This window comes from Schistocerca cancellata, chromosome 1 (assembly GCF_023864275.1).
Source record: "Schistocerca cancellata isolate TAMUIC-IGC-003103 chromosome 1, iqSchCanc2.1, whole genome shotgun sequence".
Classification (NCBI taxonomy): Eukaryota; Metazoa; Arthropoda; class Insecta; order Orthoptera; family Acrididae; genus Schistocerca; species Schistocerca cancellata.
The window spans coordinates 779,477,005-779,621,183 of record NC_064626.1 but is presented as its reverse complement, the minus strand read 5'-3'; the positions used below and the strand labels follow the sequence as shown (position 1 = coordinate 779,621,183).

Below are 144,179 nucleotides of genomic sequence, written 5' to 3'. Positions count from 1 at the left end.
ACTTGGAAAATATGATTGACCAAAGCTCATTAGATGACAAAGGAGTAGAAATTGGAGGAAGAAGAGTAGGGTGCTCGAGATTTGCTGATGACATGGTCCTTCTGGCCACAGGGGAAAAAGAATTACAGGATTTGGTGGACACCATTTCAACTAACGGAAAAAAATATGGAATGAAAATTAACACAAATAAAACAAAAGTATTGGCAATAGGAGGAAATAAGGAAATAAAAATTGTGCTGAATGGAGAAACACTAGAACAGGTGCAAAATTTTAAGTATCTTGGAAGCAGGATAGACACCGACTGGAAGTGCACAACAGAAATTAAAATAAGGATAGCAATGGCAAAAGAGGCGTTTTATAAGAAAAAGAGAATCTTCTGCAGCGGTCTGGACAGAGAACTCAGAAAGAGACTCATAAAATGTCTTGTATGGAGTGTTCTTCTATATGGCGCTGAAACATGGACTATGAGGAAAAAAGACAGAGAAAGGCTGGAGGCTTTTGAGATCTGGACATGGCGGAAGATGGAAAGAATAAGTTGGATGGACAGAGTAAAAAATGAAGAGGTACTGAGAAGAGTGGGAGAGAAAAGACAGTTACTAGGTGTAATAAAGAGAAGAAAAAGAAATTGGATTGGGCATATATTAAGAAAGATTGACGGACTGATAAAAACAGTTTTAGAAGGTTATGTAGAAGGGAAAAGGAAGCGAGGAAGGAAGATATTCCAGATACAGGATGACATGATGGACGGTACAACATACAGCAGCCTTAAGAAGGAAGCAATGGATCGCAGAAAATGGAGAGGCAAAGGACCTGCTAATATAGCAGATAACTGATGATGATGATGATGATAATGAATAGTCGCATGCAGGTTGACGAATTTTGGAAGCTTGGGTCTGGCTGTGAAGCGTGCTCGGATATTCTAATGGTAAGGCGGCCGCTCGTGATAAGCGGAAAATCCCGGGTCGAGTCCCAGTCCTGCACAAATTTTCATTGTCGTCAATCCATTACACAATCAATGGTTGTTCATTTTCGCAACTGCGAATACATTTCACAACGGCTTCAGTAGTCGCAGGGTACTTCTGAACAAAACAGAGACTGCAGTATCGAAAAAAACTGTAGATGGATGAGGCAATTCACATTTACTATAGGACGGAAATGAGATTCCTCTTACAAAATCTGCGATCCTGCAGCAGTATGTTTTACACTCTCATATTTTCAGAGAGCCTTTCGTCAAGCTTCAAGCGAAAAGCCCCTGCTATCGTTGAAGTAATTCGCCCTCAGTCCTGAAACGAGTATTTACGCGTTCGCCTCGCGTGTTACTCTGTCGGAAACTTCATTTCCGCCGGTCTGCTTAGCTGTACGCTGCCGTTTCCGGCATTCATTCGCAGGCGTGGATTCCTCGCAAAGCAACAAATGAAAACGGCTTTCATTCGTGGGAGGTGCGCCGCGCTGGTGCCTCGAGGAACAAAGTTGGGAGCGTCTTACTCAGCGGGGATTCTCTTATTAAACTTTTATTCTCATAACGGAGGGATCGTCTGTGCAGTGCAAGCCCTCCCCACTGCGAGTAAACTTTCGTAAACAATATGCATATTCATAGGAGCATTACGCCAGAGTTATTCTTTTTCAAAGCGATGCTGCGCGAGTTTAAGGGGAAGTTGTAATTTGTGAAAATTACGACGCTGTCTCTAGAGCAGCGATAATGTTTAAAACATCCCCTTCTGCGGAACTTCGTTTAAGACTCACGTCGCCTGAGCTCTTTCTTCCAATGATTGTGTGCGAGCGGCCATATTGCCTTTCTGTGCTCAGCTTTAAAGGCTTTGTGCGAAGTTCCTGGCAACAAGTGTTTGCGTCCAAGATAAATGTCCGAGAGGTGTTTCGTAAAAACAGATCTGTATGTTTCCGTCCGTAATTTTTGCACCTCCTGTGGTTTGCAATGCTTACAAATGAAATTGTCTGCAGAAACGATTATCTTAAAAAGTATTAAATGTAACTCTCACTCGAAACACTTTTTAAATATAAGTATTAGGGAAGATGTACCATCAAGCTGTGAAACGTTTCAAGAAGGGCCATCATCACAATCTCCGTCTGTTACAAGTGATTCTGCTCATCAGGAATGCACATTCCTGGAAAATAGTAACTAGTGCTAACAACTCATAAAAATTGTACCGACCATCACTATAGGTAGTAAGCGATAACTACATGATACCAAAGAAAGCAAATGCTGACAGGTGTTAAAATTACCGAACCATCAGTTTAGTAAGTCACTGTTGCAAAATACTAACACGAATTCTTTACAAACGAATGGAAACGCTGGTAGAAGCCTTCCTCGAGGAAGATCAGGTTGGATTCCGTAGAAATGTAAGAACACGTGAGGCAATACTGACCGTACGACTTATCTTAGAAGATAGGGTAAGGAAGGCAAACATATTTTTTATATCGTTTGTAGGCTTAGAGGAAGCTTTCGACGGTTTTGACTGGAATACTCTCTTTCAAATTCTAAAAGTGGCAGTGGTAAAATAAAGAGAGCGAAAGTCTATTTACAATTTGTACAGAAATCAGATGGCAGTTATAAGAGTCGACGGGCACGTAAGGGAAGCAGTGGTTGAGAAGGGAGTGAAACAGGGATGTAGCGTATCCCCGATGTTATTCAATCTGTATATTGAGCAAGTAGTAAAGGAAACAAAGAAAAATTTGGAGTAGGAATTAAAATCCAGGGAGAAGAAATAGAATCCCTGAAGTTTTCCGATGACATTGTAATTCTGTCAGAGACACCAAAGGACTTGAAAGAGCAGTTGAATGGAATGGGCAGTGTCTTGAAAAGAGAATATAAGATGAACATCAACAAAAGCAAAACAAGAATAATCGAACTAAATCAGGAATGCTGAGGGAATTAGATTAGCAAGTGAGATACTTAAATTAGTAGAAGAGTTTTGATATTATGGCAGCAAAATAACTGATGATTTCCGAAGTAGAGACAATATAAACCGTACGCCGGCAATCGCAAGAGATACGTTTCTGAAGAAGAAAAATTTGTTAACATCGTGTGTAGGTTCAAGTGCCAGGATGTCCTTTCTGTATGGAGGGTAGCCATGTATGGAAGAGAAAAAGGAACGATAAACCGTTTGGACAAGACCAAAAAAGAAGCTTTTTAAATGTGCTGCTGCAGAAGAATGCTCAAGATTAGATGGGTGGATCACGTAACAATAAGGAGTTACTGAATTGAATTGGGGAGAAGAGAAATTTGTGGCACAACTTGACTAGGAGAATGGATATATTGGTAAGACACGTTCCGAGGCGTCAAGGGATCAACAGTTTAGTATTCGAGGGAAGCGTGGAGGTTAAAAATCGTAGAGGGGGACCAAGAGATGAAAATACTAAACAGATTCAGGAGAAAATACGTTGCAGTACTTACTCGGAGATAAAGAGGCTGGCACAGGATAGAGCAGCGTGGACAGCGGTATCAAACCAGTGTTTGGTCTGAAGACCACAATAACAACAATATAATCATAATTGAGCTATCATTAAAAAACAATGCGTGCTACACATTACTTCCCTGTAACAAATCCTTACTAGAAGTGTCAAATATTAATTACAGGACAAAAGAACGTTAAATCCAAAAATGTACTACTCGCACAGGGTGTATACGACCCGGGACAACCGGGAATTCCGGGAAAAACCCGGGAATTTTTTCATCCGGGAGAAAACCGGGAAAAACCCGGGAATTTTTCGGAATTCCGGGAATTTTTCATTGCTTTAGCTTTCAGTTACATTTTTGTAGTTTTGACTGCAGAATTGATTCTCTAGCAAAGAATGTTATTGTATCCTGCTACTGGAGAATGATACTGCAGCAATAAAATATAAACGAGAGGGGAAAAAATAAAACTGTAGTGGCAAAGGAAATGTGCATTTTACGACAACAAAACACCGTGCACGCACAAGCGTCTACAGATAGCAAAAATATGTTAAAGGCCGTAGGGCGCAGACTGTAATTCTTCGTAACAATAAACTGCTTGCTATGAGCATGATGTCACAACTGTTCACATTAGGTTCGTTTGACCAGTTGCCAGCGGTCTGTTGCGCATGCGCATTTGACTCGCGTATAAGCAGTACCTTCTCTCGCTTCCCGCTTCTTGAAGTTTGGCTGTTAGCTGCATCGGTAGTAGCAGCAAGCAGCCAGATGCAAACGAGAAAAATTTTTCTCGCGCGCCCTAGCTGCCAGATTCGCGCTTGCACAGAGTTGTCTGAGTTGTAGTGGGGAGGGGGTTAGTCTCCACGTGACCCGTGTTTACGATAAGTGATTTCGCTGCTTCTCTTCGTGTACACCTCCCACGTCAAATGAAAACAAAACGGATTTCTGTGGCCGGGAGCTATCAAGTGAATAAAATACATTCACATAATTATGGAGGGCAAAAATACACTCCTGGAAATGGAAAAAAGAGCACATTGACACCGGTGTGTCAGACCCACCATACTTGCTCCGGACACTGCGAGAGGGCTGTACAAGCAATGATCACACGCACGGCACAGCGGACACACCAGGTGAAACGTCCCCTTTGAACAATTTTACTTGTGAAACGTCCACTTAGAACAATTATACAAGCCTGTGCTTAACCTGACACACAATATTATTTAGCGCAACGCAATCTGACTTTCAATAACCCCTACAAAACAATGGCCCTGACTAACTTTAACCTATACCTTTTACAAATCACTTACCTCACAAAAATCTTCGCTACTCAAGCTACTGCAAAACAGCGAGCGCCACTACTGCCAGCTAAATAAAAGATTCAAACTACTGAAGGTACTAACTACTGATAGGGATAGTTAGCAAATGAAAGATATTAATAGAGAACAAACAATGTATTTACCTTAATATTCATAATTGACATTCAGTCTTACAGATTATCAAAACTCCGCCATCTCTCTCCCCACGTCCACCACTGCTGGCGGCTCACCTCCAACTGCCCAACGCTATCTGCTGTTCACATCCAGCTATAGCAGTTCATGACAACAATGGCAGGCAACAATGCAAACTAGCGACATACTGCACACAGCACAGCCAGTGATTTTCATACAGAGAGCGCTACGTAACGTTGCCAATAAGAAAACATAAACAGCAAACTTACATAAAGAAAACATAAACAGCCTACTTACATAGCCCCCATGCTCCCCACAAAAAATTTTACAAAATGTTTTTGGCCAGTGGCCAATACAGATTTGAAAAATTTTTTCATAATTACAATAACAAAGATATCAAATGCACACACTTATTGATACAATGTTGGTCAACAGCTAAAATTTTCTCACAGTCCATAAAGACAGTCCTGATCGTTCATCATAATAGTAATTACAGTTTTTTTCACAAAGTCTCATTAGTAAAAGAAATTGCACATAGAAGTAGTGGATTTCCCTGCAGTCTTGAAGAAGTAGTGTTGTCCTTCCAACGGAAAGACAGTGCTGACTCTTGAAATGCTGACAGGTAATGGGCCACAATGGAGCAAACCCACAGCAGAGTCATTCGAAGTTCTGACGAATATTGGTAGGTAGGTCATCACTGAGCAGACCCACTGCAGTCCTGGTAGAGAGTATGGTATTGGTGGGCCACCAGAGATGCAGACCCACAGTAGTCCTTGTAGAGATAATTGTATTGGTGGGCCATCAAAGATGCAGACCCACTGTAGTCCTTGTAGAGATGGCCAGCAGCCATCTGTTGTGACTGTGCAGGTGCACAATCACCATTGAAGAGTCTTGCGGATAATAGAGCAAGTCCATAACCACCACTTGTGCATTCACAAAGTTTTTGGGAATTGTCCTTAGAACCAGCAATGCTGTTATCCAGTCCCTTGCTGAATTATTAACACACGTGCAAACACTAACAGTCCCTACTTCTCACATATTGTCCATATACTATGACCAACAGAATGTGTGCAGTGAAATGAATGCGTACAAGTTGCTGAATTTGATTAACTGGCGTCAATTACAGTTATATAACATAAGAATACAATAACAAAGGTACAAAAAACATCATTAAAAACATATCAATACAGATAATATTTGTAGTAATAGGGCTTTACAAAAGAATAGAAATAAACATATACATCAGTGTTACAGGAATGATGACATGAGTACATACATAAAAGATCAGAATCACTTTTGAAACGTCAACTTCACACATGAGCATTAAAACAAAACAGAATAAATAATGTCTAAGCATCTTTACAAAGTAAATAACATATTATTAGAAAAAGTCTACAACAGAGCTCTCATCAGCTAAACACATAAAGACAGGAAAAACACAAATACACACGGGTACCCAAACACATAGTGGGATAACACAAAAGGAAAGGACAGGGTTTGTTTTCAGTGTAACATTTGGTACTGCAGTCCACCCCACAACTTCATTCGATAGATCTTTCGTCTTATTTCAACATTTGTTTCCACCAAAAAAAATCCTATCCAAGCATGCTTTCTGTATGTATATGTTCACACATTGCTTACCTCATCATTTATTTCCAAGAAAATCCTACCTATACCTCGTTCGTGTATTCTATTCATATTTCTTTCAAAATAATTATTTCTGATTGTACAATAATCATTGGGGCCCAAATCTTTCTTCGCAATGCATTCTTTACCTATTCTCCATAGTCAGTTTCTTATATAGTCTACCCCCTCTTAAGCTAACTTAAATCTACTGAGCTCAGATATATATACCAAGGGACGAGGCAATGCAGCATCACAACAAATCAACACAAACAGAAATGACAAAAAATGCAAATTGGCAAAGCTAGCAGCATAAATTAGCAAAATTCAAATTCAATAACACTATGCCTGGCAAACAGCAGCAACTTATACCTAAACATGACATAGCGCAACCAGAAAAAATATTACAGGAAAAACAACAATGCAGACAAGGGAAATGCATATTCACATCTTAATGTCTATGTAATTAAAGTGGTGCACCATAACAACTGATTGTAAAAAAAATATTACCATGTACTAGAAAAGAAAATTATGTGTTACTGTTGCTAGTTTCTTCTTATTGTTCTTTCCTTTCCAAGTGCTCCTTTCTTAAAGAATGTGGATTACAAAATTATCATTTAATAGATCTGTTGACAGAAAGAGTTCACATTAGCAAATGCATCTCATTTTATAAAAGCAATGCTGCAACACAGCTGGAAACCAGATATCAAATGAAATAAGCAATTACGCAAACCAAAGCATAAAAATATCATTCAATAGTCATGTGACATTTCATTTCATAAGTTAATGGCTCTCAACTCTCGTAGAAAGACACTTGTCATAATCAGGTGAGCAGATGTAAAAATATTTCTTGTCATTTTGTTAGGCATTTCAGTAAATATCATAAATTTTTAAGTAACGAGGGTGTCGCATTAGCGATGAAAGGCACATCCTAATGGCTTATTCTCCAGGTGTTTGACACAGCTGTGTGCCCACAACGCATTACAAAAATCATATGTTTTCAAGTAACGAGCGTGTCGCATTAGCGATGCCCTCTACAAAGGTATGTCAACAGCGAGTTTAATGGCCTCTCTTTGTCCTTCTCTTCCACCTGTGCCTCTGGCACACCCTAATGGCTTTCTTTTCTACCTGAGCGTCTGAAAAGGCTTGTTCTCCAGGTGTCTGACACACCTGGGTGCCCACGTCGCATTATGTGCAGGTGGTCACTTAACTTTCTTACGGAAATGTTTACGACAGCAGTTTCCGCTACAGTGACAGTCTCATATAAAAACATTTCACAGGTCAAGAATTTTATTGACATAAACATACCTCAACAGCATAATACACATCGTCGTCGTAAAAATAACATCATAACACCTCAGTCAAATGTCAAAAACGTCGTAGCTTCCTCCAATGATTTCAAAACCTAACAAAATTCTCTGCTCATGTCAAAAGTGTCATCTGCCTCCAACGTACTTTAAAATCATACTCCCTTACCAAATACATCATTCAAAGTTCTCATAGTATCACAATGGTTCCAAAAAAATATGAACAGTGCACAAAGTACAGACAAAGTACAATTTCTTAAGTGTGAAGTAATCCAACTCTGTAATTGCGTAAACATGTGTCACTGACGTAGTAAAAGGATGTTTGTTTCTCTGTTAAATGATCAGATAGGTGTGTAATTTATGTGTTAGAGAAATATGGTACCGATGTGTAAAGTTGTATAAGCAAATACCATATTAGCTAGGGCTCCTTGTGCTTGCCAAACACATGGTACACAAAGTAGGCGTGTACCCCCCTGAGGTTTATTGTAATTGTATCCTCAGGTATTACAGCTTACAGCAATGAAATGAAATGTGTCACGAAAAACTTTCTTTGTAATTCAAAAATCTCTTTAAAAATAAATGTTTTAAGTACAAAATTAATCACTCAAATACGTGTCCTGTAGCGCTAAATGTGCGTCTTGCTCTAAGATAATCTCTGGGAAGTGTCGTAGTTATTGTCCTCCGAAAGCTAAGTTCTGCAGAAGTCAATGTACTTACCTCATGATACATAAAGGTGAAATGCTTTGCGTATAGATAACTTAGTTATTACGCTTATTGCCGTGATGAGGAAAGTACTGTGCTGTAACGTATTGTTGCGCTACAGAAAAGGCTGTCTCCTTGTAGCAATAGCACAAAAGTCACCACTAAAACATGTCTCACTTTATAGAAGAATTCAGAAAAACTGTGCAGATATAAAACAGATACACCGCAAAAGCAACATTGTAAATTGTCACGCATTAGCAGCGTCGTGATATAATCGTGTAGCTGTCACATAAACTAACCACTGTGTCATCTGGCATTTCACATAAAGCACCTCAAATCCAGAATCCACTCGTAAGCAAACCAAAATGTTGCATGAAAATTTCATTAGCAGTGCTGGTATATGTTCTAAGTATGTAAGCCGTATATTCGTTATGTAATCGTGCAACTAACAAGGAGGAATGTATAAATAACAACACTGTGTCGTCTGCTCGCAATAACAATGCATTCGCAGTTACTTGTCTAAGTTACCTATGTTCTTGACTGGATGGTTAGTTAGCTTTAAAACATAGTTGCATGTTAACAGTTTCTCAGTGTGACAAATTGTACAAGTAGCGTGAAGTGAAAATTGCAAAGACTAAGTTAAAAAGCAGATTATCTGTCAATAAATGGTTTTACATGAGAAATGTGGTGTAATCTTTTACCCTTTGCTCTTCTCAGTACGCAGAGTTTCAACTTGAATGCAAGTATCATGCGGTATTCGTCCGTAAAGAATACAGGAATTTTGCTCAAGGTTAGCGTCAATGTTATTTTTCTCGGAGCCAGCCGGCGCACGCGGCTGCCTGCGGTGTGAGTCATTGTCTGTTTCTTTGTTGGCGCGCGCCGTTACTGGGATTAGGAGGCCTAACTTCCACAAATTCGCCTTGCCCAGAGGGCCCAGCTCTGTTTAAAACTCGCCAGTTCTGATGCAGTTCAGGTCTGTCGTTACGATCATATCGCCTGTCGTCATGTCGGTAGTTTACATAGTTTCTTTCTTGTCTATTACGTGGTGGAGAATTTCTGCCTGAGTCGTAACTGCGTGCTGGACCGTTGCGTCTGAAGTTATTCTGTCTCCCTTGATAATAATTGTTTTGGTTTCCATATTGTCTGTTTCTCTGATTGTCTCTGTGATAGTCATTACCGCGGAAAGGTGATCTTTCCCTGTAACTATTACTCTGCCAGTGGTTGTCATACGGGTGGTGCCTGTTTTGGTCACGATTTGTGTGGTGAGAATAGCCTTGTCGCGTCCAGTTATCGTTTCTGTCGTCACGGAATTGTGACAGATGTGACCTGTAATTGTTGTACTCCTGTTTTCGCGTTCCGCGATTTTCAGTGTCAATTTCTAGTTCTTGTAACAGTCCCTGAAAAGCTTCAATGTCGTCTTTGCAACGTCCTGCCAAAATAATATGTCGTAAATGTTCAGGCAGTTTGATTAAGCAAATGCGGATGAGTTCTGAGGGGCTGTATGGGTTTGATAGGTACTGATTCTTGTGCAACATGTCTTCAAAATATTTGACAAGACTGGAAAATTCAGATTGTTCAAAGTGTTTCATCATCATGATGCTATGTTTTACGCGGTCTTGTGTGGCTTGAGACCAATATGCTGAGAGGAAGGCATGGTAAAATTCTCCTTCACTGTGGCAATCGTGAATGACCGATCGCATTCTTACAGCTGGTTCATTCTCTAAGTAGCCACACATAAATTCTAACCTGTGCTCCAATGACCAGTTGGGAGGGAAACAATGAGAAAATTGATGGAGCCATGCTTGTGGATGAATGTCGTTGCCAGAATTCTTAAATGTTTTGAATTTACGTGTAGTAATGAACAGCTTATAGTCAAAATCATCGTGTCGGCGAGTAGCATGTCGGTCATTGTCACGTCGTTTCGGCGGTTCCATCTCAAAATTCGGTGTACCTTGCCAATTTCTTTCATAATTACCGAAATGCCCTGTGCTATTATTTTGTGGCTTTTCCGTATTTCTAAGTTCCTCTTCCCGTGTTGGAGCGCGAGTATCCTCTGAAATATGTAATTCTTGTATTACCTGTGTCAACTGATCTTGTAATTCCCGCATTTCTCTTTTGTACTGTGTGTTGATTTGATTTTGATTTTGTTTGAATTTTCTAATTTGTTCATACTCTTCTGTGTCAGTGAAGGCTATGGGTCTTGTGTCATTCAGATCATCATCTACCTTTGTAGATAAGTTAGTGACCTGATCCGAAAGTTCGGCTACTTTCTCTGATAATGAACTAATTTCCCCCATGTGTCTTTCTACTGTGTCCTTTAAGTTTTCCTGAGTTTTTGCAAGTTGCGTAACCGAATCGGTAGATGCAACTGAGTCCATTTTAGCTTGCAAGGTCTCATGATTTTCATGAACAATAGTTTGCAGCTCTTTTATGGCTGCTTCGTGATTCTGTAATGCATTCTCATGCCGCGAAAAAATAGGCTGAAAATGCTCACAAATTTGTGTTTTTACGTCATTACAGACTTTTTGGCATTTCGATTCAATGTTATGTAACTCAGTAGTTAGATCTTCACGTGTTTGTTCAAGTGTGGTGTCTAACTTCCGAAGATTTTGTTCCATTGTGTCTAACTTTTGAAGATTTTGTTCCACTGTGTCTAACTTTTTAAGATTTTGTTCCACTGTGTCTAACTTTTGAAGATTTTGTCCCATCTGTCTCTGATTTTGTTCCATTTGTTGCATTAGTTGTAATAACAATGCATTAGTGTCTGGAATCTGTTCCTCTACTCTTTTCGGCAGTGCATTTGCGCCGGCAACATTCACATTTTGACAAGCTGAAAATGTGTCTTGACTTATTTGAGAAAACGGTGAGGACGCAAAACCTGAATCTACAGTATTTGCAATATTGTGTCCTATCATTTCGGATTCCTGAGGCGAGCTGTTGCCGACCGACCGATCGATAATGCTTCCCTGTTCACTACCTGTTTGACTGTCTACGCCATTGTTTGACGTCCGCTCCATTTCCCTATGCACAGTTACCAAATTACTACTTTGAACATTAGTTAACTCATTACACAGTGGCGCTAACACATTGCTTTCGTCTTCACTGTCGTTTCTCAGTTTACTTTGGAGCCGAGTGTTACGTTTTTCACACGCCATTATTGTGACAATATTTCACACGATAACACAGAAAAACACAATTTGAAGAGCAAAAATAGGAGAACACATTAACATAGCACTGAAAATAATATCTAGTTAATTGCAGCTGCGAAATACTTGGTGCAAATCTACATGCATGCCACAACTGTTTTACAGTACAACAATGAAAGGCTGCAACTACAAAGGAGATTCCCTCTACAATTACGCACTAGCAATAAACAAAATCTACACTAATTACACAAACTACAAGAAAAAATCAGAAGATTCCAGTGAGGTATCCTAGGCTAAGGGTCGACATATGAAACGTCCCCTTTGAACAATTTTACTTGTGAAACGTCCACTTAGAACAATTATACAAGCCTGTGCTTAACCTGACACACAATATTATTTAGCGCAACGCAATCTGACTTTCAATAACCCCTACAAAACAATGGCCCTGACTAACTTTAACCTATACCTTTTACAAATCACTTACCTCACAAAAATCTTCGCTACTCAAGCTACTGCAAAACAGCGAGCGCCACTACTGCCAGCTAAATAAAAGATTCAAACTACTGAAGGTACTAACTACTGATAGGGATAGTTAGCAAATGAAAGATATTAATAGAGAACAAACAATGTATTTACCTTAATATTCATAATTGACATTCAGTCTTACAGATTATCAAAACTCCGCCATCTCTCTCCCCACGTCCACCACTGCTGGCGGCTCACCTCCAACTGCCCAACGCTATCTGCTGTTCACATCCAGCTATAGCAGTTCATGACAACAATGGCAGGCAACAATGCAAACTAGCGACATACTGCACACAGCACAGCCAGTGATTTTCATACAGAGAGCGCTACGTAACGTTGCCAATAAGAAAACATAAACAGCAAACTTACATAAAGAAAACATAAACAGCCTACTTACACAGGAACCGCGGTGTTGGCCGTCGAATGGCGCTAGCTGCGCAGCATTTGTGCACCGCCGCCGTCAGTGTCAGCCAGTTTGCCGTGGCATACGGAGCTCCATCGCAGTCTTTAACACTGGTAGCATGCCGCGACAGCGTGGACGTGAACCGTATGTGCAGTTGACGACATTTGAGCGAGGGCGTCTAGTGGGCATGCGGGAGGCCGGATGGACGTACCGCCGAATTGCTCAACACGTGGGGCGTGAGGTCTCCACAGTACATCGATGTTGTCGCCAGTAGTCGGCGGAAGGTGCACGTGCCCGTCGACCTGGGACCGGACCGCAGCGACGCACGGATGCACGCCAGGACCGTAGGATCCTACGCAGTGCCGTAGGGGACCGCACCGCCACTTCCCAGCAAATTAGGGACACTGTTGCTCCTGGGGTATCGGCGAGGACCATTCGCAACCGTCTCCATGAAGCTGGGCTACGGTCCCGCACACCGTTAGGCCGTCTTCCACTCACGCCCCAACATCGTGCAGCCCGCCTCCAGTGGTGTCGCGACAGGCGTGAATGGAGGGACGAATGGAGACGTGTCGTCTTCAGCGATGAGAGTCGCTTCTGCCTTGGTGCCAATGATGGTCGTATGCGTGTTTGGCGCCGTGCAGGTGAGCGCCACAATCAGGACTGCATACGACCGAGGCACACAGGGCCAACACCCGGCATCATGATGTGGGGAGCGATCTCCTACACTGGCCGTACACCACTGGTGATCGTCGAGGGGACACTGAATAGTGCACGGTACATCCAAACCGTCATCGAACCCATCGTTCTACCATTCCTAGACCGGCAAGGGAACTTGCTGTTCCAACAGGACAATGCACGTCCGCATGTATCCCGTGCCACCCAACGTGCTCTAGAAGGTGTAAGTCAACTACCCAGGCCAGCAAGATCTCCGGATCTGTCCCCCATTGAGCATGTTTGGGACTGGATGAAGCGTCGTCTCACGCGGTCTGCACGTCCAGCACGAACGCTGGTCCAATTGAGGCGCCAGGTGGAAATGGCATGGCAAGCCGTTCCACAGGACTACATCCAGCATCTCTACGATCGTCTCCATGGGAGAATAGCAGCCTGCATTGCTGCGAAAGGTGGATATACACTGTACTAGTGCCGACATTGTGCATGCTCTGTTGCCTGTGTCTATGTGCCTGTGGTTCTGTCAGTGTGATCATGTGATGTATCTGACCCCAGGAATGTGTCAATAAAGTTTCCCCTTCCTGGGACAATGAATTCACGGTGTTCTTATTTCAATTTCAGTTCATTAAATATACCCATTTCCTGTGACTGGTGATTTATAGCCCTTCCATTTAAATTAATGGTGATATTATCCTGACCAGTGGCCTGTTGTCCTGTGACTTCCATTTCACTACATTCAATATAAATTTATATATGTTGACGGAATTATTGATTTCTGACAGAATGTGCATGTTCCTTGATTTTTAATGACTTCTGTTTGTAGTTTTGAGTTTTTGTAGTATATATCTACTGCAGATTTCCACTTGTTCTTGCCAAGAGATATATTTCTCTCTTTCGTTAGCAACATACATTAATCACTTTAGTCATGCGTGCTTTTGACATGGCACTTTAATATTCTTTATGACTATCATGGAATTGATTAAATTTTATGTCAGCATTCGGTTCTTGTATATTTCATCTCTTGTAAAATGTTCATAAAAGCGTTTGTCCTTCTCGTAAGTGATTTCCTCTGAAGAGCATCTATACTGTAAGGCATTATCTTATCTCTCATAATTAACTATCAATCACGATCAGAAAGAGCATTTATTACTGGGCAGACAGTTATTTCATTGCTTTGAATTACGGCAAAGAAACCACAAATTACAGTCCTACTGTCTTTATTCACTGATACAGGAAACTTATTTACTGAGATCAAGTTGTAGGATTCAAAAAAAGTTTCCAGATTATATTTTATACTAGAATCATTAAGAAGATCTACACTCAAACCAAAACAGTTAAGTGCTCGCTACTGTCTGAGAGACAGGGTAGTAAGCAATTCAATTCCTCATAAACAGTCAAAATTTCCCAGTGGGGATCTATATGCAGTTACAATTAAAACTGAACTATCTGTCAGCATTAACCCACAAGAGCTCACATCTATGAACTGATCACTGCAAATCTACTTCTTTCAATGTTTTGAACTCACGTTCTGTCTCAATATATGTAGCAACTCATTCTTTTTCCATATAAGATACACAAGAGTGAGCTACTGGAGTGCAGTCTTTTATATTTCACTTCCGTAAACATATAGTTATATGGTGCTCAGAGCTCTCTAGACTATCTACACAAACAAGAAACTTTTCTTTTCCTTATTAATTTGTCCTATTTTATTCTGATGAAATTCCTAGGCATTTTGTGGGGCTATTCCGTCATTTTAACTTCTTTCACAGTAAGGTGCCTGATTTCTGAGTCTAACCAAAGGCAAATGTACCCCTCCGACTTCAGTATCCACAGTGATCTTTCTTTATGTGACAGTGACACACACATACATTTTCTTTAAGAAAGTCAACATATCCTTAACTTTCTTATTCGGGTGTAGGCAATACGTAGTATCTCCCTATGTCCCTATTGCAGTAACAGAAACTACACTCATATGAAATTTCATTTCAGTCAGCAGCAGCCTGCTTAATTCCATGTCCACGTAGCTCACAGAAGTGTTAACTCAGGACTGGTCATGACACTGTAGCACCTCCACAAGACTCACACTTGTGTGTTAAGTTGCTACTCCTAATCCGAAATTCCTATCTTTACACAAATTACCTATACTGAACATTATGACCCCTGACATACTACCGATACGAACCCGTCCAGACGTAACCTGACAAAGGATGATTGCTAGTCAGACACACAGACGATGCATGTAATATTAGTGAGCTTGCTGTCGGTGTTTAGAACTGGAAACGTGCGCGATCTATCTAAGTTTGACCGAGGGCAGATTATGATGGCACGGACGCTCGACACGAGTATTTTAGGAACTGCACATCCAGACGTCGGGGGTTCGGGCGGCCACGCTTCATTACAATGTCGGACGTCGTAGGTTGGGCGGACTGATAAGACAGAACAGGCGGCGAACTGTAGCGGAATTAACATCAGACTTTAATGTTGGACCGAGTGCAACCCCCTGTGTCTGAACACACACTGCACCGGAGACTTCCGATGATGGGTCTCAGCAGCCGAAGACCCATGCATGTGCCAATGTTAACACCACGACATCGGCAACTACTATTTAAATGGGCACTGAACGTTGTCGCAGTGGCAGAGCGTTGCACGGTCTGATGAATCCCGATACTTCCTTCATCATGCCAATGCGAGGGCGCGAATCCGTCGTCTTCCAGGGGAACAGCTCCTCGACACCTGTGCTGCGAGATGGAGACAAGCTGGCCGGCAGCTCAGTTATGCTCGCTCTGCAGAACATTCACGTGGCCATCAGTGGGTCCAGTGGAGCTCGTGCAAAGTGTCATGACGGCCAAGGAGTATCGCACACTGGTTGCACACCACGTACACACCTTCGTGTCGATCGTGAATCCAAAGACAGTGACATTTTTCATCAAGATAATGCGTCATGTCACAAGGTCATAAGTGTGATGGAGTGATTCGAGGAACACAGTGGCGAGTGGCGAGTTCCAGTTGAGATGTTCGTCCCCTAACGCGCCAGATCTGAACCTTATCGAATACATCTGGAATGTGATTGAACGTGGTGTCAGGGTTCATGGCGCCCCCCCTCCCCGCCCCCCCCCCATTTCTCGCTCCCCCGCCCTGCCCCCTCGCCCCGGTGGAATTTATGGGAATTACGTGACGTGTCTGAGCAGATGTGGTGCCAGTTCCCTCCACCAGCCTACCAAGGCCTCATTCCTTCCATGCCACGACGGGTTCCCGCTGTTATCCGTATCAAAGGTAGACAGACCGGCCATTAGGTAAGTGGTCAACATGTTCTGGCTGATCATCATATGTCTTCTATCACATGCCTAACGCTAGCATTTGCCTCAACAGTGCTGGTGGACTGGTACTGCTTTCCTAATTTGTCCTGTGTCATCCGGCCTGCAACCGTGTCTTAGCTGTTACCTAGCAGCAGTACTCTTTTCTTCTAATCTCTTTTGTAAGCGATCTACACTTTCTTCGCCAGAGGCCAGGTGCACCCTACAGTGACTTATAGCTAGGCGAAGCCCTTCCCGTCCTATTTCAGATCACAATTCAAACTTATTAGATACTGTAAGCTCTGAATTTGAAGAGTTGTTCCGTAACATTCTTGTTCCATTTCTGGTAGCCACTACAACCTATCCATTTCAGATTGAACTTAATCCAATTCAGCTTGAACGGCACTAATCTACTGTTCAGTGATTCTGTACTTTAACTGAATAGCCCGCGCTATGCATCGTCCACTTGGTAAATCTATGGCTTTTGTAGTTTACAACGACAGTCATTTTGATCTATATCTCCATTAACCTCAAAGTCAGAGCTATGTATCGAAAAACAGTTCCCATCCGACACCGGAAAAAGGTGCTGTTACAAAAACGTCACTCCTTCGCTCATGCACGGCTATGATCAGTCTCTGCACTTCTCCCCAGACTATTCTTTTACCGTTTCATATAGTGCTCTATCGATACCTTTCAAAGATCATCTCTCTCGTAAAACATTGCATTCATCACAATTTCACATTAATATACAACATCATCCATGAAACAATATTTTAACCCCGTGTTAGTAAATGTGTAAGCACACAAAAGTAGAAAATGAAAACTAATTCCTTTGATTACAGTTATATAACGTATATTGAAAGAAATAGAAAAACTGCTCTGCTGCAATTCTTGTATGTAACAAGGAAAAAAACAAAGAAAGAAAAATCATATAAGAATATAAAACAATTTTCATATGTGGCCGTCGCATAATCGAGATTTTATTGTATTTTCCACACATCAGACTGAAGCTAAGAACGTTAGTACTTCAGAGAAAAACATAATTGTGAATAGGATTTGCTTAGCACTGTTTAACCACATTCAAATTCACTGTTTAAGTACTAGCTTCATTATCATGACTTGATATGTTTGATCGCAAATTTACACTAGAACATAAAGTACAAATTTATTGACAATTTGCTACTTTGAGATATTTGGCAATGTTGTTGCTATGTTTCCACAACTGATGATACTGTTCGGAGTCGTAAATTAAAATTAGTTGGAAACTGCGATATTTCTCTGGTGTTAATCAAAAGCTGTACGGTGGTTTGTACGCGATGTAAATGTTTACAATTTTTTGGTTTCCCGAAACATAAAATAAATATGTTCATGAACATTCATTAGTCGCTTCCTAGGCACGTCTGGTGCTTCCTACACGCAACATAATTCGTATTACAGCACATACTTCGTAAGGACGTTGCCGCCTACAAGTTTATCAAATGCTACTGTCCCTTCCACGGGGGCGCCTTTTTAAATAGCCTCTAGTGAAGGGAAATATTTATTCTGTAAATAACGCTGAAATATCTTTTAACGTATATTACAGAATGTGAGAATATCGAAAAATGATAAAATAACGGTTTCCTTTCAAGTTTAATAAACTTTGGCTGTTAAAGGTCTTTGATTCTATTTACTTGATGTCAGCTACACACGACTTTCTTCGTAAATTGCCTTATGACATACGAAATATGATATTTGCTTTGTGCGAGCTCGCGCTTCGATTCAGTTATTTCAGTAAAACGAAAACACACATATATTTATCCTCAGTTTTGTCTCTTATATCTTAGTTTACATCTACGAGCATAGTCTGTGAATTATTGTAACGTATTTGAATAATAACAATTCTCTAGCATATGTAAGGGTTTTATTCAACGATGCGGAAAGAAAAGAATTATTAACGGTCAGTTTTATGCTTCTGTACAGACTGCTATTACTCTAATTTTTAGCGTCACGATCTCTAATAGGTGGATATACAGGGTATCTCAGGAGGAATGGGTTGATTTGGGGGAAGAGACGAAACTGTGAGATCATCGGTCTCATCAGATTATCGAAGGATGGGGAAGGAACTCGGCCGTGTCCTTTCAAAGGAACCATCCCGGCATTTGCCTGGAGCGATTTAGGGAAATCACGGAAAACCTAAATCATGATGGTCGGACGCGGGATTGAACCGTCGTCCTCCCGAATGCGAGTTCAGTGTGCTAACCACTGTGCCACCTCGCTCGGTCAGGAGGAATGGTCAATACTCAGGGACATGACACGAATGATCACTCGAAGCAAAAGTCTTGTAAACATGGGCTCTAAAATGCATACGTTAAGAGCTATGAGCACCTCTCCCTCTTCTGCACTGTGAAGTAAATCTCTTCTACTGCGAACTCTTTGCTTTCCATATTTTGAGAGGTTATAGTAAGTACTAAAACAAAAAAACAGTGCAGTAAACATGGTTTCTAAAGTGCACATCTTAAGAGCTATGAGCACTTGTTCATTTTCGCTACTGTGAAATTGTTCTCTTTTACTACACCAGAATGTAACTTGTTACGGGGTTGAAGAAATGTTGATATTTTAAGTCATGTAAGTTGTTTATTTGAATTTTATGAACAGATTTGCACGAGATATACTGCATCTTCCTTCGAGTGACTACGTCAGATCTTTCAGCATTTATATGACACTCGTCGCAAGCCAGTAACGCTGACAGCCTTTCACGTTCCATGTTGCCCTACTAGTGCGGTCTGACATGGATCCACCATAATAGATCTTGGGAAGGCAACGGCACATTTAAGCTTGTAGACGAGGTGCACTCCACGTAGGCTTACGTAGAAATAAAGAAAGCTATGAATATTAAGAAATATTATTTAGTCCGTAAATTTCTTCTGGATGTTATTTCTTTACTTGGCTGTTATTTCTTTACTTGTATGATCTCTTATTAGAATGCCGCTCTACCAAAACTATGGGTCGGTATTTTTGGTACAGTACATAAATGGTGCAGTAAATGGTAGGATTACCGGTAGTATTTGTGGCTTGGTAGGGAAAGAAGAGTAAATGAATATGTAGGAGAGGAACTGGAAGCCGACGACTTCTCTTTGTTTTTTGTTTGTTTTGCCCATCATTAGGACCGCACATCATTCAGTGTTAGTTCAATGTCTATTTTGTATCTTTAGGGATATAGATTTCATTTTTTAAGTAATAAAAGTTAGTCGATTGCGTAACTTCTGCGCTGTTATGTAACCAAAGCAACTATTTTTATCGAAGTTTTATTTACATGCACAAACATAAAATATATATAATTATTGCTGTTATTATGCACTCAGTAGAACGCTCTCCATCATGATCAAAGGCAAGAGTATCCGAAAGTTGTATGCGAAAGTTGTTTATGGATAACAGAAACATTTTTATATAAGTTTGACGAAGTATTGAGGCTAAATGTTAAGAAATATTATTTAGTCGAGAAGATTCTTCTATGTATTTGTCTGCATCATGGTTTCAAGTAAAACGAAACATACAGGGATCGATGAAAAAGTAGTAGGACTGATTTTTCCGTGGGCTAGACAAACCGAGAGAGGGGAGGCCGACCAGCTGGGCGTGGTGGCAGGGACTTCCTTAAACAGAATGCGACCCTCCGCAGACACGCGCGGGCTGTGGAGTGTGTACACACTATTTCTCGTGAACTGCTGTGAAGTAATGTCGTCACGTGCAGCGGGGAACAGAATCCTGGGCAGAGCTACAACGTGAAGTTTTGCTTCAAACGTGGAAAAACCGCCATGAAAACCATTGTTAATGTGATTAACAGACGGGGAAGCTGGTGTTTGCAGCACGACCCAGAGACAAATGGTCAAGGTTCAGAATGGCCACAAGAACACATCTCCTGATTCAAAGAAGGTCAGACGAGCAAGTCCAGGATGAAATCCACGTTTCGGGTCTTTTTTGGATCATCGTGGCGTCGAGTCGTTCACAAGGAATTTCTTATTATCCACGGGCAAACTGTGAAGGTACAGTTTTACGCATAAGTCCTCAATACATTGTGAAAACGAGTCAACCGCGTGCCACCGGACATTGTCCGTTCCTGGAAGCTCCACCATGACAATAAGGCTTATTTCTCATCAACTCGGCAGCCGACAAGCCGGTATTTTTGCCGGGCCGACACGGGACCTACCGCCTCTTCACAAATAGCCGGCAGCCGCACGGCATGCCGTGCCGTGCTTTCGTGTCTTGTGTATATTCAGTTGACCTCTACTATAAATGGAGCACGACCAGCTATTCGTGTGGTATCTCTTGTACAGACGTTTGAAAAACAGTAGAAAAAGAAGAGTGCATTGGATCCATCCACTCAGTATGAGAAGAGACGAATTGGATGCATTCTTTGATCTTTTTGAGAAATTAAGGGGAGATGAAAATAAGTTTTTTTTATTATTATCGGATGAGTTTACGAACTTTTGACGATATATTTACACGAATGAAGAGTTCCATTCAACCCCTTAATACCACACTCCGAGAATGTATCCAGCCTATACAAATGCTGGCAATTAGATCAGCCGCGCGGAGTAGCGGCGCGTTGCACGGTCCGTGCGGCTCCCGTCGGAGGTTCGAGTCCTCGCTCGGGCATGTGTGTGTGTGTTGTCCATAGCGTAAATTAGTTTAAGTTAGATTAAGTAGTGTGTAGACTTGGGCACCGATGACCTCAGCAGTTTGGTCCCATAAGACCTTACCGCAAATTTCCAAATTCCAATTACAGTCATGTGAGTGGGAAAGAAAACAATAGCTAAAACTTTTGTAAAAAGTTATTATCCTAAAGGATGTATAGTTTTGCTATCACCTTAGAAAATTAAAACATTGGTTAAATATTTCCACAATCAGTAAAATAGTCAGATGTGTGTGCCAAGCTGTTTGGTCTGCGTTATGAATGTATGCCTCTACCCACCAAAGATGACTTTGAAAACATTGCTGCAAAATTTGAGCAAAGAGCAAATTTTCCTCACTGTATTGGAGCTGTAGATGGAAAGTACGATACATTCGTATGGTCCATCCATGATCCATGTAACTCATTGTACTACAGTTGCAAAGGATATTCATCTATAGTGTTGACGGCTGTGGCTGACTCTGACTATAGATTTATCAACGTATATATCCGCAGTTATGGTAAAGAGAGTGGCTCTACTATATTTAAAGAATGTTCTTTGTGGAAATCACTGGTGGGAATAACTGTTAATTCCTGAAGACAGGTGCCTTCAAACTACAGTAAGTCCAAAGGTACGTTATTTTCTTATTGGTGATGAAGCGTTTAGACTGCACCAACACCTTGTAAGACCATACTCTGGGTACCAATTAACAGTTGCTAAAAGAGCGTTCAATTACCGCCTTTCAAGAGCGCAGAGGTACGTAGAATGTTCGTTTGGAATACTGACTAATAAATGGAGGATTTTTCACAGAGCTATAAATTTAAAACTCCATTTCGCTCTTGACATTGTCAAGGCGTGTGTTGTTTTGCACAATACCGAAGGTAATCTGTCCATAAGTGGACTTGAAACTATAAAAAGAAGTGAATGTGTACGTGGGGGAATTTCTGCCAATAATATACGAAAAATGATGACGGATTATTTTGTCACACTAGAGGGATCTGTGAAATGACAATTATCTAAAATTTAATGTGCCACTAATGTAATTTTTTTGTATTTAACGTAAAAAATAAGGATTTGTACTTACCATAGTCGTCTCTGTCTTTCTCACACATGCATTCAAAACCTTCGTTCAGTTCTTTGCAAACTTCGATCCATGCATTCCGTGTTTGTATTCTGTCCTTATTAATACCTGAAGTCTTGTCCCAGAAAACTGGTCGTTCCTGAACTAATGTCATAAGCATTTCGATATCAATTTCCGCCTTGACTATAAATGTCCACAATAGATTGAACCACCAACAAAGCAAAACACAACTGGCCGACACACGATAGTTGTCGGGTATATGTGTAGCGGTCTACTGTTCTGCATGCCCCTCCACCTGCGCCGGTATTTCCCTACTGTTCTGCATGCCCCTCCAGCTGCGCCGGTGTTTCCGCACGACACCGACATCGGGCCGAGACAGTGGGAGCCGCCGGCATCCCACAGCCTCTGCCCGGCTGTCGGCTGTCGTTCAGCCGTCCACATCGTCTGTCGGCCAGGTGCGAAACGTCCCTTAAGCGCCTCAGCCTCACAACGGGCTAGACGGGGCCGGCTGCCGGGCAGGTGTGAAACAAGCCTCAGTCGTGCCACACCGCGCTGTTGGTGCGGGTACGGCAGGCTCAGTAGGGCGTTGGCGTGTTGCCTTTACGCTGCAAAGAGCGTAAACGTGGCTCCGCCCAAATTCTTTCCCTTCCCTCTCCTGACACGGAATATGAAGAGGCAATGTTTTCGACTCCATCGATGACATCGAAGCGTCTCTAACGAAGAGTCTCAACAGCATTCTAGCCAGCGACTCTCAGAATCGTTCGCAGATTGGCAACTTTGTGTGTCGGAGCACAAGGGTCCCACTTCGAAGACTATTAAGAATTTCTACCGATATGTGTAATTAATTATTTCTAATAAAATTAGTCCTATCACTTTTTGATCGAATCCTGTATTTCGGTTATTGCTACATGCAACTGTATCAGTGTGATTTCTTTACCTACTTTTGTTTTGCAGCTTTTCTAATTTATCTATTTTTGAGAATATCTCATTTTCTATATGATAAATCTGTATTGTTATCTTTATTTTTACTAAAACATCTCTCTGTTCCAAGTTAAAAATAAATAATTTTCGGATAAAATCTGAATTATCCATTGACAATTCCAATTTCAAATGGCTCTGAGCACTATGGGACTCAACATCTTAGGTCATAAGTCCCCTAGAACTTAGAACTACTTAAACCTAACTAACCTAAAGACATCACACACATCCATGCCCGAGGCAGGATTCGAACCTGCGACCTTGTCCGCAGCTCGTGGTCGTGCGGTAGCGTTCTCGTTTCCCACGCCCGGGTTCGATTCCCGGTGGGGTCAGGGATTTTCTCTGCTTCGTGATGACTGGGTGTTGTGTGATGTCCTTAGGTTAGTTAGGTTTAAGTAGTTCTAAGTTCTAGGGGACTGATGACCCTAGATGTTAAGTCCCATAGTGCTCAGAGCCATTTGTGACCTTAGCAGTCCCGCGGTTCCGGACTGCAGCGCCAGAACTGCTAGACCACCGCGGCCGGCAATTTCGGTTTCGCTATACACCCTGTTTATCTTTAGGTAACAGAAAGGAGAATAACTATGTAGAACAAAGAAGTTGCTTAGGTTACTCGCATCTCTATATATTCTCATTCAGTTTCTAAGAAGGTTCACCGTAACCGGTTTCTAGGGAAATCCGGTAAGACACTGATCGCCTATATAGAGAAAGTGATGGTTATGAAGTACACATATACAACTCAGGCACACGTGAAGATCTGAAGTTACTCACCTCCTGCCTTTTAAAGATGCCCCTCCGCACAGTACGCAGCTTCTTTCAGTGACTCACGATTCATATTATCGGGTTCGCTGTGAAAAGAACTGAAGAAAGTTCCTAGTTGCAGATGAAGAAAATGTTTGAAATCGTAATGAATTGTTTTACGTGATAGTAACCACTCAAAATCACATCGACACGTCGTAGCTAATTCACAAAACCAATCATCATAATTAAGATTATTTCACTATGTGTATCGAGTATCCCCACTAAGGGTTATCAGGCAAATTTTCTGTGCTTCTTCGATAGATATTTACAGTTTCGCTTTTGCAACGTGTAGCTGGAGTATGTGCAAACAAATACTGCATAACGGCTGTCACACGACGTCCTATGCCGACGAAAAGTAATGCTTTTCTCCCATCACAAATTAAATTATTTTTAAGCGAAATTTTACTTGCCCATTCGATAGAATATTCCCAGATTAGTCTAGTGCGATATTCCTTTTGTCGATATTTAACAGGAAGAGTAAAACTAAAAGAATAACCGTTCCCCCACCAGTGACTGAACATCGCTACTGCATACTGATAGCAGTCTTCGCAGGGCAGGACGGTGCTGTTGCTGCCGGAATACTGGCTATTGTTCGTCTTTTACTGGCCCTGTAAATACTTATATATCTATAAATCGAATACCATACTAGACTAATCTGAGATTGCTGTATCGAATGGGCATCTAAAATTCCGTTTTAAAAATCGTTTTGTTTGTAACAGGAAACAAACAGATGCTTTCCGTGGGCTCTGGGCGACGCGTGAAAGACGTCATTAGCAGTATTTGTTTGGACAGATTCCCGCTTCAAATTGCAAAAACGAAATTGAACGCTAGAGGAAATGGGCGTGTCACTTACGAGAGGGTGCCCTTTATGTGTGCATCCTGGGGGGATACATGAACTGACCCACAGCGCGACTGCGTCCACATAGATGAAACTTGGTGCCCTCAGGCGCGAGCGAACTCTTTCTGGAATCTCAGTCATCAATTTACGGTTATTTCCGAGTACACGCGTAGTATTATTCTAATTTTACTAAAAATTGGTGGAGATGCCTGTAAAACAGCACTGACAATCGGTTACAAAAAAATGTGGCCGTAATTGCTTTATCTAAGGGCAGATGCGGCCGTGATCGTCTGTTGGGCAGAGCACCTCGGCTTGAAACTCCCGGATTCAGTGTCCAATGGGAGCGGAAACTTTTCCTCGCTGCAGTACGTCTAGGACGGCCCCAGGTCCACTCATTCAGTTATCAAATGAGTAGGCCTAGTAGGGGTGGGGGTTCCACTACAAAAACGCATTACGTGCACACAGACCAATGTCCCAGTCACAGGTTAAGGCCGCGTACTTTACCGTTACAGACTAAATGAAGCTATAATTCAATTACTAACAAAAGTATTATAAATTGTCGCTTTTTGGTGCTACCAAAATTTCCTTTGGTGCCAGGGCTTCCACTTGCGCTGTCCTCAATTTACCGCTAGGATACAAGCACGGCCGGCCGGAGTGGCCGAGCGGTTCTAGGCGCTACAGTCTGGAACCGCGCGACCGCTACGGTCGCAGGTTCGAATCCTGCCTCGGGCATGGACGTGTGTGATGTCCTTAGGTTAGTTAGGTTTACGTAGTTCTAAATTCTAGGGGACTGATGACCTCAGATGTTAAGTCCCATAGTGCTCGGAGCCATTTGAACCATTTGATACAAGCACTCTCTGACATGTAGAACTTTCGTTTTCCGCGCTACTAGTGAACTCCTATGGAGGTCATCGCTTTCGCTCGTTAGTGTTGATAATCCGGGCGACAGTACTGCCTCTTAAAACAGAACCCAGACGGAAGTAACTTTCCTGCTTCTCAAACGGAAAATACTACACTATTGGCCACTGAAATTGCTACACCACGATGACGTGCTACAGACGCGAAATTTAACCGACAGGAAGAAGATGCTGTGATATGCAAATGATTAGCTTTTGAGAGCATTCACACAAGGTTGGCGCCGGTGGCGACACCTACAACGTGCTGACATGAGGAAAGTTTCCAACCGAATTCTCAAACACAAGCAGCAGTTGAACGGCGTTGGCTGGTGAAACGCTTTGGTGATACCTCGTGTAAGGAGGAGAAATGCGTACCATCACGTTTCCGACTTTGATAAAGGTCGGATTGTAGCCTATGGCGATTGCAGTTTATCGTATCGCGACATTGCTGCTCGCGTTGGTCGAAATCCAATGACTGTTATCAGATTACGGAATCGGTGGGTTCAGGAGGTTAATAAGGAACGCCGTGCTGGATCCCAACGGCCTCGTACTACTAGCAGTCCGGATGACAGGCATCTTATCCGCATAGCTGTAACGGATCATGTAGCCACGTCTCGATCCCTGAGTCAACAGATGGGGACGTTTGCAAGACTACAACCATCTGCACGAACAGTTCGGCGACGTTTGCAGCAGCATGGACTATCAGCTCGGAGACCATGGCTGCAGTTACCGTTGACGCTGCATCACAGACAGGAGCGTCTGCGATGGTGTACTCAACGACGAACCTGGGTGCACAAATGGCAAAACGTCATTTTTTTCGGATGAATCCAGGTTCTGTTTACAGCATCATGATGGTCGCATCCGTGTTTGGCGATATCGCGGTGAACGCACATTGGAAGCGTGTGTTCGTCATTGCCATACTGGCGTATCACCCGGCGTGGTGGTATGGGGTGTCATTGGTTACACGTCTCGGTCACCTCTTGTTCGCATTGACGGCACTTTGAACAGTGGACGTCACATTTCAGACGTGTTACGACCCGTGACTCTACCCTTCATTCGATCCCTGCGAGACCCTACATTTCAGGAGGATAATGCATGACTGCATGTTGCAGGTCCTGTACGGGCCTTTCTGGATACAGAAAATGTTCGACTGCTGCCCTGGCCAGCACATTCTCCAGATCTCTCACCAAATGAAAACGTCTGGTCAATGGTGGTCGAGCAACTGGCTCGTCACAATACGCCAGTCACTACTCTTGATGAACTGTGGTAGCGTGTTGAAGCTCCTTGGGCAGCTGTACCTGTACATGCCATCCAAGCTCTGTTTGACTCAATGCCGAGGCGTATCAAGGCCATTACTACGGCTACATTTGGTTGTTCAGGGTACTGATTTCTCAGGAACTATGCACCTAAATTGCGTGAAAATGTAATCACATGTCAGTTCTAGTATATTTGTCCAATGAATACCCGTTATTATCTGCATTTCTTCTTGGTGTAGCAATTTTAATGGCCAGTAGTGTATTTACCAATGGATGGAGACCTGGATGGTAGTTCTAAGTGAACCATACCACAGTTCATATTCGCTCCAACACAACGGAAATTTTTGTGGTCAGCTACTGACCACAATAGTCTACTTTACAAAATATAATAGAGGTGACGTAAAAGGTGCTGAACTAGAACGACGATATACCTGAAAAAAAAATTAGGGGTGTTTTCACTCGCAAGAGAAATTACGAAAAATAAATAGTGGATCTTCGAAGAAGACAAATGATAATAACATCGTGAGGATGGAAGGGTGCGGTCGCCGCAGTGGTTTCACAACAGCAGTAAATGCACTCTCTGACGTCATAGAGCTATCTCAGTGACAATGCAGCAACTGCGGCCGTGAGGCTGTTGACAGCACTCGCAGGACAGGCGCATTCCGTGTTGACAGGTGTGAGAGGGTGTTGTGGCGAGCAGAGCCAGGCGCCAGCCGACGGTCCGAGGTTTCCCACGGCGCGGCTTATCACGCTGGGGCCGTGACGCGGGCGGAGGCCGTCTGTCAGCGCGACGTGACGGGACGTGACGGCCGCTGTCTGGGGAAGGTCGCGCTGACCGCGCTTGCGTCACACCGCCCGGCTATTTCTGTACTCTGCCACTACCACCCATTCTGCGGAAAATGTTTAGGAAGCTTCTAGAGAGGCAAGAAAATTGCACGTCATTCCTCTGGGAGGCAGCACACGGCATCCTTCGGGCGTTCAATCACTAGGGGAACCTGAGACGGTTCTAGGAAACACCAGTATGTAATATTTGACGAGGATCGTGTCAAGTCGTATTCAGTGCACAGATCATAATTTTACGGGAAGCGAAAAAAACATTCATCTTCCTAACCAAATGAAACATGTCAAAATTCTCGACTACAGGACCTAGCTATTTAGATTATATCACAGAATCAATCACGACTGCATGAGGGCACCATTTTAGTTTTTAAATTTCACTTAATACGTTTCGAACCAATCCACTTAACAAAATATCTGTTTCCACCTAATGTGATTTGAAACGTTCATTTCAATTCTTTATTGATTTTATTGTTGGACACAGCTCATCACGAAAGAAAAAAAGTTAATAATGTCTTGTTGACGGTAGATCGATGTGTTACGGTCTTGCTCTTACTCCTCCTTGCTCGCGCGGAAAACTGTCACACTCACCGTCCTCATGAGTCTGCTGGCCAGTTTCAGCTGACCAGCCGGAGTGGCTGAGCAGTTCTAGGCGCTTCAGCCCGGAACCGCGCGACCGCTACGGTCTTAGGTTCGAACCCTGCCTTGGGCATGGATGTGTTTGATGTCCTTAGCTTAATTAGGTTTAACTAGTTCTAAGTTCTACGGGACTGATGACCTCAGATGTTAAGTCCCATAGTGCTCAGAGCCATTTGAACCGTTTTGAATCAGATGATGTCGCGTAGAGTCTTTGTGCCGAAACATAAAACTCCAAAATATCAACGTCTTTACAGTTGTCTCCAAATCTTGTTTTCAAAAGTTTATCAACATCACGTTTCCCAGCGTCAGGTAATTCTCCCGGTTTATCAATGGAATTTCCAATGCGCTTTCCTGCATAATACTTTCCCGTTCCTCGTGGTTTTGGAGACGTGACTTTCATCGCATAACTTTGTCTGAGATCTTTCGCCAGGTAGAGTACTGGGATGCTTCCACACTTGAGTCGACCTTCTTTGTGATTACAAGGCGACTCAAAATTACTTTAAAGTTGATCTCGGCTGATGTCCCTAAAACGAAATATGTCACGTTATGTCATAACTACAGATAGTAAAATTCATTCAAAGTATAAAACATGGATTTATGCACTCTTTCCCATACGAATAACACATCAATGCCCCGACATTATAAATTTCACTGAAAGCGATCATTCATAAAATACATTAGGTGTTATTACCTACTGAGCTTGATTTTCACACTGTTTTTCGCTTTACACAGCTCTAAGTATCCTTCTACTTCCTTTCGATCGCTCTCCCACTGGCAAATGGTCCTCCATGGTGATCGACAGTGCACAGTCATGTAATCGATCCCACAATGTGAGCTGTAACATGAAAACAGCGGAAACCGCAAACAAGAGAACGGGCTAACAACACACGCTGGGAAACTTTCCGTGGACATAACAAGTTTTGAGCTGTCGGCTGCGGTATACGTACTGCTATTTCATCAGATTCAAAGTCTTCAACACCAAATTACCATGGCGAAGAAAACTAAAGTATCCGATGAGACTAAACAGCGTTAGAGCATACTACAGGTGGAATGGAAACGCATCAAATTGTATTTTAACCTCGGCTGCATTTAATACGTTTTGAAATGATGCTCGTCATTTAGTGCAGAGGGACGGCAAATTTCTAGAGTAGTTGATATGGCTCAAATTCACCAACAGTGACCAAAAATGTACTGTGTGTTTCCACTATTTCGTAGGGGAACGTAGAGCTTCAACTTCGACATTTCAGGTTCAAATGGTTCAAATTGCTCTGAGCACTATGGGACTTAACATCTGTGGTCATCAGTCCCCTAGAACTTAGAACTACTTAAACCTAACTAACCTAACGACATCACACACATCCATGCCCGAGGCAGGATTCGAACCTGCGACCGTAGCGGTCACGCGGTTCCTGACTGAAGCGCCTAGAACCGCACGGCCACACCGGCCGGCGACATTTCAGGTATGTGCAATTGTTGTTTTAGAATTCTCTAGCACTACTGAACGATCAGGACTGGTACTTGCTCAAATGCGCGCTACGAGAGAGTGCATAATGTGACTAATTTCAGCTACCACCCTTGAAATACACTTTATTACGAAAATATCTTCATACGTTTGCCAGATACATCAACCCCTAATTTAGAGATTCCAAACGGAAGGTAAGATTTAGGATACTCAACTGTGGTAATAGCCAAACCTAATGCAGTGCTTCGCAGTACTCGCAGTTACGTGATAGATTCACTTATCATTCATTCGAAACTGACAACATTGGAAAACTCTTTTATAACTGGTGTGAATAAAAATGCCACAGACTGTGACATGTACGAGGTCTGTCCAAATATTTCCTGAACTTTCTACACAATTTTTTTCTACACTTACGTCTCACTTCGAAATACTCTGCTCCACAACTGATGCACCACCCACAGCGCCATTTCAACTTCCGGATGCAGTCTTGGTTTGCCTCCTGCTGAATCGCGCGAAGCGCCGTCTGCGAATTTTCTTTTATCTCGTCTATTGTTGCAAATATTTGTCTTGTCAACGCGGTTTTCAGCCTCCAGGTCTGCAGAGTACGGAGGATGAGGTAGCTCAGTGATTTCATTTTTTGTGCAATGATCACGCACCAACAAGGATGAATGTACGGGTGCGTTATCGTGATGCAAGAGCTATGAATTATCTCGCCACATTTCAAGCCGTTTCCATCTCACATTTTCTCGCAGGCGTCGCAACACGTCCCGATAGTGCCATCGATTAACAGTTTGAGCCTGTGGCACGAATTCATTATCAACTAATCCTTCAAAGTCAAAAAAACAAACTATCAGCATGGCTTCGACATTTGACCTGACCTGACTCTCTTAAGAAATATCTCGTTCTCTTCCAAAAGCTTTTCACAGACTGCGAGGGGAAGGTCTTTCCAGTCTTGACTCACGAGCCGTGGGACGAAATTGGCGGCAACTTGAATTCCAAGATGCTGAGTCCGGATTTCATGACATGACTCAACTGAAATGTTCCATTCTTTTGCAATCTCTCGGACACTCTGTCTTCGATTGGCAAGCACAGTTTCGTTGATATTTGTGACATGAGCATCGACGGTAGACGTTGAAAGGCACCCTGACTCTCTTAAGGAATATCTCGTTCTCTTCCAAAAGCTTTTCACAGACTGCGAGGGGAAGGTCTTTCCAGTCTTGACTCACGAGCCGTGGGACGAAATTGGCGGCAACTTGAATTCCAAGATGCTGAGTCCGGATTTCATGACATGACTCAACTGAAATGTTCCATTCTTTTGCAATCTCTCGGACACTCTGTCTTCGATTGGCAAGCACAGTTTCGTTGATATTTGTGACATGAGCATCGACGGTAGACGTTGAAAGGCACCCTGAACTAGTGTCGTCTTTAACTTCTGCCCGGCCATTCTTAAATCGCGTGAACCATTCGTAACACCGAGTAAGGCGCTCATCACCATAGACTTCGTACATCATTCGTGTGTCTCTGTAAAGGTTTTCTTGAGTTTCACGCCACATTTAATGGAGACGCGTCACTCCTCTAACTCTACCTTCTCTAAATTCGCAAACTGTGAGACACAACCTTCTACTCATTACAACACTGAACAATAACACACCATTGGCGCGAAATTATGAATGATCCGGATTCTTTTGAACAGACCTCGTAATGGTAGACAAGCTTCCGCAGCCAGTGTAATTTTGGGAAATATAATTTTAGGTATTAGGCGGCATCATTATAAGACACTAAAGAAACTAATTGCCAACGTTTCGGCAAACTTTTCAGTGGTCTCTTCAGCGCAATTAAATGATGGATACTGGTGAATGTCTATTTCGTTTATTTGGTGTCTACCGACGTCCTTATCTGAGATGTCATTGAACAAATTTGAAAAAAGTTACTGTGGACGAAGACGGTTGTACAGTAGGCTATCGCCTCTACTACTTTCGTGAGTGACTGGAAGACAACTCCAGTAGGCGCTTGGCAGGCAAGAGCGAATTGGCAAGCTATTGCCTGAGCTACCGTGGTAAGTGACAGTAGTTAACTTTCATAGGAGACTAGAAGGCAATAGCAAATCAGCATCTCGTTCTCAGGGGTTGTGTTTTTCTGGAGCGAAGTGTTGGAGCCACTCGGGAGTTCTCTCGTGTCAGTTGTTTATACCGTAAAACCCTGGTGAAATTGTGCTGCTGGCTGGTGAACACATGCGGTCCGCTGTGCTGCAATCTCTGGCAGTCAGGCCGTAGGGAACCTGTATACATCCTCTCTGTTCATGCTGTTATGGGGTTTAATTATTTCGATACCTTCTCCTAATTTTCACTGGTGCATCTATGACTGCCGAACAAGCACGCGAGTTTCTTGAAAATCGATACAGCGGTCCCACACTAGGTGATGTTCAGCTATAGCTGACTTGTTCTGCCCTGCCGGCCGCGGTGGTGGTGCGGTTCTAGGCGCTCCAGTCCGGAGCCGCGCTGCTGCTACGGTCGCAGGTTCGAATCCTACCTCGGGCATGGATGTGTGTGATGTCCTTAGGTTAGTTAGGTTTAATTAGTTCTAAGTTCTAGGGGACAGATGACCACAGCAGTTGAGTCCCATAGTGCTCAGAGCCATTTGAACCATTTTTTTTGTTCTGCCCCAGTCGTAGGTAATGTCCGTGCTCTGACATACGAGTGATAATGGGTCTCCCAGTTTCTCCAAAATACTTTCACTGCTTTAACATCGTTGCCACCTGCAGTGTAGATAACATCTACGGGATCCTTTTGTAGGCCTCAACAGATCTCGGATCTTGCGGTCGGTCTGGAATATGGGTTTAATTTTTCCGCAACGGTCAATTTTACCAACACGGTCAAGTTGAATTATTGCTCAATGACGCAACTGAGAATAAAGCGCTGTTTCCTAGAAGATGGTGTGCTATCGTAATGGCTTGCGAACGCCCAGAACTCATAAAGTATTCTCTCAGCTTGACCAAAGTTAACACTTTTTGAATATGGCCTACCCATTTTGGAGCATTGTTAGAGATTGTAGAGGTTCCCCACTTCCAGTGGCGTGAAAAGAACTGAAATGGTGCGTCACCGCACTCCCTGATGGCAACTGAACGCACCAGATTCAGAATGTTTTACCACAGCGTACTGCCTGCTGAACATGTGTCGAGGCTCACACTGAGTACATCAAATATCGATGACCATGTGATGATGATATTTGGTTTGTGGGGCGCTCAATTGCGTGATTATCAGCGCCAGAACGCATTCCCAATCTTTTCATTGTCCAGTCTCGCCACTTTCCCGAATGATGAGGACAGCACAAACACCCAGTCCCCAGGCGGAGAAAATTCTTGACCCGGCCGAAAATCGAACCCGGGACCCCGTGATTGAGAGGCAGCAACGTTACCCACTAGACCACTAGCTGCAGACTGGGTGATCATATATTTATGTTCTAGTGTTTGATCAAATGTGTACTTATGAAATAGTCAAATGGTCTATAATTTCTCTCTATGAGACTGTTTTCGTTGAGGGAAAAGCAAGAGTTCAATGAAAATATTGTTTAGCTCAAAGACTGGCAGATAATCTACCACAACATCAAATAGAATGTAACAGACAGTGTACGAAGAACCTGTGTAGTGCTTGCTTGCAACATCGACAGTCAGTAGCATCTGGGATATAATTAGAAATATCTGCGTAGGGCTTCAGATCTGCACGGACTGATAAAATAAGTTAATCAGGTAGAAGAATTTATCTGATACCGAGTAATATAGTACACGTGCATAGCTTCCGCGAGATAAAAAATTATTAGACTTATTACGACCTGTGATGGTTAGAAATGTCACAGGAGTGCATTATTATTGTCAGCATGTAGCTGTGACACCTGATGGGTAGTCAGACGAATAAAGCGGATGATAAACATTGCAGAACAGAATGCTATTCGTGCATCGCATGAAATGTTTCTTTTTTTTTAATTTCGAACATACGTCCACATAGAGATTTTAAGACAATTTCCCCACGTATATGGCTCATAAATATCGCAGGTCCACGAGATTTAAAATTAGGCCCGTTCCTCGGACTGTAGCAGGTGACGCAAAAGTCTCTGCCTGAGAACAGACGAGTCAGACGCGGCCTTAGACGTCAGAGAAAATCGTTGCTCCAGTCAGCACTTTAGACTTGTCGCAGCAGCATCTGCTCTCAGTGTTAGCAAAAACTGAAACCTTAAAAGTAGTACATCGACCGATCGATTCGGAAACTGTAGCTTGACATCAGTATTGCAAACGACTATTGCAGTCTGTTCATGATGCAGAGTTTCATCCTGAAACGCAACTATTTCTGATGAAGCATGCTGTATTTATCGGCGTACGTAAAATTAACGTTGATGTTCTAAGAATTCTCGTCACATTCACTAAGATGCTCAGGACAATATGCAGACAGTAGTGTGTTGTGCAGTCAATGCATCACGATTTATTGGACCGATCGTTTTCCACCAGTTCCAAAACGTTACAGGTATGTCAACAATATGCTGCAACTTCTTTTCAGAGAACAGACTATGAGTATATGGAATGTAATATGCCCGAGGGAACAAGCAACAAATTCCAGGTTTCGAGATATTCGGCTCTTAAGTTCAACTGCAGTATCAGTTGGGTATTGAGCATAGTAAACGACATTCACCAGACTGTTGACAAATATTCAATTTTATTTATTTGTTTTACAAATAAATAAAACACATTACAAGCCTGAAAAATATTATGGTCATTACAAGTAAGTACAACGACATTGCACTGCAAGCCTTCGTAGCACAAATGTTAGACATACGACAGTCGCGTTCCACTCACTGAAGGAATATGTTGTATAGTATTAAGAGATAATGTTTTATATATTTTAAATAAAATTTTGAGGATTTTCACTGATGGTCATTGGAATCTCCAGTACTCTCCTTAACAATTGAATAAATTATTGTAAAAATTGTGGCGGAGAGGGGGGGCGGAAATGAAGCACAGCAGTTACTCTAGGGTTCAAATGACTCTGAGCACTATGGGACTTAACATGTGAGGTCATCAGTCCGCTAGACTTAGAACTACTTAAACCTAACTAACCTAAGGACGTCACACACATCCATGCTCGAGGCAGGATTCGAACCTGCGACCGTAGCGGTCGCGCGGTTCCACACTGAAGCGCCTAGAACCGCTCGGCCACAACGGCCGGTTGACTCTAAGGCTTCCCCCTTTACACTTATGTTTTTCCATGGGATACTTGAGATTCTGGTTAGTGTTATTAAGCTCAGTTGGCCGACCTGTTACTAGTTTTGTGAAACCCGCGTCGCAGTATTGCACATCATCATTGTTTGATTACTTAAACTGACATACATTCGGCTTGCATTAGCTGATAGCGATGCAGCTCGCGTTCATCTAAGCTACAGTTTGTCCATTAACGTTTTCCCCGTCTTTTAAAACTGATGTTAAATTGTCAAAGCATAAGAAATCAACACTTTTCATTTTCATCACATAGAACTTTAGATTTTTAATTTTGCTCGTTTTGAGTGTTTTCTGGTTGATGTGGTGGCTGCATTTCATCTTGCTCTCGGTGTGATTGAAATTAGCGTAATTGGCCAGACAGCAGTGGCCTGGAATTATAAATCCTTCAGTGATTTGAAGTGCTGGGTAGGGTCTTGAACTACACTCCTAGAAATGGAAAAAAGAACACATTGACACCGGTGTGTCAGACCCACCATACTTGCTCCAGACACTGCGAGAGGGCTGTACAAGCAATGATCACACGCACGGCACAGCGGACACACCAGGAACCGCGGTGTTGGCCGTCGAATGGCGCTAGCTGCGCAGCATTTGTGCACCGCCGCCGTCAGTGTCAGCCAGTTTGCCGTGGCATACGGAGCTCCATCGCAGTCTTTAACACTGGTAGCATGCCGCGACAGCGTGGACGTGAACCGTATGTGCAGTTGACGGACTTTGAGCGAGGGCGTATAGTGGGCATGCGGGAGGCCGGGTGGACGTACCGCCGAATTGCTCAACGCATGGGGCATGAGGTCTCCACAGTACATCGATGTTGTCGCCAGTGGTCGGCGGAAGGTGCACGTGCCCGTCGACCTGGGACCGGACCGCAGCGACGCACGGATGCACGCCAAGACCGTAGGATCCTACGCAGTGCCGTAGGGGACCGCACCGCCACTTCCCAGCAAATTAGGGACACTGTTGCTCCTGGGGTATCGGCGAGGACCATTCGCAACCGTCTCCATGAAGCTGGGCTACGGTCCCGTACACCGTTAGGCCGTCTTCCGCTCACGCCCCAACATCGTGCAGCCCGCCTCCAGTGGTGTCGCGACAGGCGTGAATGGAGGGACGAATGGAGACGTGTCGTCTTCAGCGATGAGAGTCGCTTCTGCCTTGGTGCCAATGATGGTCGTATGCGTGTTTGGCGCCGTGCAGGTAAGCGCCACAATCAGGACTGCATACGACCGAGGCACACAGGGCCAACACCTGGCATCATGGTGTGGGGAGCGATCTCCTACACTGGCCGTACACCACTGGTGATCGTCGAGGGGACACTGAATAGTGCACGGTACATCCAAACCGTCATCGAACCCATCGTTCTACCATTGCTACACCGGCAAGGGAACTTGCTGTTCCAACAGGACAATGCGCGTCCGCATGTATCCCGTGCCACCCAACGTGCTCTAGAAGGTGTAAGTCAACTACCCTGGCCAGCAAGATCTCCGGATCTGTCCCCCATTGAGCACGTTTGGGACTGGATGAAGCGTCGTCTCACGCGGTCTGCACGTCCAGCACGAACGCTGGTCCAACTGAGGCGCCAGGTGGAAATGGCATGGCAAGCCGTTCCACAGGACTACATCCAGCATCTCTACGATCGTCTCCATGGGAGAATAGCAGCCTGCATTGCTGCGAAAGGTGGATATACACTGTACTAGTGCCGACATTGTGCATGCTCTGTTGCCTGTGTCTATGTGCCTGTGGTTCTGTCAGTGTGATCATGTGATGTATCTGACCCCAGGAATGTGTCAATAAAGTTTCCCCTTCCTGGGACAATGAATTCACGGTGTTCTTATTTCAATTTCCAGGAGTGTATTAGTATTAGAACAGTTACAAGTTTGAAACTTTTATTTTGGCTACCGCATTTTTCGGAGCTAACCACCACCGTTTCTTTTGCAGGATTATAATTTTAATGCTTCAAAAGCCAAAATCTTATCTCATCAAGTCCTCAGTCTATAATTTCCTCATTTTAGAGTCACATAGGTCCTTTGCATGATACAGATATATGATATAGATTTTTCTCCAGCGATGGGAAAGTAAACTTCTGTCAGATATCTTTTGACGTGGTCACAAGGACTTTTAATGTTTCAAAACCATATTCTCGAATCCTCTGTCCACACTCTCCATTAGTTTCTTTTAAAACTACGAAAAGAAGTTGAGCAATTCGCCATCCACAGATACTGTAGACTGAATCGTTTAACTGCGATCTATTTGGTTTGCACCCTTTTGGGAGAAACTAAGTTGAGTACAACCTCATGGAGAATCCATTTCGGTCGAACTGTACACATCTTCAGCCACCAGAACTCTTGTTTTCCTTACTTTGCGCTACGAATCGTAGAATGACCTTGTTGTGATCATTTTTATCGTTTATATATCTTCTAGTAACAAACTTTGTTTTTTCCGAGATACAATTCCTTCCGCCTTTTTAAAATTCAGTAGCCATTTGGGGCTAGCCTTGAGGTGATTTAACTTTATTCCCTGCTTATTTTCATGTCCCTTTTTTAAAGATCAGCATTTTGGATAACCAATTGATGATCCGTAGCCATTAATATTTTCACTTAAGTCCAGCAGACTATCACTTTCATCTCACCTCATTTTCACTGTGCCTCTGAAGTAGCTTCTAAGTGTTTATGTTTCATAGATGAAAGCGACATTTTTCTCTTCTGTCCGCTTTTCCAGAATTTAGCCACAGATTTCTTATAACCTAAATTAAATCCGGTTTCTGAAGACAGGTGATATATAGGACTCCTCAAGAGTTTCTGACGAAAAATCATCTTTAGTCATTGCTACATCATGGAGTACCAGAAGTCGTGTAGCAGTATACAGTTCCGCCGTAGTAGCAGCAGACGTGGAAGCTTATTAAATTTGTGTTGTAACAAAAGCTTTCATTTTGCAAAATTAATTAATGTTGGTTAGGGTTTTCTGCAAAATTTCAAATTATTACAGAAGTTGATAATACAGTTTTGGAGAACTTTAATTTCATTTCAACTTTTCTGTGAAACACATCTTTCATATTTCATAGATTCGAAAATATTCTCTCTAAACCTAATACGCCGGATTACCTTTCGGGAAGTGTTTTACACGTTAAAAGTGAAATTGGTCAAAAATAATCAAATACATATTGCACTGTTTCGACCCCTCTGAATACTCGGTAAGTTTAATCAAAATCGAGTATTTACACCTGGGAATGTTCCCTTGTTGATTTTTATTTGAAATACGTCACAATTTTTGCTTGTATCTTTATAGCACATGTACATTCAGATCATGATCCTTCGTCATTCTGATATGCTATAGCGAACCAACTACCTTCTTGACAGTCATGATGTTTTCGATGTCCAACGGCTGTAATCATCATTTGGAAATATATCTGTATGGATGGGTGTGTGTATTCCATCACATAGTTCTAACCTGATTGCCTATATGTTACCACAGTACACCCCTTCATGAATGAGGTTATTTTTGTTGTGGGTTGGCAGGAGAGCCAACACCGGGTACTAGAGGAAGCCGAAAGGCACACGTTTTAGCTCACGCAGGCTGGCGTGAGGTCTGGAACAGGTCAAGGAAATTAGACTTTAGAAAAACGGACGTAGCTGGTGGAATACTTAACTTTAATCCATAAATGGCGACCGTCGCTCTTGACGGTACATTATTCATAATCTCAATAGTAACTGGTAATGGCGCCTTGCTAGGTCGTAGCAAATGACTTAGCTGAAGGCTATGCTAACTATCGTCTCGGCAAATGAGAGCGTATTTTGTCAGTGAACCATCGCTAGCAAAGTCGGTTGTACAACTGGGGCGAGTACTAGAAAGTCTCTCTAGACCTGCCGTGTGGCGGCGCTCGGTCTGCAATCACTGATAGTGGCGACACGCGGGTCCAACGTATACTAACGGACCGCGGCCGATTTAAAGGCTACCACCTAGCAAGTGTGGTGTCTGGCGGTGACACCACAATTTTCATACAACTGTACGCAACTAGAGAACATTTACGCCTTTTTTAACCATATTTATGTAAATGTAAGTACAAAATACACCTTCGCTAAGGTGATTGATGGCACATATTCATCACTAGATCAAAACTATATACAAATATCACTATACTTTGCCTCATGTAATCTTTCGTCTACAGCTTTGTCAGCAATCTGTCGATTTAGTTCACCTTCATACTAGAAATATCTGAGCATTTGACATACGCCAAAAGTGCAAAACAATGTAAAACAGCTCTCACTAAAAATAGTCTTCGTTCAGTTTTTCGCATAAATATTTACAATATTCGACTTCAGTTGCCATGTTAAACTCAAAATGGTTACGTTTGACATAAAATCCTCCATATTATGCAGGAAACTGCAAGAGCAAACCCCCACCCCCAATACGTCTCTGCCAGTGTTTAGAGGTGTTTTTGATGATAGGTTCGTAAGGTACGATAATATGTTTACGTTGTCTCACATTTTTTAATTGCGACATCCTCTGAAGCATGAAATTTTTCGCAATGTTCCACTGGGAAATAGCCAAAGTCGAAACTGCAATCATGGTGATATTAATATCCTTTAGATAGTCTTATACCGCTGCGAACCGCACCCAAGGAAAGATATCTCGGATTTATCGCCCCCATGTCCTTTACTTTGTTCTTGGCTGAAACCGATGTACCACTGGCCGTTCAACGAGCCGGAGCGTCGTCGGCGATTGCAAACTGTGTACTGTGGTACGGGCTGCCACCCAACGCCGGGCACCTCGTGTTACGCCTCATACACGCACCCAGTACTTTCCTGGTATGAATGACAATGACGATGTACCAGTGACGTTTCTCGACGCTCTATTGTTACAGTGCTCTTTAGTCCTAAGAATGGTTTGCTGCAGCTCTCCAAGCTGGTCTATTCTGTGCAAGCCTCTTCATCTCTGCATAACAACTACATCCTACATCCATTTGAACATGCTTTCTGTATTCAACCCTTCATTCCCCTTTACAAATTTTACCCTTCAGTTTCCAAACTTTTGAGTCCTTGATGCCGCAGGCTGTGCTCCCTCAATCGATCTCTTCTTTTAGTCAGTCTAGCCACACTTCTTTTCTCCATTTCGATTCAGTATCTCTTCATTTCTTCTGCGATCTACTCATGTAGTTTTCAATGTTCTTCTGTAGCACCAAATCTGAAACTTCTGTTCTCTTCTCTATACTGACCTGCGTATTATACATGTTTGACTTCGGTACAAGGCTACACTCCACACAAATACTTCCTAAGAAGAATTCCTAACACTTACATTTTTATTCAATGTTAACAAATTCCTCTTTTTCAGAAACTATTTTCCTGCTATTGCCAGTCTGCTTTTTGTTTATTGTATATTCTGCCAATCATCAGTTTTTTGCTGCGTGAATAGCAAAGTTCATCGACCACTTTCAGTGTCTCATTTCCTAATATAATTGCATCGGCATCATCTGATTTCTCTTCTTTTACTTTTATCGATACCACGTTGGATACAGCAGTTCTCGTACGGACGCCGAACGAGGACACACCGGCTCCTGTCTATAGTTGCGTTGGTGAGTGCCTCGGTGCACCAAATGACGTTGCCGAAGTGGTGTCCAATCGAAAAGACATGCGCATGGCCGTTGCGCCATACGACATTATAACTATTACGTTTGTTGATTTTCATCTTGTACCTTCTTTTCAAGATGCTACTCATTTCGCCCAACTGCCCTTCCAAGTCCACTGGCAAAATAACAATGTCGGCAAGCCTCCCAGTTTTAATTCTTTTCCATGAACTTTAATTTGCTTTCCAATTCTCCTTCTCCAGTGCCCAGACTTATTAACATTTTGGGGATACTGAAACCCTGTCTCATTCCTTTCTCAACTACTGCTTACCGTTCTGGCCCTTGGACTCATATAATTACAGTCTGGTTGTTGCACAAGTTACAGACTCGAGGAACTTCCTGCTCCCTGGATTTTTCCTCTGCTACCACCAGAATTTCAACACGGTCAAAAGCTATCTCTAAACCTAGACAGGCTATTAACGTAGTTTCGCCTTTTTCAGTTTATCCTCTGAGGTAAATTCAATGATCATTATGGCCGCACGTGTCCCTACATTTCTCCAGAACCAAAACTGATATTCCCTCACTTTTTCATTCTTCTGTAAGTAATTCGTGTCAGTATCTTGCAACCCTGACTTATTAAACTGATAGTTCTGTTATATTCACGCCTGTCAGCACCTGCGGTATGGTTTAAACATTGTTATAAACATTATTTTATCTATTCTTCTTGAAGTCTGAGGTTAATTCATTTGTCAGCTCCATCTTGCATACAAGGTGGAATAGTTTCGTCATTGATGGCTGTCCAAAGGTACTCAGTAATTCTGAGCTTGATCTATAAACACTTAAAATCATTTTTAGCACTTATTACGCCAAGATTCTCATCGTGAATAGGTGGACGTAATATGGCTGATAACGTATTTTGGTGATGTACTACAGACTGACAATAATACTTGGTAATTATGTCTAACTGAAGTCACTGTAATGAATATTTTAGAAATTATGTATCTGAAAATGTAATTTGGCTGTATTATCAGTAGTACGTTTCACTGTATGTCATGTTTTATTTTTGTTTGAAATTTTGTTTGTATGCAAAGTATTTATTATGACTCTCTTCGGAATATTGTAAATGTAAAATTTGGAAAAAATCTCCAAGGGAATTGGGGAAAAAGATGTCAATCTCTGTGAAAGAGACAAATTTACAGAAGACAGCAAATGGTCTAGGAAATGTGTTCCAGTTTTCATGTGATATCGACAGCCACAATTATAATAAGTGTTCATAGAAATTAAGGACACGCAGTGAATGTTGTAACATGAGTGTAAATCAAGAAGAATTAATGGGTGACGAGAACAATGAGTGCAACTGCCAAGTGATGTTTTGCAGAGTTAACTCATACGTAACAATTTCTCGGAGCGTATCACTAACTCATAGACCCTCTGTCCTATATACACTACTTCTCTTTACGCCTCTTTTTCGAGAGGGAGTTCTCGTCTTTGAAGCAGCGCGATCTTGTTAGGACTTCGTCTGTCTGATGTAACGTCTAAAGGCGTAACCACGAACCTACAACAACAACAACGTTTGCACTTTGCATACTGTATTTGACTACAATGCATCCTGTAACTCATCTTCACCTAACTTCTTCTGAAGAGTTTAGTAGAAAAACCATAGAACTGAATTATTTAGCAACAGGGTTTTTGACACACTTCACTCCTCACCATGTTTTCGGTTTTCCGCTGAACATGGTGACCGCATCCACTGCTAGAACAGGAACTGTCACTAGACTCATCTTGAGACATTCCTCCTGAAACTCAAAGCTTCTATTTACTAAGCTCGGTCGCCACGTTCTGAAAGAACGAATGTTGAATGTTAAATCTGTTCATTCAACTTGGTACAGTTATTCAAGTTACTTTCTGTCAAGATCAAACTTGCTTTTGAGATGCAGAAGGAAACTAACAAGACAATCATTGACTTCCTTTCATTACTTTATTATTTTTCAAAATTAAGTTAAATCAGTAAAGCAAATATGCTTTTGGAAATTTAAGAAAATGACTTTATGCAGACGAATTTTACTCAAGTCATGTACCAAAGTCAGCTATTAAAAGTATAATATTACGGATTTAATTCTGAGATAACACTGTAACTATTGCGGCTGCAACTATTTCAACGTAGAGTTGTAGAAAAATGAGATAGAGTTTGAAATAAATTAGTAACGTTCTCTAAGTAAAAATGACAATATATTGACCGAAAAAGACTTAGTCACAGAACAAGCCGAATTAAGTCTGTTGATTAGTGATAGTTTAAAAGTTCATAGCTTTGCTTATTAATTGCAGTATAGTTGATGACGTGGTGCCAATACCTACTTCGGTAAATTTCTTCACGTCTCTGTTTAAACCGATATGACAATGGTCTCGCCAAAGCTGCATAGACTGAACGTACAACCGCTGTAAACCCATAATTGCGCTGGTAATTCTTCAACCCAAATGATTTCAATTGTGTCGATTTTGTATGTGATGTACGCAATGGACAGTAGTAGATTCATAGTTATTATAGCGTAAGACACATGCTCATCTTGCTTATAAATAAATAGTAATTTAAAAGAGCACCCGGTGCTGACGTTGTGCAGTTTCATGGTAACAGTTTCTAGTTTTTGTTTGTAGGTACAGTTGAAAAGAATCCTGGCATTGGTTCACTTGTGGCCAAGCACTCCTGTCAAACGAGATATGTTCTCTCCAAGTGAATAACATTTTTTTTAAAATTAATAAGCATTTTAATTGGACTTCATTCACTAGAGAGTACTTATTGAATCCAGTTTGTTCATAACTGTGTGCGGAATAAGTTATCATAGCGTAGAGTCAGACTGCATTCGTAGAAGTTAGCACTGAGGGTAGGACAACTAAAGAACTGCCGCTATCTAAAACTGTTTTATAAGGTAACCAAGAGCCGTAATTGTAAACAGGAAAGATCAATTGCTGATTTAATTATAGAACAGAAGGAATTAAACCGGATTTACAGTCAGAGCATTAGTGACGTTAATCTACGGAAATCAACGTAACCTAGCATGAGAAACAAACTAAACTCTTGAAATACAACACAGCCAATGTGAATGACTGTAAGTTTCACCTATTCGTTGTGGTAGAAAAAGCCTTAATGATTTTACACGGTCCACATTAATGTGACGAACGCGTATGTCTGACGTCAATGTGTAATAACCATTCACAGACAGCAGGTGGAAGCACTAGCAGTGAAGGTATACATAGCGTGCTGGGGGACACGGAAAACAGTGCATACCTTTTCCTGATGCGAAAAGAGAGGTTCATTTGATGTCCAGAACGGCATGGTCATTGGCTCTCGGGTCAACGGTGGAAGCATTTCCGAAACAAGTCAATCTGTAAACTGTTTGTGTACCGCAGTGGCGAAAGTGTATGGGGTATGGCAAAACGGCGATATCCAAAATCAGCGTCGAGGAAACTGTGGTGCACCATGGGCCATGTATGACATGGGTGAACGACAGCTGCGGAGACGTGTATACAGGGGAGTAGACGTACAACTGTTGAGCAACTGACCGCCCTGGTGAACCAAGGACCACTAACAATGTCTCCTCAACGATCTTCCCTACGTATAGGTCTCCGCAGCAGGTGCCTGGTTCGTAGAACCATGTTGACTGCTGTTCAGCGGTGACAAAGGCTGGAATTTGCACATCAGTACCACAACTGAACATACATTGAGTGACGGCAGGTGGCCTTTTCACACGAATCACGATTTATGCTCCGTCGGACAGATGGCCGTTGGTTTGTATAGCCCTGCAAAAATCGTCGGTAGGGTCCAGGACGGAGGAGGGAGCGTTATGGTCTGGAGAACGTTTTCGTGGCATTCCCTGGGTGATTTCGTCATGCTGAAGGCACAGTGGATCAACCCAAATAGGCATCTACCCTTAGGGATCATGTCCACCACTACATGCAGTTTATTTTTTCCTCGGCAAGATGGCATCTGCCAGCAGGACAATGCGAAGTGTTACACAGCTCACAACAGTGCACGTGTGTGGTCTGAAGAACACCAGGTGAGTTTATTACACTCCTTAACCACCAAATGTGTGGGACCATCTCTCTCGGGCTGTTCGCACCTTGGATCCTCAACCAGAGATCTAGTGCAACCGTCCAGAACCGTAGTGATTGTCTTCCTGTACATATCGCAGCGGTCTGTACAGTGAAAGTTGGTTATTAAAGTTTTTGACAGATGGTGAAGTATATGACCAAGTGCATATTATGCCCGACCATGTTGATTTAGCAACTTAGCCTCGTAAATAAATGGTTGTATATTGGGAAGGAAAACGAACCTCAAAAATCATTATTTTAATACAGCCTACTATTATTACATGCAAACAATACTACAGGGGAAACATTATTTGATAATACAAACAAAATACGTACGGTTAAAAAAATATTTTGGTTCCTTGTTATACTGATAATGTAATGCCACTACTATTTTTTGGGTGAATCTTTGGGAGTGTGTTGGTAAACCATTTCAGCAGCCATTGACAGCTGGCAAGTGTGTGGTGCTTGCAAAACAATTACAGTACAATGGTTGTTTATCCATTGTGAGATGGGCCATGCTCGGCTCTCCAGAACCTGTCAGCACAGCGGTAAGACAAGGTTCTTGCACTACAGGCAAGGAATTTCTCGACCTATGGCCTGCAGTGGTGACATAACAGGTGTGCTTCCATGCTGTCTAAACAGCTGTCATTTAGTAGGAGGATCATTTGCAGCCCAGCGGTACTAATACGAAGTGGAGGCTACGCCAAACTCTATGGGACGACACAGAGCCATCAGCAGCTGTGGCGAGTTTGGCCTCTGTCACCTTACCTGCTTGCTGCACATAGTCCACCTAGCAGACTTGGTGCCATGGCGTGACAGAGCTATCCTGGTCCACATCATCAACAAGCCTCACTCCTGCCCAGACGGACAGCAGATCAAGGCCCCAGACACAGCAGCCACCCTCTGCCCCTTGTGGGTGCCACCATGCCCTCCCCCCTGCCCCACCATCACCCGACAGCACGCAGAGGAACTGGCTACCACTGCAAGAATTGTGGCCTTTCCCAAGCACCTGTGACTCATGTAGCAGGATTTCATGCCATACTGCGCACTGGCATCAACTCACATCAAGCTAGCTGGGTGCTAGCTCTCATCCCGCCAGATGTGCCGTTCCCGTACATACCGAGAGGGGCGTGGTCACTACGCTGCATCAGCAGAGTGCAAATGTCGGAGTAAAATACAGCTTATTTTGGTAGCTACATTTCCCTGTGCTGCCACGAGCCTGCAATGTCGCCACAGCCTTCCACTGCATACCGTGCTGCACCAATGCCATCACACGATCCTGGGGTCACCTTCAGTTGGTGTCAGAAGTGGCGTCGTCTTCAGTGGGCAGCGGATGGTTCCTAAGTAAGCAGTAAGGCAGTGCCCCACATCCAACATCACACAATCAATACTTGTGACAGAGCCGGTATTTATCTGCCATGAATTTAAGAAGTGGCTACCCTTCAGTTAGAGGCGGTTCTCGAGGACCGACCAAAGACAGCGTTCTCGGTACCCAGCGGTCATTATCAATATTATAAGATACCATTAAGCTTGAAGAAGGCATCTGCAATGTTCTGTGATTATTCGACAGAGTACTGTGGGTTTTGAAGCCTCCCAAGCGTCTAATCTCCCTGGACGATATAACAGTGTACTTGAAAGGTGTGGAGGAGCATTGCACAACTGAGGGATGTATTTAGATGATTGCGGAGTGCCAAAAAGTGTGATTTTCTTTTAGAGGAGGCAGGTTAGTTGGCGCATATAATGATCAAAGATAGGGTAAAAATAGATCAAATTTTGGAGTGAGTAGTATGTGATTTCCCAGTTCTTAATTTGAGTAAGGAGCTCCAATTATTTCGGGACTTTCAAGTTATTACAGGATAAGTACCCTTGTACTAAGAGTAGCGTGTTTGATTAGTAATTAAATCTTCTTCGGTTCCGGGTTCGAAACCCGCCTCTGTTTAATTTCGATTAATAATCAGCATTAATGACCGAAGACTTCCGGCATAAGAAATCACCTCATTCTGCAACAACCTTTTCAAAGAGAGCGGTGGAGCGGACAGAGGTTCAGGGCACTCTCTTTTCCTTGGGGTGAAAAACTGCCCCTAAAGGTGGAAGAATCAGCAATCATCAAAAGATGTCGGGACACAGAAGGCAATGGAAACCATTACTTTAAAAAAAACATGTGACCTGTAGTTGAAAAAGTGTCATGGTGATCTCTCCATTGGTAAAAGATTCCGGAATAGTCCCCCATTCGGATCTCCAGGAGGGGACCGCCAAGGGGGAGGTGACCATGATAAAAAGATTGAATAACCAATGAAAGGATAATGTTCTACGAGTCGGGACGTGGAATGTGGTAGGGAAGCAATAAAATCTCCAAAGGGAAATCCAAAGGCTCAATTTAGATATAGCAGGGGTCAGTGAAGCAAAATGAAAAGAAGACAAGGATTTCTGATCACATGACTAAAGGTAAATATCAACAGCAGCAGAAAATGGTATAACAGGAGTAGGATCCGTTATGAACACGAAGGCAGGGTAGAGAGTGCGTTGCTGTGAACACTTCAGTGATAGGGTTGCTCTTATCAGTCAACACCGACACCGATTGTTCAGGTATACATGCTGATGTCGCAAGTTGAAGATGAAGAGATAGAAAAAGTATATGAGTATATTGAAGGGATAATACAGTACGTAAAGGGAGACTGATATCTAATAGCAATGGGATAAGGGATGAGAGAGGAGAAAGACTAACTGAGTTCGGTAACAAATTTCTGATGGTAATAGCGAATACTCTGTTCAAGAATCATAAGAGGTATACTTGGAAAGGTCAAGTGGTACGGGAAGATTTCAGTTAGATTACTTCGTGGAGAGACAGAGATTCCAGAATCATATACTGGATTGTGAAGCGTACCCAGGAACATATGTAGACTCAGATCACAATGTAGTAGTGACGAAGAGTAGGCTCACTTCAGTTTAAGAGATTAATGAGGAAGAATCAATAGGCAAAGAAGTGGGATACGGAAGTACTAAGTAATAACGAGATACGCTTAAGTTCTTTAAGGCTATAGATACAGCAATAAGGAATAGCAAAGTAGGCAGTACAGTGGAAGAGTAATGAACATCTCTAAAAAGGACAATCACAGAAGTTGGAAAGAAAACATAGGTACAAATAAGATAACTACGCAGAAACCATGAGTAACAGAAGAAATATTTCAACTGGTCGATGAAAGAAGGAAGTACAAAAACGTTCAGGGAAATTCAGGATCCCACGCCCGGGTTCGATTCCCGGCGGGGTCGGGGATTTTCTCTGCCTCGTGATGACTGGGTGTTGTTAGGTTTAAGTAGTTCTAAGTTCTAGGGGACTGATGACCATAGATGTTAAGTCCCATAGTGCTCAGAGCCATTTGAACCATTTTTGAAATTCAGGAATACAGAAACACAAGTTTCTGAGGAACTAATAAATAGAAAGTGCAGGGAAGCTAAGATGAAATGGCCGCATAGTAAATGTGAAGAAATCGAGAAAGAAATGATTGTCGGAAGGACTGATTCAGCATACAGAAAAGTCAAAACAACCTTCGGTGAAATAAAAAGCAAGTGTAGTACATTAAGAGTGCAACGGGAATTTCACTGTTAAATGCAGAGTGGACAGGCGGGAAGAATACATTGAACGAATCTGTGATGGGTAAGATTTGTCTGATGTGATAGATGAAGTAAAAGAAGTCGATTTAGAAGAGATAGGCGATCCAGTATTAGAATCAGAATTTAAGAGAGCTTTGGAGGACTTAAGATCAAATAAGGCAGAAGGGATCGATAACATCCCATCAGATTTTCTAAAAATCAGTGGTGGAAGTGGCAACAAAACGACTATTCACATTTGTGTGTAGTATGTATGGGTCTGACGACATGCCATCTGACTTTCGGAAAAATTCCATTGAGACAATTCCAAAGGCTCCGTGAACTGACAAGTGCGAGGACTACGGCACAGTCACCTTTCCAGCTCATACATTCAAGTTTCTTACAAGAATAATATACATAAGAATGGAAAATAAATTGAGGATATGTTACATGACGACAGTTTGCCTTTAGGAAAGGTACCAGAGAGGCAATTCTGACGTTGCGGTTGATAATGGTAGCAAGACTAAAATAATCAAGACCTGGAAAAAGCGTTCGACAACGTAAAATAGTGCAAGATGTTCGAAATTCTAAGAGAAGTAGGGGTAAGCTACAGAGAGAGACAGATAATGTACAATATGTACAAAAGCCAAGAAGGAATAATAAGAATGAATGACCAAGAAGTACTCGAATTAAACATGGGTAAGTCAGGGATGCAGTCTTTCCCCTCCTACTGTTCACTCTGTATGCCGAAGAAGCAATAATGGAAGTAAAAAAAAGGTTCAGATGTGGGATTAAAATTCAAGGCGGAAGGATATCAATGATACAATTTGCCGATTACATTGCTTTCCTAAGTGAAAGTGAAGAAGAATTACAAGATCTCCTGAATGGAATGAACAGTCTAATGAGTACAGAATATGGAGTGTGAGTAAATCGAAGAAGAAGGAAGTAATGCGAAGTAGCAGATAAGAAAGACTGATGGTCATGAAGTTGCTGAGGTTAAGGAATTTTACTACCTAGGCAGCAAAAAAGCCAATGACGGTGGGTGCAAGGAGGACATCATAGCACTGGCAAGAAGGGCATTCCTGGCCAAGCGAAGTCGACTAGCATCAAATATAGGCTTTAATTTGAGGAAGAAATTTCTAAAAATGTACATTTGGAGCACATCATTGAATGGTAGTAAAACATGAACCGGGACGGAAGACAATCGAAGCATTTGAGATGTGGTGCTACAGACGAATGTTGAAAATTAGATGGACTAATAAGGTAAGGAATGAGGAGCAACTGCGCAGAATCGGAGAGGAATAGAATATATAGAAAATACTGGCAGCGCGGGATTAGCCGAGCGGTCTGGGGCGCTGCAGTCATGGACTGTGCGGCTGGTCCCGACGGAGGTTCGAGTCCTCCCTCGGGCATGGGTGTGTGTATTTGTCCTTAGGATAATTTAGGTTACGTAGTGTGTAAGCTTAGGGACTGATGACCTTAGCAGTTAAGTCCCATAAGATTTCACACACATTCGGGCATTTTGGAAAACACTGACAAGGAGATTGGACAGGATGATAGGACATCTGTACGACATCGGGGAAAGACTTCGATGGTACCAAAGGGAGCTGTAGAGAGCAAGAACTCTGGAGGAAGCCAGAGATTGGAATTCATCCAGCAAATAATTGAGGGCGTATACTGGAAGTACTATTCTGAGATGAAGAGATTGGCACTGGAGAGGAATTCGTGGCAGGCTACATCAAACCAGTCAGAAGACTGATGCCTGGAAAAAATAGGATATTCCTGAGGGGGTTTACTGATATAGCATCAACACTCACACAGCTATTTAGAAAGTGCGCAAAATTTGTGTGAGGAAGCATTGTCTGGCCATGTTCAAAGGGTTGAAAAAAGCTTAACATGAAGTCCAGTTTTGATTTTTCTGGGTATTTAGAAGTAGTTCATACTACTATGCAACATTCTAATCATGCTTTGTGGTGTGTTTGGAGTCTTGAGGTCAAAGGTGAGAACAGAGCTGAAAAGAAGTATTCTACTACAGAGTATTAGATACTGAGCCTCATGTATGAAATCACATGTTGTCGATATTACACGCGCGGGAAGAAATTTGAAGTAGTTACCGAGCCAGGGGACTAACGAGATAGGCGTTAAGAATCAGTGAGCTCAATTGTGAAGTGGTGCATAAGTTAAGGAATAGATAATGAAATTCAAATGCTTGAGGATAAAGGTAGTAATAGTACAGGTACTGGATCATGGCCTTGCTCAATGGCAAGCAGTGCAGAATGCTGATGGTGACTGCAAGCTGTATAGAATGCAACCTTAGTTGCGTATGTGTGATAGTATGTTGTGCAAGGAAACTAGGTTAGGGCCACAGGGGGAAGTCCTGAGAGAGGCACATGGTTATGTGCTACCTGGACATTGAGAGTGTACGGCGACAAACGGAGGTGTGGCTGAGACGTACTGGTGGAAGAGGAGAAAGGGGTATGTGAATCAATACGTGAAAAATTGTTTGCAGTCCGCAAGGCGTGCATACTTCAGTCACAGGCGAATACCGTTAAAAAGACTGCTAGAAGCTTCAAAGCCATTTGAGATTATACTGGATTATCGCCGTATCAGTTAATATATGACAGAACAGTGCCGTTGCCATTCGATATTATTAAAGCAGGAAAGGGAAAGGATTGAGAGTTGGTTCATAATTTCGCTAAAGCAGTAAAATAAGTATGGCGACTGGTGCAGAAAGCGAACACGAGAATGTTAGATCTTCAGGAAACAACTTTGAAATGCATAGGGAGCTGACCGCATTGTGGAGTGGCTCAGTGGGTAATGCCATCTATCTCATACACACCAAAGGGTAAGACTAAAATATTCGTCACGAGGTGTCAGAGATCCCACCAAGTGATTGAGATACATCACCAGTGAACATTAGTGTATAGTTGCCAATGAGGTCGACATTAGTTCGTGTTGGATGTCTACAGCCATTCTGTGGTGCTGCAGAGTCAGTCACGAAAGCACTAGGATCTAACCCTGAGACAGACAAAAACAGGAAGAAGCAGAGGAGTGGACATGAGGATGTGGATGAATTAGTGCAGTAGCTGCTGTATGCACCGAAGTCAAGGAAGGAAGAGAGATATTTTTTGTGTTAATTAGTAAATGCTTAGGATGAGTGGGGTGTTGGGTTGTAATACATCGGGTGTAAGGTATAAGTATGCATAATAATGTTTAAGGTGCGAGTTTCTTCTAATGTTCTTCCTATGTGAATGCTGACCAGTGACAGCAGTCCTCCTGAGGAGCGAGGGAGGATAAGAGTACTCCCCAGCCTCAGGCTGCTGTACACTGTGGGTGAGGACGGAAGGTACCCTCGTCTTGGCGAAGCTGTACCTCTTCGCCTGGAGCGGAGTGGAGGTGCTATGGAAAGATAACCTGGAAGAAAGAGTTCTTTTTGCCAGACAAGAGGCTGTGATAGTCACCAGCCGTCAGTGGACGCTAAGACTAGTTTTAATGCTTGGCAATTTAGGAATAATGTGAGGGGGCTGGAGAACTATTTTTTGGAAAACCGAGAACAGGGGTATGCATGGGGAAATTTCATGGAAATGTGAAAAGTTGCGAGATGCAGAAAGCAGTGGAATTGGTGCTGCATTCGATAAGTCAACAAAAAAGAGGTTAGGTAGATGGTGGGGCAGAGAGGGGGGGGGGGGGGGTAGGGTTTGGAAGGCTGTTTTCGCAACAGAAGATGCCAGTGATGTCAAAGAGTTGAACGGGATTGCAGAGGTAGATGTGTTGGATGTTAGAGTTTCTGTAACAAGATTGTTACAATCACTAGTAGACAGCATCTGTCATGAACGGATGGTGATGATGAGTTTGCACGAGGCTGTTCGTCATGTATTACAAGAGCAGCTGAGTTCAGTACTGTTATTACCAGAGCAATACTTGTTGGATTACGAAAGGTGTGAGGGAAACTGGAGCCAAAGTTGATAGGGAACAGCAATAACGAGAAACCATGACCTTGAGTGTTAAGATCCTAACTCTGACACCTGTAGCCTGTCAACCTGATTCACTTCTAGGACACTTTACAGAGGCTGTATTGCTAGAGCGTGAGAGGAGCTTTAAAGTATTAGTGTTGATGCGAAATGTGTTACCTAGAGCTTAGGAGGGTGTGAAGCCATAGAATCAGCTGCGTGGGTATGACGAGAGAACTGCTAAGGGCACATGACTAGCAGGATACGAAGGTAAAGTCACAATGTGACGTGTGTTCCGATAGAACTAACGGACTATTAAGAGGAGTAGTTAATAAGCTGCCTAATAGCAGAAGAGGAAGTCTAGTGAGTAAGCTTACATGTCGTCTCTAAGCTGCCAAACATTCTTGTGATGATACCTGTTCTGTAACATGTGATACGACATTCATGGGGTGTGGAAATTTCTGTTGTAGATTTGTAAGTGTGGGGCTGGGTTTTCCTGAACCAGGGGGTACTGCAGTACCCCCTACCTACAATTCTATGAGCAAATCTCTGGGAATATGGTGCCAAAGCATTTCAGGAGCCATTGGCAGCATGGTGTTAGTATTCTGATGACAGTAACAGTGATGTTTACTCGTTGTGAGATGGGCCAGAATCGGCTCTGCAAAACCTACCTGCACAATGGTAAAATAAGTTTCTATCAGTACAGGCAATGGGATTTTTCCACCGATAGGCTTCAACAGATCTGTCAAGAACATAATCGGATGTGGCGCATTGTCACATCAGGTGCAGTGTTACCCTTTATAAACAGTTACCAATACGTAGCAGAATCGTTGGCAGCCCAGCAGTACTACAGGGATGAGGGAGTGGGAGGGGCCGACGTGGCGCCACCAGCAGCAGTGACGAGTTCGGACGTCCATCGCTTTACTTTCCTCGGTACACTAAGTCCAACTTCCGGACTCGGTACCGCAGCGTAACAGGGCTATGCCGGGCTCACTCCCTCAGCAAGCCTGACTCCTGCCCAGGGTAACAGCAGGTCACGACACGGGCGTGGCAGCCGCCTTCCGCCACTGCCGGAGAGTGTGGCGCCATACCTTCCGCCAGTACCCCTCACGACACGGCCGTCCACCAAGAGGATGGCTACTGCCGCAAGAATCCTGGCTGCCGTTGACACCGGGTGTTAGTGGAGCGACTCACGTAACCAGGTCGCGTGTCACATACTGGGCACCGGCGTCAGCAGTCACGGGCCCGCGTGTTGCAGCAACACCGACTCAAAGGAAGGCCTCGGCGCTTGTTTGTGGCGTCACGTCAGCTAGGCAAGGCGAACGCCAGGTCTGTTGCAGGCACACTCATAATGGTGGTGTCTCCCTCTCTGACACAGGAAAATGTGAAACTATTGGCGGTAGTTGACCAACACACATTGTTCTGAGCGATTTCTGCAAGCAATTAATTGTGCAATTCATTACACTCAGAGCCGGCCAGAAATTCTGCACGCGTGCGGTGCTCCTGCACATGTGCAACTTCCGGGTCACAGCGTGCACGCCGCAGCCGTCAGCGTTCATGTAGTGCATGTTTCTACGCACAGATGTCGCTTTATCCACTTGCTGGGATACTCTGTACCAGCGCATTCTAGTGCTCTTCCCACAGCTTGCAAGCCAACCATGGGAGAGTATTTCACGTATTAAACATTTAAAATACTGTCACAGTCTACTCATTGAGACGTCTACTTTTATGTTAACAGTTTAACACAGTAATACAAGTAATACAGGTAACAACCGTGGGTTTTTATTAAGGAAGCTTGACTGAAGGCATGTAAATACGTGTAATGTTTTTGATCTAGTATTTAAGAAAGAGAGCACTTAGCGACTTCCAACGAACCTTACGCATGATTTCAAATAACATTAAACTAATGCAAGGTTTTCTATAACTAATTCTCGGTGCCTTCAGTTACACCCACATAATTTCTGTCTCACTGACCTCTGAACAGAACGATAACCGCAGACATCTCGATGATCACCTGTTATTTCAATACCATTATTGCTATATCTTTCATCAGTTACGTCTGAAATCTGCACAATAACCGACAATTAGATGAATGTTATGTTTTATCGACTTCAGCTGAGCGTAGCCCTTCACACATTAATAAAAAAAAAAAAAAAAAAAAAAAAAAAAAAAAAAAAAACCCTAAATGTAAGTATACATTGGAACAATCGGTTTAATGACCAACATTCCTGATAATAATGTAACATGGAGCAGAATGAGGCAATAATGCACAGTTCGTAAACAATTTTTAATTATATAAGTAATAAATCCAAACACGTTTATCACTGGTCATGAGAAATGATAATCGAGTTGATGTGTCTCATCCACTTTCTTAAGGACATTTAATTTTGCTTGCCGTTCTTCACTGTTGAATACACTACACTCATCTTTGTGATATGTATCGTAGTGTCTTCCAATTGAAAACTTACGCTGGCCGCCTATTATTCGGCGGCACAGCAAACATTGTGAGTTTTCACCAATAGCTACAAAAAAGAATTGCAGTTCCCAGTCATTTTTAAACGACTGAGAACATAGATCTCCCGTCCCTTGCTTTTTCACTGTACCTGCCATTTCTCAGTACTTCTCTGTTAAGGTTTCGGTTACCAAGGGTAAAGGAGACTGGGTAAGTTACGCTCTTGCGCCGCCGCCGTTCATTTAGGACACATGTCTAATAACAGATGTCGCTGTCGCTCGCTGTCGCACGAGTGCGCACATGTGCAGCACTTCCCCACGTCTGCACACTGTGCAGCGTTTGGCCGGCCCTGATTACACTTCTTATCAAATAGTGTACTCCTGAACTTAAATTTCCACCTGTTTTAAGAATCTACATACAAAAACAATTTCATGGTCCAGCAGCAACAGAATTCGTGCCTCTTTACCTTATTTGTAAATCTGAGGAAGTTACGTTTGTACTGGGTTGCGTTTACAAGAAACTGTGAACATATAGGTGCTCTTCTTTAGGTATCTTGGTTGACTATGGGGTGAGGAGCACTGAACGTTAATGAAATATCATGCGATTGTACACGTTGGGGGAGGGGGTGGGCGACAGAAGAAGAGGCAAAAGAGAGATACTTGTTTTATCAGATAAATTTTTTTTATCTTATAAAGTTTCTCCTTTCAGTTGCAAGAGGGGAATATTTATCTTTTCTAATGTGCATGTTTAAAAAAGTTTAAGCTCAGCAGTATTTTCGATGTATGAAGCTATTTTGTTTCCTGTTTAGAATTCCTTTCGTTGAAAACTACTGTAATCTAATGACTGGAAACAGTTGGACATGTAAATTAGTTCACATTTCCAGTGACGATGTCAAACGAAAATAAATAAATAAATAAAAGAAACGAGTTAATTGTAAGGGGTTTGGGGTAAGTTTCGATAACAAAATGGATCAAGTGAATATAGTTCCTTGAATGTAAAAATTTCTGAAGTTTGCAATGGGGCAAAGCGACTTCTCATATTGATCTACGTTTGTTTCGACAGGATCCAGTAATACAGAACTATGATCTTCATTTGCAGCTTTATAAAAGTAAGAAAATGTTTCATCTAAATAAAAGTGCAGATTCCAAAACAATATCAAACATTTTGTCCAAAAATAAGAGATTTATAGTGATAAGCACGCCGAGGCGTTTCTGCCTGCAACAGACCTGGCGTTCGCCGTGCCTAGCTGACGTGACGTCACCAACAAGCGCCGAGACCTTCCTTTGAATCGGTGTTGGTTGCAGCCAGTCGACAAGGCGTTAGCTTATCGTCTCACCGACCACGTGACCCCCGCACGTGGCTTTTGGAGTGTGGTCACTACCCTGCATCGGGAGAGTGTAAAAGTCTGCGTAACATAGTGTTAATTTTGACAGCCATCTTACCCTGCGCCGCCCCTGGCCTGCAAACCCGCTACGACCCCGCACCGCCCACTAAGCTACTCCAAAGTCACCCCATCACCTCCAGGGTCTGATTCACTAACTTATCAGGAGCCCTCAAGACATTCTACTATATATGAGTCTGAATCAGAATATGTCAGTACAGAAAATGTGGGAACCACGGTTGAATCGATACCAACTAAATGTGTCTGCAACAATACGATGTGTACCTCTCATCCCATGACGCTACTGAATTACACATGCTGGCGGTGCGACCAGTTACTATTGCAAACTTCTGTATAATAATTTCGGCATTTTCAAAGAATGAAATGACTGTAGAAGTGTAAATGTGATTAAAAAGAGAATTACGATAGTTAAAATAGACGTTTTATTATAAAAGCAGGTATGGGTGCTGACACTTCAGCCGGAAGGATTTTTAATCTTACTGCACTGCCTTACATTTTTCTGTTGCACAGCTTCTTCTCCTCACCCAGAGAAAGTTTACTCATAGTAGACGTGCACTTTGAATCTGAATTTTAAATTATTAATAATATCAATGTTTCATTAACAAAGTATTCTCGGTTATCAAGTCGCATTAGTTCGAACTGATTCAGTCATACCACTGAAAAAGTCTTCTGGTGTACTTAACTCGTAGAAGAAACTGGAAACTTGAATAACCGAAAATTAAGTAAACGAGAATAATCATTGCATAAAACTCTTTCATTTTACAATTGTTTATGTAACAATTTTTTCCATGTAATTCATTACACGTCAGAAACGATCTAGGCGGTCAGCTAATAAAATACAAGAAGTCGATATCAGGCAACAAGCCAACTTAAAGTAGATGTGTAACGTTCTATACTGTTACACCATGAGATATTTGTTATGGGTCATTATCCACAACCCGAATCTGTGTTTTGCTGGAACGCTGACTTTCGAAGGATATCATTCACGCGTTACCATTTGTGATCATAGACCTCTCATTCGAAGATTGCACTGAACCATAATAATAAGTAAGTGACAGAAATAGATTAGCTATCTTTTAGCGAACAGTAATAATTAATTAAATTATTAACCAAATGTTGATCAACAAGCACTTCCCATCGTATTCCTGATGCACCACTCGTCGACAGGTATTCTAACCAAGGTCACTCCTCCACTCAGCTTTTGCATCTCTGACCCGTCGGGCGAAGGAAAAAGATGAAAAATATCGGTTATCAGAATTCTTATTACCATTTCGTGACAGCTTGCCTTTCTTAATTCCGACTGCATATGCATGAATTCAAAACGTTCTTTCTTCCGCTGCCGCAGCTGTAAATTCTGAAGGAGTTCTTAATAAGAGCTGACCTCTCGGTTACTTAGGTCGCCCATATTTCTTCTTTATGGTTCCTGTTTGCGACGATCTCCCGCAGTACTTTCTCCTCTGCTCCCGCACGTTAATAACACAGTCTGGCGCTTCTTCTCTGACTGCGTCTATTGACACAGACATACCTCACTGGTGACAATTTATCATTTTTCCAGCATGTTCATTTCGCATATAGTTCAGCTGACATCACTTCCTGTGACGCCTATCGCTGCCCACGAACTTAGTAAAATATTACAACCTTTTGCGGAATTTATCCGGTGAGTAAACAGACGCCATGGTTACAGAACACCCCCCCTCCGCCTCCCGCCTGATGCTGATGATTGAGCTCTCATTCACAAGGAGCAGGTTTCAAAGCCCTGCGCAACAATGAAGATTTAGGTTTTACGTTGTTTCTTTAAATATCTTCATGCTAATAACCGAGTGATTCATTTAAAATAACCATGGCAGATTTACAATCTCGTCACAGTTGTACTGAGCCGCTGCTAAATCTAATGATGTCGACGTCGACAGGAATCTTAACTCTAATCCTCTTGCCTTCATTTTCTTTCCATGTAATGTAACTGAATACCACTGCGGACCAAAGCGTCAAACGCTGTCGAATGTCTAAATAAATAGGCTACTTTGACAGGACAGCATAAGACTTCAGCATGTGGGAACAGACTTCTGCAGGATATATAGCTGACTTGTCAGCTCTGAGCTACATCGATAACATCAGTTCCTACCGTTCAAGGATACGCCCCTTCATAACAATGTCGTTTAAAGTAACTGGAAGCTCCTTTCTACGACTCGGCTACTGGTAGTCCACTGCAGAGACTGTCTGTAATAAACAGCAGTGAGTGCGACCTCTGTAATGAAAGACATAACATTGAGACAATATTACTGTTGGAACAGATCCTAAAGACATTTTAGCTTGCAAAAACCGTAGGTACGCCGACATATGTGAGTGCGTGTACAGTGATGATAAAAACGCGCTCAGTTTCCATCTTTAAGATGTTAAGATACTTGTAAGCGTTTGCATCTTTCATGTTGTTTAAACTACCGTATAACATAGAAAGTAATGTAATTGTGACTCACAGCCCAAATAAATCTATAACAATACACTGTATCAGTATTGTTTTCACTAACTCATAAATTTTATAAACTGCCCTAACAGGAATACGTTACTCAACCGAACTCCCTGTTGTTTCATTAAACCCGAACTTCTACGTGTAGTATTGTAACGATGCAGCACAGACACCTTTATAATAATACTTTTATATCCTGTTCCGGAAAACGTCTGTTCGTCAAGACTGATAGTCTTTCTGTTCATACATCCACCTTGTATAAAAATTTGAGTAAAATATGTTTCGGTTTAATTCCACGGTATTCATAACATAGATTTAGGAGTCTTTTTATCATTTATATCACTGAAAAATCTTTAGGGGCTGATGCTCAGCGGCTCGGATTGTTTAGTAAAAACACTCGATAACATATTTCCATTGTCAGTGCGTTATGATCACCAATAAAATATTATTCAGGATTTTTTTCTTTACATCATTCTTTGTATGCTGTTTACGTTCCACACTGCATTAATTTTCAGGTCAGTTCCTCATGAAAAATACATGGTGTCGTTTCTAGATTATTCAGTATCACGTTTCAATTGTTAATTATTTTGTGCCAGTATATATTATAATGAACAATATTACAAATATGGAGAGTACCACAACTACGTAAAATGTTGCAGCTATTTTTAGTAGAAGTAACAGACAAACTAAGCTCACGGATTTGTATTAATGGGAAGTGAGTGTGTTAGCTAACGTCTTGAGGCGCTGGAATAACTGAAGACTTTCACAGAGCAAAGCAGTCAGAAACGAAACACAAAGAACGTAACCCAAAAAGACTAGGCGTACGACACATACTTGCTGTTATTCACAGATAAGTATTTTCAAAGATTTAAAAAAACATGTAGGAAAGGCTAGCAGCCAGGATTCTCAGTGATAAATGATAGAGCATATAATACAGATTTAAAAATATATAGCCTGTGTACGTCTGTGCGATTATTAGAGTATCGTGTAAAATTTTGTAGTAAATCTCTCAAGAACTTTTCGAGATTTCTGCTGATAACTCTTAACATTTATATATTCTATATGTACTTGTACACCATTTATGTTAAGAAAAGTGTGGCCCATATCGGTTCGAAAGTTTATGAGAGTATTGTGTAAACGTTTGGAGTCAATCGGTCAAGAACGTTTCGAGATTTTTGATAACAACGTTACACCACGACTTGTTTTAATATAGAGGTATAGGTTTTATATATTTATTTCTATATTGTTTATATTTAAATAATGTGTACACTACGTCCGTCCGAACGTTAATTATAGCATCGTATAAAATCTCAAGTAAATCGGTCAAGAACTCTTCGAAATTTTTGGTAACAATATTAAACTACGACATGGCTTAATACGGTAGTACAGATATACTAATTATATTATTGCGACTGGTTTCAATGATTCGCTCCACCATCAGACCGCCAGAGACAGAAAATTTAACATTAGCAGCAAAAAGCAACAACATAATGTTAATGGTAACTATGAAAAAAGGAACTTACGTCAGCTAATATTGTACTTAACCAAAAGAAATTACGTCTACTCGTGTTAGCAACAGAACCCTAAAACCATAAAAGAACAATAATTACGAAATCCGTTCGATCGTAACATTCATATTCATTGTGGAGAACCATATGAGTAAAATATCAGTTGTGTTGCCCGGTAGAAGCAGCCTATAATATACATTAGCGTCCAAAAGTTAACCACAATTACGTAAAGAGAACATATTGTCTTATCAGGATGTTGGAAGGATAACTGAACAAGGTAAAGCTTAATCACAAGGCATTTGGTATAGAATAGTATCCGAAATACAGTGTCAGGTAAGTTCCGATAACTAAGATAAAGATTTGTAAGAAAACAACACAACTGGGAAATTCCTTCCACAAAAAAGAAGCTATTAATAGTGAATATGATTACCAGATTGCAGTAGGTACTGGGAGATGAAGAAGCTTGCACAGGATAGAGTAGCATGGAGAGCTGCATCAAACCTGTCTCAGAACTGAAGACCACAACAAAAACAACAACATGGTTATCCCTAACAGCCAAACACATCTCTGTGAGATGGTTGAAGATCTTCTCATACCTCAGCAAGAGTGGTGCGGAAGTGTCCTCGGTGGAGACTGGAGGAATGGAGTTCGCCTCCCTAATGCGTCCTGGCGTAGCCTATAGGACTCAGATCCGGGTACGTTGCAGGCCAATCTATGCACCAGATATTTTTACCTTTAAGAAATTCATACACCAGAGCATCTAGATGCTCTGCTATCATCAATGAAGAAGAAGTCTTCAAGAACTGCACCTCTCTGTATCTCTGGGCGTTTAAAGTATTCCTCCCACGACCAACGAAGATGTGCAGCTCCGTACGGCTATTGTACGTGAGGCCTCCCCACACCATGTCGCCATCAACACCAAACCGGTCTTTTTCCACAGTGTTCCTGGGGCTGTATCGGCTACCAGATTCTTTGCAGAGGATCATTTTAAAAACTGAAGCGGGGTCATCTGAGAAGAGCACATTGTTCTATTCGTTCATGGTGTAATTTTGATGTTGCCGAACCCATAATACATGGGCCCGTCTCTTTGTTGGCTGTTCTGAGCCTCGAGTACACAGTCTATCGGGTAACAGCAAATTCTGAGGCATCGACAAACTCTGCAGTCAATTGTCTTGCGGGTGTACTGCGATCTTGTCTGGCAGTTACAGCCAGATATCGGTCCTGCTGCGCGGTGGTTATTCTTGGTTGACCTTGTACTAACCTACGACGAACGTCTCCTGCGTTTCAAAACCATCGCCTAAGCCTCGAAATGACAGTTTGTGGTGCATCCGAGGATACTAAGAGTTCGGCCTGTGTCAATCCTGCTTCCAGGGGCCGGGTATTCTGTCCTGCAAAACAGGGTCCCTATTGTGTCTTTGTGGCATTACGTTGTCAGCTTCACCAATAGATTACACTTTGCTCTCTACAAATGGACAATCAGGACTGTGACATGAGTGATCTCATGCACTGTTCATGTCTATCTTTCTGTTACGCTGCTTTTCACTACACGGAGTACTCCTTTCCTATGCAAAGTGAACAAGTAGGAATCACAGGATCATCGCTCACTTTTTCTCTTTTCATTGTCGTCCTTTCGTAATCATGCCTAACTTCTGGACGCTAGTGCAGAGTTAAGTGCAAACGTAAAATGAAACATGTATAGTGCAGTCAAATCATTTGAATCACACAGCAGAACTATCTATATTGTGCAGAAATGATATGTTAATGCAAAGTTACATCTTACTGTCTCCGACGTTCCACCCACTTCGTCCTCCGTAAACAAAAAGGGAGTAGGATAAGAAGACCTATCCTATTACAGTAAATATTTTTTGATAGTTGATGCTGTTGTATTTTGTGTGTCTAGGGGCCTTCGGACGGTGGAGTGAACTACGGATACCGGTCTCAGTTAAATGAATTATAAATACACACAGCCGACGGTGTCAGTCATTGCTTCGCAAATATTTATCAGCTGTTCTTCCATTATTCGTCTGAAAATGGATGTACAAAAGAAGAGTTACTGCGCATGTGGCGTGTTGATGCATCGGATTATACAAAAATACTCATATGGGAAACTAAATCCACTTTCAGAAAACTCTAATCCGATACTTTGTCTTTCAGACATATGCGCACCTTATGAGTTGACTGTCATCACTTTCGTTATCTCTAATTCATGTTTACTATCCTTTTTTGGCAATATAAAATAGTGTACGGAAGGAAAAGAGCTTTTTGTCCTCACAAAAATAAATTCTTAGTGTACATGACCCTAGCAGATGATGTGCACACTACGGTAACTGATTCCATAACCATATCCATACCGACTGTGGCTGTAATTGTACATTAAATAATTAATTAACAAAATTACTTCGTAAGTAGTTACTAAAATTATACATGTCAGCCACGACGCTTTTCGGAGACTTAGCTGAACTGCTTTCTGAGCCTTTACTGTATTAGAAGATCTCCAAGAATTTAATATTTTGTTAGTTACATAGAAGAGAATCAGTTAGGATAAAGTAACAATAACCATTTCTAAAAAACTGCTGCATTATTACCAGTAACTTTGTTATTTTATATTTCACACTGCAGAAATCTGTTCTGAACTATGCAATGTTCAGAAATTTATAATGCTTATTAGACGATTGTCATGCTTGTGAGTCAATATTCAACAACCTTCCATCGAATGTCGAACAGTACGTTATACGAAATACTGTACGACATGCCGAAATTGTATCTCCAAAGTATAGATATTTTAGATACAAAGCTGCTATCTCTATTGCTTGTACTGCAATGTACATCGCTGTACTTTTATACGATATACTCGTAAATCACATAGAATAGCTTCGTCTGATGTTCTTCAGGCCCAAATAACTTCTTATGTAACAGTATGTCTCACTAGACGGGTACTTACATTTCCACAACGGATTTCATCAAAAATCTAGATCTACCCTAGACCGTAGACCTTCAATCCTTCTAGTTTTTCTCTTCTCTTGAAACACGGCGCCGCTGCCTCAGCTGCAGACAGGGCTGATCCTGGCCCTCGAAAGCGAGCAGACGTAATCACAGCGAAGCCGCCATCAGATGTTGTTTCGGCAGTTCGCGGAACATCCGTTATGCTCCCGTTAAGATCGGTTTCACCGCGGACTGAAAAGCACGTCCCGCACGTGGATTAAGAATATATTGTGGTTGAGACATCCGTTCTTGTCCAGAATACGTCGTCACTACCTTGCTCCCATTCATTAATTCTCGTAGACAGTGTCTTCCGCTACCCAGAGAAATGAACACCCCATAACAAAACAATTTTGAACAAAAAACAGTCAAACTCTTTGCGTGATGACTTTCCTAAAAGTAACACACAAAATAGATTAGAGAAACGTTTGAATGATCCATTAAACCATTTACAGCAAGTAAGGTTGTTCAATGTTTCTCTAACGTGTTTTGATTTCTACTTCTACAAAAATCATTTCACAAAACAAATGACCTTTTTTATTCTCCATGTTTTTCATTTCCAAGTTTTGTTCAGAAAGCTTGAAATATATATTTAAATATTGATTGGAATTCTGATATTGGTGACAGTACATAGAACAAGAGAAAAGAGAGAATTTTAAAGAAAGAATTATATACTTTCCATATTAATGTGCCTGTTTATATGCAGAACAGCTAAGCCTTGGAGATATGAACCTCTCGACACTTCACTCCCGCAGCTGGCAACAGCAATTTCATGTTTCTCTCAAATAAATAATAAGATTTTCCTAATTACCCTGATTATTTTTCAGTAATTACAACGTTTTTACAAAACTATACCTCATATTAGGCAATTTGATACCCCATTTGTCAAATTCTCACACTTAGTTTGGCTATGAAATTGCGGATAAAAATGTTTTCTTTGATCACTAAGTTTTTCTTAACAGTCCTGATTACTTTCAAGCAATTAAATCTTTCGTTGCAAAAGATGAGATTACGCCGGTTCGGTTTGATATCTATGGGTCTATTTCCAGCTCTTCGTTTGGCTATGAAAATTCGGACAAAAATCTATTGTGTAGTTTCTAGGGAGGCTTGTTTTCGCCGTGGTCAGAAATTTAATAAAATATGTGAGCTAAGGCAAAGGGGCTATACCACTGCACATTAAATTGCACATATTTAACTAGTTTCTGGGTTTTTAATTTGCCTAAGTAGAGCCACATCGTTTTTTCTACTTGTTTTTTGTGCGTCTTTTTTTTTCGAAAAATATTTTGAAGCGTGTGCTCGGACACTAGAAGACCAAAACACAAACGAGTGTTGAAATAGACATCTTTAAAAGTGTTATTGTAATGAAGAGTTAAACTAAACAGACACAAACACCCAGCTCTGTAGCGTTATAAGATCTCTCTCCATTGGGGCTACGGAAAAGATAAAGTCCTGTGAAACGTGTTGTAGGTATAAATGAACAGTGAATGGTAACAGTAATTTTGTTGTTTCATTCGCTATCAGCAAGGCACAGTAAAGATTAACCTAAAATATTCCCACCTAAAAGCGCTTCAAGAATTAATTTTCTTCGAAAAAAGGATTAAACTGTTTCGAATAACTAACCGAATAGCTACAATTTATGACGGTCGTGATTAACCCTCTAATTACCATTGTAGTAGAGTTAAGTTTCTTGAAACTCAAGAAACGAGCCGCTTAAGTATATTAAGAGCGATATGGTTTCTTGTTCATAATCTCAAGTAGTGGAAAAGAAAGCCATGGATATATAGTCTCATTACACATTTTGTATATTTGCTAAGAATGTAGGCTATGTGCATTGCCCTTAACATTGTTGTGGTGCTATGTCAGCAGGAACAGGTACAAGTAGAGACACTAGTAAGCAAATTTGGATATGATTCTGTAGAAGAAAGTTACAAGTACCTCAAACGACTGAACACATTCCAAGTCAGTAGCATCATGAATGGTGTTAGGATAAAATAGATACAATAATATTAAGTGAATAATAAGGATATGAGCATCTGAATTCTACATGCTGTGTTACATGAAACTATAAGCTAAAACTATCAGGTACACTGTGTGAACGGTTAGTAGCTTTTTCACATGTACAATTTTGTCCCAACAGATAAATGAAATTTTCACTCCAGCAACATTCCGTTCACTTTTAATAACTGTAACATGTGATTTGATTCTTCCGTCGCTGTTTGATGAAAAATCATATTTTTAAATCGAAAATACAAAAATGTAGGTTTTCTACAGTGTTAATTTATTACAGTAACCAGTTTGCGGCATAAACGTCATACTCAGATAACAAATGGTTAACTAATGATCTTCTAGGCAGAAATCAGTTAAGTAAATAATATTGTAGAATATCCATATATTGTGATTTATGGTATAAATAACTTTACTGTGTACAATATCAAACGTGTAAATTGTACAAAAATACGACGTTTATCACACAGTCATATAAGGCAGAAAACTATACAGCTGCTTCATACTACAAATCTTGCAATTAGTACTACAGCATAAAAAAGTATGAACTACCACAACCAAAAATATCAGCACAAATATTCTCAGTGTCTTCTCATATATGAACACAGTTGTTGTCTATGTGATGACAACTTTATGCAAAATTTTTATGTAGGCTCGAAATCGTTTCACATGTATCTGTGTCCTGTGTTCTACATGCTACCAGGTAACACAGATATCACTAATAAAAAAGCTTCATAAACTGTGTTTCCGTGGTTCAGAAGGGACAGCATAGGCCCCAAGGATCCTGTATTTCGAAGCAAACGTTGAAAGGAAAGCAGATGGTTATCTTGGCATTGACTTTCACGACTTTGTAGTAGGTAACGTTTGACCTCGCTTGCACCCAGCGGTTTAGGATGGACTGAAATGTCTTCGACAACGAAATGCTCTGTAAACAAAGAAAAGAAGAATACTAAAAGTTAAGAAATATACATTAGGGTTAATCGGACACTATATTGCTAATACAAATGGAGCAATACTAGTAAGATATTCACTACAATAGGAGATAAATGGCTTGGATATTAGCAGTATTTTTTTAAATGGAGAAAACTGATTTGAAGCCTTGACTAAATATGTTTATTTCGACATGGGTCAGTTGCATGAACTACACTTGTCAGTACACTCACTGAGTGCGGTTGAGAAATAGCATAAATCAGTGATTAACATGTATTAGTACAATGCGAGGACCGAAAGGCAGGAGAGAAACAAACTCAACAGACATTGTCGCACCAGGTGCCTCCATGAGACGCTATTGTTGCTACTGAGAGATCTCATGTTTATTATTGGTCTGTGGGTAAAACAATACTGCATAATGGATGAGCCAGAATTCTTTCTAGAAAGCAAAAAATTTTGCTACTGAGAGATCTCATGTTTATTATTGGTCTGTGGGTACAACAATACTGCATAATGGATGAGCCAGAATTCTTTCTAGAAAGCAGAAAATTTTGCTACTGAGAGATCTCATGTTTATTATTGGTATGTGGGTACAACAATACTGCATAATGGATGAGCCAGAATTCTTTCTAGAAAGCAGAAAATTTTGCTACTGAGAGATCTCATGTTTATTATTGGTATGTGGGTACAACAATACTGCATAATGGATGAGCCAGAATTCTTTCTAGAAAGCAGAAAATTTTGCTACTGAGAGATCTCATGTTTATTATTGGTCTGTGGGTACAACAATACTGCATAATGGATGAGCCAGAATTCTTTCTAGAAAGCAGAAAATTTTGCAAACTTAGGGCACACAGACCTACTTCTGTATCCGTATCCTGCTAACTACCGTGAAGTGTCTGGCAGAGGATACACTGCATACTACTTCTCGTTCCATTGACGTATGAAGTGCGGGCTCAGCGACTGCTTAAATGACAATGTGCGCATCGTAATTTGTCTAATCTTATCTTCACCATCGCAATGGGAGCGATAAGTATAAGGCTGTAGTATATTCCCAGATACTTTGTTTAATACTGTCTCTTAAAACTTTGTAATTACTTTTTACAGCGATAACTGAAATCTGTCTTCAGCATCTCCGTATGTCCTCCCTACAGTCAAACAAACCCGTGAGCATCCATGGTATCCTTCCCTGTACACCTTCAATATCGCCTGTTACTCTTATGTGTGTGAGTCTCAGACAGTTGAACAGCATTGTAAGATGGGTCGCGCGAGTGTTTTGTAAGCACTCTCCTTTGTAGGCCGACGACATATGCCCAGTCTGCTTCCAATGAACCAAAGTCTGCCATCTGCTGTACCAGTGACTGAGCCTGCATGATCATTCCAATTAACACCTCCACAAACCGTTAAACCTTGGAATTTGTATGAATTGTGGGATTCCAATTATGATTCATTAATATCATAGTGAAAGTGTGGTACATCCCAAAATACAAGGATTTTAAGCAGACTACATTCAGACGTTTGAGATTTCATTCTATGAAGGTGGAATAGGAGTTGGGGGGTATGCTCCACAATGTGGGTGAGACCAGCGGTCGCTTTCATATTTGCTTCGGTGGTACTGCAGCGGTGGTGAGTCTTACAGTCTCAGGCAATTTAATAACGTCAATATGGCAACCCATTCTTAACTGCTCTGCAGCTTAGTGTAAATATAATTGTGGGTGTGGATTTTCTAAACCATTATTTGTAGGAACCTGATTTTGATGCAATTCAGCAGAAGCTACAGGTAGATGAAACAGATGCGGTTGTGCCTTTCGTAGCACAAAGATCAGTATTCGGGTACCTCAAAAGTTCATTGCTTGGATGAACTGTATGGCAAACAAGGGACGAAAGTCGGCCTACTGTAGAAACAGTTATCGGGAGCACCAGCGAAAATAAGTAGTCCTCTAACACAGGATCAAAAACGAGTTAGGGACCAAATAGTTGAGAGAATTCTCGAGAAGAATATGTCCAAGTGTTGACCGTTTCCTGGCTGTTGGAAACTTCACAGCTGTGGTCATTTGAGCTGTGTAAGACAGTTCTTTTCCTTGTTCTACTCTGTTCCTTGTTTTGTTCTCTTCCCACATCAATGAAATAAAGAATTTTGATTTTTGACGTTTGGATATTGAGCCTATATTGCTGGTGGGATATGTTTAAATTTAAATATTGATTTTAGATTAATTTTCGTGTATTAAAGGTGTAAACATACAGGGCCAAAGAAAGAAGTGATCGTTGGTTTCCACTTTGGAGAATGGATTGGAAAACTAAGAGGTAAGAACAAAAGAGCACTGACCGATCTAAAAATGACGACAGAGGCAGCATATGATCATTGTTAAGAACAACATTGAAAGTCTACCAATTAAAAAGTTGGGAGATAATTTTCAGTTTTTAGTGAAAAAGAGGAAAGAAACTGAGGATAAGACAGAATGTTACAGGTAAAAATATGAGTGCTCGATAGTATAAAGCTACCATCATTGATTAGTTTTGTAAATGCTAAATATAGCGCGTGTAGTACAGGAAAACGAAATACGTAGCCGAGAGCGCTAGTGATATAGTGGTGGTTAATTTTTTGTACGTACAGTAATGGACTAAGCAACTGTTAGCGCTAGTGCTGTAGTGGTATTAATGTTAAGCTTATGAACGTACTGAAGTGGACAAAACCAGCGTTAAGCATTAGCGCAGCAACCAATCTCGTTTTAATTGTTGTGTTAATATTCAACGGACTGAGCAGCGATGAGTGCAAGTATAGAATCACAAATCTTCATAAATATACAATTATTGTTTAAAATAAGGTGAAAATGTCAATCTAGAAGGCATGGCATTAGTTAATTCAAGATATACAGTCAAAAATTTTGAAATACCCAGGTCTAATCGTTATATTTACAGTCATTTTTAAGAAGCTTGTAAGAAGGATGGAAAAGCTTCCAAGTTTCCACATTATGGGCAAGTATTATCATATCATGGAATATATTTAAGAAATAGTAATTTTTTTCTGTTTTCTGTCTTTCCCTTAGTTGCTCTAAATTCGTGGACGTATGTACCATCTATGCAACTAAATGAAGGTAGTTTGTGTATTGTCATACCCGTTTCGCTTCTTTTATTTGGGAAGCATCATCAGTGACCTGAAATACATTTTCCTTTTATGCATACAATAAACGTATTATTTGGTAGATATAATACGCTGCTATTTTAAGTTTTGTCGTGTTTTTCTCTTGTTTTTTGGTTAGAAGCAGCATTTGTAGCGAAAGTTCGGTACTGTGAACATATACCACAAAACGATACGTTCACAATACGGAACTTGTGCTACAAAAGTTACTTCTAACCTAAAAAACACGAGAAAAACACGACAAAATGTAATATGGCAGCATATTATATCTACCACTTAATACGTTTATTGTATGTATAAAAGGAAACATGTATTTCAGGCCACTAATGATGCTTCCTAAATAAAAGAAGCGAAACGCGTGTGGCAATAAATGAAGTGCCTTCATTTAGTACATACCTCCATGGACATATTTAAGAGAATCTGGAACGTGTATAGGCCACATCGGATTATTGTCACAAGTGTGGTATTATCGCACCCTCGCATGGACAAGTTCTCGGATTTGAAAACCTAGGCCACAGTTGAGTACCAGACAAGGCAGATAAGAGATCAAAGCCGAAGTATGTAACGGCGCCATCGCACAGATGTGTCGGGCAGAATACCCACGTGTTCCCCTACCTTTCGTCTGGTGTTACCGCAAAAGGAAGAAACACAGGTGGAACGCCTGTAGTCCGCCCCGCAACAGTCTCTAAATACGACTATCGCTGCTGAGGATAGCCTCACAAAAGCGAGGGGGCCTTAAAAAGTGATTTCTGTGAACCGGGGTATAAGGAGTAGTACGCCTAAAAAGTGTATATAATGTTGTTTATTTTAGTTGTTTTTGTTTCTTACAACTACTTAAAACTCCTGAATGTTATTTGGATGTTAAAGACATAGTAGCAAGATACGTAAGATTTTATATGGCTATAGCGGTCAGGGATACTTGAATAGTAGCAAGATACGTAAGATTTTATATGGCTATAGCGGTCAGGGATACTTGAAAATTCGGTAGTAATAGCAAACGCAAACTCAATAGGTGTTGCAAGAGTTTCTTTAAGAATAAAATTTTGGTGGTTGCGTTAAAGATGTAAGTTTCAACAGAAAGTTGTGACTAGTCTTGATTTCTAAAACTCCTGGAGTTGTAAAACGGATGGAATTGGGGTGAGACGTGGTAGGGGTATGTTATCTCATTGGCAACACTCTTTTCCGAACGACAATATTACGTAATTTAGTAAGTAGAGTAAGAGAATACGTTGTGGTAAAACACTTTCTAAATATGTATTTAATTTAATTCAAAACTGATTGATGCCGAACGTATCTAAGTCCACCAGTAGGATCCAGTTATGTGAATTTTAATTAAGTACAGGCGATATCAGAATTCGGGGTGGTGTTTGGAAGCCATATTCCGCCATCGTGAAGCTGGTGGGTGCAGCGTACTTGAGACGGATGCAACTCATCCACATGGTATGATAGCTCTGGGCCGTAACGGGACAAAAGCGAACATTTTGGAATGTTCTGGAAGCTTCATACAGAATACTGCCGTAAAAGGAACTCAAAGGGAAGACACACCTTTGCTTGAATGAAGCCATCTCTGACGCTGAAGGATGAAAGAAGAAAAATAGTACTGTCGAAAATATGTGTTTGAGGGAAGGCAGAGATATTGCAAAACTATTAGAACAGGGACTCCTGGAGAGTAAACAAGTGTGGAACATTAAAATATCAAAATATCAGAGTTGTGCTGGCGTCACAGTTCCTGGTCAGAGGCAGGCCACGACTCGTATTGGCTGAGGACAGACCTGTAGCTGATGGCAGTTCAGCTTCACTGACGTAGTAAGCTTCTTGTCAGTTCAACTGGTGTTCGCAGAGTATAAATATGTACAGTTGCTTAGGAAGTCACTTTAATTGCTGTTTACCAGTTTTACTTTTAATTGTGACAATAACTACGCCGGCTGGTGTGGCCGTGCGGTTCTAGACGCTTCAGTCTGGAACCGTGTGACCGCTACGGTCGCAGGTTCGAATCCTGCCTCGGGCATGGATGTGTGTGATGTCCTTAGGTTAGTTAGGTTTAAGTAGTTCTAAGTTCTAGGGGACTGATGACCACAGATGTTATGTCCCATAGTGCTCAGAGCCATTTGAACCATTTGAACAAGAACTACAGATTTAGACTTGGTTAGATGAGAAGAACAAAGCTTATGCCATTGTGTTACGTCATCCCTCACATTGGTACTGGCAAGTAGGACGACACTTCTCCTCTTACGGTGTACTTGTGCAGTTGTGTAGTAGGTAATCGCAGATGGTCTCCTCGGTCGCGATTGCGTGTGCAGTTTTTATAGAAGCAGGGATTCTTGTCTGTTTAGATCCTAAGCAATATAGAACAACCTTGGCGTTTGTAAAGTCCCATTTTGCAGCAGTATATTTTATTTGATATTTCGATGGGATTGCTAGTTGGTCAAATTTACGTGACACGAAGATTACTCGAAATTCGTGGCTTCAGTGCAGGCTTTATGAATTCTGGTGCGTGACATACAAAGTATTTATCTTTGATTTAAAACTTTCACTGCTGTATACCAACATAACTAGAGACCACCGGGCCTCACGGTATAGGGTGAGATTCGGATGGGTGATTTGTTTCCTTGCCGATGGGACTGGTGACAGCCAGGAGAAGCTAAATACTGGACAGTAGTTTGTGTGTTCATGGAGAAACAATATCCCCGGAAACTAGTTTTTTCGTTTCTTTTTGTCAGTTCATTATTAACGTTTGTAACTAGGAGATTAATAAACAGTTCTTTATGAAAGTCGGAACCATTTTCCTTTCGGCAGTTTGTTTTTAACAGACGCATTGGGCCAATGAACTTATATTATAGTCTCTCTTCTACACTCATGCCCATAAATTAAGGATAATGCTGATACATGGTGAAACAAGCTCTGGTGGGCGGTTTGCGGGTTTAAATCACCTCGGGGTATGACCATGCGGTGTATTTGACCTGCGGTCGTCGCACGGTGGCGCTGGCAGCAGTCCACATACGCAGAGGTGTGTTGGTGCATGTCAGAGTACTGTGCACCGAGTAAGTGTGCAGACGTTTTCAGACGTGCTAATGGTGACTGCGTGTTGAAAATGGCTCAAAGAACACATATTGATGACGTTAGGAGGGGTAGAATTCTAGGGCGACTGTAGGCTGGTCAAACAGCAGGTCGTAGCACTAGCCCTCCGTGTACCGCGATTATGACAACGATTCCAGCAGACAGGAAACGTGTCCAGGCGCTACAATATGGGACGTCCACAGTGTACAACACCACAAGAAGACCGATATCTCACCATCAGTGACCGCAGACGACCACGGAGTATTGCAGGTAGCCTTGCTCGGGACCTTACCGCAGCCACTGGAACAGTTGTCTCCAGACACACAGTCTACAGATGACTGAACAGACATGGTTTATTCGCCCAGAGACCTGCAAGATGCATTCCACTAACCCCTGATAACAGGAAAGCCCGTAAATCCTGGAGTCAAGAACACAGTACATGGTCATTGGAATAGTGGTCGCAGGTTATGTTCACGGACGAGTCTAGGTATAGTCTGAACAGTGATTCTCGACGGGTTTTCATCTGGCGTGAACCAGAAACCAGATACCAACCCCTTAATGTCCTTGAAAGGGACCTGTATAGAGATCGTGGTTTGATGGTGTGGGGTGGGATTATGATTGGCGCACGTACAACCCTGCATCTCTTTGACAGAGGAACTGTAACAGGTCAGTGTATCGGGACGTCATTTTGCTCCAGTACGTCCGCCTTTTCAGGGGTGCAGTGGGTCCCACCTTCCTCCTGATGGATGACAACGCACGGCCCCACCGATCTGCCATTGTGGAGGAGTACCTTGAAACAGAAGCTATCAGGCGAATGGAGTCGCCAGCCTGTTCTCCAGACCTAAACCCAATCGAGCACGTCTGGGATGCTCTCGGTCGACCTATATCTGCACGTTTTCAAACCCCTACGACACTTCAGGTGCCCCGACGGGCACTGGTGCAAGAATGGGAGGCTACACCCCAGCAGCTGCTCGACCACCTGATCCAGAGTATGTCAACCCGTTGTGCGGCCTGTGTACGTGTGCATGGTGATCATACGCCATATTGATGTCGGGATACATGCGCAGGAAACAGTGGCGTTTTGTAGCACATGTGTTTCGGGACGGTTTTCTCAACTTATCACCGAAACCGTGGACTTACAGATCTGTGTCGTGTGTGTTCCCTATGTGCCTGTGCTATTGGCGCCAGTTTTGTGTAGTGCCACGTTGTGCGGCACCACATTCTGCAATTACCTTTAATTTATGAGCATGAGTGTAATTCGGGTGTGCATACAAAACCACCGCGAGCTCGGGGTCAAAACGAATTCACCAGGTGATTCAGGTAGGGTTTAACAGGTTATAGCGGCACTGATACGCACTGAATGAGTCATCACGAGCTGGTAGTAGACGTCCGGTGTCACTAGTCCGTCAGTTTAAGGCTGTATTAGTTCTTTCTAGAAAGACGAGGTATGTTGTCTTTTTTTCCTTTTCACCTGTCCTATAAACTACGCTACGCACAGACACTGGTGGATATGGCGAATTAGGTTACAGTGGCGACCGTTCTCCAGTCGGAAGACTCGGGCTCGCGCTCACCTTAGCGACGCTGGTGGTGGCGCTGTAGGGCTGGAGTGCGAGCGCGCGGTGCAGCGGCGTGGTGGCGGGCGTCTCCTCGCGGCTCTCCGCGTCGCTGTAGTCGGAGGCGTCCCCCTGCCGCGTCACGATGCGCGCCGTCGCCTCCTCCGTGACGTCACCGACCTCCGCCTCCTGCTCCGCCAGCTGCTGCAGCGCTGCCGCCAGCTCGTACGCCATCAAAGCCGCTCGCTCTGCGCACACCACACAGCTACTCAGGTCTAACGGTGCACGACGCTGGTTTCCGTAACAGAAAAAACATACTTCCGTCCACAAACAAACATGTCAGAAAGGGCGGAGGCAGATAACCAGAGCATCTTTTTGCCCTCGGGGAAACTGCCTCTAGACAGCGCAAGAATCAGCAGTGGTCAAGCAAATCAGAAGTCAATAAAAACCGCGGCATTAAAGTCATATAAAGTACGTTCACAGCGAATGTGGCCTCTAAGAGAAAAAGTATCACGATTCTCGATTTGCAAAAAAATGTTGTTGTGTGGGAGATGACTGCCGAGGAGGAAATAGACTGAACATTGAATGAAAGGGTAACACATTACGAGTTGCAGCGTGAAATGTGAAAAGTTCCAACTTGATAAAAAAGCTAGAAAACCTGAGAAGGGAAATGCAGATGATCAAGCTATAGCGGTCAGTGAAGTAGAATGGAAAGAAGACAAGCATTTCTGGTCAGACGAATATTGGGTGTTATCAGCAGCATCTGAAAATGGTGTAAGTGGAGTAGGATTCTTTAGAAATAGGACAGTGAGTCAGAGAGTGAGCTGCTTTGAACAATGAAGTGATAGGATTTTTATCATCAAAATTGGCAGCAAACAAACGGCAACAACAATAATTCTGTTGCACAGGCCCTCGTCACAAGTAGAAAATGAGCAGGGAGGAGAGAGCTTATGAGACCACTGAACGTGTAATTCAATATGTAAAGGAAAAGGCCAGGAAACATTAGAAGATACAAGCTGTACTTCGAAATCAGATATTCCATACATAGACCCAGATCAAAATTTAGTACTGATGAAGAGTAGGCTGAAGTTCGTTTAAGAGAACAGTCAGGAAAAATCAACATGGAAAGATCTAAGACACATAAGTACTAAGAAATGATGAAATAATTCTTTGACGCTGCACTTACAGTAGGTGAATACCAAAGTTGGCAGTTCAGTTCAATAGGAATGGACATCTCTTAAAAGAATAATCACAGAAGTCAAACAGACGAATATAGATGTAAGGATGGTAATTTCGGAAAAACGTTGGTTAACAGAAGAAATACTTCAATTGATGTACGAAAGAAGGAAGCATAAATATGAGCTATAGCAACGTAACTCACTTATGAATGAAGTAAGTAGGAAGTGCACAAAATCTAAGGCGAAGTGGCCACAGGAAAAATGGGAAAAATCTGAAAAGAAATGGTCGCCGGAAGTAGTGATCCAGCGTAAAGAAAAGTCAAAACAACATTCGGTGAAATTAAAAGCAAACGTCTAAAAGTTAAGAGTTGATGAGGAATTCCGCTGTTAAACGTAGAGAAAAGAGTGACTTGGTGGAAACAATGCCCTGAACGACGCTACGAAAGGAACTAACTGTTTCCTCATATGATAGAAGATATGGAACTCGATATGGAAGACACAGAGGACCAAGTATTGCTGACAGAATTTGACATGGTGTTAGAAGACTTGAGATCAGATCAGGCAGAAGACATAAATAACAGTCCTTCGCAATTTGTAAAATCATTGGGAAAAGAGACTGTTCATGCTGTTGTATAGAAATGTGAGACTTGAGACACCATATCAGAAAAATAACTAAGCATCTTTTATGTGACAACCAGTTTCGCTTTAGAAAAGGTGAAGGCACCAGAAAGACAGTTCTGACGTAGCGCTTAGTAATGGAAGCAAGATTTTAAAAATTCAAGGTCTGTAGACATAGGAAAAGCGTTCGATAATGTAAATTGGTACACATTGTTCGAAATTCTCAGAACAACGGGTGTAAGTTGTAGGGAAACACGGGTAATATACAATATGAGCAAGAAGCAAGAGGAGAGAATAAGAATGAATGATCAAGACGAAGTGATCGTATTAAAAAGCGTGTAAGATGTGACACTCTTTCGCCTCTGCTGTTCAAATTGTACGTCGAAGAAGCAATGACGGAATGAAAATAAATGTTCATGAGTGGAATAGAAAATTCAGGGTGAAAGGTATCAATGATAAGATTCGATGAGAGAAGTAAAAATCAAGGCATAATTAGAGACCTGCTGTATGGAACGAACAGTCTACCGAGGACAGAACATGGATTGAAAATAATCCGAAGGAAGACGAAAGTATTGAGAAACAGCAGAAATGAGATTGATGATAAATTTAACACCAAAGTTAGAAGGAGTGAAGCCGTTCTGCTACCTTCTAAGGAAAATTGTGTATAGCAGACGAAGCAAGGAAAATGTGAAAAGGAGATTAGCGCAGGTAAAGAGAGAATCCTCGCCAAAAGAAAGGTACTAGTATTTAATATCGCTTTTAAGAAAGACATTCCTGTGAATGTACGTCTCGAGCATAGTATTGAATGGAAGAGTTTCTTGGAGTGTGGAGAAACTTGAAAAGAAGTGAATAGCAGTGTTTGAGATGCGGTGCTCCAGAAGGGTGTTAAAAATTAGGTTTAGTAATAAGATAAGAAACGAGGAGACTCTCTGCAGAATCGGAGAAAAAAGAAATATTTGGAAAGTACTGGCGTTCAGAAGGGATAGGACAATAGGACATGTGTGAAGTCATCGGGAAATAACTTCCACGGCATCAGAGGGAACTGCAGAGAGTAAGAAACTGTATGGGAAGATAGAAATTGGAATATATCCAGGAAATAACAGAAGACTTGTGTGTAAATTATACATTGAGATGAAGAGATTGATACAGCCAAGGAAGTTGTGTTGGTTCGCATCAAAAAAGAGAACTGATGACCAAAAGAAAAAGAGTCGAAGTTATGTATCCAACAGGATGAAAGCTGGGGAACTGAAGGTTTGGGTCGTTGTGTTTGAAGCGCGGCAGCTCCAAGTTTTATTCTGACGATCTCTTGATAAAATTGAAACTTTTACCCCGCCCTGTTTTAAATATATCTTACAAAACACAAATAACCACTTGTTCATTCGCTGATGAGCAGTTAACTACACAATGTGGAGAAAAATGTTTTGACAGAAGGTCCGAGCTGGGTATGGGACGTCAAACTGAGCAAAAGTTTCCAACAACCGTACGTTGCGGTGCTATGGTCTTAAAACAGCACCCAACAACGACGAACGACCGGTAGTGTATGCATTTAAATTAATTTGCCCCAAATGCCTGAGAGTGCAGTTACTAATTAAAGTAGTAATCTGACATTCCTACCCATGGATGGTTATTCTGCAAGTGAAATTTTTGTGGCTATTAAATCAATTGCGCTAAAACTACAGTCTTGTTATTACTTTGTTAAGATAAGTTGAAGAGCAGAAACGGACAAAAACGCACTGCAACACACTCCTAAGAACGTACACTTACCAGACAAACTTCAGCGTGTCCACCACAGATCAGCTATCGTCTTTTGGCTCTACCTGAACAGTGGTGCACATATTCGACTCACGGAGAGCTGGAAGATTTGCTCCATTCCACGTCCCGTATTCTTCACTCATAATGTCAAGCTGTCTTCCCCTCCTTCCCGCTCCCCACTAGATATTACGATGAAGATAAGTTGCAAACCACTGTCCACAGGGTGAACTTACTATACCAAGGACATAAAATAAACATTTTTACTGGTAATACAAAAGTAATGGCATTTAGAAACGTCGAATACATAAGATCAAAAATTCCCTTTTGTGACAAAATGGCAGACCAAGTAAAAAGGTGCAAGTATCCAGAAAATGAAATAAATTTTCTAGAAGATCAAAACGTAGCTAAAAAAATTGTAATATTCCAAGACATGTCAGCCACTGTTAACAGAAACTTAAAAAATATAGTGAAGAATGAAACTAAAGTTAAATTTTATAAAATTATGGTAGTTCCTCTATTCTTCGGCAGGAGAAATACTTGATAAATAAACAATGATGATTTTAAAAAGAGTTGGAATAATAAATATAGTAGATAAATATAAGATTTAACTGAAGGACGATGTGGAAAAACTTCCAGACCGGCGATTAGCACCACAAGCCATGTAACACATGAGCCAAACTGTTAAGATCACCAGCTTAACAGCGTGCTGTTGCACCAGTGGAACGCAATACTGCAGCGTATCAGCGTGACATGGATTTGAAAAGTGCCTGGTAGGGTTCTGGAGGTATGTGGCTCCAGCTGTTCACCCACACAACATTAAAGTCTCCTTTACAACACAAAAAAACGTAACATAACACAAACATTCACACACAAATAAACGCACACAGTCCGGCATATAGAAACTTGTTGCACATGTAAAGCACTCTGTGTAGCACAAACATTAAGAGACTTTCAAAAAAGTATAAAGTGGACACATAAATGTCTGCCACAAATACAGTTACGCTGTACAATTACTACCTGCTTACACACGATTTGTCGGTTTTCTTACATAGCATCTTCATCAAAATTCTTCCGCAAGGATTTTATCTGCTTTTATCTGCTACGTATTTACAAACCATACTTGCACAACTGCTATAGTTTGTTTTTTCTCCAGTAGCAACTTATACTGATGAGCCAAAACATTATGACCACCTGCTTAATAGCTTGTTTGGCCGTCCTTGGAACGAAATACTTCACTGATTCTGTGTATAAGGGATCCGACAGTTTGTTTCTAGGATTTTCAAGGTATGTGACAGACGTAATTCGCGTAAATAAAGGGCCATCAGGGAAGACATCAAGCATAAAGGGATGCAGGTGATTCAGACCTGTCAGCGTGTCTTAGATTACTACCATGTGTCCCATACAAGGGCAGGGGAATATCTGATGTAGCAGAATACGGCCCACATCAGCCTCCGTCCGTGGAATGCTGCACGTTTCGAGCCACCGTCCACCTCCATGACGGCGATTGTAGAGACGACCATCGACCTCTTGTATCAAAAATGTGATCCTTTGCCCAATGCAGTCGTAATTGACTGTGTCACTGGGTCAACATGCTAGCACGTAAGGGCGGTCTGCTGCGGAGCTCCATGTTCAACAATGTACGATGAACGGTATGCACTGAAACACTTGTGAGTGCACCAGCATTGTGCCCTGTCGGCAGAGATGCCACAGACCACCACGTGGTCTACTTTACAGAGCAGTCAAGCCTCCGAACCCCCCGTTCTGTGAATATTCGTGGACATCCAACTATTTAGCGCCTAGTTGTATTTTTGTTGTCCTTCTACTTCTTTCTGTAGTTACTCACGACCAACTTCGCCGTTTTCGAGATACTCGTTCACAGGCATTGCGTAATAATAATCTCCCCTTGTTCAGCGTCGCTTATCTCAATGTACACTCTAGGAAATTGAAATAAGAACACCGTGAATTCATTGTCCCAGGAAGGGGAAACTTTATTGACACATTCCTGGGGTCAGATACATCACATGATCACACTGACAGAACCACAGGCACATACACACAGGCAACAGAGCATGCACAATGTCGGCACTAGTACAGTGTATATCCACCTTTCGCAGCAATGCAGGCTGCTATTCTCCCATGGAGACGATCGTAGAGATGCTGGCTGTAGTCCTGTGGAACGGCTTGCCATGCCATTTCCACCTGGCGCCTCAGTTGGACCAGCGTTCGTGCTGGACGTGCAGACCGCGTGAGACGACGCTTCATCCAGTCCCAAACATGCTCAATGGGGGACAGATCCGGAGATCTTGCTGGCCAGGGTAGTTGACTTACACCTTCTAGAGCACGTTGGATGGCACGGGATACATGCGGACGTGCATTGTCCTGTTGGAACAGCAAGTTCCCTTGCCGGTCTAGGAATGGTAGAACGATGGGTTCGATGACGGTTTGGATGTACCGTGCACTATTCAGTGTCCCGTCGACGATCACCAGTGGTGTACGGCCAGTGTAGGAGATCGCTCCCCACACCATGATGCCGGGTGTTGGCCCTGTGTGCCTCGGTCGTATGCAGTCCTGATTGTGGCGCTCACCTGCACGGCGCCAAACACGCATACGACCATCATTGGCACCAAGGCAGAAGCGACTCTCATCGCTGAAGACGACACGTCTCCATTCGACCCTCCATTCACGCCTGTCGCGACACCACTGGAGGCGGGCTGCACGATGTTGGGGCGTGAGCGGAAGACGGCCTAACGGTGTGCGGGACCGTAGCCCAGCTTCATGGAGACGGTTGCGAATGGTCCTTGCCGATACCCCAGGAGCAACAGTGTCCCTAATTTGCTGGGAAGTGGCGGTGCGGTTCCCTACGGCACTGCGTAGGATCCTACGGTCTTGGCGTGCATCCGTGCGTCGCTGCGGTCCGGTCCCAGGTCGACGGGCACGTGCACCTTCCGCCGACCACTGGCGACAACATCGATGTACTGTGGAGACCTCACACCCTACGTGTTGAGCAATTCGGCGGTACGTCCACCCGGCCTCCCGCATGCCCACTATACGCCCTCGCTCAAAGTCCGTCAACTGCACATACGGTTCACGTCCACGCTGTCGCGGCATGCTACCAGTGTTAAAGACTGCGATGGAGCTCCGTATGCCACGGCAAACTGGCTGACACTGACGGCGGCGGTGCACAAATGCTGCGCAGCTAGCGCCATTCGACGGCCAACACCACGGTTCCTGGTGTGTCCGCTGTGCCGTGCGTGTGATCATTGCTTGTACAGCCCTCTCGCAGTGTCCGGAGCAAGTATGGTGGGTCTGACACACCGGTGTCAATGTGTTCTTTTTTCCATTTCCAGGAGTGTATTTCCACCTTTGCAACCCATATCTTCACTTGGGTGATCCCCCGTCCGTACCTACTCCGCTTACATACGTTTGTTACGGTGTCCCGAGCCCGCAGTGCCACCAAGCGGCGTCCAACGCCGAGTTGGGCAGTGGTCGTAATATTTTGTTTTTATTAATGTATATTCTTCCTTCATGACAGTTTTTCGCCAAACATATCAGACTGCGTTTTTTTTTTTAATTTCAAACTCTTCCATTTTCAGTTTTATTTGCGCGCTTAAAAGAGTAATTTCTGAAATAGGGCGTGCTTCAGATGTGTTTGATAAATTGCTTCTTTTTTTTTCGAGATCTGTGGAATAATACTCTTTGTATCCGATCCTTATCTGCAGTATCTGTAGACTGCTTAACGGTAGCTGAGGAACAGAGGCACTGTTGTACAGGAAGTGATGGAGGACATGAAACACAGTACACATGTAACAGAGGGATGTGGAATATTTGTAACGAAAAATGGTACATATTTCATCACATGGGAAAGCGAATAACGTTCATGTTTGACACAGGTCGAACTTCTAACATAAAGGTCGATATCAGATTCTCAGTAAGCAGTAGGCCCACCTCGGGCACTAACGTACATTCTGCACTGTTCAGGACTCCTTGGGAGATATTGTCCTGATCGTCTCTCAAGGTGGTTTGCAGTTCTTGCAGGGTTCGGGGAGGGGGTGTTCGTTGAGAAACACGTTGCCAAGAATATCTCAGGCATGCTCTTTAGTGCTTAGGACCGGGGAGCACGCAGCCCATTCCATACGTTCAATATCTTCACACGTTCGATACGTTAGCAGTCCTATGTGGGCAGCCACTGCCATCGATAAACAGAAATTCGGAGCCTACCGCACCCTTAAACACAAGAACACAATCAGAACACTCAACCTACAATACCGCTGTGCTTTAACGGTATCTCGACCAGAGATATGCGGCCATTGCGCGTAATGCCTGCCTACACCATAACGCCTAGGCCGTACCGATTAAATTCATGAGCATTCTGTGGTGGGTAAAATGTTTCACTCTATCTTCACGTTTCACTCGTCACAGTGAAGCAGGATTCGTCGGAGGACATCACTCTGGACGGCTGTTGCTGACCTCAACCAACGTGGTCCCTATACCAACAGACTCATTCTCGTCGATGGCGTCATTGAAGCTTCCACGTACACAAATCAGCCTGCTTTAATCGCCGCGAAATGGTTCTGACAGTGACACATATACTGGTAGTGGCTTCGAGGTCTGCAACAGTCTGCATAGAAGTGAGATGTCCACTAGGGCTACTTATCCTCTCCGGTGCAGTAGTCCATCTACAATCACCGGCGTGATTTCACACAGCATTTCTACCTTCAGCGGCCTTTTATAACCACGAGGTGGCACTCTTGGACTCACCCATTATTGTGGCCACAGTAGTGACTTTTCGTCCAGATTTGAGCCGTGTAACTGCTCGTTCACAGTCTAAGTACTCAAATCAGGTCTTACAGCACGGAATACCGCGCTAATCGGTTCCACAGGAGCCTTCGTCGAACATTGTATTGCGTGAACTGTCGAATGCATACAGAGCATTAGTGCGCAGGTTTCGCTGCAGTTAAAGCATCCTGTCCTTTGTATTTGCTTTCACTAGCATTGGTTAGATATTATCTGATACAAAGTTATACAAGGGTCAAACATTATAAAGTCTTACACAAATCGTAGCTTCCTGTCTGGTAATAATATGTTCTTTAGCCAAGGAAGTTGTAAAAGTTTCTCACATACCCATATCTGGGAACTTTACAAAACCGATAAGATGGTTACTGATATCTTTGTTCTGCACTTCTTATTTGGCAGATAACTTCCTTGCATATCTTGATTCTATATTTGGATCTCAACCACAATAAACTGTATTATCGTTGTTCACAATAATATTCCTATTTGCTTTGCAGTTTTCTCACACATTGAAATTATGGTTGAATTCTCGATAATTACACATTTCCGCTTTGTTAAAAATCCCAGCAGAATCTTGTATTTTATCCAGCTCTATGTGCTACCCCTCACATGCCACCCCTAGTTCGATACCAGATAATCTGTAGCACTGTGTCACATAGACTAGGCGCTGCATGGTACTATCCCATATGTACACTCATGTGCAAGTAAGACCAGTAGGGATTTTTTTTCAATATTTCTCTTGCAGTCACATTGATGTTTCCGTGCAGGCGAAAGGGTACTTTAGCCTCTGCCCTTTCTCAGATAGATGAACTTTGAGGATTTACCATGTAAAGAACTGTTAAATACGCCACACATCTTGTTATTTAGCATTGCAGATCATCCTTTCGGTAATTGTTCTTGGCTGACCAGTAGTTCAAATGAAATGAATGCATGGTGTCTGTTTCTTCGTAGATGTCCAAAAGAAGAGATACCACGCGGTATCCGCCGCTGTGATACATACTATGTAAACTGAAGATGGAGGGAGGGGGGGGGGGGGGGAATCGAAAGTAAAGGGAAGGATTTATTAATGTCAGCCGCATTCGGACTTTAGTGCGGAATCATCGGCTACGAGTAAGAAATGTGTGCTAGAATGGGATTCGAACCCTGTTCCTCCTTATTACTCAGCAGTTGCGTTAAACACTGTGTCATCTGAACGCAGAGTTTGTGGCAGTAGTGTTGCCAAGCCACGTCCCCACTTAGCGCCACCAATCCGCACTCCCTCTCCATGCCCTCTGAACAAGCTACTTTGAGATTCCCACAGGATGTCGAACGTAATTATGCATCTGTACTGAAGGTGGTGGATTCATTTCTCACCAGAATGAGTCAGCTGTAGGTGGGAATATTGGTTGGCTGAGAGGCGTGCAGAGATAGTGATAAACACTGTGTCCAAATGGAGCATTAGTTAACGTAACTGCCTAGTAAGCGAGAGATTCCAGGTCTGAATCCAAGTCCTGATGCAGCTGACATCAATAGTTTCTTCCCTTTCCTTCATTTCTCCACACTCCTCCTTCAGTGTACGTAACACTAGTACAAAGCTGCCCCCTCTGACAGGAACATAATACCTGTACGGTCTGCATATCCGTAAAATGAGAAATAAGACAAGAGCGAAATTGAGCTGATCAACAAATCTCGACTTGTCTGAGGCCTTGCTGACTAAACATACGTACACATCTTAGCACTGTCCGATTGACATCACACATATGCAGTTAATAGTAAAGAGAGAGGGGTCAGAAAGAGCCCAAATTTGTTTGATATCAAGAGGACATTGTGGGACGTAGGGAACAAGTAGGCAGCCCGGGGGTACATACTGATTGGCAGTTTCGTTATAATGGACAAGAAAATACTGGACCATGATTGGGAGATTTAAATTCATGTGTCTTGGTTTATCTCTCTCACGCCTATTTCCATGAATGTGGTGTGGCATAGGTGAGGTGAGGGGAGGGAGTTGCAGGGGGAAAGAGATGTGATGTCGTCATGTATTTGCCTCTGCCCCTGAGTGTAGGCAACCAAAGGGCCAGAATTCCCATAGCATCGCTACTCGCATCGGCTGATCATTTATTCCTGTTTTCGAGTACCAGGCTTTCTACTTCTCGATTGTCCATTCTCCGCAGAAAGATGGTCTGCCTCTTCGTTTTTCGTCATTCTGACTCTTTAACCAGACTGGGAGTGTCTGCAGCACCTAACCACTGTGTCTTAATGATGGTGTATTGTTGCTGAACACTTCTATTAACTCAGAATTCAGCATTATTCTCCTTAAAATGCAGAGGACGAAGTACTGCATGATTTTTTGCTTTTAAGACGGACTGCGCTGTTTTGTTTGGGTTGCTCTAACGTCGTGCTACTGTAATGTAAGGTTAAGATTTCAATGTGTACCAGAACTGTAGTCATACACTGCAAACAAGTAAATTTTTTTACGTAACTTCTATTTTCGAGTTGATAATTAGTGCTTTATGATTATCCCTCTATGAACATCATAAGCATGAAAGGTTCAGCATCTTTCCTCAGACTCTGAAGTGCTACCACAATTTGGTAGTCCAACATTGCAGTTCTTAGGTACACGATTTATCGGCTCCACAGTTTATCGGCTCCTTGGGCTATGGCGTTGTTCTTCTGACTTTTTCTCAGTTCTGTTGTCAAACATGTAGTTGTGTGGTACATAAAGGTGACATAAATAAGCAAAATAGCAATAATTTGCAAACAGTAGTTTGTAGAAGCGTGTACTCAAATTTCGCAGAAATATCTTCACGTTTTCTGGAGTCACTTTAATTTGTTTTCGGTTTTCTTTCATCTGAAAATACGAACGTTTCGTTGAAGTGTAGCAAGAAGGTTTGTGCTTACACGACAGCCGGTACGACTGACTCACCTTTCTGGGTAAGAGACTCGAGCAGCCGGTCGCCAGCGCCTACCGTGGTCGCCTCGGTGCTGGTGCTTGCGGGTTCCTCTGCTGACGTCACGGGCGCCGCAGCAGCAGGTGCAGCCACGGCCAGCAGTAACAGGAGCAGCATCTGGAGGGCCCTGCACCTCGTGCGTGCAATTGGCGGCTGGCCACTGTCTCCACACATGGCTGTAACATTTATATAGGCACTGTACAACTAAACACCCAACACTTGACAGAGGCGACGCCCACTGACGATCATTAAAATTGCAACACCGGATAGGAACGCTAATACAATTTATGCACTTTGTTATACAGTATAGTAGGAAGAATAACTGATTATATTTGCGGTTGTTTTGGTAGTATACGATTATATTTGCGGTTGTTTTGGTAGTATACAGGGTCCGAAATTTATAAACGGTGTGCACCTCTGGTAGCAACAGCTGCCCAAAAGGGGCTGAGCATCGGACTCAGCAATGACAGCTTCCGTGCACGAATACGTCCGTCGTAATGCTGTACACGGAACTAGGGCTCATCTGAAAAGATGATGTGGTGTCACTCCACGTCCAGTGTTGTCACCTCTCTACTGGCACGTCAAGGGAAGTATAATAATGATCGCTGCGCTGACAATCGGTGGTGTTCCAGACGTCGTCTCACTTCACTTGCTGGAAACAAGCCCATTACCTGACTCAATGTACGTTACATCGATGTATACTCCCACGCAGCTGAATAAACAATAGCTCTGAGCTGTCGTGCGCTAGTAGCGTGGGGACGTTGAGACCTTGCATGGAGTTGAGAATGAGTACCTGAGCCCATTGATTGCATATACACATGGCGGTCATTAAATCCCATCCAACGCGAGCGGAAATATCGAGGAACGACTAACAACTGTGTCGATATGTAGCAGTTCTACCACGGTGGAGTTACTTCATAAACGAGACATAACGCTGTCTTCTTGCAAACTATGTTCTAATGCTATTTCTGAATGATAAACAGGCTGTGTAATCATTTCTTATAGACTGCTGTACTCCTGACTCCTTTGTGCGATTATGCTGAAATGCTAATGGCTTACATATCCAAGCATCTAGTACACTTCACGCCAATTCAACGTTTCATGGTGTTGCCATTGCAGTAATCATCAGTGTAAAATCATCGTCGCCTACACTTCTGTCTCTTAGCAAAAACGCACAACTGAAAATGAGGAAACAAACGGTTGACCCTTGTTGTGGAAGGAACAAATGTCATTGCTGTATGTCTTGTGTTTTATTTGTGATTCCAATTGTAACAGTTGCATGCTTAATATAAAATAAAATTACACATACGCGTGGCTGTCTCGATACTTTTGTTTCTATCTCACCGGCATTTTCTAGCAGATGTAGACTTTTGCCAGTTTAGAGATTAAAGGTAAAATACAAGTCCACCGTGGTTGAAAGCCACCAGACTATCACTAGCCAAATTTAATACACGTTATTCCCTATAAGAATCAAACTTAAAAGTGGATACAGTAGATCAGCATCTTAAAAATATTTACCTCTGTTAACTGCTCATAAGAAACTATGGAATTTGCGACTTATTCGGTCTGACAAAATACAGGTCATATCGTAAGGGAACTGGTTGTAAATTAGGTTGGTAGTGTGTAACTGGCATACCAGCACACATAGCATCTAAATTAAGGGCTAGTCTTTTGTAGGAAAATAGCTCCAGTAAACAGTAAACCTATTGCAGGTCCAAGGTCGAGTCCGGAAAGGAGACAGAATCTAGAGTAGATCATTTACCAAAACATGGTGAGACGGTAGGTGTCCCAGTCCTTGAATCCAATTTTTATTCTTTGCCCATTATTAATGTTATTTTCAGTTCTACACATACACACTGGTAAGTAGGACCTTTCATTAAAGTCAGAAATGCTTTCTACAGTAATACCCTTATTGCTATAAGTAACAGATTCAATCTTCATCTCTTAATAGAATACTATCAACGGCCTTCAGTCACTTATAACAGGTAATTCTCAAGATAGAACCTATTTATTTGTTGTTATACTTTTGCACAATAACTTTAGTATTGTTGTCCTACTTAACATATTCATTGTCTTTTGGAAAATTACACGTTTTATCTGCAACGAACGAGATTTATTTACTTTATTTTTGCCGTACTGCCAGTGTATTCGCACAACTTAGTGAAACTTCCTAATTTCATGCAAGTCTTGCGTGTAGGCGATCTACTGCCCCATTCACATTTACGTAGAGTCTTCGGGAACTGAATCGTACTGCCGTGTTATATTGTAAATTCCCAGCACCAAATTTTATGTGAATCCTAATACATTCTTCAACATTGCATGATAATAAAAACATAGATGCATTTGCTGTAGTCGTCGCTCTGATTAAAGCAGTGGACAGTTCTTTGTTCATTAACAACAAATACAAGAATTGATTCGCTGCTTCCACTGCAGTATTAGAGCGGTCACCCTTTTACTCGGGAAACAGTTGTTTTAACTACGAGTACTTCCCCAAGCAACCTGTGTCGTGGACTTTGATTCCTATCCACAAATTTGATGTTCGTCTTTATTTAAAACGGTATACATTACATTTCTGAGTGCCGGCCGCTGTGGCCGAGCGGTTCTAGGCGCTTCAGTCTGGAACTGCGCGACCGCTACGTTCGCAGGTTCGGCTCCTGCCTCGGGCATGGATGTGTGTGATGTACTTAGGTTGGTTAGGTTTAAGTAGTTCTAAGTTCTAGGGGACTGATGACCTCAGATGTTAAGTCCCATAGTGTTCAGAGCCATTTGAACCATTTGAACATTTCTGAGTCAACATTTACGAGCGACTTTCCCTGCTATCTACATCTACATGATTACCTTGCAATTCACAATTAAGTGCCTGGCACAGTGTTCACCGAACCACCTTCAAGCTACTTCTGTACCGTTCCATTCTCGAGCTGCGTGCTGGAATCTTTCTGTGCGAACTCTGATTTCTTTTATTTTGCTATGATGACCATTTCTCCCTATGAAGCTGGGTGCCAATAAAATATATTCACACTCTGAGGAGAAAGTTGACAATCGAATTTTCATGAGAATATCCTGACGCAGCGAAAAACGCCTTTGCTTTAATGACTGCCACCCCAATTCACGTATCAGATCCGTCGCGCTCTTTCCTCTATTTCGCGACAGTACAAAACGAACTGCCCCTCTTTGAACTTTTTCGATGCTCTCCGTCGATCCTATCTGATTGTGGATCCCAGACCACATAGTCTAGACAGTCTCTTTAGCAGATCTGTTGCATTTTCTCAGTGTTCTGCCAATAAATCGTAGCCTTTGGTTTTCTTTATCCACGACGTTATCTATGTGATCGTTCCAGCTTAAGTTATTCGTAACTGTAATCCTTAAGTATTAAGTTGAATTTACAGTCTTCATATCTGTGTGATTTATCTTGTAACCGAAATGAAGCATATTCGTTTTGTTATTTATTTGAATGACTTCACACTTTTCATTATCCAGAGTCAATGAAAAACAGATGTCTTTTTTTAAATCGTTTTGCAATTTGTTTTGATCATATGATGACTATATAAGCCGGTAAATGACAGCATTACTTGCAAACAATCTAAGAGTGCTACTCTGAATGCCTCCTAAATCGTTTATGTAGATCAGGAATAGCAGAAGGCCTACAACACTGCATTGTGGAACGCCAGATATTACTTCTGTTTCATTCGATGCCTTTCCCTCAGTTACTGCGAACGGTAATAACTACGAACGGTAACCTTTTTGACAGGAAATCACGAATACAGTCGCACAACTGAGACGAAACTCCATAGGAAAGCAATTTGATTAGAAATCACTTGTGAGGTACGGTATCAAAAGCCTCTGGAAATCTAAAAGTATGTAATCAATTTGACATCCTCTGTCAATAGCACTCATTACTTCTTGAGAATAACGAGCTAGTTGTGTTTCAAAAGAACGATACTTTCTGAATCCTTGTTAGCTGTTACTCAATAAATCGTTTTCTTCGAAATAGCTCATAATGTTCGAAAGCAGTACATGTTACAAAATCTTACTGCGAATCGACATTAGCGATATGCATCTGTAAGCCAGCGGATTACTCTTACTTCCATTTTTGGGTACTGGTGTAACTTGTGCAACTTTCCAGTCATTAGGTATGGTTCTTTCAACGAGCAATCGCTTGGTATGATTGCTAAATGCTAAGTATGGAGGTACCGTATCAGCATGCTCTGAGAGGAAACTGACTGGTATACAATAAGGACCGGAAGCCTTGTCTTTATTAAGTGATTTATGCTGCTTTGTACTCCGAAGATGTCTACTTCTAAGTTACTCGTGCTGGCAGTTGTTCTTGTTTCGAATTCTAGAATATTTACTGCGTCTTCTTTGTCGAAGGAATTTCGAGAAACCATAATTACTAATTCTGCTTTAGTGACACTGTCATCAGGAACGTCACCAGTAGTGTCCACCAGTGATGGTGCAGATTGTGTGTTTTCGCTGGTGTACTTAATATACGACCAGAATCTCTTCGGGTTTTCTTGCAGATTTCGAGACAGAGTTTTGTTACAGAAAGTATTAAAAGCATCTCGCACTGAAGTTTGATCTACATTCCGAGCTTCTGTAAAACTTCGCGTTCTTTTAAATTTGGTAGGCCATTTTTCGTTGTTTTTGCAAGTGTTATATCCTCTTTACTGTACCAAGGTCGATTCCAATGTACTTTCTGAGTGCGCTAAATCGCATAACGTGATAGTTGATATCACTGATCTGCTAAGTCACCATGTTTATTGACTGCATGACTTATACTGCTACTGAAGCGTACCCTCAACAAAATAAGCACACAAATTTCTCATCATGTTGAAGATACTCGTGTCGGCCACAGTACATGCTCAAAGAGAAGGACATACCTCAGTTGTCACTTTCATCCCGCCTTTCAGCGTTTCCTCACGGTGTTTTATCTGCCTCCTAGAAGGTAAATAACTATCACACCTGCAAGATGTCACTTCTTTTACTCCTTCAAGGTTACAGTTTCGTGCAACAACGTCATACCATCGAGATTATACGTGTCAGCTTTGTTTTACGTATATCTAAGCAATTAAATGTCGTAAAACCATTCTTTGAAGACTGCAAATTCTTTCCAACTTTCCGTTTGTTCTTCTCAATATAGATTTGCTGCGCTGTTTTGTTGCTGTCTCCGCCTTAGCACAGGAACCAGAATGTCGTGGCTGGTCACTGTTCAGTACGTAAGGAAAAAGAAAATCCAGGAAATCAGCAATCTGTTCAATTGTGTGGTTGTCAGGTATTTACTACCATAATTCGTTAATCACAGTTTCATGCAAAACGTCCGAAGGAATCTTCAGAAAGTTTTTCGACGGTTTAGATATACTGAAACGCAGGTATTGATGATATTTTTCGTTAGTTTTCTCTACAAGATCCTTATTGACTACACATGGACGGCTACATTCGTAATCTTCATGCGCATTCATCAATGTAATTGCAAACAAACGATACCACTCACGTACCACACTTTCATTCATCACATTTGATCCGTATAAACCACAAAATTCACGATAAATGTCAACAACTTTAAGATTTTTTCCAATAAATACTATATTACAGAGCATATATCACATTTGGTGAGATTTTCAGTTGCTGTGCTCATTTTTAACGGTCACTATAGGCGGACGAAAGCTAAATGGCTTTCTCTCCGTCGTAACTCTAATAAGGGAATGGTCCAATCTGACATGACGAAACACGCCCTGAAATTTTTTATACAGGAAGAATACACCGAAAGAAAGACCCCGTCAAAACTTTAACTGCTAAGATGTACAACTATTTGTTTTAAAAAAAAATTTTTAATAACTGCCAAATTCGTAACTCGCCAGGTGCCTGGAGATGAATACAGCACTACCGGAACTGTAGCGGATAGTTCGTGCACAATATTGCAGGTCCATATCCTGGGTTGACGACGTGTCGGTAAACAAATGGCACGACTCGGCATGATCGTAATTTGTAAAGCGAATTTCAGTTTTCGTTGACGATTTCTCTGAAACAATTGTCCGCAGTTACTGTTCACTCAAATCTGTAACTTATTTAATGTTCATATTAATTAACAGTTCCTTTTGCCGTAGTGTAACAATGAAGATAAAACTAAAATAATACTCATTGTGTTTAACGACTAACGTTAAGCAGTGTACAAACCCGGTGAATGTATAAATGGAACAAACGCTTACACAAAGTACTAAATATGGTCCAAAATGGAACTCGTGAAACTGTATAAGAAAAACTGTCCAAATGATTTACTGATCAGTATGACAACATTGTCCCATTATCCCCATTAACAGCCAACATACACCCCTAAACTTGAATAAATATCGTGAGCAATAGTTCTCCAGATGCGTCTTCCAGCTGCTTGTGAGAGGCAATGCACCGTTACAGATGGTGATTTACGAGACTGGGTCCTCCAAATCACAACTACGATCAAAATTGCTCATTTCAAAGTTCTCTCGACATGGTTAAGCAGTTTCAAGAACTTATGCCATATATGAAGTTAAAAAAAACGAAGTTTATTTCAAATAGAAGTGTAGAGGAGACGCCATTAATTCATAGCTGACATGAAGACGAAGCTTGGTGTTATCGCCACATATGCTCTGTACAACGCCGATCGGTCAGGTTTCGTGAAAGAAGTCTGAGCAAACCGCAGTTTATCATTTCGAGAACAACGAAAACAGGATCTGTTGGGCAATGTTAAGTATGACACATTCATATACAACAAAAACAATGATAACTATGAGTGGATTATTGTTTTCGCAGCTTTATATGTGTCTTCAGGGACCCCAAAGCATATTAGGACCAAAAATAAGAAAGGACTGTTTAGTGGCAGTAACCTTATAAGCGATGTATCAAAATCTTGGAAAATGGAAATAATGGTTTACAAACAGCTGGTTTGAATCATACCGGAGAAACAGAATGCAAAATATTGTGCTGAATAATGCAGACATGTTGGAAAGATACAAAATTTCAGTGACTGGAGTAAAAAAAGTCACAAATGGAGTCTCTCAGGCTTCAATTTTGGATCCACTGCTATTCCTTATATATGTGATGACCTTGCACTTAACATTCAACAAGGAAAATTGGTAATTATTGCAGACCTTATCAGTGTTATAATAAATCTCATTAGCGAGAAAGCAATAGAAGAGTTAGTAAATAACATCTTCCAAAGAATTCTTAATTACTAAGCAGTTCTCTGAAAATGAACTCTCTCCCCCTCCCCACCCCCCCACCCCAAGCTTTGAAAAAACACACTACTTTGTAGAACAAATAGCCCCTCCACCCCATGAACCTTGGACCTTGTCATTGGTGAGGAGGTTTGCGTGCCTCAGCCATACAGACAGCCGTACTGTGTGTGAAACCACAATGGAGGGGCATCTGTTGAGATACTAGACAAACGTGTGGTTCCTGAAAAGGTGCAACAGCCTTTTCAGTAGTTGCAGGAATGACATTCTGGATGATTGAGTGACCTGGACTTAGAACATCAACCAACTCGGTCTTATTGTGCTGGTACTGCGAACAGCTGGAACTGTAACTTTTCCCGAGGCAGTGCTGCTATATTGTATGGTTAAATAATGATGGCATGCTTTTGGGTAAAATATTCCGGAGGCAAAATAGTCCCCCATTCGGATCTCAGGGCGGGAACTACTCAGGAGAACGTCGTTATCAGGAGAAACAAAACTGGCGTTCTACAGATCGGAGTGCGGAATGTCAGATCACTTAATCGGGTAGATAGGTTAGAAAATTTAAAAAAAGGAAATGAATAGATTAAAGATGGATACAGTGTGAATTAGTGAATTTCGGTGGCAGGAGAAGCAAGACTTCTGCTCAGGGGAATACAGAGTTATGAATACAAAATCAAATAGAGGTAATACAGAATTAGGTATAATAATGATAAAAAAAGTAGGAACGTGGATGAGCTACTATGAACAGCGTAATGAACGCATTATTTTAGCCAAGACAGACACGAAGCCCACACCCGCCACAGTAATATAAGTTTTTATGGCAACTAGCTCCGCAGATGAGTGGGAGATTGAGACAATGTATGATGAGATAAAAGAAATTATACAGATAGTTAAGGGAGGTGAAACTTTAATTGTTATGGGGGACTGGAATTTGACAGTAGAAAAAGGAAGAGAAGGAAAAGTAGTAATTGAATCTGGACTTGGGGAAAGGAAGGAAAGATGAAGCCGCCTGGTAGAATTTTGCACAGAGCATAATTTAGTCATTACTAATATTTGGTTTAGGAGAAGGTTGTATACGTGGAAGAGTCCTGGAGATACTGGAAGGTTTCAGATTGAATATATAATAGTTAGACGGAGATTTAGGAACCAGATTTTAAACTGTAAGACATTTCCAGGGGCAGATGTGGACTCTGACCACAACTTATTACTTATGAACTGCAGATTAAAACTGAAGTACCTACAAAAAGGCATGAATATAAGGACATGGCACCTGGATAGACTGGAAGAACCAGAGCTTGTATAGGGTTTCAGAGGGAGCATTAGAGAACGACTGACAAGAACAGGGGAAAGGAATACAGTAGAAAATGAACGGGTAGTTTTTAGAGGTGAAATAGTGAAGGCAGCAGAGGATCAAGTAGGTAAAAAGACGAGGGCTAATACAGATCCTTGGGTAACACAAGAGATACTGAATTTAATCGATGAAAGGAGAAAACATAAAAATGAAATAAATGAATCAGGGGACACGGGACACAAATGTCTAAACTATGAGGTCGACAGGAAGTGCAAAAATGGCTAACCAGGAATGGCTAAAGGAAAAAGGTAGGGATGTAGAAGCATACATCACTACAGGTAAGATAGACACTGTCTAAAGGAAAATTAAAGAGAGTATTCGAGAAAAGAGAACACCTTTATGAATATCAAGAGCTCAGACGGAAAACTAAGTCTAAGAAAAGAAGGGAAACCAGAAAGGTGAAAGTAGTATATAGAGGGTCTACACAGAGGAGGTGTAATTATGGACAATATTATGGAAATGAAAGAGGACGAAGAGGAAAATGAGAAGGTAGATATGGTACTACGTGAAGAATTTGACAAAGCACTGAAAGACTTAAGTCGAAAAAAGGCCTCGGGTATAGACAACATTCCGTTAGAGCTGCTGATAGCCTTGGGAGAGCCAGTCATGACAAAACTCCTCCACCTGGTGAGCAAGATGTATGGGACAGGAGATATATCCTCAACGTCAAGTAGAATGCAATAGTTTCAATTCCAACGAAATCTGGGGCCGACAGGTGCGAAAATAACCAAACTATCAGTTTACAAAATCACGGCTGCAAAATACTAACAGTAGGGATTACGGAAAAATGTAGGAACACGCTAAGCAATATTGGTCCCACGACTTCTCATAAAAGTTTAAGCAAAGGGAAACCTACGTTTCTAGCGTTTGTAGAGTTAGAGAAAGCTTTTGACAATGTTGATTGCAATACTCTCTTTCAAATTCTGAAGGCGGCAGGTGAAAAATACAGGGAGCGAAAGGGGATTAACAATTTGTGCGGAAACCAGATGCCAATTATCAGAGTTGAGGGGCACGAAAGGAAAGCAGTGGTTGAGAAGGGAGTGCGACAGAGTTTTAGCCTGTCTCCGATGTTATTCAACCTGTGTATTGAGCAAGCAGTGAGGGCAACGAAAGAAAAAATTGGAGTAGGAATTAAAATCCATGGAGAAGAAATTAAAACTTTGAGGTTTTCTGACGACATTGTAATTCTGTCGGAGACAACAAAGGACTTGAATAGCAGTTGAACGGAATGGACAGTGTCTTGAAAGGAGGCTATAAGATGAACATCAACAAAAGCAAGACGAGGATAATGGAATGTAGTCAAATTAAATCAGGTGATGCTGACGGATTTAGATTTAGGAAATGAGACACTTAAAGTAGTAGATGAGTTTTGCTATTTGGGAAGCAAAATAAATGATGATGGTCGAAGAGGAGAGGATATAAAATGTAGACTGGCAATGGCAAGGAAAACGTTTCTGAAGAAGAGAAGTTTGTTAACATCGAGTATAGATTTAAGAGTCAGGAAGCCCTTTCTGAAAATATTTGTGTGGAGTGTAGCCATGTATGGAAGTGAAATATTTACAATAAATGGTTTAGACAAGAAGAGAATAGAAGCATTTGAAAGAGGGAGACCAAGAGATGCAGATTCGGTAAGCAGATTCGGAAGTATGTAGGTAGTAGTAATTACTAGGAGATGAAGAGGGTTGCACAGGATAGAGCAGCATAGAGAGTTGCATCAAACCATTGTTTGGACTCAAAACCACAAGAGATATAAAAACAGTCATATCAACAATTGGTGTACCACCTGAGCAGGAGTCCGTAAGAGGGTAGAACGCTTCAGATATTTCGGTTTACATATTGATGCAATCTTGAACTGGAAGAAGCATGTTACTGAGCTTTTCAGTATGCAGTAAAAAATTTTTTTTTATCATTTGCTCAATAATACAAAGTACCTGCCAGGTGGCGAAGCAAGTTTTAAATTCAATTTAAAATCGTTTCTCCTGGACAGCTCCTTCTATTCCGTTGACTAATTTGTACTGAAAAACTGGTAGCCAATAAGAAAAATAAATGGATAAAAATAAAAATCTCGTTTTTAAATGTAGTGTCATGAGTAGGAATAAAATAATAATGTGTTCATTAGCGTTAACAGTGACCATATGTACATATCCTGTAAACTGATTCGTTCCACACTACTTCGATGAATGTATCATTCAAATTATCTATGGAACATGTACCGAACTAACTAACTAACTAGGAAAGAACTCTTAACATTTAATTCCAAATGGTTTATAACCAGTTGTGGAAATTAATTCATTGTTCTCTTGGACACTTGGCCTGGACATAACGATACCTCTGTAGTGCAGGACGAAAACGAAACGACTTTTGATACAATTCATATTCCACCCGGAACAACCAGTGTGACTCCCAATAAAGAATTTTTTGTACTAAATAAATTATTTTTAAGGAAATTGTCGACAACATGAGTTCCGATAGCTTCATATCATTTGAGGTTTATTAGGTGAACAGTATTCTCAAATTTTAGTCTTTTGTGCAATAATCATCCTCGGCTTGCAGTACAATAATCATATAAACGGTCAGGGTCATTTCTTACTCCACAGCAAATCTAAAACTAATGATAGCTGCGGTGCCTGGAGGCATTAATTTTTCTTTCGTCATGTATGCCTGATCGAAGGAAAATGTTTGTTTTCGTCATTAAAATGCCACTTCGCTTTATTGTGACATCTAGATGGAATAAACAAGGAATTGTTCCATTACTACTAAAATATAAATTATTCAAAAATTATCATAGGAACTATTCTATAGAAATTGTTGTAAAATGATGTACGTGTGAGAAATATTTCATTTCATTAAATTAAAGTCACAATTGATGAAAGTCGTCTGTAATGTAACATCAAACACTGCCTAGATTTATTTTCCTCTGCAAGTCACCTCAGTAAGAATTACGTATGTGACAGTTTAGCTTTCGATATGAACTGCCTCTTATTCAGAACATTAATGATATGTGATATCTTTTGCATGGTTTAGATGCTCCAAATTCGCTTGTGTCACTGTCGATTCTAGCAAAACGCTGTCTTGTCACTGCCTATCGCGCGCTAGGCTGGTAGTGCTGTACAAACCGCTGTCATGAGTTGTTCTTCGTGCGACAAAATCAAGTAACTTCAACAGCTTTTAAAAATACTTTCATTGCGTTCTTAGCAGCTAAAATTTTGATATTGCATTTCTTTCGTTGTATTATTCCTGCATAAAAATTTTCAGGGTGGGCTCCGACATGTCAGATTGAACCATCGTCTTGTAAGTATACTGACCCATTCCGTTAGTGTAGCGGCTATTGCTCCCCCCACCCCAAGCTACATGAAAACTGAGGATACTATCTGTATAACTTTCGTAGCAATAGAATACAGAAAATGTGAATTATATAGGATAAACGCCGACAAAGGGCTAAACACATGCTAGTTACTGAGACGATGAGGATTGTCTAATAATCCAGAACTGAGGTGTGTCAATCATAGATTGAGAGAGAATTGTCTTCGGCTGAACATAAACATCGTTAGATATCAGTTTCATGATTTGACATAGTACTTGCTACTGCATCCGGCTCACATTCAAGATGATGAATAGCCATTAATGGTACAGTCAGGAACTCGAAGCATGTCAGATACACATTGGTGATCCCTGCAGACTACGTGGAAATTCCAAATTGCTTTTCTGATAGTTAATTAGGGGAAAAAAGCATGTGAGTTGTTTTGAGACGAGAAACTATCGCAAGCCTTTAACAATTATTGTAAAGAGTGTTTATACACTTCAGTGCAGGGTTCATGATGTTTCCAACACACGAATAAGTAAAGGAAGTTACCTGGAGTATTGCTCTTGAGAATCAAATACGATCAGCTTCATTGATTCCTTCCAGCAGATGGCAAACATCTACCGGTACTTCATAATAAAATTAAAAAGTGAAACTAAAAAATTAAAAATACGGTTACTGGATAGAAATCTGGAATTAAATTCACGATATTAGTGCTCGGTTTAGTGACCAGGAATTGAATGTAGTCGCTTCTTCAACCTTTCAAGGGAAGAAAGTTTCCTCTCGTACTGGGTCCCTACGATTTCTTTGTTGAACGTAGTAGTGTGACCTGAGTGTAGGCAGTGGATAACTGTAGAGTAGATATCGCCGATCACGAATACACTGTTATCGTTGTGTGGGCTTGAGGAGGACACGTATACATGTCGTTATATGACGATCATCTACATGTTTTTGAGCCTCAGATAAACTCTAAAGTGATTTATAATCTGCAGCGCAGTGACCCAATGGAAAAGCGTGGCGCGTAGGGACAATGTGGATAAGACTTATCAGGCATTTGCAACACGAATCAAATCATTTTAACGGAAAATTAAAAACTCCTAATCTGTATTTTAAGGTTATTGTTTGAACGATAGTTCGCACTAATAAATACGTAATTTGCAGATATTCAGATTTTAGGCTTTTGTACTAACTTAACTAAATATGATGCGGTGACTGATTTGAACTAGTGACCCAATTCTTTCTAGCGTATGCGAACGTCCCTACATCGTCATAAACTCACTAAACTTCAATGAATATGTCACGCATAGCGTCCTTACTAAAGCCCTTAATTTTTTTGTGTTTGATGATCCTTCCTTTGTCACATTAGCTAAACAGGGATTCCTTTGTGCGCATTCTCTCTTCTTAAGAATTTTTGTCTTGCTCTGAATCTTACTGCGCGTGCTTATGCATTGAAATGCCTGCCAAAATCCGTACCGGTACAGTTAATTAACGAACTACATAGAATTCTAAACCTACTAACTTTAACTGTACGCGGTCTGGTCAGCGAATTTACTAGTACTGAGCCCACTATATTTACTATCTAAAACAATTAGCTAAGCAAAGTCGGTCATTAGTGCGGTGCGATCAGATAAACTACATAATCTACAGAAACCACCATCTGTAACCATATAACAGGCTAGACAAAATAAAAAAGCCACTAATTGTACCTCTAGATGCTCTGCTCTATGCGACTACTGCTACTAAACTGTAACGTTCTCGCCCACGACAAGACGCTGAATTAGACAAGCACGTTTAACGGTCCGCCATAGTGTACAGATTCGCACTTGTCAGATCTTTCACAGTCGATCGTAGGGAATTATAATACACCTCTATCATACGAATATGCTAAGAAAGCATTGCTGGATTCTCCATGCCTCCTAAGGTTAACATTGAGTACAGTATAATTTTAATTTTTGCGCCGTCAAACTATGTGAATGCGTGCCGCGATAATAAAACTATAGAAAGTCTGCTCTGTTCATACGCATATACAACGTGGTCAGCAACAGTCTCAAAAGCTTGCAAAGGTATTCATGGGAGGTTGTGCTGGGAATTAACTGTTAAGAAAGGAATTCGTTACTTTGCGCTATTTCCCAGTTACGTAGCACTGAAGTCAGCCAGTCAGGTCGCAGCTCTCGAAAATTCAAGCACTTGCACATCCTTAAACACCCACGTCTGTGGTCCCATGAGTTATCACTTGGCCAAAGGCTCATTACCAGGTGAATTGTGCCTTTCTCGTAAATGACGAATTTAAGCTAGGTGAGCAAAATCTAAGTTTGTTTATTTTGAGGAAACAAACGAAAACACGTTTGGCAACAATGTCTCTGGCAAGCTGCTAGAATTTGTGCACGGAGCGGTCTGATTGGCTAACTTCAGCGCTAAATAACTCGGAAACGGCGAAAGGTATCAATTCTTTTCTTAATAATTATTTCACAGCACAACATTCCCTGCAACACTCTTTACAAGCCTTTCAGGCAGTCTCTGACCACGCTGTATAGTCTGACTTAATTTACATCAGAAATCGACCACATTAGTGCCTAATCATAACTGTCGTCTTCTATCAGTTGCGCAGTAGAAGTGTAGTTTGACCTTTGATTGTGTTTGAATCAGACTTAAAGTGCAATTCCAGTGTTACAGTTACCTGTGCTTTCCGCTAAAAGACATCTCTGGTAATATTTGTGAGCATTAGCAGTCACATTTCATAGAAACATCCCTTTCTTCCTGCTGCTTGTTTCAGCTGTCACAGGTCAAACATAACCACAGCTTCTCATGATCATTACCATGTGCAGTAATAAACATAATCAAAACTAACAGTCATTAGGTACCACCTCTTTCTTTTTTATTGAACAACTGAACTCCTGAATGAATTTTGCAGAAAAATGCATAAAATATTCCTCTTCATTGACAAATAGCTTTTTAAAATTTATACCTACGCGTTTTACGTTAATTTATTTCGAGTATCTTAAGAACAATACTAAGATCTCTCAAATTCTTAAAATAACAGAAGTATTCGGTAAAAATCTCATTAGTCTAACATTCTTTTCCAAAAGATACTCAAGCAGAAGAAATTCAACAATACAGTGTTTTACGTGTTCAGAAACAACAGCAATAATATTTGTTATGAATACAAAACGAGCCTTTCGCTAATTTCCAAAATAATTGTTCCCTTTAAGGAGGCCATCACACATTATAGAATCACTTGTATATCCTCGTCATACGAGTCTGTCGCCAGTAATGATACCCAATAATAACTGCTAGTTCTGAAAACTGTGTAAAAGGAACGAATCGTTTCAAAAATCATGCAGTCTTGCATTGTTTCCTTGGTTAGAAATCTAATTGTGGACGGAATATTACGTAATATAGCCGCTTAGAACCTTCACACCTTTCTTAAATACTTGCTGTCAGCAGCACACAGCTGATGATTACACTTAAACAGTGTGAACGACTAATTGATCAGGCATTGTAACATTAGCCAACTGTGCTGGTACTGCGAAGGGCTGAAAGCAAGGGCCAACTACAGTCATTATTTTTTCGGAGGGCAAGAAGCTCTACTTTACGGTTAGATGCTGATGGCGTCGCCTTGGGCAAATTGTTTCGGAGATAAAATATTTCCCCAGTTCGGATCTCCGAGAGGGCACTGCTCAGCGAGATGTCGTTATCAGAAAGAGGTATACTGACAGTCTGCAGGTCAAAGCGTGGAATATTAGATTCCTTAGTGGACTAGGTAGATAAAATTTAAAAAGCGAAATGGATATGTTGGTGATAGATATAGTGGAAATTAGTGAAATGCGGTGGCAAGAAGAACAGGGCTTCTGGTCGGATGAGTACACAGTTACAAGTAGGGGTAATGGAGGAATAGAGAAAATAATAAATAACAAAATAGGCATGCGGGTAAACTACTACGAGCAGCATAATGAATGCATTATCGTAGATAACATAGCTACTATGAACAATAAAGTGATCACATTATCGTAGCTAAGATAGACACGAAGCCAGCACTCACCATAACAGTACAAGTTTATATATTTACTGGCTCCGCAAATGATAAAAAGATTGAAAGAATGAATTATGAAGTAAAAGAAATTATTCAGATAGTTCAGAGAGACAATAATTTAACTGTGATGCGGGACCGGAATTCGGCAGTAAGAAAACAAAGACAACAAAAAATAGGAGAACTTGGGCTGGGGAAAGACACTGAAAGGGGAAACAGCCTGGTAGAATTTTGCATAGAGCGCAACTTAATCGTTGCTAATACTTGGTTTCAGAATCATATCAGGTAGTTGTATACAACTGAAGGTTTCGGAATGATTATATAATAATATATTGAAACTATCTTTTAAATTGCAAGGCATTTCCAGCGACAAACATGACCTCCGGTCACAATTTATTGGTTATGAACTACCGACTGAAACTGAAGAAACGTCAAAAAGGCTGGAAATTAAGGAGATCAGATTTTGATAAATTGAAATAAATAGCGGTTGTCGGAAGTTTCAGATGTTAAATACAAAAATGCAACAAACGAATCAGGCAAAAGAGAATACAGATGTATAAAAAATAAGACTGACAGAAACACAAAAATGGCTAAGCAGGAATGACTAGAAGATAAATGCAAGGCTGTACAAGCATGCATCAGTAGGATAAAGACCGATGTCACTCAGAGAAACATTAAAGATAACTTTGGAGTAAAGAATCTAACTGTATGAATATCAAGAACAAGATGGCAATCCAGTGCCAAGCAAAGAAGGAAAAGCTGAAAGGTGGAAAGAATACACTGATTGAAAAGAATCGCAGCCCAAAAAAAATTGTTAATTTGGAGAAGCGAAATTTTGATAATACATTTATCTAGGTCACATATTTAAGTGATTAACATTGTAAGATCACGGGTTAAAGTAAGTGCGAGATAAGCCATTGCAATTGAGAACGTTGATACAGGTATTACACTTGTTTTCAGTGTGGAATTGAATGCAAGCGTGCAACCGTGCGTGCATTTTATTGTACATGTTCCGGATGTCAGTTTCTTGCATATAGTATCATGCCTGTTGAACTAGGTCGATTAATACACGGACAGTTAATACTGTTCGTGAATAACGCTGGAGTTGTCATCCGATGATGTCACATTGTTGTTGTTGTGGTCTTCAGTCCAGAGACTGGTTTGATGCAGCTATCCATGCTACTCTATCCTGTGCAAGCTTCTTCATCTCCCAGTACTTACTGCAACCTACATCCTTCTGAATCTGTTTAGTGTAGTCATCTGTTGGTCTCCCTCTACGATTTTTCCCCTCCGCAACTTCCCTCCAATACTAATTTGATGATCCCTTGATGCCTCAAAAAGTGTCCTGCCAACCGATCACTTCTTCTCCTCAAGTTGTGCCACAAATGCCTCTTCTCCCCAATTCTATTCAGTACCTTCTCATTAGTTACACGATCTACCCACCTAATCTACAGCACCACATTTCGAAAGCTTCTATTCGATCCTTCTCTAAACTATTTGTCGCCCATGTTTGACTTCCATACACGGCCACACTCCACACAAATGCTTTAAGAAAAGGGCTTCCTGACTCATTTAAAAGATTTTAAAAAATTTCTCTTCTTCAGAAACGCTTTTCTTGCCATTGCCAGTCTACATTTTATATCCTCTCCACTTCGACCATCATCAGTTATTTTGCTCCCCAAATAGCAAAACTCATCAGATACATTGTCTCATTTCCTAAAACTAGTTCCTTCAGCATCACCTGATTTAATTCGACTACATTTCATTATCCTCGTTTTGCTTTTCTTGGTGTTTATCTTATATCTTCTTTTTAAGGCTCTGTCGATTCCGTTCAACTGCTCTTCCAAGACATTTGCTGCCTCCGACAGAATTACAACGTCGTCGGCAAACCTCAAAGTTTTTATTTCTTCTACATGGATTTCAGTTCCTACTCCAAATGTTTCTTTTGTTTCCCCTACTTCTTGTTCAATACACAGATTGAGAAACATCTGAGAAAGTCTACAACCCTGTCTCACTCCCTTTCCAACCACTGCTTTCCTTTCGTGCCCCTCGACTCTTATAACTGCCATTTGGTTTCCGCACAAATTGTAAATAGCGTTTCGCTCCCTGTATTTTACACCTGCCTCCTTCAGAATTTGAAAGAGAGTATTGCAGACAACATTGTCAAAAGCTTTCTCTCTAAGACTACAAATGCTAGAAACGTAGGTTTCCCTTTTCTTAATCTATTTTCTAAGATAAAGCGTAGGGTCAGCATTGCCGCACATGTTCCAACATTTCTACGGAATCCAAACTGATCATCCCCGAGGTCGGTTCTACCAGTTTTCCTATCCGTCTGTAAAGAATTCGCGTTAGTATTTTGCGGCCGTGACTTATTAAACTGATAGTTCGGTAATTTTCACACCTGTCAACACTTGCTGACTTTGGGTTTGGAATTAATAAATTCTTCTTGAAGTCTCAGGGTACTTCGCCTGTCTCACACATCTTGCTCACCAGATAGTAGAGTTTTGTCAGGGCTGGCTCTCCCAAGGCTGTCAGTAGTTCTAATGGAATGTTGTCTATCCCAGGGGCCTTGTTTCGACTTACGTCTTTCAGTGCTCTGTCAAATTTTTCACGCAGTATCATATCTCCCATCTCATCTTCATCTACGTCATCTTGCATTTCAATAATATTGCCCTCAAGTACATCGCCCTTGTATAGACCCACTACAACTGCTTCCACCTTTCTACTTTCCTTTCTTTGCTTAGTAGTGGTTTTCCATCTGTGCTCTTGATTTTCCTACAAGTGGTTCTCTTTTCTCCAAACGTCTCTTTAATTTTCCCGTTGGCACTAACTGTCTTACCCCTAGAGATATATGACTCAATATCCTTACATTTGTCCTCTAGCCATCCCTGCTTAGCCAGTTTGCACTTACTGCCGTTCTCATTTTTTTTTAACATTTGTATTCCTTTTTGCCTGCTTCATTTACTGTATTTTTATATTTTCTCCTTTCATCAATTAAATTCAATGTCTCTTCTGTTGCCCAAGGATTTCTACTAGCCCTCGTTTTTTTACCTACTTCATCCCCTACTGCCTTCACTATTTCATCTCTGAAATCTAACCGTTCTTCTTCTATTTTATTTCTTTCTCCCGTTCTTGTCAATCGTTCCCTAATACTCTCTCTGAAACTCTCTACAACCTCTGGTCCTTTCAGTTTATTCATGTCCCATCTCCATAAATTTCCACCATTTGCAGTTTCAAACAGACAAACAGACCCGAACTATTTGAAAAAGTTAACGCAGAACAGGGAATCAGCGATCATAAAGCGGTTACGGCATCGATGATTTCAGCCGTAAATAGGAATATTAAAAAGGGTAGGAAGATTTTTCTGTTTAGAAAAAGTGACAAAAAGCAGATTTCAGAGTACCTGTTGGCTCAACACAAAAGTTTTTTCTCAAGTACAGATAGTGTTGAGGATCAGTGGACAAAGTTCAAAACCGTCGTACATTATGCGTTAGATGAGTATGTGCCAAGCAAGATCGTAAGAGATGGAAAAGAGCCACCGTGGTACAACAACCGAGTTAGAAAACTGCTGCGGAAGCAAAGGGAACTTCACAGCAAACATAAACATAGCCAAAGCCTTGCAGACAAACAAAAATTACGCGAAGCGAAATGTAGTGTGAGGAGGGCTATGCGAGAGGCGTTCAATGCATTCGAAAGTAAAGTTCTATGTACTGACTTGGCAGAAAATCCTAAGAAATTTTGGTCTTATGTCAAAGCGGTAGGTGGATCAAAACAAAATGTCCAGACACTCTGTGACCAAAATGGTACTGAAACAGAGAATGACAGACTAAAGGCCGAAATACTAAATGTCTTTTTCCAAAGTTGTTTCACAGAGGAAGATTGCACTGTAGTTCCTTCTCTAGATTGTCGCACAGATGACAAAATGGTAGTATCGAAATAGACGACAGAGGATAGAGAAACAATTAAAATCGCTCAAAAGAGGAAAGGCCTCTGGACCTGATGGGATACCAGTTCAATTTTACACAGAGTACACGAAGGAACTTGCCCCCCTTCTTGCAGCGGTGTACCGTAGGTCTCTAGAAGTGCGTATCGTTCCAAAGGATTGGAAAAGGGCACAGGTCATCCCCGTTTTCAAGAAGGGACGTCGAACAGATGTGCAGAACTATTGACCTATATCTCTAACGTCGATCAGTTGTAGAATTTTGGAACACGTGTTGTGTTCGAGTATAATGACTTTTCTGGAGACTAGAAATCTACTCTATAGGAATCAGCATGGGTTTCGAAAAAGACGGTCATGTGAAACCCAGCTCGCGCTATTCGTCCACGAGACTCAGATGGCCATAGACACGGGTTCACAGGTAGATGCCGTGTTTCTTGACTTCCGCAAGGCGTTCGATACAGTTCCCCACAGTCGTTTAATGAACAAAGTAAGAGCATATGGACTATCAGACCAATTGTGTGATTGGATTGAGGAGTTCCTAGATAACAGAAGGCAGCATGTCATTCTCAATGGAGAGAAGTCTTCCGAAGTGAGAGTGATTTCAGGTGTGCCGCAGGGGAGTGTCATAGGACCGTTGCTATTCACAATATACGTAAATGACCTGGTGGATGACATCGGAAGTTCACTGAGGCTTTTTGCAGATGATGCTGTAGTATATCGAGAGGTTGTAACAATGGAAAATTGTACTGAAATGCAGGAGGATCTGCAGCGAATTGACGCATGGTGCAGGGAATGGCAATTGAATCTCAATGTAGACAAGTGTAATGTGCTGCGAATACACAGAAAGATAGATCCTTTATCATTTAGCTACAAAATAGCAGATCAGCAACTGGAAGCAGTTAATACCGTAAATTATCTGGGAGTAGGCATTAGGAGTGATTCAAAATGGAATGATCATATAATGTTGATCGTCGGTAAAGCAGATGCCAGACTGAGATTCATTGGAAGAATCCTAAGTAAATGCAATCCGAAAACAAAGGAAGTAGGTTACAGTACGCTTGTTCGCCCACTGCTTGAATACTGCTCAGTAGTGTGGGATCCGTACCAGATAGGCCTGATAGAAGACATAGAGAAGATCCAACGGAGAGCAGCGCGCTTCGTTACAGGATCATTTAGTAATCGCGAAAGCGTTACGGAGATGATAGATAAACTCCAGTGGAAGACTCTGCAGGAGAGACGCTCAGTAGCTCGGTACGGGCTTTTGTCAAAGTTTCGAGAACATACATTCACCGAAGAGTCAAGCAGTATATTGCTCCCTCCTACGTATATCTCGCGAAGAGACCATGAGGATAAAATCAGAGAGATTAGAGCCCACACAGAGGCATACCGACAATCCTTCTTTCCACGAACAATACGAGACTGGAATAGAAGGGAGAACCGATAGAGGTACTCAAGGTACCCTCCGCCACACACCGTCAGGTGGCTTGCGGAGTATGGATGTAGATGTAGATAGATGTTCTTCAGTTTTAATCTACATCTGCCCCTGGAAATGTCTTACAATTTAGAACCTGGTTCCTAAATATCTGTCTCATCATTATATAATCTGTCTGAAACCTTCCAGTATCTCCAGGCGTCTTCCACGTATACATCCTTCTTTCATGATTCTTAAACCAAGCGTTGGCTACGTTCCCGGCTTCCGTGGCCGAGCGGTTCTAGGCGCTACAGTCTGGAACCGCGCGACCGCTACGGTCGCAGGTTCGAATCCTGCCTCGGGCATGGATGTGTGTGATGTCCTTAGGTTAGTTAGGTTGAAGTAGTTCTAAGTTCTTGGAGACTGATGACCTCAGCAGTTAAGTCCCATAGTGCTCAGAGCCATTTGAACCATTTTTGTTAGCTACGTTATGCTCTGTGCGAAATTCTACCAGGCGGCTTCGTCTTTCATTTCTTACCCTCATTCCATATTCACCTACTACTTTACCTTCTTTTCCTTGTCCTACTGTGGAATTCCAGTCTCCCATGACTATTAAATTATCATCTCCCTTCACTATATGAAGAATTTATTTCACCATACATTTCTTCAGTCTCTTCGTCACCTGCGGAGCTTTTTGGCATTTAAACTTGTACAACTGTCTTGGGCATGGCTTCGTGTTTATCTCGACTACAATAATGCGTTCACTATGCTGTTCGTAGTAGCTTACCTGTGCTTCTAGTTTTTTATTCGTTATTAAACTTACTCCTGTATTGGGGAGGGGGGGGGTGCCGTATTTGCTTTTATATTTATCAACCTGTGTTCACCTGGCCATAAGTCATGTTCCTCCTTCCACCGAACTTCAGTAATTCCCACTATATCTAGCTTTAACCTATCCATTTCCCTTTTTAAATTTTCTAAACTACCTGCCCGATTAAGGGATCTGACATTCAACATTCCGATCCGTAGAACGCCAGTTTTCTTTCTGCTGATAACAACATCCTCCTGAGTAGTTGCAGCCCGGAGATCCGAATGGGGGACTATTTTACCTCTGAAATATTTGGCCCAAAAGAACGCCATCATCATTTAACCATACAATAAAGCTGCATGCCCTCAGGAAAAATTACGACTATAGTTTCCCCTTGCTTTCAGCCATTTGCAGTAGCAGCACAACAAAGCCGTTTTGGTTAATGTTGCAATTCCAGATCAATGAATCATCCAGACTGCTGTCCCTGCAACTACTGAAAAGGCTGCTGCCCCTCTTCAGGAACCACACATTTGTCTGGCCTCTCAACAGATACCCCTCAGTTGTGGTTGCACCTAAAGTACGGCTATCTGAATCGCTGAGGTACATAAGCCTCCCCACTGCGGCAAGGTCCATGATTAATGGGAGGAACCATTGAAAGGTGGCTACACTGAGTCACAGCGCCAGAGATTGCGCCAAAGATTATTATTCCGCCGCCTCCACTGGGGCAGTAGTAGTTCAGAGGTTGTCGTGGGCAGTGCTTGTTGAGAGAATGTCGAGAGCAGTACTAGTTCAGAGGATGTCGTGTGCAGTTGTTCTGTTGGGCGAAAGAGTAGATGCTGTTCGGTTAGTGTAATGTATAGATGGAAGATGTTGCAATGACAGTGTATTTTTCGTCAATATATATGGAGGTAAAAAAAGTTTTTTTTATTTCACATTTCCTTAATGATAATGCCTCTTGGTCACAGGTTCAGTCAACAAAGCATCTGGCTCGTGTTCATGTATTAGACTTGCAATTCTGGTTTCTATGTGCAATTATACTATTTCTGGTTTTTCAATTAGTTCATTGTAAATGGTGTTTAAAATATCTTGTAGTAATGAGGAAGAGTGCCAGATACATGTACGTTGAATCACACTTCCACACACAGAACAGTTACACTTGTGCTTCGTTGTTTCGTAGCTTTTATAGTTGCAGGGGACTTAATTAATCAATTGTGTTAACGGAAATTTCCTCTCATTCTTTATTGTTATTTTATGCAGTCAGATTGCATACTAATACTACTCACGGCCAACCGGTTACGAAACTTCGTAACCGGACACACAGCTACTAAAATTATTGCATTTTAATTAAGCCCCCATGCACGTGGCGACCGCTGCTTCGGATCGTCCCTTGAAATCTTCTGATAGTGAAAATAGCAGACAGTAGTATTGTTGTAGTAATTTGTAGTTTAGTAATTGTAGTCTATATTGCATGTGTAGATTTGGTACTTGAACATTTGTAGTTGTCTTGTCATTCTTCTAATGGTATTTTTGCAGAATTTAATTTTTGATGTCTCGTATACGGGTTTGACAATTTTGTGCAATTATGAAGATTTCAGTTGTTCGTTAATCGTGTTTGTCGGGAAGCATTTCGTGTGAATGGTATTGTTGGTGATAAAGTGTTACATTGGGTGTATTTTTCGTATAGCGACGAGTTTTGTATGTTTTGTAAATGATTACGCGATCGATGAAGAAGGCAAAAATAATGGATAGTCAGAATAACGAAATTGTTATTATGGCGAACTCGCCAACACAGGAGTACAATATGACGAATAATGAAGTAGAAAACAATTTAATAAGCCGGGAAAATAGTCCTAACCAGTTCAAAATTTTTCACAATCAAAAAATTCACAGAATACGACATTAACGACAGAAGATTCTGGAATAGTATCGAACACGGATAGCTTTAAAGCTACGACGAAGGAAGTTAGTTTTACGGGAAGTGTTAGGGGCGAAAAGAATATCGAACCAGTTAATATGGAGCAGTTGTTGAGTGCAATACTAAATTTGGGATCACAGTTAGGATCTCAATTAAAAACAGAGATGGGAACCATGGAAACACGGTTAGACTCATGAATAGGGACATGTTTTAAAAAAATGAAAGATGAATTAAAAAAAGAAATTAGAGAAGAAGTACAACCGATTTTGAATGCTCACAATAACAGATTAATTTCAATAGAAATTAGACAAAAGGAACAGGAAGAAAGAGATCGCGTGATAGTACAAAAATTAAATCTTCAACGTGCACACGATAAGGAAGAAATATTTGAAAGAATCGAGGAATCCGTACAAAATGACAGAATAAATAACCTAACACAACAATATAGACAGTTAACTACTAAATGTGTCATTACTGAAACCCGAGTCGCGACACTTACGTAAGACGTAAATAAACAGAAAGAACAAACAGGTGACTTATCGGAAAGAGTTGAGGAGATTTCAGATAAATTGACAAATCTTAGTTTAAATGGGGACAGAGATTCAGATGATACAGCTCCATTGCCATTTGCAGAAACAGAAGAGTACCAGAATATAAATAAACATGTTCAAAATCAGGGAAAAATTTAATGAACGCGATAAAAGGGAATTTGAGGCGTCACGAAAGCAAATTAAACAAATTGAAAGCGAAATCGTAAGAAATTTGTGATCACCGAAAGCAGCGGGTTTTGAAGAAAATAATTTATTTCATTTACGAGATGCAACAAGAGAGCGCCAGGCGCTCGAACTTGACAATAATCGACATTCGGACTGGGACAGACGCGGTAGGTCTTCGTCACCACGAGGCGAAAACTTTGACTACAAACACTTTTTAACTGTTCGGAAATTTAAGATTTTTCGCAAGTCTAATAATGACATACATCCATGTTCATGGTTAGATCAATTTATGTACGCACTTCCGCCAAATTGGCCACTAAGTCACGAACTGGAATTTATGTGTGGCTATTTAAGTCCTCAGAGGATTCACTACACTAAGTGAATATGTGCCGTAGCGTGCACAGGGCCCCGAGCTGTAGTGGTGCTATTTCCCTTTTAGTTTACTGCACTGCTGCCTACTCTTTTACTATTCTTTGTAACTATCAAAACAACTCTTCAACCATCAATCTGTCTAGAAAAGGAATCATTAAAGAATAACCGGATATGACTATTTTACCCAAAAGTGACAGTTTTCTGGATATTTATAAAACGAACCGGCGACGCGCATGCGCGCACTTATTAGAGATGGTAATAATTTAAATGATTTTTATCATGCATTTCTATCGGCATATTGGTCCGAAAACACGCAACACAGAGTCAAACATAGTCTTATTATGCAGCGTAATTTTAAACAGTCTGAGTTCCGCACGCCGGCAGTATAATTTGAAGACATGATTCGAAAGAATCAATTCCTTCCCAACCCTTATAGCCCGACCGAATTAATTCCCATTTGTTTAACTAATTCCAGCCCGCAGCTCGTGGTCTTGCGGTAGCATTCTCGGTTCCAGCGCACGGGGTCCCGGGTTCGATTCCCGGCGGGGCCAGGGATTTTCTCTGCCTCGTGATGACTGGGTGTTATGTGTCTTCCATCATCATTTCATCCCCATCGACACGCAAGTCGCCGAAGTGGCGTCAACTCGAAAGACTTGCACCAGGCGAACGGTCTACTCGACGGGAGGCCCTAGCCACACGGCATTTCCATTTTTTTTAACTAAGCTGCCACAATCGATTAGACACATTGCTTGAGCCGGAAGATGTAAAGACGACATTGAAACTTTTAAGACTTTGCTACAAGAACTTGAGTATGACAACGACGACGGAACTTCTTGTAATTTTTTCAGTAACGGTAATCACAACAGATTTTCAGAGAAAAGGGATAATGATCGGAACGGACGTTATAGCGGTAATTTTGAAAATGACAGACGAAACAGACAGGACAATAGATACCAGTCTTATGACAAAGGAAAGCGTAGCGATTAGACAGTATTATTTAGATCGCAATGATATTCTTTTTAAACGGAAATTGGTTTACAACTCTGTTTGGTTAGTTTGCATTCCTGATGAGTGGGTTAATAAATTGATTTGGTATAAACATTTCAGTTATGTACACTTTGGTCCCAGAAAATGCTTTCATAAATTACGAGAAAATTGCTACTTCAGTAATATGGAAAAATGTATTCGATTTGTTCTTGCCAAATGCAAATTATGTCAAACGGCTAAGCCGTCAACTATTTCTCACAGAGCACCGTTTTTTCCTATCATTCCAGCGAAATTAAAGGAGGTGGCTGCAGTCGATTTGTTCGGTCCAGTGATTCGTTCTACTAATGGTTTTGCGTACATTTTGGTAGCAGTGGAATTGACACCAAAATATGTGTGTTTTACACCTCTACGCAAAGCAACAGCTCGTTCAGTATCTAATGCTTTCATCAAACATTTTTTTTAAGAAGTGGGTCATGTTGATAAAGTTACACCAGAGAATGGATCACAGTTTCGCTCTAAAATTTGGCTTCGTACTTTACGGCGTCGTAAGATTAAACCAATTTTCATTTCACTTTTTCACCCTCAATCTAACGCTTCAGAGAGATCGATGAAGGAAATCAATAAATTGTGTCGTCTTTATTGTCATCAGAATCACAGAACGTGGGATCAGTATCTTCGTATTTTTCAAAACATTCTGAATGAACTCCCTAATGATTCAACTTCTTTACCGCCTATATTGATATTAAAAAATAAAGCACCGACAAATCACATTTCTGAAATCGTTCCTTTTCCGCCTACAAGGAAACTGCAGCATTCTGAAGTTGTAAACCTGGCTCTGCAAAATATTGCATCTGCAGCTGCTAGAAGAGAGAAATCAGCTACACGTCCTGGTCGTTTAAAAACTTTGTCAGTTGGTCAAAAGGTGTTAATTAAGTCTCATCGTTTATCTCACAAAGGAAAAGGCTTGTGTTGCAAATTTTTTCTGCTTTATAACGGTCCATATAGAGTGCGCAAAATTATTCATGATAACACTGTCGAAGTAGAAACTCTTAAATCACGGTCGCTCTAAGGGAATACATCATATATCGAACGTTAAAATTTTAGTGGAATGACATATTTTTGAGAAACTAACAGTTACACATAAACACGCAGAGAATACAAGGATACCGCGCCGTGTTCTGGCGGCGGCACATACTCAAGGCAACAGTCAGTCTGCGCGCCGCACAAGGCAGTCGTTGACCGCAAACAATTACTTCCTACGTCACGCGTACCTACAGCTGATCGAGCGCTCAGTGTGAATGCACTGACAGCCGTAAACAAATACACAGTCAAATTTCTCCGATTAAATTCAGTATATAGCTATAGTGACTTGATAAATTATGTTATTAACGTTCAGTTTTTTTCAGGATACAGTTGTATAAAATATTTAAGAACTTCAGGTAAATTCTCTGTGTGTCCGACGTTAAGAGGACTTGCTATCGAGAAAATTTCAGGAAGAATGTAATTTCGAAGAAGAAAGTAATAAACTAAAAAGGTAACGATTAATTAAGTTTATTTTTCGGGTAACATATTTCTACATAGGTATGTACTTTATACGTAATTTGCTGCTCGCGATTACGTGATTTATACTTTGTGTTAACTGATTTTGACAATGATTGATTAATGAACAAGGTTTTTACTTATGTATATTATGCATCGCTTGGCTTCTCTTCTTTTTCATTGATGTCATATTTTTTATTATATGCCTGCTGTGATTATTATTTAAATTATAATTGTCACCTGATTAGTTGTGTTGATATGGTTATGTATGTAAGTCATACTTTGTGATTTATCTGCTTGCGCCTTCCTGTTTACTTATTAAGATTACATATGAACATTTATTTGCTTATGCTGATATGATGCTAATGACTTGTTTATTATGTAAGATATATACTTGCTGCTTTGCGTATGGATTGCATATTTACACACTTCTGTTTTGTTGTCATAACTACTCTTTAATTTGGTGTATAGAAATGCTGATATACTGTGTACGAACATGGAGTTTAGGTCACACTATGGTATTAAGTATAGATTGTTCGCTTGGCACAGCCTCGTTGCAGGGATTGTGCTACATCCACTTGTTGACATTCAGTTCTCCACTGGTATATTTACTCGCTATTGCATGTTTTGCTTACGCTCAGTGCTTTATACACTCCTGGAAATGGAAAAAAGAACACATTGACACCAGTGTGTCAGACCCACCATACTTGCTCCGGACACTGCGAGAGGGCTGTACAAGCAATGATCACACGCACGGCACAGCGGACACACCAGGAACCGCGGTGTTGGCCGTCGAATGGCGCTAGCTGCGCAGCATTTGTGCACCGCCGCCGTCAGTGTCAGCCAGTTTGCCGTGGCATACGGAGCTCCATCGCAGTCTTTAACACTGGTAGCATGCCGCGACAGCGTGGACGTGAACCGTTTGTGCAGTTGACGGACTTTGAGCGTGGGCGTATAGTGGGCATGCGGGAGGCCGGGTGGACGTACCGTCGAATTGCTCAACACGTGGGGCGTGAGGTCTCCACAGTACATCGATGTTGTCGCCAGTGGTCGGCGGAAGGTGCACGTGCCCGTCGACCTGGGACCGGACCGCAGCGATGCACGGATGCACGCCAAAACCGCAGGATCCTACGCAGTGCGGTAGGGGACCGCACCGCCACTTCCCAGCAAATTAGGGACACTGTTGCTCCTGGGGTATCGGCGAGGACCATTCGCAACCGTCTCCATGAAGCTGGGCTACGGTCCCGCACGCCGTTAGGCCGTCTTCCGCTCACGCCCCAACATCGTGCAGCCCGCCTCCAGTGGTGTCGCGACAGGCGTGAATGGAGGGACGAATGGAGACGTGTCGTCTTCAGCGATGAGAGTCGCTTCTGTCTTGGTGCCAATGATGGTCGTATGCGTGTTTGGCGCCGTGCAGGTGAGCGCCACAATCAGGACTGCATACGACCGAGGCACACAGGGCCAACACCCGGCATCATGGTGTGGGGAGCGATCTTCTACACTGGCCGTACACCACTGGTGATCGTCGAGGGGACACTGAATAGTGCACGGTACATCCAAACCGTCATCGAACCCATCGTTCTACCATTCCTAGACCGGCAAGGGAACTTGCTGTTCCAACAGGACAATGCACATCCGCATGTATCCCGTGACACCTAACGTGCTTTAGAAGGTGTAAGTCAACTACCCTGGCCAGCAAGATCTCCGGATCTGTCCCCCATTGAGCATGTTTGGGACTGGATGAAGCGTCGTCTCACGCGGTCTGCACGTCCAGCACGAACGCTGGTCCAACTGAGGCGCCAGGTGGAAATGGCATGGCAAGCCGTTCCACAGGACTACATCCAGCATCTCTACGATCGTCTCCATGGGAGAATAGCAGCCTGCATTGCTGCGAAAGGTGGATATACACTGTACTAGTGCCGACATTGTGCATGCTCTGTTGCCTGTGTCTATATGCCTGTGGTTCTGTCAGTGTGATCATGTGATGTATCTGACCCCAGGAATGTGTCAATAAAGTTTCCCCTTCCTGGGACAATGAATTCACGGTGTTCTTATTTCAATTTCCAGGAGTGTATTTTTAGATAAGAAAATGAACTGCTATAATTCTGCGAACGACATTGGTACAAGAAACTTCATTGAAGTCAGATGACCTGGAGGTTTTATGGAAGCTGTATAAATTTATGCTAATTGGAAGGAACCTAACGACATGAAATACCAACACTAGGTTTAGACCATTGACAGTTATTACACTGCATTCTTCGTGAGCATTTGTTATAGCAACTGACACTTGACACAAAAAAATACTCCACATGTTTGCTTCTTTTTTGCCATGATTCTTGAAGTGGTGTACACACTGTGAAATATTACGATTTATTCATTCAAAGTCTTATGTGATCATTCATACTCTGTAGTCGTACCTAGCATGGAGAGCTGCATCAAACCAGTCTCAGGACTGAAGACCACAACAACAACAAGTCGTACCTACTTACTGAAAGTTATTCAAACTAAAGGCTGTTAGAGGTCAAGTATGCATTTCTTTTATTTAATGATGGACAAGGTAACCAAAATGTATTTTATAATTCATAATGAGTAGAAGGTTTGGGTCAGGTGGACATTGTGTCTTCAGATTGTATGGGATTATGAATTGAAGTTTGCACTAGGATTTTATCTGTACTTGTTTGAGGAGACTGACAAGAGGAAAGAGTTGTTACAGAAGTGAAATGATATTCGTGATAAGGTTTATATGTATGGACGTATTGAAGAGGTATTATTGAGGTATTGAGATGGCGTGATGATGATTTTTGGAGTTTTGGTGGACAAGAGGTAAGGTAATTTATATTGATGATAAGATTTCTATGTATCGACGTAAGAGGTATTATTGAAGTATTAAGATTATGTGATGCTGATGATTATTGGAGTTTTGGTGGATAAGAGGCAAAGTAAGTGAGGAGCATTTTTTTTTTTTTTTTGTTGGTTTATATGGAACAAGGAGGATGAAGATGGCAGACTAGAACACTCCAGTGGAAGGAAGATTGTCTACACACACATTTGTTAAATCAATAATCAGTATATACTTTTCTTGCATATCTTGGCACACTGACAGTTGTTCAGCAACAGTACATTTTGATTTGGCTTGGCAAACATTGGTCTTGACATGATGACTATGACGTTGACCATTATTGACTGTTTTACACTGTTGCCACTACTACTTGATACACATATTGAACATCAAATTTTGACAGAATTGCATTTACACAGTTAACACTATTCAATTACAAAGATGAGTGAGTGTGTTTTGTGTGTTTTCCTTTCCTAATCCCAAATAATTGGTACCGACCTACCTCCTAAATATTATTTTACTTGTTTGTTGTGGCTAGCACTGACACCCATAAATATTTTAGGTTTACTGATATTTGTGTATTTGTAATAGTTAATATGACAATTGTCTGATATCATTTGTGTGTTTATTATAATTAGTATGTTTAGTGTAAGAGCATTCATAATAATTTTGTAAAAACAATTGTGTGTGCATTCAAACTGTTGTTCATGCTTGCACCTATTATCATTGATGGGTGCCACTTAGAAATGTTTAATTTCTGCTGATAAACTCTGATGAACTGTTTAATTATTGATAGTGAATATTATGGACTGTTACCTGCACCTGTTCAACATTGCTGGGTGCCACTGTTGGAACTGCTTCTACTGACATAATGTTACTTGTTGCTGTCTGCACCTGTTCAACATTGCTGGGTACCACTGTTGGAACTGCTTCTGCTGAAATTATGTCACTTGTTGCTGTCTGCACCTGTTCAACATTACTGGGTGCCACTGATGGATCTGCTTCTTCTGAGATGATGTCACTTGTTGGTGTCTGCACCTGTTCAACATTGCTAGGTGCCACTGATGGAACTGCTTCTACTGAAATTATGTTACTTGTTGCTGTCTGCACCTGCTCGCCATTGCTAGGTGCCACTGATGGAACTGCTTCTACTAAGATGATGTCACTTGTTGGTGTCTGCACCTGTTCAACATTGCTAGGTGACACTGATGGAACTGCTTCTACTAAGATGAAGTCACTTGTTGGTGTCTGCACCTGTTCAACATTACTGGGTGCCACTGATGGATCTGCTTCTTCTCAGATGATGTCAGTTGTTGCTGTCTGCACCTGTTCAAGATTGCTAGGTGCCACTGATGGAACTGCTTCTACTGGAATGATGTTACTTGTTGCTGTCTGCACCTGCTCGCCATTGCTGGGTGCCACTGATGGAACTGCTGCTACTGAGATGGTGTCACTTGTTGGTGTCTGCACCTGTTCAACATTTCTGGGTGCCACTGATGGAACTGCTTCTACTGAGACGATGTCATTTGTTGCTGTCTGCACCTGTTCAACATTGGTGGGTGCCACTGATGGACCTGCTTCTACTAAGATGATGTCACTTGTTGGTGTCTGCACCTGTTCAACATTACTGGGTGCCACTGATGGAACTGCTTCTACTGAGATGATGTCACTTGTTGCTATCTGCACCTGTTCAACATTGCTGGGTGCCACTGTTGGAACTTCTTCTACTGAGATAATGTTACTTGTTGCTGTCTGCACCTGTTCAACATTGCTGGGTGCCACTGATGGAGCTGCTGCTACTGAGATAATGTCACTTGTTGCTGTCTGCACCTGCTCAACATTGCTGGGTGCCACTGATGGAACTGCTTCTACTGACATAATGTTACTTGTTGCTGTCTGCACCTGTTCAACATTGCTGGGTGCCACTGTTGGAAATGCTTCTGCTGAAATTATGTCACTTGTTGCTGTCTGCACCTGTTCAACATTACTGGGTGCCACTGATGGATCTGCTTCTTCTGAGATGATGTCACTTGTTGGTGTCTGCACCTGTTCAACATTGCTAGGTGCCACTGATGGAACTGCTTCTACTGAAATGATGTTACTTGTTGCTGTCTGCACCTGCTCGCCATTGCTAGGTGCCACTGATGGAACTGCTTCTACTAAGATGATGTCACTTGTTGGTGTCTGCACCTGTTCAACATTGCTAGGTGCCACTGATGGAACTGCTTCTACTAAGATGAAGTCACTTGTTGGTGTCTGCACCTGTTCAACATTACTGGGTGCCACTGATGGATCTGCTTCTTCTCAGATGATGTCAGTTGTTGCTGTCTGAACCTGTTCAACATTGCTAGGTGCCACTGATGGAACTGCTTCTACTGGAATGATGTTACTTGTTGCTGTCTGCACCTGCTCGCCATTGCTGGGTGCCACTGATGGAACTGCTGCTACTGAGATGGTGTCACTTGTTGGTGTCTGCACCTGTTCAACATTTCTGGGTGCCACTGATGGAACTGCTTCTACTGAGACGATGTCATTTGTTGCTGTCTGCACCTGTTCAACATTGGTGGGTGCCACTGATGGACCTGCTTCTACTAAGATGATGTCACTTGTTGGTGTCTGCACCTGTTCAACATTACTGGGTGCCACTGATGGAACTGCTTCTACTGAGATGATGTCACTTGTTGCTATCTGCACCTGTTCAACATTGCTGGGTGCCACTGTTGGAACTTCTTCTACTGAGATAATGTTACTTGTTGCTGTCTGCACCTGTTCAACATTGCTGGGTGCCACTGATGGAGCTGCTGCTACTGAGATAATGTCACTTGTTGCTGTCTGCACCTGCTCAACATTGCTGGGTGCCACTGATGGAACTGCTTCTACTGACATAATGTTACTTGTTGCTGTCTGCACCTGTTCAACATTACTGGGTGCCACTGTTGGAAATGCTTCTGCTGAAATTATGTCACTTGTTGCTGTCTGCACCTGTTCAACATTACTGGGTGCCACTGATGGATCTGCTTCTTCTGAGATGATGTCACTTGTTGGTGTCTGCACCTGTTCAACATTGCTAGGTGCCACTGATGGAACTGCTTCTACTGAAATGATGTTACTTGTTGCTGTCTGCACCTGCTCGCCATTGCTAGGTGCCACTGATGGAACTGCTTCTACTAAGATGATGTCACTTGTTGGTGTCTGCACCTGTTCAACATTGCTAGGTGACACTGATGGAACTGCTTCTACTAAGATGAAGTCACTTGTTGGTGTCTGCACCTGTTCAACATTACTGGGTGCCACTGATGGATCTGCTTCTTCTCAGATGATGTCAGTTGTTGCTGTCTGCACCTGTTCAACATTGCTAGGTGCCACTGATGGAACTGCTTCTACTGGAATGATGTTACTTGTTGCTGTCTGCACCTGCTCGCCATTGCTGGGTGCCACTGATGGAACTGCTGCTACTGAGATGGTGTCACTTGTTGGTGTCTGCACCTGTTCAACATTTCTGGGTGCCACTGATGGAACTGCTTCTACTGAGACGATGTCACTTGTTGCTATCTGCACCTGTTCAACATTGCTGGGTGCCACTGTTGGAACTTCTTCTACTGAGATAATGTTACTTGTTGCTGTCTGCACCTGTTCAACATTGCTGGGTGCCACTGATGGAGCTGCTGCTACTGAGATAATGTCGCTTGTTGCTGTCTGCACCTGCTCAACATTGCTGGGTGCCACTGATGGAACTGCTTCTACTGAAATTATGTCGCTTCTTGCTGCCTGCATCTGGTCGCCATCGCTGGGTGCCACTGATGGAACTGCTTCTACTGAAATGATGTTACTTGTTGCTGTCTGCACCTGCTCGCCATTGCTAGGTGCCACTGATGGAACTGCTTCTACTAAGATGATGTCACTTGTTGGTGTCTGCACCTGTTCAACATTGCTAGGTGCCACTGATGGAACTGCTTCTACTGAAATTATGTCGCTTCTTGCTGCCTGCATCTGGTCGCCATCGCTGGGTGCCACTGATGGAACTGCTGCTACTGAGATGATGTCGCTTGTTGCTGTTTGCACCTGTTCAACATTACTGGGTGCCACTGATGGAACTGCTTCTACTGAGACGATGACATTTGTTGCTGTCTGCACTTGTTCAACATTGCTGGGTGCCACTGATGGAATTGCTTCTACTAAGATGATGTCACTTGTTGGTGTCTGCACCTGTACAACATTACTGGGTGCCACTGATGGAACTGCTGCTACTGAGATAATGTCACTTGTCGGTGTCTGCACCTGGTCGTCATTGCTGGGTGCCAGTGTTGGAGCTGTTTAAATACTGCTGATGAAATGTTATGGGACTGCTATTTGCACCTGTTGACCATTGATGGGTGCTACTGTTGGAACTGTCAACTACTCTGAGGAGTGCTACTTGTTTATTGAACTATTGAAAAGATTTTATGTGAATATTCGTATAAACTGATTTTTTGTGTATTTACTGTTTATGAAATGTTGTGAGACTCTTACCTGCACCTATTCGTCATTGCTGGTGCTATTGATTGAATTGTTTAACCACTCAGACAAATAATACTTGCGTAAACTATTATGTAAAATCACATGTATGCAAGCATTTGTATTCCTTACTGTATTTTTTATATTAGGTTATTGAAGGATCAGTGCAAAGCCAAAATTTATTTAGTTATTTGATATTTACTTACTTATATCATGTTTTATTTTTGTCTGTATTTCTGGACGAATTTGGTGGTATTTTCATCACCAATGCTGGCAAAAATACCATCAAATTCTAGCCCATGGAGGAGAGGCATATGAAAGGTGGCTACACTGAGTCTCAGCGCCAGAGATTGCGCCAAAGATTATTATTCCGCCGCCTCCGCTGGGGCAGTAGTAGTTCAGAGGTTGTCGTGGGCAGAGCTTGTTGAGAGAATGTCGAGTGCAGTACTAGTCCAGAGGATGTCGTGTGCAGTTGTTGTTCTGTTGGGCGAGAGAGTAGATGCTGTTCGGTTGGTGTAATGTATAGATGGAAGATGTTGCAATGATCACAGTGTATTTTTTGTCAATATATATGGAGGTAAAAAAATTTTTTTATTTCACATTTCCTTAATGATAATGCCTCTTGGTCACAGGTTCAGTTAACAAAGCATCTGGCTCGTGTTCATGTATTAGACTTGTAATTGTGGTTTCTATGTGCAATTATACTATTTCTGGTTTTTCAATCCGTTTATATTTCTTTCCTACTGACATTACTTTCGTTTTGGAGATGCTAATCTTCATACCATAGTCCTTACATTTCTGATCTAGCTCTGAAATATTACTTTGCAAGCTTTCAATCGAATCTGCCATCACAACTAAGTCATCCGCATATGTAAGACTGCTTATTTTGTGTTCACATATCTTAATCTCACCCAGCCAGTCTATTGTTTTCAACATATGATCCATAAATAATATGAACAACAGTGGAGACAGGTTGCAGCCTTGTCTTACCCCTGAAACTACTCTGAACCATGAACTCAATTTACCGTCAACTCTAACTGCTGCCTGACTATCCATGTAAAGACCTTTAATTGCTTGCAAAAGTTTGCCTCCTATTCCATAATCTTGTAGAACAGACAATAACTTCCTCCTAGGAACCTGGTCATATGCCTTTTCTAGATCTATAAAGCATAGATACAATTCCCTGTTCCACTCATAACACTTCTCCATTATTTGCCATAAGCTAAAGATCTGGTCCTGACAACCTCTAAGAGGCCTAAACCCACAGTGATTTTCATCCAATTGGTCCTCAACTAATACTCGCACTTTCCTTTCAACAATACCTGAGAAGATTTTACCCACAACGCTGATTAAAGAGATACCTCTGTAGTTGTTACAATCTTCTCTGTTTCCATGTTTAAAGATTGGTGTGATTACTGCTTTTGTCCAGTCTGATGGAACCTGTCCCGACTCCCAGGCCATTTCAATTATCCTGTGTAGCCATGTAAGACCTGACATTCCACTGTATTTGATGAGTTCCGACTTAATTTCATCCACCCCAGCCGCTTTATTGCACTGCAATCTATTGACCATTTTTTCCACTTCCTCAAATGTGATCCTATTTCCATCATCATTCCTATCCCATTCTACCTCGAAATCTGAAACATTACTGATCGCATTTTCACCTACATTGTTCAACTCTTCAAAATATTCCCTCCATCTGCCCAAGGCATCCACAGGAGTCACCAGCAGTGCCAAATAGGAGGAACAAAGTTAGAACAGGTGGACGGTTTCAAGTACTTAGGATGCATATTCTCACAGAATGGCAACATAGCGAAAGAATTGGAAGAGAGGTGTAGCAAAGCTAATGCAGTGAGCGCTCAGCTACGATCTACTCTCTTCTGCAAGAAGGAAGTCAGTACCAAGACTAAGTGCACCGTTCAATCTTTCGACCAATTTTGTTGTATGGAGCAAAAGCTGGGTGGATTCAGGTTACCTTATCAACAAGGTTGAGGTTACGGATATGAAAGTAGCTAGGATGATTGCAGGTACTAGTAGATGGGAACAATGGCAGGAGGGTGTCCACAATGAGGAAATCAAAGAAAAACTGGGAATGAACTCTATAGATGTAGCAGTCAGGGCGAACAGGCTTAGATGGTGGGGTCATGTTACACGCATGGGAGAAGCAAGGTTACCCAAGAGACTCATGGATTCAGCAGTAGAGGGTAGGAGGAGTCGGGGCAGACCGAGGAGAATAATGGATTCGGTTAAGAATGATTTTGAAGTAATAGGTTTAACATCAGAAGAGGCACCAATGTTAGCACTGAATAGGGGATCATGGAGGAACTGTATAGGGGGGGGGGGGGGGGCTATGCTCCAGACTGAACGCTGAAAGGCATAATCAGTCTTAAATGATGATGATGATGATGATGGTGGTGGTGGTGGTGGTTTTTCAATTAGTTCATTGTAAATGGTGTTTAAAATATCTTGTCGTAATGAGGAAGAGTGCCAGATACATGCACGTTGAATCACACTTCCACACACAGAACAGTTACACTTGTGCTTTGCTGTTTCGTAGCTTTTATAGTTGCAGGGGACTTAATTAATCAATTGTGTTAACGGAAATTTCCTTTCATTCTTTATTGTTATTTTATGCAGTCAGATAGCGTACTAACACTAGTCAGGGACAACCAGTTACGAGACTTCGTAACCGGACACACAGCTACTAAAATTATTGCATTTTAATTAAGCCCCCATGCACCATCTGTGCTCGAACAGAGACAGATCTGGTGTTCGAGCTGGCTAAGACAGCGTGTGAACTCTCTGTACAACATGTTGGATTACAACTTGCTTCAGTTTGGTGCTGGAGGGAAAGTATGGGGGCAAAACTTGTAGAGTGAGACCAAGGGTCGTGCATAGTCAAGCAGGTTAAAGTGAGTGCAGGTTGCAGTAGTTATGCAGAGATGAAGAGGCTTCCCACAAGATAGGCTGGCGTGGTGGGCTGCTTAAAAGCACTCAACGTAGGAAGTTTATAGTTATTTTTAGAAGCATGGAATCAAACGTTACATTCATATAATGCTTTCAATGTATTTTAAGATACATTACAGGTATTTCAGCACTGTGGGCCAATAACAACGTCAGTTTTGAACGTGACTGTGACTGCAACTGCTGTGTTCGGATGCGGGCTGGGTTCGCATCCCTTCGCTCGCAGCTTCAGGTAGTGTTGGCTTCGGTCACGCAGCTTGAAGTTGTTGCCAATGGGCATCACTGTGGGGGTCCAGATTTGAGTTTGTCGGGGACGGATATCTCGTCCCACGCATCCCCCGATCGGACTACGGCTGTGGCTGCCCGGGATACTGCTCACATTGAGGCTGACCCCTCACCCGTGGTAGAATGGGAGGTAGTCTCGAGGTGTGGCAGGGGGCGAAAGACATTCCGGAGGGCTGAACGGAAGGCCTCTCCAGTTGTCTAACGAACCGGTTTCAGGCTCTGTCTCCGGCTGATACTGAACTTCGGCCGGACATGGCTGCTTGTCCTGTTCCAGAAGTTGCCCCTCAGTCTGCAAGATCCGGACGGTCGCAGAGGGGGGGCTTACTGGTAGTTGGGAGCTCCAAAGTCAGGCGCATAATGGGGCTCCTTAGGGATATGGCAGCAAGAGAAGGGAAGAAAACTAATGTGCACTCCGTGTGCATACCGGGGGGAGTCATTCCTGATGTGGAAAGGGTCCTTCCGGATGCCATGAAGGGTACAGGGTGCACCCATCTGCAGATGGTCGCTCATGTCGGCACCAATGATGTGTGTCGCTATGGATCGGAGGAAATCCTCTCTGGCTGTCGGCTATCTGATTTGGTGAAGACTGCCAGTCTCGCTAGCGGGATGAAAGCAGAGCTCACCATCTGCAGCACCGTCGACAGGACTGACTGTGGACCTTTGGCACAGAGCCGAGTGGAGGGTCTGAATCAGAGGCTGAGACGGTTCTGCGACCGTGTGGGCTGCAGATTCCTCGACTTGCGCAATAGGGCGGTGGGGTTTCGGGTTCCGCTGGATAGGTCAGGAGTCCACTACACACAGCAGGCGGCTACCCGGGTAGCAGGGGTTGTGTGGCATGGACTGGGCGGTTTTTTAGGTTAGATGGCCTCGGGCAAGTACAGAAAGGGCAACAGCCTCAAAGGGTGCGGGGCAAAGTCAGGACATGCGGGGACCAAGCAGCAATAGGTATTGTAATTGTAAACTGTCGAAGCTGCATTGGTAAAGTACCGGAACTTCAAGCGCTGATAGAAAGCACCGAAGCTGAAATCGTTATAGGTACGGAAAGCTGGCTGAAGCCAGAGATAAGTTCTGCCGAAATTTTTACAAAGGCACAGATGGTGTTTAGAAAGGATAGATTGCATGCAACCGGTGGTGGCGTGTTTGTCACTGTTAGTAGTAGTTTATCCTGTAGTGAAATGGAAGTGGATAGGTCCTGTGAATTATTATGGGTTGAGGTTACACTCAACAACCGAGCTAGGTTAATAATTGGCTCCTTTTACCGACCTCCCGACTGAGCAGCATTAGTGGCAGAACAACTGAGAGAAAATCTGGAATACATTTCACATAAATTTTCTCAGCATGTTATAGTCTTAGGTGGAGATTTCAATTTACCAGATATAGACTGGGACACTCAGATGTTTAGGACGGGTGGTAGGGACAGAGCATCGAGTGACATTATACTGAGTTCACTATCTGAAAATTACATCGAGCAATTAAACAGAGAACCGACTCGTGGAGATAACATCTTGGACCTACTGACAACAAACAGACCTGAACTTTTCGACTCTGTAAGCGCAGAACAGGGAATCAGTGATCATAAGGCCGTTGCAGCATCCCTGAATATGGAAGTAAGTAGGAATATAAAAAAGGGAGGAAGATTTATCTGTTTAGCAAGAGTAATAGAAGGCAGATTTCAGACTACCTAACAGATCAAAACGAAAATTTCTGTTCCGACACTGACAATGTTGAGTGTTTATGGAAAAAGTTCAAGGCAATCGTAAAATGGGTTTTAGACAGATACGTGCCGAGTAAAACTGTGAGGGACGGGAAAAATCCACCGTGGTTTAACAACAAAGTTAGGAAACTACTGCGAAAGCAAAGAGAGCTTCACTGCAAGTTTAAACGCAGTCAAAACCTCTCAGACAAACAGAAGCTAAACTATGTCAAAGTTAGCGTAAAGAGAGCTATGCGTAAAGCGTTCAGTGAATCCGAAAGTAAAATTCTATGTACCGACTTGACAGAAAATCCTAGGAAGTTTTGGTCTTACGTTAAATCAGTAAGTGGCTCGATACAGCATATCCAGACACTCCGGGATGATGATGGCATTGAAACAGAGGATGACACGCGTAAAGCTGAAATACTAAACACCTTTTTCCAAAGCTGTTTCACAGAGGAAGACCGCACTACCGTTCCTTCTCTAAATCCTCGCACAAACGAAAAAATGGGTGACATCGAAATAAGTGTCCAAGGAATAGAAAAGCAACTGGAATCACTCAACAGAGGAAAGTCCACAGGACCTGACGGGATACCAATTCGATTCTACACAGAGTACGCGAAAGAACTTGCCCCCCTTCTAACAGCAGTGTACCGCAAGTCTCTAGAGGAACGGAAGGTTCCAAATCATTGGACAGGTAGTCCCAGTCATCAAGAAGGGTCGTCGAGCAGAAGCGCAAAACTATAGACCTATATCCCTGACGTCGACCTGTTGTAGAATTTTAGAACATGTTTTTTGCTCGCGTATCATGTCGTTTCTGGAAACCCAGAATCTACTCTGTAGGAATCAACATGGATTCCAGAAACAGCGATCGTGTGAGACCCAACTCGCTTTATTTCTTCATAAGACCCAGAAAATATTAGATACAGGCTCCAGGTAGATTCCATTTTCCTTGACTTCCGGAAGGCGTTCGATACAGTTCTGCACTGTCGCCTGATAAACAAAGTAAGAGCCTACGGAATATCAGACCAGCTGTGTGGCAGGATTGAAGAGTTTTTAGCAAACAGAACACAGCATGTTGTTCTCAATGGAGAGACGTCTACAGACGTTAAGGTAATTTCATGGTCATGGGACCATTGCTTTTCAGAATATATATATAAATGACCTAGTAGATAGTGTCGGAAGTTCCATGCGGCTTTTCGCGGATGATGCTGTAGTATACAGAGAAGTTGCAGCATTAGAAAATTGCAGCGAAATGCAGGAAGATGTGCAGTGGATAGGCACTTGGTGCAGGGAGTGGCAACTGACCGTTGACATAGACAAATGTAATGTATTGCGAATACATAGAAAGAAGCATCCTTTATTGTATGATTATATGATAGCAGAACAAACACTGGTAGCAGTTACTTCTGTAAAATATCTGGGATTATGCGTGCGGAACGATTTGAAGAGGAATTATCATATAAAATTAATTGTTGGTAAGGCGTGTAAGGCGGGTACCAGGTTGAGATTCATTGGGAGAGTCCTTAAAAAATGTAGTCCATCAACAAAGGAGGTGGCTTAGAAAACACTTGTTCGACCTATACTTGAGTATTGCTCATCAGTGTGGGATCCGTACCAGGTCGGGTTGACGGAAGAGATAGAGAAGATCCAAAGAAGAACGGCGCGTTTCGTCACAGGGTTATCTGGTAAGCGTGATAGCGTTACGGAGATGTTTAGCAAACTCAAGTGGCAGACTCTGCAAGAAAGGCGCGGTGTAGCTTGCTGTCCAGGTTTAGAGAGGGTGTGTTTCTGGATGAGGTATCGAATATATTGCTTCTCACATCTTATACCTTCCGAGGAGATCACGAATGTAAAATTAGAGAGATTCGAGGGCGCACGGAGGCTTTCCGGCAGTCGTTCTTCTCGCGAACCATACGCCACTGGAAAAGGAAAGGGATTTAATGACAGTGGCACGTAAAGTGCCCTCCGCCACACACTGTTGGGTGGCTTGCGAAGTATGAATGTAGATGTAGATGTAGATGTAGACGTAGATAAGGTTTTGTATTCGAGTGGTGGACATAGCGTCAACCTCTTGTTGGGGAGTACATTAAGCAGAGCTATGACCTTTGAGGTGTAGCCAACAGAGCAATGGATATCTTTAAATGTTCTGTATAGAGTGAAATTAGTTACAAATCAAATGATAAGCAGCATGTATCGTTTTGTCTGTAGACTCTTTCGGAAAAGTCTAGGATCTGCTCTTGTCTACATGTTTCAGTTATGTTAAACTTCTCAGGCATATTGAGTAGACGAGAGATTACGTGATAGCTACATGAACAATTTGAGTCGGATCTAAAGTAGCTTCTGCGAGATTTAAGACCTTCTGTTATTGTAGATGGAATCGACGTACGTAAACGTGATTCAGAGACGGAAGACGGGCGAAAGAAATGAAGATACAATCGCTCACAATTTTTTATTTGGCTTGATCGCAAAGGAGGATACATTACTATTTCGACCAGTTGAATGGTCATCTTCAAATCACATAATATAAAGCACTGTCTACATCGACTACTTGAGCAAGATGCTTTGTCACAATCATGTTTACAATCCCAAATTCACAAATTATTTGTAATTGCAAACATGACTGTGACGAAGTGTCTTGTTTCAGTAATCGATACAGACACTGCTTTCTGTTATGTGATATGACGATGACCATTTACCGGGTCGAAACTAGTAACCGATGTATCCTTCCTTGCGATCTTGGCAAATAAAAGGTTTCCTAAGAGAGACAACAGCACTATATTTAAGGATCGACTTCAACTACGCTGGCAGTGTCAGGTATAATAAAATATTTACGTCAGAAGAATGATATAACAGTTACGTTAGTAAATGTTTAATGTTCGAGTTTTGTAAACACGAAACCGGATAAGTGCGATTAAGACTCACGCTCTGACGGTTCCGTACAAACTTAATTATGTATATAGACAGTTTATCTATAGGTTTGATGAGTGAGTTTGTAAGTATCAAAATATGTGACACAAATGGCCGTGTCTTTTGACTGCATTGACTTACAGTGCCAAGGAATCCTAGACTTTAGTATTCGACACAAATTTCAAATTGATACTTGTGCCCGTTATAAGAAAAGGGGGTGTTAACAAGATGGACACACAGATAGTCAGTCAACAAATAGCAAAAATAATATGTTTTATCTGATGTAATTACAGATTAGCAGTTTTCCAGTTTTTTTTTCTTTTACTTTTGCTGTGAAAACTTCCACGCATCTAGGTCAACGGGACGTACCCTAAAGGGTTTTGATGAGTGTTTTAGCAAACGTAAGAGAAGTAAATGACCTTATTTTTAATGCATTAATTGAAGCTTAAATTCTTTTCGTCTCCAAAGGACCGTAGACTTCAGTATTTGAAATAAATTTCGACTTGACAGCTGTACCTGTTCCTGAGAAAAACGAGTCTTAACAGACGGACGGACAACGAAGCGATCGTATAAGGAAGGGTCCCTTTTCTACCGATTGTGGTACGGAAAACGAAAAAAGTAAACTGATAATTTTAAAATGTATTTTCAATGTCAAGAACCTTTTGGCGTCGCCGTTTAGTTAAATTTTAAAATATTTCTACCGATCATTCTGTGACACGCGCGTTACAAACTGTAAAGATTTCTTTTAATTCGAGGACTATCAAAAGTGCGACGGTTACAGTTATAGAATCGCTTGAGAGCTTTTCTACGCTTAGTAATAAACTTTAAACTGTTGTGTCTATGTTTTCTTATCAGTCAAACTTAGGTTCTTAAAGATAACGAAGGGCAGTCAACACGCTAGACTACGCTTACTACTACCAAGTACTGGCAGGGGCAGAACCATACACTACAAAAATCATCGACCACCGTTCGCTTGTAACTTATAACATGTGCATGTTCTTACGATGATACGCTGCTACAATTCATTCAGGTAACGATAGACATAGACTGTAATAAATTCAGTAGCCCTATAACACATTCTATTTTAAGGAATCATTTCTGTAACTCTTTTCATATCGTACAATGTCGTCGACAGAGAAATCATCATAAACAGAGCAAAAACTAGTTTCGAAAACCTCTCTCGTGATGCCTCATTCAGTACATACTATGTTTCGAAGTCCCTGGGTCGACATAATTTTCCCACTGCACTATATCACTCAGTAATTCTGAAAATATTTTTGATACATTACACTTATATGTTCGTATCTAAATCGATGGTTCGACGTCAGACACGAGCCCGTGTAAGCTGTTACCTGTATATCAAGGCACAGATGTGAAGGTGAGGCTGAGAAACACTACTCCGCACTCCGTATCTCCAATACCTGTTGATGCTGTAGGATTCTCGTGATCCTGATGCACTGTAACACTGCTTATGACAAACACGTCGTGAAAGCTGATGAACCGATTACATCACTCCGTCCTCGTTGGCGCAAAACAAACACACAAACCAGAGGTAATGCTCGGAGTGAATTTACTCTTGCTGCTCGACACGACCTAACTCAAAACTGGTCGCTACCTCACGCCAACTGCCCGTGAGTTACGTAGCGCGGTGCACGCCCGACCCGCCCCAGATTTATGATGGCAGTTGTAAACGTATTAGCGCTCCTATTCTCAGGCGTTTGTTGCGAGACGTAGTTGTCACAGTGATAAGCGGTGTACCTTCTTCTGATTTATTGATTACGCTGTTTGTTGTAGTTCTTGTCTGTTCCTCACCTTTCTCCTCGCTTTGTGTTCATGGTAAAAACATACAGACGAAAATCAGTACAATCCTCAGCAAGTGGTGAAGTGTATTATACGATTTAAAACACAAGGGAACAACTCATGCCGGTGTTTTGTGTCCTTTCGCATTATTATGTGACTTCGCAGCGATAAGAAGCGTGTGTAATAGTCTTCGTTTCTACGGGAACAGCGAAAATGACGCCGTCTTCACAAACCGTAAAAGCAATCACGAAGGTCCAGTTTCCAGTAATGATCCCCTTTATATTTTCTGAAGAATTTCTATTATTTGCATCTTGCAATTAAGGCTTGTCAACGGTAATCAGCTAAAAACAGACCCTTCAACATGGCAGAGGTCCATATACTCTGATATCATATATCAGAATGATGCCAAAATGTTCTTAGACATCGGTGTTTCTATATGGCCTCGACGTTCATTTTTATTCATAACAATTGAAGGACAGAGAGTACAAGTGGCACAAATGCTTCCTGTGGCAAACTGAGTAAAAGACTTCCAAAGTTAAATTTCTGTTTATAAATTAAATGAGTCACTACCGAACCATTAGACATTTTTTCTAACGATCAGTTAGTCCGTGAGTAGCTGTCGGGATGGTCCGAGATTGTAGTGCTACTGCATAATTTCTTATAATATGTTAAAAAATTTATAGTAATTATGTCTTAAAACGTTTTAGAGTAAAATAGGTAGGAGGGACAATCTGCAAATGAGTATTGACTATCTGGGTACCGGAATTAATTTGTACTTGGAGAGTAATAAGGTAGATTTTCCACAAGGGTCACCTGAATCATTTACAGGCGTAGTGATATGTTCTTAGTACCTATCAAAATACACATAACATGACGTAATACCTGTTCCCCAACAAGTACTAGAACTGTAAAAATTGCACGAATTGTATGGTCGAAATAAATTTAATCCCTATTATGATTGGCCGACGTCGGGGAAGATAAGTTTGGATTCCAGAACACGCCAGGAAATACTGACCCTGCGACATCTCATAGAAGATAGGTTAAGGAAAGCCAAACCTACGTTTACAGCATTTGTAGACTTAGAGAAAGGTTTTGATAATGTTGACTGGAAGATTCTAAAGGTGACAGGAATGAAATACATTGAGTGAAAGGCTATTTACAATTTGTATAGAAACCAGACAGAAATTATAAGAGTCAACAGGGACACAAAATGGAAGCAATGGTTGAGAAAGGTTGTAGCCTATCCCCTACGTTATTCAATCTGTATATTGAGGAAGCAGTAGAGGAAACAAAAGAAAAATTTGGAGTAGGAATTAAAGTCCAGGGAGAAGAAATAAAAACTTTGATGTGTGCCGATGACGTTGTAATTCCGTCAGAGACAGCAAAGGATTTGGAAGACAGTGTCCTGAAAGGAGGATGTAAGATAAACATCAACAAATGCAAAACGAAGGTAATGGAATGCAATAGAATTAAATCAAGTGATGCAGAGGGAAATAGATTAGAAAATGAGGCACTTGAAATAGTAAATGAGTTCTGCTTTTTGGGGAGAAAAATAACTGATGACGATCGAAATAGGGAGGATATAAAATGTAGACTCGTAATGGTAAGAAAAGCTGTTCTGAAGAAGAGAAATTTGTTAACATCGAGTACCAGGAAGTCTGTTCTGAAAGTCTGAAAGTATTTGTATGGAATGAAGCCATGTATGAAAGTGAAACAATTTGGACAAGAAGAGAACAGAATCGTTTGAAATGTGGTGCGACAGAAGAATGCTGAAGATTAGATGAACAGATCGTGTAACTAATGAGGAGGTATTAAATAGAATTGGGGAGATGAATAATTTGTGGCAAAACTTGTCTAGAAGAAAGGATCTGTTGGTAGGAGACATTCTGAGGCATCAAGGGATCATCAAGCGTGGAAGGCAAAAATTGTAGATAGAAACCAAGAGCTGAATATAGTAAGAAGGTTCAGAAGGATGTAGATTCCAGTAGTTAATTGGAGATGAAGCAGCTTGCAAAGGATAGATTAGCATGGAGAGTTGCATCAAACCAGTCTTTGGACTGAAGACCACAACAGCAATCAGACACATTCTGCAGTCAGCGCAGTCACTCTCTCCTTCAGTTTATTCAATGGTCCCATCGGCGGACCCGTCGGCGGACACTGTTTGGAGGGTTGCTATGCATGACCCTGCGAAAGTGTGTTTGTTCATGTTTCACAAACTACCTTGAATAGATTATTATCTCGAGGTTTCTAACACCTCTTGGCAAACGGTGCATGTTCAAATCTTTCAAACTTTAGCATCATTCACACGACTCATAGTCATATTGCCAGTGGATATCGAGTGTTTCATATTTGGCAATTATGAGTACAGTATGAGGTCTTCACCCTCATTCCACAGGAATCAGCTGGAGGCTACTCACTACTACACTCTTGATATTGCTAGAACCATGCAAGTGATGTTCCGTTTCTGAGGCTATGCCTGATATTTCCCGTCACGCGATCCAACTTAAGAGCATGCTGTTCTTTCAACTTTTTTCTCATACCAAAGACAGGTTGCGTTTATTACTAAGTTGACAAGTAGTATGAATAAAAATGAGAATTTGCATTTTGATTGTACACTCCTGGAAATGGAAAAAAGAACGCATTGACACCGGTGTGTCAGACCCACCATACTTGCTCCGGACACTGCGAGAGGGCTGTACAAGCAATGATCACACGCACGGCACAGCGGACACACCAGGAACCGTGGTGTTGGCCGTCGAATGGCGCTAGCTGCGCAGCATTTGTGCACCGCCGCCGTCAGTGTCAGCCAGTTTGCCGTGGCATACGGAGCTCCATCGCAGTCTTTAACACTGGTAGCATGCCGCGACAGCGTGGACGTGAACCGTATGTGCAGTTGACGGACTTTGAGCGAGGGCGTATAGTGGGCATGCGGGAGGCCGGGTGGACGTACCGCCGAATTGCTCAACACGTGGGGCGTGAGGTCTCCACAGTACATCGATGTTGTCGCCAGTGGTCGGCGGAAAGTGCACGTGCCCGTCGACCCGGGACCGGACCGCAGCGACGCACGGATGCACGCCAAGACCGTAGGATCCTACGCAGTGCCGTAGGGGACCGCACCGCCACTTCCCAGCAAATTAGGGACACTGTTGCTCCTGGGGTATCGGCGAGGACCATTCGCAACCGTCTCCATGAAGCTGGGCTACGGTCCCGCACACCGTTAGGCCGTCTTCCGCTCACGCCCCAACATCGTGCAGCCCGCCTCCAGTGGTGTCGCGACAGGCGTGAATGGAGGGACGAATGGAGACGTGTCGTCTTCAGCGATGAGAGTCGCTTCTGCCTTGGTGCCAATGATGGTCGTATGCGTGTTTGGCGCCGTGCAGGTGAGCGCCACAATCAGGACTGCATACGACCGAGGCACACAGGGCCAACACCCGCCATCATGGTGTGGGGAGCGATCTCCTACACTGGCCGTACACCACTGGTGATCGTCGAGGGGACACTGAATAGTGCACGGTACATCCAAACCGTCATCGAACCCATTGTTCTACCATTCCTAGACCGGCAAGGGAACTTGCTGTTCCAACAGGACAATGCACGTCCGCATGTATCCCGTGCCACCCAACGTGCTCTAGAAGGTGTAAGTCAACTACCCTGGCCAGCAAGATCTCCGGATCTGTCCCCCATTGAGCATGTTTGAGACTGGATGAAGCGTCGTCTCACGCGGTCTGCACGTCCAGCACGAACGCTGGTCCAACTGAGGCGCCAGGTGGAAATGGCATAGCAAGCCGTTCCACAGGACTACATCCAGCATCTCTACGATCGTCTCCATGGGAGAATAGCAGCCTGCATTGCTGCGAAAGGTGGATATACACTGTACTAGTGCCGACATTGTGCATGCTCTGTTGCCTGTGTCTATGTGCCTGTGGTTCTGTCAGTGTGATCATGTGATGTATCTGACCCCAGGAATGTGTCAATAAAGTTTCCCCTTCCTGGGACAATGAATTCACGGTGTTCTTATTTCAATTTCCAGGAGTGTAACAGAAATCCCTATTGGCATTAAGGGAAAAACTTTATAAGTCTTGTGTGTGAGCGTAGCACTGTGTTCCGTTACATGTAACATGTTACATACACGGTGTTACAAAAAGGTATGGCCAAACTTTCAGGAAACATTGCTCACACACAAATAAAGAAAAGATGTTATGTGGACATGTGTCCGGAACACTTAATTTCCATGTTAGAGCTAATTTTAGTTTCGTCAGTATGTACTGTACTTCCTCGATTCACCGCCAGTTGGCCCAATTGAAGGAAGGTAATGTTGACTTCGGTGCTTGTAATGACATGCGACTCATTGCTCTACAGCATCAAGCACATCAGTACGTAGCATCAACAGGTTAGTGTTCATCACGAACGTGGTTTTGCAGTCAGTGCAATGTTTACAAATGCGGAGTTGGCAGATGCCCATTTGATGTACGGATTAGCACGGGGCAATAGCCGTGGCGCGGTACGTTTGTATCGAGACAGATTTCCAGAACGAAGGTGTCCCAACAGGAAGACGTTCGAAGCAATTGATCGGCGTCTTAGGGAGCACGAAACATTCCAGTCTATGACTCGCGAGTGGGGAAGAACTAGAACGACGAGGACACCTGCAATGGACGAGGCAATTCTTTGTGCAGTTGACGATAACCCCAATGTCAGCGTCAGAGAAGTTGCTGCTGTACAAGGTAACGTTGACCACGTCACTGTATGGAGAGTGCTACAGGAGAACCAGTTGTTTCCGTACCATGTACAGCGTGTGCAGGCACTATCAGCAGCTGATTGGCCTCCACGGGTACACTTCTGCGAATGGTTCATCCAACAATGTGTCAATCTTCATTTCAGTGCAAATGTTCTCTTTACGGATGAGGCTTCATTCCAATGTGATCAAATTGCAAATTTTCACAATAAACATGTGTGGGCTGACGAGAATCCGCACGCAATTGTGCAATCACGTCATCAACACAGATTTTCTGTGAACGTTTGGGCAGGCATTGTTGGTGATGTCTTGATTGGGCCCCATGTTCTTCCACCTACGCTCAATGGAGCACGTTATCATGATTTCATACGGGATACTCTACCTGTGCTGCTAGAACATGTGCCTTTACAAGTACGACACAACATGTGGTTCATGCACGATGGAGCTCCTGCACATTTCAGTCGAAGTGATCGTACGCTTCTCAACAACAGGTTCGGTGACCGATGGATTGGTAGAGGCGGACCAATTCCATAGCCTCCACACTCTCCTGACCTCAACCCTCTTGACTTTCATTTATGGGGGCATTTGAAAGCTCTTGTCTACGCAACCCCGGTAGCAAATGAGACTCTTCGTGCTCGTATTGTGGACGCCATTCTCCAGGGCTGCATCAGCGCATCAGGGATTCCATGCGACGGAGGGTGGATGCATGTTTCCTCGCTAACGGAGGACATTTTGAACATTTCCTGTAACAAAGCGTTTGAAGTCACGCTGGTACGTTCTGTTGCTGTGTGTTTCCATTCCATGATTAATGTGATTTGAAGAGAAGTAATAAAATGAGCTCTAAAATGGAAAGTAAGCATTTCCGGACACATGTCCACATAACATATTTTCTTTCTTTGTGTGTGAGGAACGTGTCCTGAAAGATTGGCCGTACCTTTTTGTAACACCCTGTACAACTCTTTCACCTCCCGCAAGTGAGAAAACAACTACTACGTATCATGTATACAGTTTGGGATCAGCGTATTGTAATTTTGCTTATGAATCTGGTGAGCAAAGCAGAGAAAACAAAGTAGAGTTAATCTAATTGGTGTATTTCCTCATTAGCATGCGCAAACACAGCATTGGAATAGCAATTTAACCGACATAGAATTAACAAAACAAGAAAGAGAATTACTTGAAAAGGGGCCTAAACACAACATAAACACAAACCTGTCACACAAAACCATAGAAAACCTGATCACAGAAGCAGAATACATAATAAAGCAAGAAGAAAAGCTGGAGAACCCAAATTTCAATGCCAACTTAACATGGGAACTTGTAGCAGAAGAGATAAAAAACATAATAAAGGTGAACAAGACCCACATCATCTCAAAAACAACAGAGCAAAATATATCTATGAAACTAAATAAAAAACTCCAAAAACACAATGCAATCATCACCAGAGCAGACATAGGGAATACACTTGTACTGATGAATGAGGCAGAGTACATCAAGATAACAGAAGAATTTATAGAACACAACAATATCATCAAGTTAAACAATGATCCTCCCATGAGGTACCAAAGAAACATTCAAAAACTCTTAAAAACTCTCAGAGTCACCATCACAGAAACTCAAGCCAAATACATGACACAAAAGAATCCAAAAGCACCCAGCCTCAATAGTTTACCAAAGATACATAAATATAACTGTCCAATTAAACCCATAATAAATTTCAAATATGCACCATGTTACCACCTAGCAAGACACTTACATACATTACTACGGAAATTGAACACTTTCACAGACAATAGAAACCTAAAAAATACCAGTGAACTGATAGAAAAGATATATAAACATACCATCAACAGCAACCCTGGTATCTTTTGACATCACATCCATGTACACAAACGTGCCAATAGAAGAAACAATCGTCATTGTTAAAAAAACAGCTGCGGTATCAAGGCGACATAACAAATAGACACATAGATGAAATAGAAGTCACCCTAAAGAGTATAACGGAACAGAACTACTTCACTTTCAAGAAAGAGTGCTATCTGTAAAAAGATGGCCTACCAATGGGCTCACCCATAGTGGTCTACTTGCAAACATATTTCTAAACCACAGTGAAAACAAAATATTCAATGAAATCCAAAACAGTACAACATTATATACTGGTACCAATACGCAGATGACATCATTTGCTTGACTGATGAAACAGATTGAGACAGAAGAGGAAATGAAGGTTAATTTCTTAGACATTACCATATATAGAATCAACAACAAACATAATTTTGGAATTTTCAGGAAAGCTACAGCCACAAGTACAAACATTCACATCAACTCCAACCACCCACAAGCACACAAATGCTCAAATTTCAGACACATGTTACATGGGCTCAACATAACTCTGCTGGACAAACTCAACCACACACAGGAACTAAATATAATACATCAAATAGCCAGAGAGAATGTTTACAACAAACAAATGATAAACAAACTGGACAATAAAACTAAAAAACAAATTAAAAGAGAACAAACCATCAATAAATCACCAGCCACAACAGAGAACCAATAACACAAGCTCCAGACAAACACAGGATACCAGGAACACCCTACAAAGAGTACAGCATGGTACACACTAACACACAGTAACAAAAACGTACACAGGGTGGGAAACATTCTGAAGAAACAAGGGCTACAAATATCATACCACACAAATAACACAGTACAGAAGAATCTAAGACCTAAGAACAATTCTGCAGACAAATTCTCCAAAGCTGGAATATATCAGTTAACCTTCAATTCATGCCAGTCAGTCTACATAGGCCAAACATGAAGAAATTTCAAAACGAGGTACCCCAAACCTCAGAGCCCTACGAAGTGATAGTACACATTCCACTTTTGGAGACCATCTAATACAAGAAAACCACCACCAAAAAAAACGTGGAGACTGATCTCGAGACCCTCAGAAAAAGCAACAGTCTCTATCAAAAACTCACAATAGAGGAGAACTACCACATATAAAAAGCAATAATACTGGGAAAGAGAGTCCTGAATGAAAATACAACACTGTGCAACAAAACACTGTTTGGAACACTCATTGAACTATATAAAGGTGGTGACTCCCCACAAAAAACATAACCAAAAAAAGCCTGTTTTCTTGGTTCTCTCCCCACCTCTCTTTCCATCTCTCTCTCTCTCTCTCTCTCTCTCTCTCTCTCTCTCTCTCTCTCTCTCTCATACACACACACACACACACACATTCAAAATCAGCGCCGGCCGGAGTGGCCGTGCGGCTCTAGGCGCTACAGTCTGGATCCGAGCGACCGCTACGGTCGCAGGTTCGAATCCTGTCTCGGGTATGGATGTGTGTGATGTCCTTAGGTTAGTTAGGTTTAATTAGTTCTAGGCGACTGATGACCTCAGAAGCTAAGTCGCGTAGTGCTCAGAGCCATTTGAGCCAAAATCAGCGCCATAACAAACACAAGAACAACGATGAACAAGTGAGCAACAACAATAACATGACGCCTGTCACTGAGTGTGCTGTCAGAAGTGTCTGCTCAGATCACATTTCGCCACATTTTGTGTAAGTGCATGTGAGGTGAAGTGGTGAACGAAAATTTGCGAAAAAGTGAGTGAAGGCAATGCACTAAATAGCAGCTGATTGTGACACCAACCGGGGACACGTAACAGGACGGAAAATGTAAGTACAGAAACGTACATAACCTCTACCCTGGAAACAGCTCTCCACAAATACGCAATAATTTTCTTCATGGCCAGTTTGCAGAGGACATGCTGTCAAAGAAACGACGAAAACGAGCACTAAAATCGATGTATAATAATACAGTTCAGTTAGCGATGTTCAAAAATGGTGCAAATGGCTCTGAGCACTATGGGACTTAACATCCGTGGTCATCAGTCCCCTAGAACTTTGAACTACCTAAACCTAACTAACCTAAGGACATCACACACATCCATGCCCGAGGCGGGATTAGAACCTGCGACCGCAGCGGTCACGTGGTTCCAGACTGAAGCAGTTAGCGATGTAATTTTAAGGTGAGTGTCTAAACAAAACGAAGCAAATTGCAAATGTTGTATTTCTTAGGCATACAGCAGTTAAATTATTACAAATCTGATATTGTGCTTTACAGAAATAAAAATTTTACCCACATAAGATGACACATTAGTGTCGAAACATATCTGGGTAAATATAGAAATAAACTAATTGTGTTTGCATAAGGCTGATTTCCAAAACAACCCAGTTATTAGAACAAATGATTAATCGTACATTGAAGTGCGTTGGATATTTACGCCGTTTTATCACTGATTAAGAGGAATGTGCTCAGATATATCTTCTGGAAATTTCAGAATCTATCTGCGCTATTTCCCTACACTACATTACATCCTTCCAAAATCAAAAATATTTTGTTATTCAACTAATACTGGGTAATACCTGAGCGTCCTGTTAATACGAAGAACAGAAACAGTTTCACCAGGATAGTACCAGTAAAGAGTCATTTCACTGCTTTGAGTGTCCCGACAATCATTTCCAACGAATACAGAATGAGACGCCTTATCTTTTTTTGTCACAGCAGTCGAAACGTAACGTGCCCTTGATGTGGTTGAATGTTACAGCAGATCTGTACTCACGTACCTGTGATCAGCACAACTGCTGTCATGTTTTGAGTGTCCCGACAATCATTTCCAACGAATACAGAATGAGACGTCTTATCTTTTTTTGTCACAGCAGTCGAAACGTAACGTGCCCTTGATGTGGTTGAATGTTACAGCAGATCTGTACTCACGTACCTGTGATCAGCACAACTGCTGTCATGTTTTGAGATTAATGCTGCTTTTTCGCTTATCTTCGGTGCCATCTCGATTGCAGAGCTGTGGTGGATTCTCACTATATTTTTTAATTGTGTTTACCTTTAAGCTCACTTTGACTTCGTTTCGATTTCAGCTCTGTCGGTAGACTTTCACTACATTTACTTCAGTAAGATCAAGAAATTGCGCCCCATATTTAAGTAGTGTTGTAAAGAATGAAACACAGTAAACAGGAATATCACAAGGCAAGCATAACAAAAGGATACTGACATAATGAAAAACAGTACAAAGAGACATATGCTGAGTTTCAAGAAAACTACCACTTGTACGTATCACTAGTGGTACAACAACCGAGTTAGAAAACTGCTGCGGAAGCAAAGGGAACTTCACAGCAAACATAAACATAGCCAAAGCCTTGCAGACAAACAAAAATTACGCGAAGCGAAATGTAGTGTGAGGAGGGCTATGCGAGAGGCGTTCAATGAATTCGAAAGTAAAGTTCTATGTACTGACTTGGCAGAAAATCCTAAGAAATTTTGGTCTTATGTCAAAGTGGTAGGTGGATCAAAACAAAATGTCCAGACACTCTGTGACCAAAATGGTACTGAAACAGAGGATGACAGACTAAAGGCCGAAATACTAAATGTCTTTTTCCAAAGTTGTTTCACAGAGGAAGATTGCACTGTAGTTCCTTCTCTAGATTGTCGCACAGATGACAAAATGGTAGATATCGAAATAGACGACAGAGGGATAGAGAAACAATTAAAATCGCTCAAAAGAGGAAAGGCCTCTGGACCTGATGGGATACCAGTTCAATTTTACACAGAGTACGCGAAGGAACATGCCCCCATTCTTGCAGCGGTGTACCGTAGGTCTCTAGAAGAGCATAGCGTTCCAAAGGATTGGAAAAGGGCACAGGTCGTTCCAGTTTTCAAGAAGGGACGTCGAACAGATGTGCAGAACTATAGACCTATATCTCTAACGTCGATCAGTTGTAGAATTTTGGAACACGTTTTGTGTTCGAGTATAATGACTTTTCTAGAGACTAGAAATCTACTCTGTAGGAATCAGCATGGGTTTCGAAAAAGACGGTCATGTGAAACCCAGCTCGCGCTATTTGTCCACGAGACTCAGAGGGCCATAGACACGGGTTCACAGGTAGATGCCGTGTTTCTTGACTTCCGCAAGGCGTTCGATACAGTTCCCCACAGTCGTTTAATGAACAAAGTAAGAGCATATGGACTATCAGACCAATTGTGTGATTGGATTGAGGAGTTCCTAGATAACAGGACGCAGCATGTCATTCTCAATGGAGAGAAGTCTTCCGAAGTAAGAGTGATTTCAGGTGTGCCGCAGGGGAGCGTCATAGGACCGTTGCTATTCACAATATACACTCCTGGAAATTGAAATAAGAACACCGTGAATTCATTGTCCCAAGAAGGGGAAACTTTATTGACACATTCCTGGGGTCAGATACATCACATGATCACACTGACAGAACCACAGGCACATAGACACAGGCAACAGAGCATGCACAATATCGGCACTAGTACAGTGTATATCCACCTTTCACAGCAATGCAGGCTGCTATTCTCCCATGGAGACGATCGTAGAGATGCTGGATGTAGTCCTGTGGAACGGCTTGCCATGCCATTTCCACCTGGCGCCTCAGTTGGACCAGCGTTCGTGCTGGACGTGCAGACCGCGTGAGACGACGCTTCATCCAGTCCCAAACATGCTCAATGGGGGACAGATCCGGAGATCTTGCTGGCCAGGGTAGTTGACTTACACCTTCTAGAGCACGTTGGGTGGCACGGGATACATGCGGACGTGCATTGTCCTGTTGGAACAGCAAGTTCCCTTGCCGGTCTAGGAATGGTAGAACAATGGGTTCGATGACGGTTTGGATGTACCGTGCACTATTCAGTGTCCCCTCGACGATCACCAGTGGTGTACGGCCAGTGTAGGAGATCGCTCCCCACACCATGATGGCGGGTGTTGGCCCTGTGTGCCTCGGTCGTATGCAGTCCTGATTGTGGCGCTCACCTGCACGGCGCCAAACACGCATACGACCATCATTGGCACCAAGGCAGAAGCGACTCTCATCGCTGAAGACGACACGTCTCCATTCGTCCCTCCATTCACGCCTGTCGCGACACCACTGGAGGCGGGCTGCACGATGTTGGGGCGTGAGCGGAAGACGGCCTAACGGTGTGCGGGACCGTAGCCCAGCTTCATGGAGACGGTTGCGAATGGTCCTCGCCGATACCCCAGGAGCAACAGTGTCCCTAATTTGCTGGGAAGTGGCGGTGCGGTCCCCTACGGCACTGCGTAGGATCCTACGGTCTTGGCGTGCATCCGTGCGTCGCTGCGGTCCGGTCCCAGGTCGACGGGCACGTGCACCTTCCGCCGACCACTGGCGACAACATCGATGTACTGTGGAGACCTCACGCCCCACGTGTTGAGCAATTCGGCGGTACGTCCACCCGGCCTCCCGCATGCCCACTATACGCCCTCGCTCAAAGTCCGTCAACTGCACATACGGTTCACGTCCACGCTGTCGCAGCATGCTACCAGTGTTAAAGACTGCGATGGAGCTCCGTATGCCACGGCAAACTGGCTGACACTGACGGCGGCGGTGCACAAATGCTGCGCAGCTAGCGCCATTCGACGGCCAACACCGCGGTTCCTGGTGTGTCCGCTGTGCCGTGCGTGTGATCATTGCTTGTACAGCCCTCTCGCAGTGTCCGGAGCAAGTATGGTGGGTCTGACACACCGGTGTCAATGTTTTCTTTTTTCCATTTCCAGGAGTGTACATAAATGACCTGGTGGATGACATCAGAAGTTCACTGAGGCTTTTTGCAGATGCTGCTGTGGTGTATCGAGAGGTTGTAACAATAGAAAATTGTACTGAAATGCAGGAGGATCTGCAGCGAATTGACGCATGGTGCAGGGAATGGCAATTGAATCTCAATGTAGACAAGTGTAATGCGCTGCGAGTACACAGAAAGAAAGATCCCTTATCATTTAGCTACAAAATAGCAGGTCAGCAACTGGAAGCAGTTAATACCATAAATTATCTGGGAGTACGCATTAGGAGTGATTTAAAATGGAATGATCATATAATGTTGATCGTCGGTAAAGCAGATGCCAGACTGAGATTCATTGGGAGAATCCTAAGGAAATGCAATCCGAAAACAAAGGAAGTAGGTTACAGTACGCTTGTTCGCCCACTGCTTGAATACTGCTCACCAGTGTGGGATCCGTACCAGATAGGGTTGATAGAAGATATAGAGAAGATCCAACGGAGAGCAGCGCGCTTCGTTACAGGATCATTTAGTAATCGCGAAAGCGTTACGGAGATGATAGATAAACTCCAGTGGAAGACTCTGCAGGAGAGACGCTCAGTAGCTCGGTACGAGCTTTTGTCAAAGTTTCGAGAACATACCTTCACCGAAGAGTCAAGCAGTATATTGCTCCCTCCTACGTATATCTCGCGAAGAGACCATGAGGATAAAATCAGAGAGATTAGAGCCCACACAGAGGCATACCGACAATCCTTCTTTCCACGAACAATACGAGACTGGAATAGAAAAGGGAGAACCGATAGAGGTACTGAAGGTACCCTCTGCCACACACCGTCAGGTGGCTTGCGGAGTATGGATGTAGATGTAGATGTAGATGCGTAATCAACGGGTGACTAAAGACCAACCACATATTGATAACCAAACACTAACAAAATCATTCACCACAACACACGAATATGCATAAAAAATTGTCCATTGTCCTCTTCTCGCTGTCTCTCTGTGCGATTTCTACTTACCTCCATTCTACCTACAGCTGTCACCCACCTACCAGTCTACAACTGTCACGGTTCAATTCCATCACGTCACAGAGCCGTTCTGAATACCGCCGGAAAGGCTGCGGGCCGTCGGAGAAATGTACATGCTCGCCGCAACTGCTGGAAGCGATGCGGGCCTAGCACGGTGGTCCGTGAGCGGCCTTCCCTGTATACAAGTAAAGGTCGCCTGCAAGCGAATATCAACCGGCCTCGCATTTTAGGTCGCCACGGGCTTCGGACTGGCGAGAAGCTGTACTCAGCAACAAGATTTACCGCCGGCGTTTTGCCTAGGGTCGCTGTCGGCTTAATTTGGGTTTCTATGAAATGGAACTCAAGCGTACTGCATTGTAGGCATGCTAGGAAACAGTTGTGTGTCAGGAAGACTGAGTTACGAAGGTCCCATTAATTTTTATTCATTGTTTTCTATTCATTACTGGCTCGTAGCGTAGGGTCCTTACTAAACAACGTTGCCGACGGAATGGCAGCTGTTTTCTTTAAGGGCATCTGTGATGACTGATAGCTGGTTTTATTGTTTATGTTTTGCTTTTCAGTGCTTTTAGTTCCCTTAAACCTCTAGTAATCACTATTTATGGTTGATTCTGCACAAGTGCTAATTTCGATTTGAAATCATATGCAAATGTTTTAAAAAGCATGTTGTTTTGAAAAGAATGTAAATAGCGTCATAGATCAGAGATTTCTGCGGCATGTATTATAAATCTGGCATTTTCAACTAAGTATTGTGAAAGTTAAAATATATGGAATTTTTAAATTTCTATATGGCATGCTGTTCTGTATTTTCCTTTTAACGGTTGCACATTGGAGTTACTTGTAACGGTGGCGACTCGCCTCTTGATTTGGATTTGATCCGAATTAATTGGAATTATAATAAAGATTATACCTGAATATTGTGACACAGCTTAGTATCTGGCTCCAGAACTCCTAACTATCACCATAACGAGTCATGACCACTCTATTTCCCTTTACCCTACTTTAGCATTCACTGTTCACCAAGCCGTACCGGGTAGCCGCGCGGTCTAGGGGGCCTTGTCACGGTTCGCGTGGGTCCTCCCGTCGTAGGTTCGAGTCCTCTCTCGG

The 144,179-nt window shown here is 42.1% G+C and overlaps 1 protein-coding gene across 2 annotated transcripts; it reads right to left on the bottom strand.

The window, feature by feature from the left end:
• Positions 1-65,039: 65,039 nt before the first annotated feature.
• On the bottom strand, positions 65,040-129,489 carry LOC126162281 (uncharacterized). Of its 2 annotated transcripts, none has more exons than XM_049918694.1 (4): positions 129,255-129,489; positions 85,124-85,324; positions 73,901-74,130; positions 65,040-66,128 (listed from the first exon to the last, which is right to left on the bottom strand). In XM_049918694.1, exons 2-4 carry the CDS (start codon positions 85,320-85,322, stop codon positions 65,958-65,960), a joined length of 600 nt encoding a protein of 199 aa, XP_049774651.1. In that variant the 5' UTR covers positions 85,323-85,324; positions 129,255-129,489; the 3' UTR covers positions 65,040-65,957. The 2 variants fall into 2 exon arrangements, with proteins under 2 accessions (XP_049774651.1, XP_049774660.1); XM_049918703.1 differs by having other exon boundaries at positions 129,324-129,489.
• Between the last annotated feature and the right edge of the window lie 14,690 nt (positions 129,490-144,179).

Coding starts and splice junctions, on each gene's coding strand:
- LOC126162281 (XM_049918694.1), bottom strand. CDS start 85,322: ATGTGTGGAGACAGTGGCCAGCCGCCAATTGCACGCACGAGGTGCAGG. Junction 74,131..85,123: donor CGAGTCTCTTACCCAGAAAG/GTGAGTCAGTCG, acceptor TGGTGTGCGCAG/AGCGAGCGGCTTTGATGGCG. Junction 66,129..73,900: donor CCACCACCAGCGTCGCTAAG/GTGAGCGCGAGC, acceptor CTTTGTTTACAG/AGCATTTCGTTGTCGAAGAC.